General features: G+C 34.7%; 3 protein-coding genes and 2 pseudogenes across 7 annotated transcripts; 3 read left to right on the forward strand and 2 right to left on the reverse strand.

Annotated features, from left to right (window-relative positions):
• Positions 1-9795: 9795 nt before the first annotated feature.
• LOC148944933 (zinc finger and BTB domain-containing protein 14-like) lies at positions 9796-77894 on the forward strand. Of its 5 annotated transcripts, XM_089099515.1 has the most exons (7): positions 9796-9859; positions 17438-17591; positions 33395-34025; positions 35335-35436; positions 39444-39507; positions 63077-63247; positions 77218-77894. In XM_089099515.1, exons 3-7 carry the CDS (start codon positions 33435-33437, stop codon positions 77733-77735), a joined length of 1446 nt encoding a protein of 481 aa, XP_088955641.1. In that variant the 5' UTR covers positions 9796-9859; positions 17438-17591; positions 33395-33434; the 3' UTR covers positions 77736-77894. The 5 variants fall into 5 exon arrangements, with proteins under 5 accessions (XP_088955641.1, XP_088955642.1, XP_088955640.1 ...); XM_089099516.1 differs by lacking the exons at positions 9796-9859; positions 17438-17591 and adding an exon at positions 15887-16514; XM_089099514.1 differs by lacking the exons at positions 9796-9859; positions 17438-17591 and adding an exon at positions 15887-16490.
• Positions 15466-16329, forward strand: LOC148944934 (uncharacterized). Its single transcript, XM_089098898.1, has one exon. It carries the CDS (start codon positions 15466-15468, stop codon positions 16327-16329), a length of 864 nt encoding a protein of 287 aa, XP_088955024.1.
• On the reverse strand, positions 71197-72526 carry LOC148944935 (uncharacterized; annotated as a pseudogene).
• A 2560-nt stretch (positions 77895-80454) lies between the features above and the next one.
• Positions 80455-81024, reverse strand: LOC148944936 (uncharacterized). The gene has a single exon (XM_089098899.1). The coding sequence runs from the start codon at positions 81022-81024 to the stop codon at positions 80455-80457; it is 570 nt and encodes a 189-aa protein (XP_088955025.1).
• A 60581-nt stretch (positions 81025-141605) lies between these two features.
• LOC148944937 (uncharacterized) lies at positions 141606-142585 on the forward strand (annotated as a pseudogene).
• Positions 142586-144179: the final 1594 nt, after the last annotated feature.

Genomic DNA, 144179 nt, shown 5'->3' on the forward strand with positions numbered 1-144179 from the left:
CTTCTAGCCCCTTCAGGGCTCAAAATTAATAGTCCCTGTAAAGTGATTATTTAATTATAAAAGAGCATGAAAAATACTCATTATTTTGAATTGTGCTGAAACGCTAAATTTTGTTGAAAACTGCAGTCTAGGCTATGTACCAAAAATATGGGGTTGATTTATAATTCAAGGTATATTTTTTACCATTATGGAGGGAGGGAGGGGGGGGGGGTCTTTATAAAATTAGGTATATATGGATTTGCCATGGAGGTCTGACTATACGTGTGTATTATTTTTTAGGCCGACCATCTTGATATAAAATTAGGCTAATAAGAAAACTTTGAATATAGCTTTGAACTTAGAAGCTTAATTTTTTTATAATGCCCTTTGCCTATCACATTTAAAACAGTTGAAATGGGTGACTTTTATATTGATTTTTTTTTGTTTTTTTTGCTCTTTTGGACTCTTAAAGATATCTTGTATTAAAAACAGGTACTATCAAGGTACTATCACTTAAATATAATAGCTCCCTATGCCCCCCCCTCTGGATACTATCTTGATAGGATTCCGTCTGTGCTTTAAATAACAAAAATATTTAAAGTACCGAGGACACCTAAAATGAAAACTATTTCATTAAATTGGTCAAGTGCAAACTTACACAGCCATATACGTCTTAAATTAGTATGAAAAACCGATAATTCATTTTTTAAGGAGATAGATCACCAGTTTACATAATGTATTCCAATACATAAGTTCGTAGCCAATTTCAAAAATAAAAAACGTGGGGTGATAAACAGCAGAAAATGAGCAAAAACAATAAATCAGCATATAACCTTAGGAAGTGTTGATTTCCTGATTGTTGCAGCAAAAGAGAATCAATCCCATTAGTTTGTATACCCAAAAAGGGGTTTGAAGAGTGGGCAAGATTGGTGAGTGAGCATTATGGTCCAGCCAAGAACAAATACTTGTCTCCCTTCTTCTTCTTCTAATTCACAGCAGATGGGCTATTCAGTTGGTACTATTTAGCCCTTTTCTTTTCGCTTCACTCTGTGGGCTACAGAGCTACTGGCTTGGTTGTCTCTTATTTATTAGATATCCTCAGATATCTTTCAGTAGATCTTTTGACTCAAGGAGTTCAAATATAAGATGACAGATATCGATTTCTGTGCTCTGTGTGCAGGTATAGTTGGCTAGGCTCTTGGCTGATAGTGAGATTTTGTGGTGTTTGAAGCACTTTAACAGTTTACAGAGCAAGGTATGTTGTGCAGACATCAGCATATTACATTCAAATAGGCAATGGTCAATTGTTTCATTATTCTTATTACAATGCCTTTAAAGAGGGGACTGGGGAGTTGAACCACTTGAATTAGAAAACTTATATGAGAATGCAAGGAAATTTAGTCCATTTGTTCCAGAACGAATTCTATGATAAATTTTAGAAAGATACTTATTGGGAAAGGGGAAAGGATAGTATTAATCTTATTAAAATTAATATATGATAGCCTCCATTGGTAAATATCTCTATTTGGAATTGATCTCCCACTTGGCTGGTCAATATTTATAGCATTGTTTGCTATTTCATCGACCTGATGATTACCACTTATGCCAGAGTGGCTAGGAATGTACTGAAAATAAGTTTTTATGCCACTTGAAGCAAGATTATCTATAATACTGAGACAATGATAAGTGTCTATGTCCAACTTATATTGAGGAGCTGAGGCCAGCAACTCACGGCTTGATAGAGAGTCGGAATATATGATGATATTATTTGAATTTGCAATCAAAGGTTGGTTTTCCTTAAGGTGCTCTAATGCCATGATTCTGGCATTTAACTCAGCAGACATTATAGATAAATTCTTGTACAATCTCTCGCCCATTGCAATTTTCAGGTGAGGAAGGAAAACACCACTTACAACCTTCTCATTCGTTTGTGACCCATCAACAAATATTTGGAAGTGATTTCTATAGGTAATTGTATTAAGTTCTGCAAATTTTTTCTGGACAAAAGCAATAGCAGTTAAATATTTATTCCACTTTGAGAACTCATTATTTATTATGGAACTTGACCAATTCCATGGGGGGGATTGGGGGACATTAGGTGCAATAGACTTTGCTGGTATGGGGAACTTCTTCTGAATATTGGCATACTCATCTGCAATGCCTCTATACATGGCTGGATTTCTTAACCAATTATGTAGTGTGTGTGAGCTATTTGATTCAATTTTTGTCGAGAGAAAGCTACGTCTAATGAAGGCCTTGAGATTGCAGAAGTCACAACTGACAATCATCTTGGAATTGGGAAATGGATTCACAGAATGGATTCATCTACATCTACCTACTTCTCCTATCTGTAGAACCAAAGGTCTTTTTAAAGGCCAACAAATTTGAAAAATGAATACTCATTGTGAATAATCAGAATATTTTCCTTTTCAGGTTTTTTTTGGCTAAATACCAAAATTTTTGTCCAACTTTATATATATATTTATATATATATATATATATATATATATATATATATATATATATATATATATATATATATATATATATATATATATATATATATATATATATATATATATATATATATATATATATATATATATATATATATATATATATATATATATATATATATATATATATATATATATATATATATATATATATATATATATATATATATATATATATATATATATATATATATATATATATATATATATATATATATATATATATATATATATATATATATATATATATATATATATATATATATATATATATATATATATATATATATATATATATATATATTTATATATTGCCCTAATTTCAATATTTTCTGTTGTTTTACTCAACCTTGATCAATATAGTTTCAGAAGAAGTCCAAGCCCTATAAAATATAAAATTTCCATCAAGTTAACAACCTATATTAGAGGAGTTTAACTCCTTTTCTGAAAAATATGAAAAAATATTCTAGTGATTAACTTTAAAATGCATGAAAGATTTTGTTGTTACATCAATTGTATTAAGTAAAGAGGCACTTACAAAATGACTTCTATGCATAAAAAACACTCATCAACTAATTAAATACTTATAAACACAAAGAAATGAATTAAAGAAACATTTATAAAAAACAACTTCTATGCATCAAGGAACCCAGTATAGAGGCCACTTGACTCAGGGAATTTCACCTAATCTTCATGTAAACACAGGATGGAAGGGGAACTCTGATCCTTTCTCCAAGATAAGTATATACAGTCCTGACAAATTGCCTGTAGGCAATGTACCTCATCCGTCTAAAAAAAGAGAAAAAGGAAATACAACTACTCTTTCACAAATCTAAAAATCCATTACTAGTAGGGGTTTATTTACTAGTAGCAATTACTCCATGTGTTCCTGACTTTTTCAAGTTGCAAGGAGGCCTTATTTTTGTGTAAATTTAGTAACTCAATTTCAGTAAAAGTAATAATCCCCTTTGCTGGAATCCCAACTTTCCAGTTGATTTTTCAAAGGTTTGAGCCTTACAGATGGTTCGAGGTAACCCTTGGATCCTTTCTGATTAATTAAGAGATACATGATCTAATTAAAATTGATAAGAGGATAGAAAAGGGCTGAGATCACCCTTGTAAATAACTCAAGATTTTGTTAGAATGTATCATATTTGGTGGTTGGTCTCATAGTTTTGTCTGTATATCTCGTTTTAGTAAGGCTTGGTCTGTCTAAATAAAGGATAAAATTTATTAAAGAATAAAATAATCTAAGAGTAATTAAATTTAAGAACTCCAATGACCTTCCCAAAAATATAAAATTTGTGGAATAAGCTTTGAATAGCCTAAGGTTTAGGTGAAAAAAAAAAACTAAAACAAGGAGTAAAAGCTATAAAGAGCTTTTTTGCGTCCCCTATTCCAACGTAGTGTCTCATGGAACTTAAGCTTAGTGTTTATAATAGATCTCACACCCAGAAATTGAAATTCCCTGGACTACAGTTTTGTGTACCCCCCTACTTGGATCCTTCTAACGTTATACAGAAGTCTGCATCCAAGAGGAGAACCCGATATTTTACTTGTCCTTTCCCAGCTGTAAATACAAATGGTGGTCTTGATGTTATACAGAGAGACTAAGAAAAAAGGAGAACTATTGGGCAGACAGAGAGTTTAAGATCTTTCCAGTTGAGGGACATTCAATCCAGGAACTTTTCCTAATCAAGTTTAAGATTTGCCTGAGATTCAGGAGACACTGATCCTTCTACAAGAAATAATTGTAAAATACCTTGCTTTGGGTTACTGAGAAATTAGTAGCCAATTGATATGGTTATTCCGAGTTTTGCCCACTTTCAAACCCATTTGATTTACCTTCTTGAAGTACCTTAACTAATCAAATAAAACTCGTAAATTTGATTCTTCCATTTTTAACAGAATTAGCAGGGTTTACATAATTTTATACTTTATATCTAAAGAATCTATAACATAATAGACACAAGCATTGACTAATAAGCACAGTGTAATTTATTCAGATAGGATATCAGGAGAAATTAACCTTATAAACTACCTTTTTTCGGTGACTGGCATGTGGACAATAGAAGAATGACAGACACACACACAATATAATACTATTAAAATCTTAAGAGAGCAATTGAATGGTTTACATAATTAAAATTAAAATGTTTCTTATCGTTTATTGACTCTAATAATAAAATTTAGTTGTCATAGAATATTTCGTACAAATTTTAAATACTTACTCAGTTTAACTCGCTAGCAATTGACTGATTGTTCCTTTAAGAACTCTGGATAGCAAGATTTACAAATATAATTTAAAACATTCAGAAGGAACATTTAGAGGGATAGGTTTACCCAGAGCCAGCTTAGAGCAACAATCACGCTGAGTTTCTAGTCCTAAAAATAGGGCAATCTCAAAATTTTACAGGTGCAATGGAAGGGGGAAATTTTATATAGAATACATTCTAGCCCATAAGAAAAATTCTCTACCTGGAGATCTAGAAATAGAAAATAGAAAAAAGTTGTAAAAACAGACAAAAGACTCTTGGAGATAGTTTGTGCTCAGCTGTAAATAACAGGTGATATTCTGTCACTTAGAAACAATACCTTAGTTTCTCTTGGGTTACTAAGTACAATAACCAACTACGCTTGCATAATGGGGGTTATAATAACTTTGCTTGAATAAAACTTATTTACTTACTGGTTTTCATTGTATGTAAGTGAAGCATTATACTGGGTCTTGTACTGCCAATATGCAGTCCTAAGAACCCATGGCTCTAAGCAATTTAGGCAAAAAGCAGGGTGATGTGTGATGCACAGAGGGATGCAAGGTGTGGTTGATGGTGCCTCTGGATCCTTGTAGCTCTCTAGAAAGCCTTTTACTCTTTGTTGTTCTTGGCAGCAGACATTTTCTGTATTTACTGGACAGACTTTGCATTGAAAACATGAACACTTACGAGAGAACAAATTGTAGTTCAGGAAACTTGATGATCACATATCAATCCTAAAACTTACTCAACCTACCTGAGAACTTATGTGGCCAGGAAAATTAGGCTTAGGATACTTCTTCATCAGCAAGTTCAGTAGACATTGTCTGTTATGAGTAAACCCAAAAATCTTAGTCATCTCTATTGTAATTCAAGTAGACTTTCCAAGTAGGCCTGTCCACCTAGAGTCTAAGTCAGTTTGACCAAGTTTTAGGATTGACATGACCACTAAGTCACCTGGACTTGCAGTCCTCAGTCAGACAACCCAATTTATAAGCCATGACAGTTACATTAACACAAAATTAATTAAAAATTGGTTGACCAACAAAGTTAATGCAGGCAAACAAGATACCTAAGCCTAAATAGGCCCACCTGTCAGGTGGGTCAAATTATGTTAGGTTAGGACCAATTTTATAAGCTCAGACAGTTACAATAAAACAGAATTAATTGAAAATTGGTTGACTGAAAAGTTGCCTGGACCTTTGTGCAAACAAGTGGCATAGGGTCCTGCTGCCTAAAGTCTTAGACAGGCAACCCAGTTTATAAGCTCAGAAAATTACACTAACACAAAATTGATTCAAAATTGGCAGGCCCAAAAAGTTGCCTGGATTTCATGTGAACAAGTGACATAAGGTCTGGCTGCCTATAGTCTCAGGCAAGGGCAGCTGAATTTTAAGATTAACATATGAACATTAAATTGCCTGGACTCACAGGCAAATCAGCAACTATAATAATAATGGATTGGATTTTCAGAATATATATCCTATAAGCCTTCTAAAAATTATGGGTATTTACTAGTGAAAAGGATGTCACACTTTTATACTAGAGCAACACAAGAAAAAAAGGTACTGTTCTAATATCTGGGGACCATGCAAGAAGTGAAGTTTGGTTAATGCTAGTGACATAAAACAAAATAGGATAAAAATATAATAGTGTAGAAACAAATTTTGGCTATATATTTGCATATTAGGGGGGTGGTGGTAAAGCATAGCATATAATAAATACATAACCTAAACTAACCTAGGTACCTTTTTTCCCCTAAACCCCGAAAAAACTAAAGCTTAAATATAGTTCCTGGAGTGAGAACCCCCTTGTTTATAGAGCATAAGATAGGAAATTACTGGGTATTGTTATCTGATCTTTGCTTTTCTCAGGTTGCATTCTTGCACAATGCCTAGATATTAGAACAGTTCCAAAAAAAATTAATGGAACAAAAACAGGAATTATATTAATAAAAAAATTAGAGAGTCGTAGTTTCTCTGAATGACAAATGTTTATAAAATAAGGCAATACTAATAGATCATTATCTGCCATTGTAATTATTTAATATATATACACTATATGTGTAATATGAGTCATACACAATCTATTATTGTATTGTTTGTAATTACCAATGTACACTTTTTATTCTAATTCAGAATTAGGCAATATAATTTTGGGGTATCAATTTAGTAAGGGGGAGGGGGAGCAGTTGCCTCAGTTAGACTTTGGAAAATACCTTCTTATTTCTATTTTGCTACTTTTCATTTTATCATGGCTAACTGGTTATTTTTGCCCTTTTTACATTTTGAGAATTGGAATCACTGACATAATTACTAGATACAAATCATCAGCACAACTGGGTTATATTTTTTTTATTGAGGATCCTGAATAAAATACTCTTGATTTTTTACTTCATAATAAATTAATTCTTTTTTTTAATATAATCTTAATTTTTGCCAAGTCTAAATTCATTTACTCCCCCCCCCTAAGAGTGAAATGTTTATGTTTATTAAGATTCATCCTTATTACTCTCCACCTTACATGTTTTTATCACTCGCCAGTTATTTAAATAATCTAAATTTTTAGCATTGGGTTACTCGGTTTCTATGGGATGTTCTGAGCCTTCTAGCCCCTTCAGGGCTAAAAAAAATTAATAGTCCCTGTCACGTGAGTATTTAATTGCAAAAGGGCATGAAAAATAATCATTATTAAATTGTGCTGAAAAGCTAAATTTTGTTGAAAACTGCAGTCTAGGCTATGTACCAAAAATATGGTGTTGATTTATAATTCAGGGTATATTTTTCATCATTATGGAGGGAGGGAGGGGGTTCTTGATATATTTAGCAATATATGGATTCACAATCCAATTCTGACTATATGTGTGTCTATTTTTTAGGCCAGACCATCTTAAGTTAAAGTTCTACCCAATCATATTATTGAGCTAGGACTAAAGTTAATACAACATTTAATGCCTTTTTTTATGCAGATTATGAATATATTTATAATTTATATCGGAAATGAATTTCAGCCCCCCCCCTCTATATGCCAATTCAGGGTTAGGTATATAAAGGGGGGGGGCTGAAATTCATTTCCAATAGAAATAATTATTATATTAGTAATCAGCATAAAAAAAAGGCATCAAATGGTGTATTCACTTTATTCCTAACTCAATAATATGATTTTGTAGAACTTTACCCATCTTAATATGATGTTAGGCTATTCATAAAATTTATCTCTTTTTAAATGGTCTAGTCTAAAGAATGATATAGTTTTTCTTTATACAGGGTGAAAGCACAAAACTGCCACAAATATGTTCTAAAACTATAGACTTTCATTTGTAAGATAATGAACCTAATTTTGGAATAGGCCTTGGTTGCCTATATTTCTATAGGCTAGTCATAGGATAATCTAAATAAAATGAAGCATTTTTTTTATTTTATTGCTTACCATGATGATGAATCTTCAAATGAACGTCTCGATTCCTTGGGACTTGCGCTATGATCTTGGACAGCAAGAGAAGCTACATTAGGTGTCACAAGAGGCTGGAACAAATATCCTGAAATGGTATCTTGCATACCATCTAGCGCTTGGTCATCACCAAAAATATTTTATGACACATCAGAATAGTCACTTTCTGAGCTTGAAGTCATATTTTTTCACAAAATGTATTTGCACTAATGTATATAACTATCAACAGAGTTTCTAAATTTGAATTTCACAAATGAAAAACACTGTCGGATTCACAGGAAATAGTTTCCGCTAATATTTTTCATTTGCGCAATTTATCATTGTTTTAGTATTGACAACACTGTTTTGCGAATTTATTTTAACTTAAAATGCTTTGGGCAGTTAAGCAAAAACTAGCAGGAAACCTATATTTTTAGGTATGAGTAGACATAAAATAGATTAAGAGGTCTGAATATATTCTCATTTTGGTGTCCTTGGTACTTTAATGACATCAGTGGCAGATTAATTGACCCAATATCAGTACCGGATGCTTTTAATAATTATTTCACCAATATTCCAAATGCTAACTCCTGTTCCCCCTCCGAGTCAGTACACCCTAGCAAGAATCCCAGATCCATATTTTTCTCTCCAACTAATAGTAATGAGGTGCTTCAAATGATCGAATCTCTCTCTAATAGTAGTACACCTGACTTCCATGGGATAAGTAATAAGCTTCTTAGAACTGCATCTTCCTATGTTTGTGAACCCATTGTGCATATAGCAAACCTGTCTATGATCAATGGAATCTTCCCAGAAATATATAAATCAGCAATTGGTATCCCGATTCATAAAAAAGGCGATCCGTCTGAGATAAGTAATTATCGTTCAATACCACTTCTCCCAGTTGTATACAAAGTTCTTGAGAGAATTATTTCCGACGTCTTTCTTCCTTTTCATTTGGGATTAATCCTTCAGATTCGTTGATTTCTTTTAATCAATATGGCTTCCGTATCAAATTTTCAACTGCTCATGCACTAATCGACGCCACACAGTTTATCCGTTCCCAACTTGACCTTAAAAACACTGTAATTGGTTTATTTCTGGATTTTTCTAAGGCCTTTGACATGGTTGATCAAAGTGTTTTATTTAGTAAACTCAAGAACATAGGGATTCGTAGAATTCGTTTCTCATGGTTCGGCTCCTATCTCTCTGGTAGAGTACAGAGTTTGAGTCTGGGCGGCATGACCTCGCATCCTCTACTTGTCCCGAGGGGCGTCCCGCAGGGCTCTGTTCTTGGTCCAATACTTTTTCTCCTTTATATTAATGATTTGGTTACAGGCCGGGGTCCATCAGTGCACCCATTACTTTTTGCTGACGATACCAACTTTTTCATCACTGGCCCTAATTTACCATCCGTCGTCACCTCTGCTCAAATTCTTCTGAATATAGTACAAGAATGGTCTCTCGTTAACTACATGACCATTAACAGCAAGAAAAGTTAGGTTGTATTATTTCAAACCCCTTACAAAAAAAAATGAAGCTCAGCAAGCACTTGGCCTAAAATATTTCACCAATCTCCTCCCGCAGGTCGAAGTTGCCAAGTTTCTTGCTGTCCACATAGACTCCTCACTATCATTTGCAACTCAAGTTTCCTGCATCAGAGCCATAATTTTGCGACAGGTAAGTATGATTAATCGTGTGAATAATTTTCTTCACCCAGATATCCTTGTCACCCTTTATTACTCTTTTATTTACCCATATATCTCATACTGGGGATCTGTTTGGGGCAACACTTATCCTTCATTTACCAATAAATTAAAAACTGCCCAAAACCGTGCCATCAAAGCAGTTTTTCGGCTGCCCTGACTATATCCGAGCCAGGACTTGTTCTCCGATTTTGGTATTATTCCTTTTGAACAAATAATTAAAAATTAAATTTATCCCATATATACTCTGCTTACCATAAAAACCTTCCTCCCCAATTATTATCTTATTTTAATTGCAATAATTCTGAAGGCCTGTGTCTCCGTTCATCCAACCGTTCCTTTATTGTCCCCAAGTGTGTCTCTAACTCCGCCCAGCGATCCCCCATTTATAAATCTATTCTTCAATGGAATATGATACCCTCCAGTATCGAGCTATCCATAAGTTTTCGCACGCTGTATAACAATGTTACTAAACTTTGATATAATAAATATTTAAATTTTTAATCAATTTGCTTTAATTTACCTGTGTTTTCTCTTTTTTTCTGTTTTTTCTTTTTTTTTCTCTCTTGTTAATTTTCAATTTTTTGTTGTTATGGTACTCAACAAGTTCGCTTCCTGGATCCATATTATTATTGATGTTGTGTTTCATCTTGTTTTTATTTCAATAAATTGAATTGAATTGAAATTGAATTGTAAAAATTTTGGAAAATAATCAAAGAAATTTGGGAAAATTATCAACAAAAATTTGGGAAAAATTATCATTGAAAAATGGGAACAGTGGTCCAAATCGGTCCAAAAAGTTATAGAGTTATGTGCTGAGATACCTTTCGTGCACAGGGAAGCACATAAAACCCATCTCCTTTGTTGCGTGAAATTTGAATACTTTGAATGCTCTTTTCACAATTTATTAGATGAGTTGCCAAACAAAACGGACGCATTCTTTCTGTGAACACGTGCTTTTGGATTTTTTGTTAGAATTTTGGTGATTTTGATGGTTAAGAAGACTGTAAACTGAAGGAAAGTAAGTTGAATAGTGGTATTAAAGTTGGAAGTGACAATATGAGCAGCCAAGACCCCCAGCAGGGGGGTCCACTAATTCCTGGAGCTTATCCAACTCCACCCTCCATGATAATTCAACCCAATACCAGTGCTGGTGAACAGTATAGTAGCACTGTGCAGTATATTACAGCTCCAATGCCATACAGCCAGTTTCAGGCTGCCCATTTTCCCCAGGAGAGACAGTTCCAGCCTCAGCAGCAAAGTTTGGCATATCCCAGTTAGTGACTCTAATGGACGACTCAGTGCGCTTAGTATGAGTGGATATAACTTACCTGTTAAAAACAGGTTCCAGGTGCTTGATAACAATAATGAATTTCCACCATTATCAGAGGATTCTGATGAGGATATGTCAAGTGTAAATCCAATATTGGCAGAAGGATTAACCGATGGCAGAGTGAATGAAAAAACTAGATTCCCAAGTCTGGGTTTGAATCCATCTTTGGGAAGAAAACGTGTGAGGTCCCCAGTAGAGAATTTGCAAAGTATAGTAAAAAGGCAAGAATTAGAAGCAGAAGTTTCTGGTCAAAGTGAGATTCCGTTGAATGAATTGCTTCAAGTAAGAGTGGAATTTGAAGTGACAGATAAAAATGAGAAACTAGTAGATGATTTTTTAATATTGAAATGTTTAAAGGAGAATATTTTTCCCATCAAGTTCGAATTTGAATCAAATAGAGAAAGGAATGTGTTAATAGTTCATGTCAACGACAATGAAGAAGCTGAAAAAGTAATGAAAATACAATCAATTGGAGTTGTATCAGTGAGGGGAAAAAAGAAGGAATGTATTAAAAGAGGAATCATCAAGGGAGTGCCCTTGTATCTAAGCAATGAACAACTTAAAGAATGCATAGAGTCATCTGTTGAGATTACAGACGTAAATCGTCAAAAGAGATATAACAGGGAGTTAAAGAAACTTGAGGATAGTTATGCGGTCATGGTCGTTTTTACAGGCAATTTTCTGCCACCCACTGTATGGTGCTGTGGAAGGAAAAAAGAAATTTTTTTCTAAAATCGCATAATTATCCAGTGTTTTACATTACAGCGTTATGGCCATGTGCAGAAAAATTGTAGAGTGATTGAGCCAGTCTGTTTGAGGTGCTGTGGAAAGCACGAGTCTGTAAGTTGTCCCCTCAAAAACAGTGATCCTGCAGAAAAAGTTAAATCTTACAAATGTGCCAATTGTAAAGGCTGCCATTCTTCAACATCAAGGGAGTGTCCAATTAGGCAGCAAAATAGAAATATTCTGGAAACGGCAGAAAAATATAACATGGGATATAGGAGAGCACAAGTTATGTACAGAACATATGCCCAAGCTGTTCACAGTAACCAAATTCACAGTGCCAAGTCAACACAGCGTAGTGGTCTTCCAAACCAAAGAACCGAACAAGACATATATAGAAGAGTATCAGACACACTTACAAAAATTCTTGTTGGATTGTTATTATCCCCAGATTTGTTAAATATGGCCAGCCTTTCCCTGCTCGAGAAAGTGGAAAAAATTTGTTCATTTGTCAATAAATTAAATATGGGACCAATTGATTGTGAAGCAATAAGAAGCAAATGTATTGAAAAGTGAATTTAAAGTTACTTTCTTGGAATGCATGTTCAGTGATGAAGGAGAAGAAGGACATGGTATGCCATTATGCGATTAAAGAGAAAGTGGATGTCATATGCATTCAAGAGACATGGCTTAAACCTTTTATTAAAATAGGATATCATGGATTTAATATAATAAGGAAAGATAGAATAACAAAGGATGGAGGAGGTGTTATGATTGCAATCCGTACAAATTTGCATTATGAACAGTGGCACATTGATTACGGTGATGAGCCTTCAGAAGAAGTGGAGGTAATTGGATGTAAATTATATCTTGACTCCAAAACTGTGATCAACATTGTGAATATTTACAATCCAAGCGGTAACAACAGGGAAGTTGGTTCCTTGGCAGCTGGAATTTTTGATGAGGTACCTAAAGAAGAAGAACTTATAATAGTTGGTGACTTTAATGCACACAGTAAAATGTGGTGCAGATGTGATTTAATTAATGACTCTGGGAAAACTATAGAACAATTTTTACTTGAAGAAGATATATACTTGGCCACTCCTAAGGGTTTATCTACAAGAAAGAATGTGCAATCCAGTACTTATTCAACTATAGACTTGGTGTTTACAAGGACTAGATTTTGCAACAAAGTAGATGTTGAGGTGATAGAAGATCCTACACTAAATAGCGACCATTTACCAGTGGTAGTACATGTGGATAAGCCATGTCCACAGCAAACAACTAGCATTCCAAGATTTAAGATTAGAAAGGCAAATTGGAAGGAATTTATCTGTCAACTTGAAAATATCGACATTCAACAAATTGTGCAGAAAGCCCAGTCCATGGATGACAAAGTGAAAGCTATTCAAGATGGAATCATAATAACAGCCAAAAACTCTATACCCATGTTTGATGGATGTGAAACCATAAGGAATTATTCTAAGTGGTGGAATGAGGAGTGCAGTCAGTTCAAAAAGGAGTTAAAGTGCCAGCAAAACATTTACAAGCGGATATCTACAGTCGAGAATTATGTTGCAGTTAAAAAGGCTTACACCAAGTTTAAAAAATGTGTGATTGAGGCAAAACGTAGAAGTTGGAGAGAATTTGTTGAAAGTCTAGATTTTAGGAAGCCAGTGTCTAAACTTTACCAGTTTATAAAGAATATGAAAGCAAAAGGTGATAAGACAGGAAAAAACCCCCCCTTACTTTTGAAAACAAGATATTGATTAGTGATTTAGAAAAAGCCAATGGAGGTGCAAAGCATTTATTAAAGACTATCGGAAGAGAAGATCCCTTTCATGATGAGGTAGCACAATCAACAGCAAAAGTAAGAAGACTTAGTAAAGTTGGTACCAATGAACCCTATAACCAGCCATTTACCATGAAAGAGTTGGAAAATATTGTGACGAGTCTTCCAGATACTTCCCCAGGCAATGATATGATTCATTCACGATTCGTGAAAGCAATGCCTAATAAATGGATGGATGCGTTATTGGAAGTAATGAACCTTGCTTGGGACAGTGGAGTGTTCCCTACTATTTGGAAAAAAGGCCAGGCCGTGATGATACCTAAGCCTGGTAAGGATATGTCAAAAATAGTACTAGACCAGTACTAGGTAAAGTTTTTGAAAGAATGATTAAAAGGAGGATGAATTGGGATATAAAAAAGAGGGATTTTCTAAAAGATATCCAGTGTGGTTTCAGGAGAAAGAAAAGCACAGCTGAAAACCTGCTCTGTTTTAAACAAGATGCCCTTTATGCATTGCAGAACGGATGGATTATGGTTATTGTCCATTTGGATGTGAATGGTGCTTTTGATTCAATGGTGCATCGTCAGATATTGAGTGGGGTTATGGAAGCCGAAATAAGAGGAAGGACTTTAGCTGTTACTGAGAACTATTTAACAGGAAGAGAAGACACTGTTAGAGTTGGCTCTGTAGAGTCTAGTATTATATTAAGTAGAAGACGCGGGGTTCCACAGGGATCAGCACTTGGTCCTGATTATTATAATATTGCAGAATATGACATACCGATTGAGAATGGAGAGTCGAAAGGGATGATATTTGCTGACGATAAATCTTTCTGGGCAGTAGCAAGAACACTAGAAGAGACAATGGAGGTTGTAAAATCCATATTACAAAAAATCGAACATTGGGCCGAGGGAATCGATTTGAAATTTTCCCCTCACAAATATAAGATGATGATGATTACTAGAAAGAAAATAACGAACTTACCCATACTTTATCTCAATGGTAATCCTATTGAGTACGTGAAACAGACTAAGGTCCTCGGGTGTGTAATTACTGACAAACTGAGTTGGTACCCACATGTTGAAAAGGTTCGTGCTGCATGTATGAAGAGATTGAATATTATGAAGTTGCTCACTTCATACTCATGGGGGATGAAGGCTGATATGTTATTGGAGTTCTATGTGAAGTATATCGACCTAAAATTGAATACGCTTCAGTGATATATGGGTGTGGACCGCATTCAACATTAAAAAGGCTGGATTTAATACAAAATGCTGCTATTCGAATTGCTTTTGGAGCAAGAAAAACAACACTAGTGATTTTCTTACTGTCTGAAAGTGGTCTACCGGAACTTGAGACTAGAAGGAAAATTAGTGTATTGAAGTATCTGCAAAGCTTATGGATAGCTGATAAAACCAACCCTTTGAAGTCAAGAGTTATAAAACAAGGAAGAATCTTCACTGCAAACCCCAAAAATAAGAGGTTCCAGGCAAATATATTTGAACAATGTGACAGTATTGCAAAACCTCAGGGAATTGAACTAAAGTTTACTGAGATTTTAAAAGTACCTCAAGTGGTGCTATCACCTCCTTGGAAAGAGAAATCTGTAGTATGTGGTTTGGATTTTAAGCAGATTAATAACTTAGATTGGAATACCTGTTTCCGGATATGAAAGTTAGAAAAGTATCAACGATACTTAGACATTTATACAGATGGTTCAAAAAATGAAGGGATGGTTGGTGTTGCATTTGTTGTCCCTAAAATGAATGTTTCAAAACAGTTTAAACTTCACAGTAAAGCATCAGTTTTCCAAGCAGAGGCAGTAGCTCTTGCAGAAGCACTTGAGTTTTCATTATCAGAAGTGCACGAGGAATATTTTGGCATATTGATATGTTCTGACTCTAAAGCTGTGATTTCTGCCATTAAGTCATTCCAGGCAGATCGGTACAAATCAGGAGAAATAGCTGAATGTTATTCAAAGTTGTTGATGTTGATGGAATCGAGGAGAGTAGCATTGCAGTGGGTTCCATCACTGGTGGGAATAATAGGAAATGAATTGGCAGATAGCAAAGCCAAACATGCAGCCACAGAAGGAATGATTCGTAATTGCTCTACCCCCACAGTGATCAGTCAATTGGAATGTGTGCGTAAAGCTGTATTACGAGAAAACTTTGAGAATGTGAGAGATCAGACTGGCAATTTATTTGTTACAAGCAAGCTGCATTGGAAGTTCGAAAAGTCAATTTATAAAAACCTTAGCAGACACGAAGGACGCCTACTGTTCAGATTGAGGTCAGGTCACTGTGGCACGAATAACTACAGAGCTAGATTTTACGGTGAAGACAGCAATTGCATGACTTGTTCGGAAGAAGAGTCTGTGGAACATTTAATATTGGATTGCGAGGAGTATCAGGAGCAAAGAGACAAGATATATGCTTTCTTCAGAGGGAGGCCTGACCCCATAAGTTTGCACTCCATTCTTGGAGGGCTGAATGACTTAGAAGACAACCTGAAAATAGTCAGAATTGTAATACAATTCTTTAAGGAAACTGGAAAAGACTTGACGCTACATAAACATTTAATTTATGTGAAGTGATATATATAAAACAGTGATTTGGTTCCCAAGGTGTTCAACACAAAGGGGAACTCAAAACCCTTGATGATGATGATGATGACAATTTATTAGATTATCTCTTAAATACTCTTTTTAAATAGGCTAAATCGAGTCGAAGATTGTGATCCTGTTGTTTAGGAAAGGTAAATCTTGATCAAAATAATTGTGTAAGTACTGGGGGTCTTATCCTATAGTTTTGGGCTATAACTGGTCCCATAAGGGAAGGGGGATGGATAGGCTAATAATTGTGATAAATTATTGCCTAAATGCCTAGCACATGGGTTTAGATAATAGGACTAGGCTAGGTTTTGACCGATTTAGACCTTCATATTCTTCATATTTCAGGCTATGAGGTTGCTGCTGCCTTGGGTTTATTTTTCATGGTGTTGCCTTAGAACGTTTTCTCAGTTTTCAGCAAAATCAATTAGACATACCTATGGGTGACTGAATTTTTAACCTACTGGTCAGATGGGACAAATTAATCTCTTGTGGTACAACTTTGGTTGGAAAACTGGTACAATTTATCTCAAAGCATTGGCAACACTGTTCTGGATTCAATCAAGTTGATTTGCTTTATTTGTAATCAAGGGAATTCCAATCAAGGGAAGATTTGGTGTGGTATTACAGGTAAAAATCTGGATACCTGTTGCTGAATTCTCTTCAATTCCAATGGAATCTCTATCATTCACCACTGTGTAGGTGGTGTAAAACATCAGTGGAAACCCCCCAACATATCTTTCTTGAGTGTTTGGTACTGGCACCACAAACCATAAAGATTAAGTTAAGCTGCCAGAAAATGGGCGTTCCAGAAACGTTTGATACCATCATTAATTTACAACAACATCATAACATTTAAAGACCAATCTATTATTTTATGATTCAGATCATGAAGAAGACAATGGAACATTTATAGAATTCTACAGTGTAGAAGAAAGTGAGAATGAGTAGGAAGTGCTGTACTGGCACTGGCTGGCCTATCAGCCTTAAATTGCTGGGGACAGGTAGCTCAGGTACTCACACTTCCCACAACCCATCATCAAAATTATGGCTTCAAATGACAAGCCTAGTGGAGTATATTTTTAATTTTCAGGTGCTGCTTTTACAAAGATAAAGAATTACTGCTGACCATTTCTGAAAACATTGATGACCTGAGTAAAAAGAAGGATTGAAGATACAAAAGTCAAAGGGGTGAAAGGACTGCATGGTAGTCCATATACCCTCATACAAATTCTGGAACTGGAACTGTAATGAAATTAGGCTACATTTTGTGATCTGTAATTAGGGCCGTTTTTTCACTCATCAATGTGCTAAGATCTTGCATCTTTTGTCAGAAAATGCTTGAAAGTGAAATCTTTGAACTCAGATCTTACATATTGGTTGCTTTTATGCAAACGTCTTTCATCATTCTGCTCTTATCAGCAGTCTGAGAACAATGATGAGTATATCATCAAAGTTCACTCATCATTGTTCTATATGGCAGAACAGTGGCGTTCTTCAAACTTTTTGCTAACATCAGTGAGCTCTAGGATCTTAGAACAAAGATTAGTTAAAAAACAATAATCTTTGCAGAAAGATACAAGATCTTTGATGTAAGATCTTAGTGCTAAAAAACAGGCCTCTGTGTATCAGCTAAATTGAGGGGGTGGGGGGGGGAGGAAGTCATTGTTTAAGTGGGGGTAGGGTTGATTCATAACAAATACATTTGTATTGACAAACTGCATACTCTTCATGAGGCTTCTGATAAATGTTGAAAGAGGTAGGGGGAAGGTAGGAATTAGTTAAAATGTGTCAGGTGGAAAAGGCAAAGCAGGTCATTTCAGCCCTGCCAGGAAATTTTTTGTGGTGGCAATTACTGCTAGGAACTTAGTTTTCAGTAATTTTAAATAGTAATATTTTTCTTCTTTATTTACTTGAAGTACTTCAATGTATTTCAACCAATGATTGTGATGTATTTATCAATAAGAAACTCTTACTGTAGAGGTTGTAATGGCATCAGTTATGTAGAAGATCAAAAGTCTAACAGAATTTCCATCCATACAAACAATAATACTCCTTTTTATCCAACCAATATTTGTTAGTAGCCTAGTAATATTAACAAGAACCTTTTACCAAGATCACTATTCATTACAATCTTCATATTATATTCAAATTTTATACAAAATTAAATTTGCAAATTTAAACATAGGATGGTTCTAATCAACATACATTGTTTACACATTTTAAAGCAATTAACCAGGGATTAAAGGGACCAGTACCTCAAATTATGTCTTGGTTAGGCCTGGGCATGATTTGGAAAACAATCAGAAATTAAATAAGAAAGAACTTTTCAACTGAAAGCAAGGAACAGATTTAAAACCTATTTGAAGAGATTATTCTTTATATGAAGGGGGATGTCTCCTCCTTAGTTCCTGACCCTTTACTGTGAAGTTTTGCTTTTTTCCAATTTTTATAAGAATATTTACAATTTGAAAAAAAAAGATTTTTCAATGCACTTAAAAACTTTTGTTTAATGAGCAAGGTGTTGAAAAGGGAGAAGTCCCCCTTATATACAGAGTAGTTTATATTTGTTTTAAGTTTTAAACTCTCTCCTTACTTTAGTTGAAAAACCTTTTCTATTTGTTTAATTACATTTTGTGGAGTTTTATGAATACTATACTTTTGGTAATGCAGAAAAAAACAGTAAGTATTTCACTGATCTCTGTTTGGATTTTGATGTGTAATCAAACAATTTGTGGTAATGCACTGTAAGTAAGGAGCAACCCAGCTCAATAGTAACAAACTCTAAAAAATAGAATTTTGATACTAATAGATATATCAAAAATTAGCTTATTATGCTGATTCCAAATAAATAAGTTTCATTAAATTTAATCTTGCCCTTCAAAAACTACAAGCCTGAGAATTCTTTTCTGATTATTGAAAAAGGGGGAAACACCCCTTGAAGTCATAGAATGTTAACAAAAGTAAAACCATCAGATTCAGCATATCAAAGAACCGTACCATAGAGGTTTCAAGCTCAACTGCAGAAATGTGTAATATTCTAATTCTTGCTAGAAGAAAGATCATGGATGTTTATTTATTTGTTTTTTTTTTCTAGGGGTGATTGTATTGACCCATTGGGCCTAGAATGTTGGGAGAGAATATATTCTAAGGAAAGGAAAAGCTCTAGTGCCCTTTTTAAGCAACCAAAAAAAATTGGAGGGCAACTAGGCCTTCTCCTATACCATTTTTTTGCAAAATTATCTGATCAAAATTTTGAGATACCCTGTTTGTTCAGCATAGTTGAAAGGCACAATAACTATGGTGTTGGAGGTAAAATAACTCCCTACAACCCCTGGGGAAAGATTTTTAAGTTATAAAATTTGCCCATTGTTTTATTTGTTATTGGGAAGTTTGCATAGATTTTTCTGGTGAGGAGGACACACTTTCTCTTTGGAAGATTTTGCATGGGGAGAATTTTCTATGGAAAGGGAAGTTTTCAGGGGCTGAACTTTTCAGGAGATTTTACAGTGGGTGAATTTGTCAGAATTACTATAAAAAATTTATTTATTATTGGGATACCCTCTTTTTGAGACCAAAATTTGGAGATACCCTGTTTGTTTAGCATAGTTGAAAGGCAAAATAACTATGTTGTTGGAGATAAAATAACTCCCTACAACCTCTAGGGAAAGATTTTTAAGTGATAAAATTTGCCCATTGTTTTCTTTGTTATTGGGAAGTGTGAATACATTTTTCTGGTGAGGAGGAGACATTTTCTGCTAGAAAGATTTTGCATGGGGAAAATTTTCCAAGGAAAGGGAAGCTTTCGGGGGCTGAACTTTTCAGGAGATTTCACACTGGGTGAATTTGTCAGAATTACTATACAAAATTTCTTTATGTCTTGCTTTTTCCTTACCAATTCAATTTTATGCATGGGGATGTTAAGGGTAATTGTCCAGGGTAAATTTTTGCCAGGATTGAATTGTCCAGAGAGTATTTCTGTATGGAGGGGGATCTTTCCATGGAGGAGAGCCAGGTATCCTGGCATTATTTAAAAACAATCAGAAATTACATAAAAAACTAGTTTTTTCAACTGAAAGTAAGAGCAACATTAAAACTTAAAACAAACAGAAATTATTATGTATATGAGGGGGGTCTTCCTTTTCTTAACACCTTGCTCTTTACACTAAAGTTTAAACTTTGTACCAATTCTTTAAAAATGACTCCTCAATCACAGGGGTCTTTAATCAGAACAATAAGTACTTTCTTTCAAGTGCTGATGACTGTAGAGTGAGGTGTTGAGGAGGGGGCAACCCCCTTCCTATACGTAATAATTTCTGGTTGTTTTAAGTTTTAGTGTTGCTCCTTGCTTTCAGTTGAAAAAAAAACACTTTTTTTTTATTTAGTGAAGCTTAGAGAGAAACATTTTTTGAAAGGTAATGGAAAAAGTATGTCAATTAAAGTAAAGTAAATAGAAATGGAAAAAAGTAAATAATTACAAAAAATACACAAAACAATAGCCTACTTACAAAAACTAAGATATGAACTCCCAGCATTCAGTTCTGTTGAGCAATGCTGAAGCATTGGACAGATATCAGAGGCAACGCTGTAGCGTTGCCTATAGTAAAGGCCATATGGCTCCAATGTTTTATTATTTTTTTTTCCCAGAGGCACTTCATATGGAAGGGGTCGTAGAAGCTTCAAAGGGGGCTCATTCGATTGGAAATCGAGAGTTCTAGTGCCCTTTTTAATAGTCGAAAATAATTGGAGGGCAACTAGCCCCCCCCCCACGCCCATCATTCCCCCAAACACATCCAAACAAAATTTTGAGATAGCCATTTTGTTCAGCATAGTTGATTTCCAGATAAAAAATATATTTTTGAGGAGGATACCCCCCACAACCCTCAGGGCAAGGGTTTTAAGTTATGCCCTGGGGGCATATAAGGTTTTTATAGAAGGCGTTGTTGTAGAAACTTCAAAACAGGCTCATTCAATGGGAAATTAAAGGGCTAGTGCCCTTTTTAATAGTCGAATGTGATTGGAGTGTAAATAGCCCCCCTCCCCCCCCCCCCCCACGCCCATCATTTCCCCAAATACATCCAATCAAAATTTTGAGATAGCCATTTTGTTCAGCGTAGTTGATTTCGAGATAGAAAATATATTTTTGAGGAGGACACTCCCCCACAACCCTCAGGGCACGGGGTTTAAGTTATGCCCTGGGGGCATATAAGGTTTTTAAATAAGGAGTTGTCGTAGAAACTTCAAAACAGGCTCATTCGATTGAAAATTAAAGGGCTATTGCCCTTTTTAATAGTCCAAAATGATTGGAGGGCAACTAGCCCCCCCCCCCCACGCTCATCATTCCCCCAAACACATCCAATAAAAATTTTGAGATAGCCATTTTGTTCAGCATAGTTGATTCCCAGATAGAAAATATATTTTTGAGGAGGATACTCCCCCACAACCCTCAAGGCAAGGGTTTTAAGTTATGCCCTGGGGACATATAAGGTTTTTATAGAAGGCGGTGTAGCAGAAACTTCAAAGCATGCTCATTCGACTGGAAATTAAAGGGCTAGTGCCCTTTTTAATAGTCGAAAGTCATTGGAGTGTAACTAGCCCCCTCCCCCCACGCCCATCATTTCCCCGAACAGATTCAATCAAAATTTTCAGATAGCCATTTTGTTCAGCGTAGTTGATTTCCAGATAGAAAAAATATGTTTTTAAGGAGGACACTCCCCCATAACCCTCAGGGCAGGGGGTTTAAGCTATGCCCTGGGGGCATAGAAGGTTATTATATAAGGCGTTGTCGTAGAAGCTTCAAAATAGGCTCATTCGATTGGAAATTAAAGGGATAGTACCTCTTTTAATCGTCGAAAGTGATTTGACTGCGACTTGCCCCCCCCCTACGCCCATCATTTCCCCAAACACATCCAATCAAAATTATGAGATAGCCATTTTGTTCAGCGTAGTTCATTTCCAGATAGAAAATATGTTTTTGAGGGGGACACTCTCCCAGAACCTTCAGGGCAAGGGTTTTATGATATGCCCTGGGGGCATATAAGGTTTTTATAGTATGCAGTTCCATAGAAAATTTCAAAAACTGTTAATTCTATTTGTAATTAATAGAGTTAGTGCTCTTTTTTATAGTAGAAAGTAATTGGAGGGTAATATTTCCCCGCCCTCAACGCCCCCCAGTCCCCCAAAAACAACCACTCAAACTTTTGATATAGCCGTTTTTGTTCAGTGTAGCTGATTTCCGGATAGAAAATATATTTTTGAGGAGGACACTTCCCCACAACCCTCAGGGCAAAGGTTTTAAGTTATTCCCTGGGAGCATTTAAGGGTTTTATAAAAGGCGTTATCGTAGAAACTTCAAAACAGGCTCATTCGATTGGAAATTAAAGGGCTAGTGCCCTTTTTAATAGTCGAAAGTGATTGGAGGGCAGCTACCCCCCCCCCCCCCTACGCCCATCATTTCCCCAAACATATCCAATCAAACTTTTGAGATAGCCATTTTGTTCAGTGTAGCTGATTTCCTGATAGAAAATATGTTTTTGAGGAGGACACTCCCCCAGAACCTTCAGGGCAAGGGTTTTAAGATATGCCCTGGGGGCATATAAGGTTTTTATAGAAGGCGTTGTCGTAGAAACTTCAAAAAAGGTTCATTCGATTGGAAATTGAAAGGGATAGTGCCCTTTTTAATAGTCAAAAGTGATTGGAGGGCAAATAGCCCCCCCCCCGACGCCCATCAGTTCCCCACACACATCCAATCAAACTTTTGAGATAGCCATTTTGTTCAGTGTAGCTGATTTCCAGAGGGAAAATATGTTTTTGAGGAGGACACTCCCCCACAACCCTCGGCAAGGTTTTTAAGTTATACCCTGGGGGCATATAAGGTTTTTTATAGAAGGCGTTGTCATAGAAACTTCAAAATAGGCACATTCAATTGGAAATTCAAAGGGCTAGTGCCCTTTTTAATAGTCGAAAGTGATTGGTGGGCAACTTCCCCCCCCCCCTCACGCCCATCATTTCCCCAAACACATCCAATCAAAATTTAGAGATAGCCATTTTGTTAAGCGTAGTTGATTCCTAGATAGAAAATATATTTTTGAGGAAAACAAACCCCCAGAACCCTTAGGACAAGGGTTTTAATTTATGCCCTGGGGACATATAAGGTTTTTATAGAAGGCGTCGTCGTAGAAACTTCAAAAAAGGCTCATTCGATTGGAGATTCCGAGGGATAGTGCCCTTCGTAGTAGTCGAAAGTGATTTGAGAGCAACTAACCCCCCTCTCACGCGCACCTTTTCCCCAAACACATCCAATCAAAATTCTAAGACAGCCATTTTATTAAACGTAGTTTTAAGTTCTGGAAATTAGGTCTTTGAGGATTACAACTCCCCCAAAGCCCTCAGGGCAAGGGCTGTAATTTCAAAGTTCTGATAACAAAAACTCCGGTGTCAGAACCCCAGGGCCCAGGGGTAGGAGTTTTAAGTTTAGCCCTGGGGCATAACTTATTAAGGGGGGTTTATAACTTATGGGAAGGGGTTTTGTATGGGAAGAACACATTGGAAATCTATTATAATCATCCAATTATAAGGTTAAAATACATACTCTGTGAAAGATGCAAAATTGCTTTGGCACACAAATTCCTATTAAGTTCAATTCAAAACAGTCGTGATCCCTTTGTGTCAGCAAGTGAAATGGTCTAAACCCCCTTATTGGAGCTATTTTTTCAATCCATTCACTGTTGTCAATCGCTGTCCACAAGTTATGCAAGCTGTCTATTGTTCATATATTAGGTTTTTATAAAAGAGGTTATCGTATATACTTTTAAAAAAGCCTCATTCTATTTAACTTTAAAGTTCTAGATTCGTTTTTTAAATTAAAGTATAATAGAACTGTTCGGACTCCCCCACCCCCATGCAAAAGAAAAATTTGAAACTTTTTACAATAAAATACGAACTAAAATTAATTAAAAAAAACTTTCAGAAAAATAAGTTTTTCAAAGAAAAATAAAGGCCATTTTAAACTTAGCCTCAGGAGATACAAGTATCTGTTAAAATTCAAACTCAACACGACTATTAATTACTATTGAAGAATAAATGAAACCAGACACGACCAGAAATTATATAAACGATCATTGCAAAAAAACATACAAGTAATAATATAAATGAATAAATAAATTCTTAAGCGAGTAATTCTTAGTTTGAATATGAAAATCAAGCTGAAAACGACAACAATTTTTTTGCTATTAAAGTATAAATGAAATTTAAAACGAACATAAATTAAATAAACAATCAATGCGAACAAAACATACAATATGTATTAATGTAAATGAATAAATAAATCTCAAAACGAGTCAAACTTAAATTGAATATGCAAATCAAGTTTGAATCGAATAAAAGTAATTACAAACAAGAGTTTGGGTATCGTCTCACTGCAGAAGCCTAAAACCTACTGCGTCATTGGCGCTTTACTGAAAACGAATTATATTACAAAATTAATATTGAAAATAAATATTAAAATTACAGTAAATTTTTGAACTGATGAGCTTTTAGCAATTAATATCATTATGCATTAAATATTCAGTTTAATTTATTAGTTTTATTCAAGATTGGTCAAGACAAATATAGTTTCACTACAAGCAAAATTTGGATACTGCCCCCTTCTTTAACTGTAAAAAACTAAAGCCTTTTGACTCATTGGTTCTTAATTGAAAACGAATTATTTGTATATTACAAATTTGTCATTTTTCGGTTCTTACATCATTGAAAATGAAAATAGAAATCACAATGAAAAAAAAAACTTTAACTGATTGATCTTTCAACAATTAATATCATTATACATCTAATATTCAATTTGATTTTGTTTATACTTTCCAAGACTGTTCAAGGCTCATAAAGTTTTGCCATTTTTTTTTAACTGTGCCATTTTTTTAACTAATCGTGATAGTTTGTTATGAAAATATTCTATGGCTTCTAGGCATTTCTATTTGAGCGGAAAACTGCACCTCAAACTTTGTGGAACATGTATTTTCTTGCATGAAACACCAAAATATAATAAAATGTCAAGTTTCGGAGTGTTCCACCACTCGCAAGTAAGTGTCATTGGTATTTTTGAATCCACATGGTCAATTTAGGGGGTGGAGGGTAGGCTAATTCTCATAGCAGCCCCATTCCGTCGTGGTATGGTCTACATTTTCAACACTTGGCGTCCAGACTATCATATAATCTACCAAGCATACAACTACCCCAAATCAGTATCAATAAATAAATGAAACCCAAAACGAACAAAAATTAAAATAAATATTAGAGTAACGAGCATAAATTAATGTGAGTAGGGCTCAAAACCGCTATGCTTTCTAAAAGCCAGAATATAATTTGTACTTTACTGAAAAAAAACTCTAATGAGTTTACTGAAAAAAAATGTGCATTGTCAATTTAATATACATGCTGATATTTATTCCCTAAAATCTTAATTAATTTATGATTTCTTAAAGTTACAAAAGTGAAAATATTTCAAAGAATTGTTTTCAGTAAAGCGCCAATGACGCAGTAGGTTTTAGGATCCTGCAGTGAGACGATACACACACTCTTGTTTTTATTTATTTTTATTTGATTCAAACTTGATTTGAATATTCAATTTAAGTTTAACTAGTTTTAAGATTTATTTATTCATTTACATTAATATATATTGTATGTTTTGTTCGCATTGATTGTTTATTTAATTTCTGTTCGTTTTAAGTTTCATTTATGCTTTAATAGCAAAATATTTGTTTTGCGTTTTAAGCTAGATTTTTGTATTCAATCTAAGCATTACTCGCTTTAAGATCTATTTATTCATTTATATAATTGCTTCTTGTATGTTTTTGCTATGATTGCTCGCTTAATTTCTGTTCGTTTTGGGCGTTAATTTCCCTTTAATAGTAATTTATAGCGGGCTTGAGATTGAATTTTAAGATGTATTTTTAGCTCCTGATGTTAAGATTAAAATAACCTTTATTTTTATTGGAAAAACCTATTTTTCTGAAAGTTTTTTTTTATTAATTTGTTAGCAATACTGACAGTTTTGAGCTTGGTTATCAAACACCAAAATATTTAATGCCTTTAGACTCAGAGTTTAGAGAAAGTAATGCATTATCAAAGTAGTTTGTTCAAAGCAAAACATTAAGACTAAGATTAAGAAAACCTAATAAAAATTTTAACTCAATACTTTTAATTTAATTTTTAATACCAAAAACCAATATTATTGACACCTTTATGCTTCATAACTGAAAAAAATTAAATCTTTTTCAAAGTGACAACTAGATAAATTCAATCACTACTGGAAAAAGAAAATAAATGATAATAAAAAAAAACCTATCTGTTCAGGAGGAAAATACAAAAGTTCCCTGCATCCCATTCAAGGGAAACATTTCTGATTATAGTGGCTTCATATATCAGATCATGGATACTCTTGCAAGGCGAACAAAAGTTGATGACATATTTTAACAGAACTATCCCCTTATTAAGTTCTTTTTCTTGTGTTTTCTGTAATTATACAAACCTTCTTGTATACTAATAACTGCACTAATTACTAACAAACAAATAAATATTTAGGATCATCATAAAAAGCTGATTCTTTGATTGAACGTTATCAATTGTTCGGCTCTTATACTCTCATTATTCACAAGGAGCTAAGTTAGCTAGGTAAAGAAATTAAAAGTACACACTTGTCATGAGTATTTCTAGTTGTAGGCTTTTTTTTGTTTTAGAATGGATGACAATATTTTGCCAACAAAGTCAGAATTAAAAAAAAAAGTTAGAAGCAGTGAGAGTTTCTATTTTGGGCGAGTAGTTGTTTTGGAACTGCCACGAAGCGGCAGAATTTAGAAAATAAAAAATAAAGAAGTGCATTATTCCTCATATTTGCCTATGGGACCCTAGAACCAAGTAAATGAAAAATAATATTATATCAAAGACAATTGCCCAGAATTTGGTTTCGGAGGGGTGGGGCCTCAGCTACCTATTATAACAGCCATGAAATCAAGAAATGTATTGATATTAACATTGTTTACAGAGGATAAAGCACAATTAAAATTTAAAAAACAGAATCAACTGCACTTAGAGAAACGAGCAGCGAAAGACGACCTAAACTCTCACAGTAATAGCCGCCCGTCTTTTTTGGCTGCAAATCGATCAAAAATTTGGTCAGCATCGACCTGGATATCCTGGTTCAGGGTCATGTGAGCTATTCCGTTCAGACGCTCCTCGCCCGTGGAGCTCCGCGGATAGGTTTTTAATCGCTTAAGACAGCTAAAGCTCCTCTCAGCAGAAGCGGTAGTCACTGGTAATGTCTGAAAAATCGTCAAAAGCCTTCGAATGTATCGGAAAAATCTTGCATCGCATGACGCAAGAGTCGAAGCAACAGTTGATGGTTTCTCAGACTTTCCGAGTCACTTCTGTTTCCAAAGGACTAACTCACATTTGAGCGTACGTCTACCCCCGTGAAATCCCTCGTAAACAGCAACAGCGTTCACAAATTCATTAATATTTAATGACTCGTTGTTAGCTGGCAAAAGCCTTCCGATTTTGAAAGATGCCTCCTATTGGCGCAAAAATCTTTGATCAAGTTCTTCAATAAGTGAATCAAAGTAAGGTTCGAACAATGACTCGCGATAAAAAACCTTGATGAACTCATTATCGTTGATGGACGTTCGGCGGATAGACCTTGGAACAGCCGGAGCCACATTTACCTGTTGTGCAAGCTCATAGGCTTTCTGAAAAATTGTTTCAAAATTATTTTGTTTTGACTTCAGTAAAGTGTCAAAACTTAGCTTAATATGCTGACAGCACCCAACTAAGTCTAAATCTTCGGCTCGCAGCGCCTTAGAGACAGAGAGCATTATGGCCCTTATAAAGTCTAGTATAGCCAACGTGAACATAAAACTAAATTCGGTTGCTGCTGAAATCAACGCATTCGCTTTTGAAATAACTTCCGTATCGCACCATATGCTACCAACTATTTCCTCAAGTACGGAAATAATCGCACAATACAAAGACATAAAAACTGAAACCACAAAGAAAGCCACAACAGCGTGGATCTTTTTATTGGTGCTATGGAGCCGTCAGAAGTCTTGACAAGACAAAACCTAGAATTCTTCATGTTCTTCACAGGCTCACTAACCCAATTTTTCTCAACTTGGTGTTTCACAAAGTGAGCAATCACTGGCAAATCTTCAAAGATGCCGTCACTTTCCCGAGGCCGATTCAGTGTCAGTCGCGGAAGCCTTTTCCTGCTTATCGGACAGAGTATTTTCCTCTGAGTCATCGTCTGAGTCACTGTCGTGAAGTACAGAAAGACGAACATTCGGTACTTGGTGACCGAAAGCAGAAAGTACGTCGTCCGGTATCAAGGCTTTCATTATTCGCTGGCTTTCAATACGAGCTTGCCCTAGCTCGAGCTTGATTTCATCTTCCCCGGGCAAAGAAAAATCGGAACTGACAGACACAACACCAATGGATCTAACTCGCTTGGCCTTGGGCAAGGACAACTGTTCATTAGAATATTGAGCTTCAAAATCCATTATACTTTCATATCGACGAATTCGATGTAGAAGCTGGAGGAACGAATAGTTTATTACAGTACTGTAAGTGCTGGTTTGAGACCAAATCTTACTATAAAAATCTTCACATGGTTGGCTATTCATGTCGGAGAGTTTGAAAAGACGTTCGAGCCCAAGCCATTTGAATCGACGAATGAGAAGCACTAGGGAATGCATAATTATTTCTAGGCTATGGTGAAGGTTTGTGGTAATAAAATTCTCGTTCAAAGCATAATGTCCACTTTTTAGGACCCAGGATCTACAATGTCGAACGCAGTAAACAACACGACCAAGTAAAGATAACTTCTCAAGAGGAGAAAGTTTGCCGTCGTAAAAAACGTGCCTTACGCCTCCGATAAGGCAAAGAAGAAACTGTGTCCCTTCGCTTCCAGGAACACATTGTTTCAGGTGTGCCGGAGGCACGGAGGCACGAAGGAAAGGACACCTACGACGGTCAGTTATTAGCCCCTCGGTTGGAGCATCATGTAGTGTGACCTTAACAGTAAAGTACCAAGAAAATGCTCTCTACCCGACTGTTCCAAGGCTTCAAAGATTGCCCTTGAATCGTTAAATTACTCATTTTATTACTTATCTCGCTGTTCCTGGACAAACATAAATTTTGGCAATTAAATCATAATCAGAGTATTTTTTCTCCCGATTTTACTAATGGTCGCAAAAACTCGTTTTCCTCGTAAAACTCTTAAAAACTGAAAACAATTAACTTTTGTTAATTAAATTATTTGCGTACATGACTTTTTTGGTAGGTCAAAGTTCCCCCCCCCCTCAAAAGTATTGAATTTTAGAGACACGGCTAAAAATTCTGGAACGGCTCTAAATGATCAATTCACAGGGTAAAATTACCGTTTTTGCGAGATTCTACTTTTTGTTTCTGGAAATATAGGAATATGAAGGTATTCCAGCATTAATCGTGCTCATAGTTACCCAAAAAATAGAATATAAAATGACTTAACTATTAATAATAACATATTGGACCCTAGAAAAAGAATAATTTTCAAAAAAGTTTGATCCCACCCAAATAATGATAATTTTTACTGTTTGCTTTAATTGATCATAGCCAAAAAAAATTCCTACAAGAAGATTTCCAAATTTAGATTGGGTCGTCTTCAATCTAAATTGGGAATTGCATTTAATTACAAGTGACACATGCGTGCTTCAAAACCCACTAAATACAAACTATTGTCAGAATAGTAGTAAACTCCTTACCGTCATTGCTGGTTTTTGCAAGCTTTAAGAAATGCTTAATGCTGGGCTGGCGTCGCTTCATTTTCTTTCTTTCCTCTCACGCGACCTTTCCGTTTCAATGCTTAGCTTACACTGGAATTATAGCACCGTTTGAATGAACTATCGCCTCTTAGTCTGATTCCTTATCGCAATTCCTTCATCGCAGAGAAGCTAGTGCTTATAGCTCTGAGGGTTAAATAGTGAGAAAAATTTCTTAACATCTTGTTTGATTACAGGAGGCGATTGCACGTTTGATGATAAAATAATGATATAAGCTTGCCGGAGAAATGGATAGCCATTTAACAAGAAATAAAAAAAGGAATGGGTGTTGAAAATAACTTAAAAGCGTGAATATTTCGGAACTTACTATATTGACACTTTAAAAAAAGAAGAAAAGAAATTTCGCGGGGGGGGGGGGCGGGCCCCTCCGGCCCCCCCCCCTGGATACGCTACTGGTCTATCCCTATTCTGCTCTCTTTCCTTTGGTTTCCTTATAATTACTTTATAGTTCCAAATTTTCAGGGGAAGGGGCATCCCCCCGCTTCCTTTCCCTGCCAGCACCCATGAATATGCAGCATTCAGGTGTGTGTTTTTTTTTATCTTTAGTTTTTAGTAGAACTTGCATTGAGGACTGTCTTTGCTTTGCTAAGCATAAATCTTTGGCTATTAATGTAACTGAAAGTCTAAGAGAGAAATAGAGTAAATAAATGTGTCGCATTTGAGGTTTGATTTCTATTGAAGTTAGTATTTCAGACCTTTTGTTGATCAATGATTAATTTTACACTATTATTGTAGATGTTGGAAAGTTCTGAAACATATCTTTTAGTTAAAAATACTGATTTTCTTTAAAATCAGTGAAAATATAGAAAACTGATTGATTTTACTTTAACACTTCTAAAGCCATTATCATTGGCAAATATATGCAAGTTCAGAAAAGAGTGAGGGATCATGTTGAAAAATTGTTCTGTTGAGTTTGGCTTTTCTGAGAATTGTTTTGCATTGTATTTGTACATTATTTCTTTTTTTGGGAGGGGGGAGGGGATAATTTGTAAACTTGCCTTTCTAGATGCATGCCTTTAGCATCTGTACTGGTAATATTTTTATAAACGTTAAATTACCTTAACTTTAATTGCTGCTTGGAGCAATGTAAGAATTTGTCCTTGTGAGGCTCCAAAGTTGATGATTGAAGTTGTTTTCTATGTTATATGAGTTTACTAGATGCAGTTTACCAGTGTTATTTGAGTTTACCAGATGCAGTTGGATTATCAGTGGCTTCCCATTTGAGTAGGCTATGCTCTCTAGAGAACCACTCAGCATCCAGCCTATGTTTGAAAATATCAATGGATTTAGGTGTAACTGTGTCTTCAGAGAGTCTATTCCAACTGTTGACAATTATTGAAGAAAAGAATTGAGTACAGACTCTGGATATGGTAGACTGCTTAACAAGTTTCAGTTGATTACCTCTAGACCTTTTTTAGGACAAAAAATAGGAACTAGTGCTGAGAGAGTATTAGCCTTCATTAACTTATAGGTTACAATGACATCACCTCTGTGTCTCCTGTATACAATTGTTGGGAGTTTCAGCTTTGCTAATGTTGCTGGGTAGGAAAGACCCAGCATTCTGGATATGACTTTGGTGACATGTCTCTGATCATCTCCCAAAACTTTGTTTTTGTAAGGGGGGCTAAAGACATTCCAACTTTAAGCTTAGGACAAACAAGTCCCTTACACAGAAGACTGATGAATTTAGAAGAAAAAGTGGAAAGTGTACACTTAATCAACCCCCAAAATTTAACTTGTACCAGCAGCAGACACATTAGCTTGAATACTGAATTTTAGTTCATTGTCAATAGTGACTCCAGGATCTTGTTCATTATTTATAGAGAAGATTGGTTAGCCTGGGAAAAATTAAGAGCACCAAGGGTTCATTTTGCTGAAAGATACCCTCTCTGCTGCCAGAGAGGGCAGAGAAAAAAAAGGAGAATCCCTAGTGCAAAAACAAGATCCTCAAAATCCATTAGATTTCAGGAAGATTAAAGTCCCCAAGAAGGACTAGATCATAATTTGCAAAATCAAAAAATCACATATGATAGCATAGCAGCCAAAGTAGATTTGGAGTCTAAAACACTGGGAGCACTGGGACTTCTATATACAACATGTACAACAATTGTTTTATTGCAAAATTGTATCAGAAAGCAATTATAACACTAGTACAAATAGGAAGGGATTGCAAGTGTTGTTAGATTTCTGTAATCTTAAATCTCCTATAACTGACACTATCAAAATCTACTTTCTCCAAAAATCTTGCCTTTAGTTCCTGTTTGCTTGATTTAGGCCAAAATTGTAGCTTCTAGTAATGTATGTGTAATAAAATTGTAGCTTCTAGTAATGTAACATACATAGTAATGTATGTTCCATCAATCTCCAATTTCAAAATAGATGATTTTTTTTACAGGGAAAATCAATATTTTTTTTTATCCAAGAATTTTTTTTTCTGCAAATAGCATCTTGAGCTATTTAAGAAAATCTTAGCAAATAGCATCTAAGAAAATCCTATTGCAAAAAAAATTTTCAATAAAATGTTCTTCAGTTTACACTTTTCTTTCATTTTCTTCCTGCTGTGGAGCAAAGTTTCAATAGCTCACAAAATCTGAAAAACAAAAGATGGAACTGAAAAAAAAGAAGTAAGAAGCATTTTGAAGCCAACTCAGAAAAGCCTCTGAACAAGCACTCACTCCTTTTCCTTCTTTTCTCATAAATTCTCACTCTTTTCTTATTGATTCAATGAACCTTAATGTGATTATAAAGCTTTGCAGCTATTCCACTAAAGTCTGGTGAAAAAACTACCTGGTTTTTGTTTTGGAATTTCACTACAATAGCTAACATTTAATGTGGTTAAAAGGTTTTGAAAATATGGTTGGCCACCCATATTACAATGACCGGGCATGAGTCTAGCTAGCAGGGTATATCTAAGAGTCTTCAGTGGTTGATACAAAAACTAAATTGGATAATGTGGATTTAAGAATTCTTGCAAATTATGAAAATATATTGTTTAACATTCATAAAAACAGAACTATTATCAAGCTAGGCATATCTATAAATTGAAATGGAATATTAAAGCTTTGAAAGACAAATAAATGCATTGAGTTGCATTTTATTTTCTAGAGTACTTTCTTAATTTTGACCTTTGGTACATATAATGCCTGTGATTTGGAATTTCATTTATATATTTCAATTTATTTCAGCAAGTTTGTGTTATTCAAGGATTTAGTCGCTCTTTCTGAAATGGAGCAAAAAGAATTTTGCTTAAAGTGGAACAACTACTTGGATGTATTTCATGGAACTTTTTTGTCTCTATTAAACAGTGGACATTTCACAGATGTCACTCTATCATGTGACAGTCAAAGCATCAAGTGTCACAGACTTGTTCTCTCATTTTGTAGTTCCTACTTTGAAACCCTGCTTCTTGGGATCTCACACCCCCATCCCGTTATTATTCTAAAAGATGTCAAATTTGATGATCTGCTATCTTTGGTAAATTTTATGTATACAGGTGAAGTGACTGTTCCACAAATTCAAACTAGTTCATTAATAAAAGTGGCTGAAATGCTTAAAGTTAAAGGTCTTGCTTTTCCTGATGAGACAGTTACCCAGACAGAGAAACCTAGCTATATCTCTCGAAATACTGAAATAACTCGTCGTGCTGCAAAGAGAAACAGAGTTGATGCAACCTCTGAAAACAACTTCTTTCCTGAAGATTCTTATAGTAATCTAGAACATCCTGTAGCAGATACCTCAAATGAAAAGTTGGTAAACTATCCTGCTGAAACTAGTTCCTCTGTTTATAAGACAGATATTGTTGCATGCAACTCACTGGTAAGTTTTTCTTTTATTGAATTTTACTTTATTCAAGGTCAAGTGACCAATGAATGGTTATGTACTTAACTTTATTTATTTCAGTTTCAGGAAAGAACAAGACTAGGTTGAAGTCAAAAGGTTACTTGATTCTTGTGTAATAATTAGACACTGGAATCTCCATCCTCACCTAAAAAATAACTTTGACTAGAAATTTGTTAACGTAACAGTTCTTCTTTGATCTGAATTGTCTTTTTTCTCACATTCTGGTTTTGTTTAGTTCAAAGTGCCAATAGGCTCAGAGTGCTGCCTGATTTTGTCAAAACTGCTTAATTTTAATTTTTCTTTTTCTTGTCATATCAGACAATGATAGAGGAGTTCAATAAAATTGAAATAAAAGTCTTTTGACCACTGATTTGAATAGACTCATCATTTGTATATTCAGAAATGAGCTGAGATGTAAAATGTGAGATTAGGGTCCTCACACATTACTTTTAAGTGAAGAAAATTCTTTTAATGTTTATTCATTACAAGATAAACCAATACCTGCTGGAAATAGGCATTGCCCACTATCTTTATGCATGATATGTTTACACTTTTTAAGGAAAACAAACACATCCAGAACACTTGTGCAAAACAAATAAAAAAAATTGCCCCTTCTTAGGCTTCTTCATTTTTTTTTTGAAATTTGATAAGTTTGCAATGTTATCTCCTTTAGAGACTGTTTTCAGTTGAGGAATTTACTGTATGCTAGCTAGTCTGCAAATTTTATATTTGAAGAATTATTTATTATTTCGCAATCTGAGAACGAAATACATTTTTGTATTTTGCTCTATATAATGTATTAATATCATATATTAGTAATTTCGCTCTTGGGATATGCACTGCCGTGTCTGTTAGAATAAAAGTGAATTTTCCTCTTTAAAATTTTGTTTTCTTGCGGAATTTGATAGTTTCACTCTCTGCTCACGATTTGTATTTGCCAGTTTCTCCAGTCTTTGACTAGGATGTGCGGTTGTATGCTGTTAAGAGTTTTTTTTTATAACTATGGTGATGGCCCTCCACATATTCATCCACAGTTATTAATTTGAAAAGGATATTCATGCAATATATTTTGTGATAAAAACTGCTATCAAAATTTGTCTGTATTCTGCTGAACAGGATGATGTAAAGTCTATAGATAGAAACCTCTACTTTCTCATGATGTTTGACAGTACATCTATCAGTACATAAAAAAAACATAATTTGGATGGAAGATCAAATTTTTCCCTTCTGTTCATATTAATCCTTTGATAACATTCATTTTAATTTGGATTGTTTTTTTTTTCAGCAAGTCAAAGATGAATTTGCTGTAGGTATTGGCAAAGAGGAGGACAATAGTTCTAGTCAATTTGAAGATGATAGAGAATATTTTGATTATGGCAGTGAAAAAGTAAGTATTTGTTTTTTATATTAAATTTTAGCTTTTTTTTCAAAGCACGTGATCGATCATTGCTTTTTATTTTGAACCACGTCTCTCTCCATTTAAGTAACTGGTTGTTCTCTTTCTATCTTTAGATCAGCAATAAGAATAGTTAAGGATTATCATCTGTTTATGCTCACTAAAAGTAAAAGTTCTGTTTAAATCACGATTAGGGGATGTTCATTCAATTAGAGAGTGGGACTAAAACAAGGTCCAGTTTGTCAAATAGGCCTATTTGTTGTTTTCAAATTTAGTTTTTTTTTTTGTCTTCCTTGTAAAAAGAATTTTATTCCACTTACCCATAAAGAAGAAATGACATTTTGTTTTCACAAACTAGCAATTTAGGGAAAAGGTATTTAGTTGTAACTGCAAATAATCATGGTTTCTGCAGTAGCTGAATTGAGTGGGTCTTCCCAGTTGGTAAAGCCCATATGAACAGTCTCATTCCTCTACTTATCTGCAAGTCCTGTGGACATAGTGAATTTTGAATCATATTTTGGTCTCCAATACCCTTCAAGTGGCTCACAGGACTGACAGACTATCTGAATTACCCTTACTTCATTTGTATCTGCCTCAGCTCTAACCTAGGATGATAGACTATTGTGAAGAAGTGAAAATAATCATACTTAAACAACTCTGAAAAAGGTATATCAGCTTTGCCTCTCACAGAGACTAAATGTTCTGGCTTTGCTCTAATCAGGCTCTCAAGTCTTTGATCATATCGACCGAGTTTTTCACTACTAACCCCTTCCTTTGACCTAGAATAGCAATTATTATGTAAATCAAAACAATTTAAAGGATTTTCAAAGATCACCCTGAAACAAACTAAACATGACATCGAATTAAAACAAGAAATACATCATAGGAAATGCAATGGCTGTCTCACACAGCGCCCAGGATTAATCAACAAGGAAAATCACTTTTTGCATGGGTTGCACTGATGTGTGCTCTTTTTTACTTTTTTTTGTCTTCTTTTTGTAATTACCAAAACATAATATTTAAAATAAAATCAGTTTTTTTTGTCATAAAAATTGTATCTACAGATATAACTTTTATATATGACTTTTACATTATATATAACTTTATATTGACTTTTAGTTCCGATTATTTATGAATTGCTCTTGAAACACAAGAGCCGTTTAATTAGAATAAAAAGCTATCTTAAAAGATCTAAAAGAACTTTAGCGTAAAGAGTGAGGTATTGAGAAGGGGGTAACCCCAATTATATACGTAATAATTCCAGTTCGTTTTAAGTTTCAATATTGCTCCTTACTTTCAGTTGATAAAACTTGTTTTTTAAAAATAATTTCTGATATTTTTAAATAATGCCGGGAAGTGTGGCTCCCCTCCATGGTAAATCCCCTTTTCCACGGAAAGTTCCTCAATGGAAAGATATTCCCATATAAACTAACCTCCCTGCCAGAAAAATCCCCCCTCCCCAAAAAAATATCAGTACACTTCCTAATAATCAATACTAATTCAAACAATGAGCAGAGCTCATAGCTTGCAGCCCTTCTTCCGGGGGTATTGGGGTCAAGTCATTCTCAAATACATTGTTCTTAGATCTTACGACTAAACTGAACAAAATGGCCATCTCAAAATTCTTATGGGACGACTTAAAAGAGAAAAAGGGGTGTGGGAGGGGAGCTAGTTGCCCTCCAATATTTTTAACCTCTTAAAAAGGGCACTAAAAATTTTGATTTACGGTCAAATGTGCCCTCTCTGATCTTCTAGGATCACTGGTTTGATACGAAGACCTCTGGGGGAAAAAACAACAAATAAACACGCATATGTGACCTTTCTTCTGGCAAAAAATGCAAAATTCCACATTATTGTACATAGGAGCTTGAAACGTATGTAGTATGTTACTGATATGCTAAATCTAATGGCGTCATTTTCAGCAAAATCAATTGATGTTTTGGGGGGTTTTCCCCTTTTTCGAAAATTGTGAAAATATTCTCAGGCTCTTAACTTTTGATGGGTAACATTAAATTTGATGAATTTTATGTATTTTAAATAAGTATCAAAATTCGATTTGATGTATCTACGTTTATCAATTCTCTGTTTCTTTGAGTTTTGGCTACTATTGAGCCGCTTCGCTCCTTACTTACAGTTGGTTACCACAAACTTTTTGACTGAGGTTATTGCCATTGCTGCTGCTATTACTACGCCCGAATATATTGAACAAAGTCAAAAAAATTAAACTGAATTCGGGTTGTCAAAATGTTTTAGATGCAATTAGTCTTGAATATAATAGACCTTAAAGATGAAACTTCGGGGGAAAGTTCAGTGGAATGGATGGTGCCCCCCCCGGAATATACATCCCCCCTCGGAAAATACCACTCTCGAAAATACCCCCCCCCCGGTAAATACCCCACCGGAAAATCCCCCTCCGTGGAAAATTAGGCTTTCCAAATTTGAGAATTTTTTAATCTCCGTTGGGGGAAGGAATTTTTGTACTTGTGTATTATGTGCCACTCTATCAAGTTTACGCTGCGTAAAATTCGAGAGCACACCTGTTTTTTCGTTAGTTTCTTCGTTATTTTAGAAATAAATTTGGCCTATAGATTTGCAAACGGGGGGGGGGAGGTAAAGTATAGTGGGTCTGCATGCAAAATGTGTTTGGTACAATTATTCTGCATGTTAGATAGATAGATAGATAAGTGTATTTTAAAGCCAAATATATGGCCATGTACATAGTAAAATAACATAAATGAAAGGAACAAATACCATAAACTTTGATCAGCCATCATCATAAAACACTTAAATGAAACACTACATTAACCTAATAATAGTACTTAATACTTGGAAAAACGGTCACTGAAAAAAACCAACGTTTAACAGTTGGAAAAAACACTTAAATGGCACATTACATTTGATTTATACTGTGAATATTTTTCCGTGGGTATTTTCCGCGAGGGGGGGGGGGATTAAACGCCTAGAACCGGAATGGATATAGAGCTAAACTAGAAGATATTATTATGCATCCAAATTTTAAAAAAGCAGTGTATTTTCTGGATTTTCGGCATTCTCTTTTTTTCTTGTTGATTTTGCAACAAATAAAACACTTAGCTCTAGGTTATTCATCAAATAGTTTATGCTAATGAACTGTAAGTAAGGAGCAAATCAGGCAAATAGTTTTAAGTGGGTAGGCACTCCCAGAGCTATTTTTGTGAATTTTATATTTCTTTTTGTTTGCCATGCAAAGAGTTGCTGTTACATGTCTTAGTACAAGTGAAAACTGTATCTTCATTTTTATATCAACTGAAAACATGAAGTCTATACTTGAATATTCTTATTTTTATCAATATTTATAATAATATTCATTAATATTCTTTTTTAAATTCCTTATTAGTCTTTTTTTTATTAACATTTTGCACCTCTTATTTTTAAAGCTAATAGGCTTATTCAAACCTTCGTGCAAGTTTGGTGGGCTCGTCAACTTGTTCAAATTTCAACCCCATGTATCTTTTTTACTCTATTTAACGTAAAGCGGTGTTGTGTGTATACTGGACCCCTTCAAATATTTTTCGCCGAAAAAGGTGATAGAGCCTCAAAAGCGTGCATATTTATGCCCAATTGATAGAATATCTATTTACCCCTTTCTGTGTATTAATGAATAAATGCATTATGATGAAATTTGATAACCTGCTATATAAAACCACTTCGGTGGTGAAGTTTTTCACCACTTCTGTGGTGAAGCTTCACCACTTCACCACTTCTGTGGTGAAGCTGAAGGAAAATTTTTGTGCTAATCTTTTATGAAAGCACTTGCCCATTCTGTATCTATGTTGTAACTAGATAATTTTGTGGATGTGATTTTTATATATATTTTTTCATATTAGCAATTAAATTAACATCAACAATAACAGAATTGACATTACTAAAAGATGTGTGCTTACGTGTTTGACATTCAGGTATAACCCAACTATAGAGATTAGTCAATATATCCGTGTTTAATCTTTTCTTTTTTTAAGCTCATTGGGAATCAGATTTTGGAAAGAACAGAGAGAAAACCAAACACACGCATACATTTTTCAGGTTAGTCTTTCATGTTTTAATTAAAGAGTAAAGGAAAGCAATATGTACGTTTGTTCTTCCCATTTATTTTGTTTACCTATTTTGTTTAGAATATAAGAAATAAGAGTAATGGCTTTTGTTTAAACTCAGTAAATTATTTTATTAAACCTGATCTTTTAATTAAACACATTTTACTTAGAACTATCTTTTACTTAAACATTCTCTCACTTGGTAACCTACCTGTAGGAATACTTAAGGTTTTGAAAGGAATCCGAATAACGAGCAAAAATATTTCACATTTTCAATAATAATGTAATGCACTATGTGGCCTACGGCGTTAAGCATTATGATGTATAGACAATAATTATTAATCATTATAATAATAATAGGTTCTATGCGGCTTAAAAGAGATATTTTTCATTGAAAAACCAAAAAAATTAGAATGATATAATAATTTAGTATCACTCGATAATCAATAGTCTACTTTATCAAATATTGACACTTCAAATGCTCAAGGTGACAAAATACTGCTTTAAATTTAACTATGAATATCCAAAACTAGTTTTATTACTTCGGTATATTTTGATTTATAGTTTTTCTGGTATTCTTTAAATACCATGTTCAAGATATCCTTCAACTAATGGTAAGCGTCATTGCTTACCCATTAACATGGTATTCTTTAAATACCCCGTTCAAGATATCCTTCAATTAATGGTAAGCGTCATTGCTCACCTATTAACATGGTATTCTTTAAATACCACGTTCAAGATATCCTTGAACTATTGGTAATCGTCATTGCTTACCTATTAACATGGTATTCTTTAAATACCATGTTCAAGATATCCTTTAACTAATGGTAAGCGTCATTGCTTACCTATCAACATGGTATTCTTTTAATACCATGTTCAAGATATCCTTCAACTATTGGTTTTAATACCTCGATGGTAATTAATTTTCTTTTATATGCCTCTTTCAGGGTCATAAGGCTCTGCCATTTTGCCAAATATAGGTCTAATTAAATAGTTTTTTTAAATACAAAATTGTAGCAGTCTCTAACCATTACTGTTTTCTTTTCCTACGACAAATTTATCCATGCTAGGATACCATCTATCCGTATTAGTGTTTTACCAGCCTGGGTTGTAAAATATCCTAATAAAATCACCATATTTCTACCTGGGACCCTGTCTATTTGTTCTTGCTACTGTCGGTAAAATTACCTTTAGTCAGTATCTTCATTAGTTTGATTTACAGGGGCGTATATTACTACGACTGATACCTTGAAATTCTTAGACATAAAGCGAGAAACTAGTATTCAATTATTATGAGCTTCCTTACGTGAACATGACTTATGAGCTTCCTTGTTCAAAATAAGCAATACTCAAGGTCTTTTCACCCTATCTTTCCTGCATGAGTAAATAAATACTGTATCCCCTAATTTAATGTTTCCTAACACTGAGGTATGACTTTCTGAAATTCTTATAAGTCCAGTCTGAAGGGTCTGAATTCGTTTATTTTTTTCTCTTTTTTTATAATAAAAGGTACCACAATACCATACCGGGCCATAATATATCCTACGAAACTCGACGCTTTTGTTATTCCATTAAATGGAATTATCATAAAAAAGTCTATTTGTTTTTGTATCTGTGCATAAAATTGCTTTGGGTCATTATCTTCATTAGTTTGATTTATAGGGACGTATATTACTGCGACTGATACCTTGAATTTTTAGCAGCTTGACTGATACCTTGAACTTTATACATTAGAAAGAACATGTCGATATTAAGCGAGAAAACTGATGCTTTTCAAAAAAAAAAATGACATAATTTTTCAATAGTCAAATAAATGAGGTAAATGCAACAAATTAGGATAGCCTTAGTGTTGTAAAATTTCCTTAAAATAAAAACTCGGTAAATGAAATGGGTAAAATAAGGTAAAATTGGTTAAAAAGGTAAAATTGGTAAAATATGGTGAAATATGGTACTTTTTAGTTGGTCTAATTAATGGTAATACTAATGGTAATTGATTTTTATAAAACGATTCCTATTTTGGCAATTCAATTGATAAATAATTTGAAGATAAGAATCTCTAAGAATTTTTAAAATTAACAATTAATGCATAGCTTAGATTTTTAGCTGTTCAGTGAAATATTTATTTCTCAAAAGGTTGTATTTATATATGAATACAACAAAATTATTCAAATACAACAGATCCTAACAAGCTCAATGTACTAGTAATCATAGGAAGCTTAAGGTACTAGTAATCTAACAAGCTTAAGGTATTACTAATTTAACAAGCCAAGTCCCAACCATTAGCAAATACCAGCTATCTTCATCACATTAAATCTTCATCAATTTCTAGGTGAATATTGAAGCTATGTATCCATTCCTCAGAGGAATTATTTTTTTGTTTAGTTTCATATATCCCTCAATTTGTTTTGAAAGTTTCAACTTAATACTTTATTCTGCTCCTCAGATGTTGTATCTATGCCATTATGAAAACCTAAATCAACTTTTTTTTTTATTTCGTTCAGTTTTATTTAGCTCAATACATACTAAAAATATACATTGAAGTTGAGACAATACCTCATCATTATACTTGTTTTCACTAAAACAAATTAGACCGGAAATGGATTAGAGAAGTTTGGCGATGGGTATGCAATGGCATTTAGAAGTCACCCTTTCATTCACTGCGCTGGTGTAGGACTTCTTATCTAATCATAAAAAAATGACCATCATCGTCTGCTATGCTCCGACCAACGGAGCTGATGATGAGGAAAAAAATGCTTTCTACAACATGCTACAATCAGTCACAAACAATCAGTTTTGCCTCTGTCATTGGAATTGCCATGTAACTTCAACGTATTATGAAATTCTCCAGTTAATTGATAATGTGAATAGTAAATTTGATGTAATTGGCCTTTGTGAAACTTTTTTAACTTCTGATCATGTTCTGTCGGTATATAATTTTCCAGGATACTGGCTTATTGTAAGGAATAGAGAGAAAATGGGAGCTAGAGGTTTTGCATTTTTGGTTAAGGATTATTTTGTTGCTAAAATAAGGGAAGACCTATCAGTTTGGATAGAAGGTAAGGTGGAATCTCTTACTCTTGAGCTGGAAGTTGGTGGAAAAAATATATTGATTATTGAGGCTTTTAAGCAGTCGAGTACAGTCTGGGAGGAGTTTGAAAATGATTTTAGTAGTTTAATGGATGCACTAGAATTGAGTAATCTGGAGTGCATTGGCATGGAGGATTTTAATTTTGATCTTCTAAGTTTATATAATGATAATTTTGATTTTTTAAACCTTTTCTCCAGTTATGATTTTTATCCATTAGTTGGGATTCTGACTCGTGTTACAGGACAGTCAGCTACACTTATTGACAATATTTTCGTGCAATCCTGGGTATTACATAGCTGTTATGCTGACGTTATAGTAAATGAGGTTTCCGATCACTTTCCTATAGTAGCAGTGACTTCGTATCAATATGCGATAAAGCAGAACAGGACAAAGGTTAAAAGAAGGCAACTAAAAAAAGAGAACCTACAGAAGTTTAGAGAGGAACTAAGTATCGTGTCATGGAAACCAGTTTATGAAGAATCTGAAAGTGCTTCTGTGGCATTCGATAAGTTCATGTACATATTGCAGCCAATATTTGAGAGAACTTGCCCAGTAAAGAGCATAAAGGTGAGGAAAAAGGAACCCCGGAAACCTTGTGTAACTATGGAGCTACTTGACTTAATTAGAAGGAGAAATACATTGTATTTGAGTTACTTAAATAGTAACCATTTTCAAGATCTAACTGAATTTAAACAAATCCGTAATAAATTAAATCGGCTATGGCGGTCATGCATCCGCTAATTTTTTGGATATAAATTTAAGGAAAACAAAGGCAATACTAACACGACTTGGAATATTATAAACAAAATCGTAAATAAGAAGAAAGAGACCGAGAATCCTGCTAGTCTGATCTTTGATGGTAAATTTGTTGATGGAAATGAAGAGGTGGCTAATTTCTTTGGTGAATATTTTTCTAAGATTGGTGAATCAATAAGTGAGAATCCATACGATGAAAATAATGAAATTAATGAGACGTTTAGTGATGAAAGGGGAGTTGGATTGGAAATGTCTGCAGACAAAACGAATGTTGAAGAATTAAGACAGATAATAGGATTGGTAAAATCAAGTTCTCCAGGGAATGATGGAATTACTCTGAAAGTGTTCAAGCATTTTCTGGTATATTTGGTACAGTGTATGACTTTTTTTAATAACCTTTCTTTGAAGACATCTGAATGTCCTGCTCTGCTCAAAGAGTCTAAAATTATGCCCCTTCATAAAGGCGGTGCAAAGCCTGATCAGTTTAATTCGAGGCCGATTTCAATATTGACCTTCTTTGCTAAGCTGTAAGAAAAGTGATGCATCGATGACTTTATAACCATCTGACTACTTACGGTTTTCTTAGTGATACCCAGTTTGTAATCAGGAAAAACCACTCTGCAATACTTGCAGTCCAGCACCTAACAGATTTCATTAATGGTGCTCTCGAAAAAAGTGTACTGTTACTTTCAATATTTATAGACTTTAGAAAGGCTTTTGACACGGTGGTTCATAAAATTTTACTAAATAGGCTAAGCCGTTTAGGGATCCAAGGGGTTATTCTGAAATGGTTTGAATCTTATCTTAACCAGCGTATTATTCGAGTCTCTATTAAAAATTCTATTCCAAAAACTTTTATTGTTCTGGTGTGCCTCAGGGTTCCGTGTTTGGCTCACTTCTTTATCTAATTTACGTTGATACCATGCGTTTTTATATATCAGATGCACTTATAAAGTCTTTTGCTGATGACACGGTGTTTACGATTCTGCTACTTGTCTGAATCAGTTAATTGAGAAGACAAATAAGGCCCTTGCTCAATTGATAAGTTTTACAAATTCTAGTTAATTGGTAGTGAATATTTCAGAAACAAATTTCGTGACATTTTGTAGAAATGGAGTTTCATGTGTTTTAGATAATAAAATTATTTTTAACGGTGAATTTTTAAAGCATTTAAATAGTGTTATATACTTTAACTTTAGTATTGATTTTAATTTATGTTCGATTTCACACTGTGATCTTGTGGCATTTAAGATTTCAAGAGGGTTGGATGCGACAAGAAGACTGAAAAATCAAATACCGTCAAATATTTTACTTTTACTATATAATTCTATTGTTAGCCCTTATTTATCGTATGGTTGCATGCTATGGACTAGTAGTTTTATTTCAAGTTTTAGAAAGGTCCAAATTTTACAGAATAAAATAGTTCGTATTTTAGGTAATTACATTCAGTATGAAAATAGCACGTTGAATTGCTTTACAAGTTTGAAAATTTTAAATATTTATCAGTTACGGGATTACCAGTTAGCAATTTTTATTTATCAATGTTTGAATAAGTGTTCACCGGAGGTATTTTGGGAAATTTTTAAAGCTAACTCATCTTATCACATTATTAGACAAGTTGATAATGTAGGCCAGCTCAAGAGTAGATTGAAGCGTTACCTTTTGGGTTATAATCTGAATGATTAGATTTTTGAATTTGATTATTGTTTGGTTTGAAAATTGTTTGGACAGATAATGGTCGCATTTTCGCGAAATTACCCAGCCAAAGCGCACGGAGTCGGCTCTATAGTATCGTTGATATTTATTGATTTTGACATAGTTGATATATTTACAATTATAACTTTCATTCTTATTTTTTATTGTTATTGTTGGGGTGTGGTGTTTGGTGTTTTTTTTTTTTTTTTTTTTTTGAGTGTATGTTTTAAGGATAATATGTGATATTTCTCACTTGCGATTTCTAGAGTGTAATCCTTTTAGAGTAGGAGATGTTCTTTATGTTGATTTAGTTCAAGTGCTGATTTTTCCCCGTAAAGAGATAGTTTTTATGTGGATGTAGAGCTTTATAATAATGGATTTGCAGCCATCGTAAACAAACCTTCGGGTTTTTATAGATGGCCGCTGTAAATTTGTTTGTATTTTTTTTTTTATTTTAAATAAATTAATTTGAATAAAAAAAAAACATGTAATAAAAGTTCGAACGTAATACACCCAGTTTTTTTCTGTGATATTGCATATACGCTTTTTTGGTAGTCTTATTTTATATACCATCTTTTAATTTAGTTTCATATATCCCTCAGTTTTTCATTTTGCTCAATACATACTAAGAATATACGTTGAAGTTGAGACAATACCTCATCATTATACTTGTTTTCACTAAAACAACCGGAAATGGATTAGAGAAGTTTGGCGATGGGTATGCAATGGCATTTAGAAGTCACCCTTTCATTCACTGCGCTGGTGTAGGACTTCTTATCTAATCATACAAAAATGACCATCATCGCCTGCTATGCTCCGACCAACGGAGCTGATGATGAGGAAAAAAAATGCTTTCTACAACATGCTACAATCAGTCACAAACATGTAATAAAAGTTCGAACGTAATACACCCAGCTTTTTCTGTGATATTGCATATACGCTTTCTTGGTAGTCTTATTTTATATACCATCTTTTAATTTAGTTTCATATATCCCTCAGTTTTTCATGAAAATTTCAACTTAATACTCTATTCTGTTCCTGAGATATTGTATCTATGCCATTATAAAAATATAAATCAACTTTTTTTTTTATTTAGCTCAGTTTTAGAAGCAGTAGTAGTTATTACAGCCCTGAAAGTTTCACATTAAAACCATAAACCATTGATGAGAGGACATTGCTGCATTTCTGTGCATCATGCGGATGCCCTTTTTATGACCTAGATGAACCTAAACTCTTTTGATTCAGTTCAGTTGTAATAGCAGTATTAGTATTATTAGTTGTTTCCCTGAAAGCTTCTGTTTAATACCATATGTTGCTGCTAAAATATTGCTTATACTCCCCTTTGTCAATCTTTATTCGCATACTGTTTATACGTTTCTTTATTTGTCAAAACGTTGACCTACATACCCATAGCCTTTTTCACGACCGAGGATAAACCACGCCTCTTTTTCGATATAACAAAAGCAATATGTAAACATTGGAGAGCTTGAATAACTTATAGCCTTTGGCCTGAAGCTTCTGATGGGGTATCTTAACCGCAGATGCATAGTGATAGGAACGTCCTACCATTTTGGGCAAAATGGTTATACCAAAGATTTTGCTTGGATGTCTTTTGGGGAAAGCGGCTAAAGGGGCGTGAGAGGGGTGGCTGGTTCACCTATCACTTTTGTCTCTTAAAAAGGACACTTCAAATTTCATTCCCTGTTTGAATGAGCTACCTCCGAAGTATCAACTATAATTTGTTCTATGCGAAGTGATGTGGCAAACGCTATATATAGGCAACGCTATAGCGTTGCCTATAGCAAAGTCCATACGACTCCAATGTTTTATTATTATTATTTATTATTTTTTTTCCCAGAGGTACTTCATATGGAAGGGGGCATCGTAGGAACTTAAAAGGGGGCTCATTCGATTGGAAATCGAGAGTTCTAGTGCCCTTTTTAATAGTCGAATGAGATTGGAGGGCAATTAGCCCCCCCCCCACGCCCATAATTCCCCCAAACACACCCAATCAAAATTTTGAGATAGCCATTTTGTTCAGCGTAGTTGATTTCCATAAGAAAATATGTTTTTGAGGAGGACACTCCCCCACAACCCTCAGGGCAAGGGTTTTAAGTTATGCCCTGAGGGCATATAAGGTTTTTATAGAAGGTGTTGTCGTAGAAACTTCGAAAAGGGCTCATTCGAATGGAAATTCAAAGGTCTAGTGTCCTTTTTAATAGTCGAAAGTTATTGGAGCGCAACTTCCCCCCCCCCCCCACGCCCATCATTCCCCCAAACACATCCAATCAAAATTTTTAGATAGCCATTTTGTTCAGCGTAGTTGATTTCCAGATAGAAAATCTATTTTTGAGGAGGATACTCCCGCACAACCCTCAGGGCAAGGGTTGTAAGTTATGCCCTGGGGGCATATAAGGTTTTTATAGAAGGCGTTGTCGTAGAAACTTCAAAAAAGGCTCATTCGATTGGAAATTCAAAATATTAGTGCCCTTTTAATATTTGAAAGTGATTGGAGGGCAACTAACCTCCCTCTCACGCCCACCTTTTCCCCAAACACATCCAATCAAAATTTTGAGATGGCCATTTTACTAAACGTAGTTTTAATTTCTGGAAATTAGGTCTTTGAGGATGACAACTCCCCCCCCCCCAAAGTCCTCAGGGCAAGGGTTGTAAGTTATGCCTTGGGGGCATATAAGGTTTTGTATAGGCAACGTTGTCGTAGAAACTTCAGAAAGGGCTCATTCGATCGGAAATTTAAATGGCTAATTCCCTTTTTAATAGTCGAAAATGATTCTAAGGCAACTGACACCTCTTCCACGCCTAGCATTTCCCCAAACACATCCAATCAAAATTTTGATATAGCCATTTTGTTCAACGTAGTTAAAAGTTCTGGAAATTATATGTTTGAGCAGGACACTCCCCCCACAGTCTTCAGGGGCAAGGGTTATAAGTTATGCCCTTGGGGTATATATGGTTCTTTCGGAAAGAATGCTCGTATAAACTTCAGACAGGGCTCATTTGATTGGAAATTGAAAGTTCTAGTTCACTTTTTAAGCGTCAAAAGATATTGGAGGGTAACCACCTCCCCCCCCCCCAAAAAAAAACAACTTTTTTTCCAAAATGCATCCAATAAAAATGTTAAGATAGCTATTTTGTTAAAATTAGTTCAAAGATCATATTACAAAAATTTCGGTGTCGACACAAACCCCCAGGCCCCGGGGGCAGGCGTTGTAAGTTATGCCCGGGGGACATATATGGGTCTTATGGAAGGGATGCTCGTATTAACTTCAAAGAGGGATCATTTGGTTGGAAATTGAAAGCTCTAGTACACTTTTTAAGAGTCAAAAGAGATTGGAGGCACCTAGCCCCCCCCCTCCACGCCCTTGTTTCCTCAAACCCAACCGATAAGAACTTTGAGATATTTTTTTTAATAGTTCAAAGACCATATAACGAAAACTCAGAGGTCAACACAGCCCCCCCCCAGGGTCCGAGGGCAGGTGTTTTAAGTTATGCCCTGGGTGCATATAGGGTTCTTATTGAAGGGATGCTCGTAAAAAATTCAGAGATGGCTCATTTGATTGGAAATTGAAAGTTCTAGCTCATTTTTTTTAGAGTTAAAAGAGATTGGAGGGCAACTGCCCCCCCCCCCACCTATGCCCCTTTTTCCCCAAATGCATCCAATGAAATTTTGAGATAGCCATTAAGTTAAAAATTGCTCAAAAGTCAGATAACAAAAACTCAGGTGTCGTCACAACCCCCATGGCCCGGGGGAAGGCGTTCGAAGTTATGCCCTAAGGGCATGTATGGTTCTTTTGAAAGGGATGCCCGTATAAACTTCATAGAGGGCTCATTTGATTAGAAATTGAAAGTTCTAGTTCACTTTTTAAGAGTCAAGAGAGTTAAACTAGCCCCCCCCCCCCCGCGCTCTTTTTCCCCAAACCCGTCCGCTACAAATTTTGGGATAGCCTGTGTTTTGGAAATTTTTCAAAATTAGTTAACAAAAACTCCCCCCAGAGCCCGGGGGATAGGCGTTGTAAGATTTGCCTTGGGGGCATATATGGTTCTTATGAAAGGGATGCTCGTATAAACTTGAGAGGGGGCTCATTTGATTGGAAATTGTAAGTTCTAGTTAAATATTTCAGAGTCAAAAGATATCCGAGGGCAACTAGCCCCCCCCCCCACAGCCTTTTTTTCTCAAGCCCATCCGATAAAATGTTTACAATAGCCATTTCATTAAAAATAGTTCAAAGGTCAGATAAGGAAAATTCCTGTGTCGACGGAACCCACCAGGGCCCGGAGGCAGGTGTTATGAGTAATGCTCAAGGGGCATATATAGTTCTTATGGAAGGGATGCTCGTATAAACTTCGGAGAGGGCTTATTTGATTCGAAATTGAAAGTTCTTGTTCACTTTTTGAAGAGTTAAAAGAGTTCGGAGGGCAACTAGCCCCCCCCCCTCCTCAACGCCCTAAATGCATCAGATAAAAATCTTGATAAAAAACAACAGATAAAAAACATTTTGTTAAAAATAGTTCAAAGGTCTGGTAAAAAAAAACTCTGGTGTCGACACAGCCCCCCAGGGCCCGGGGGTAGGTGTTGTAAGTTATCCCCTGGGGGCATATATGATTGTTATCGAAGGGATGCTTTTTAAGAAGGGGGGACTTTTTAAGAGTCAGACAGAGTCAAACTTCAAAAAAAGTTCATTCGATTGGAAATTCAAAGAGCTAGTACCCTTTTTAATAGTCAAAAGTGATTGGAGGGCATCTAGCCCCCCACGCCCATCATTCCCCCGAACACATCCAATCAAAATTTTGAGATAGCCATTTTATTAAACGTAGTTTTAAGTTCTAGAAATTAGGTCTTTGAGGATGACAACTCCCCCACAGTCCTCAGGGCAAGGGTTGTAAGTTATGCTTTGGGGGCATATAAGGTTTTGTATAGACAACGTTGTCGTAGAAGCTTCAGAAAGGGCTCATTCGATTGGAAATTTAAATGGCTAGTTCCCTTTTTAATAGTTGAATATAGCCATTTTGTTCAACGTAGTTGAAAGTTCTGGAAAATGTATGTTTGAGCAGGACACTCCTCCCACAGTCTTCAGGGGCAAGGGTGACCGTCATCAGTAGTAAAACTAGTAGTTTTACTACTGATGACGGTCACTGTATATGTGAACGAAATATCTGGTATTTTTTGTGAAATTTATAATACACTGTCTATTAAAAAGGATTTTATCCCTATTTTGGACTTTTATTTTATAGTCAGGGAAAGGCAGTGTGGTCTCCGAAATTATCTACTTCGTATCAAAATTTTGAGATAGCCATTTTGTTCAGCGTAGTTAATTTCCAGATAAAAAATATGTTCTTGAGGAGGACACTCCCCCACAACCCTCAGGGCAAGGGTTTTAGGTTATGCCCTGTGCGCATATAAGGTTTTTATAGAAGGCGTTGTCGTACAAACTTCAAAAAAGGTTCATTCGATTGGAAATTCAAAGGGTTAGTGCCCTTTTTAATAGTCAAAAGTGATTGGAGGGCATCTAGCCCCCCCCCCCACGCCCATCATTTCCCCAAACACATCCTACCAAAACTTTTATTTAAAATATGGTTTTGAGGAGGACACTCCCGCACAACCCTCAGGGCAAGGGTTTTAGGTTATGCCCTGAGGGCATATAAGGTTTTTATAGACGGCGTTGTCGTATAAACTTCAAAAAGGGCTCATTCGATGGAAATTCATAAGGCTACTGCCCTTTTTAATAGTTGATAGTGATTGGAGGTCAACTAACCCCCCTCTCATGCCCACCTTTTCCCCAAACACATCCAATCAAAATTTTGAGATAGCCATTTTATTAAACGTAGTTTTAAGTTCTAGAAATTAGGTCTTTGAGGATGACAACTCCCCCACAGCCCTCAGGGCAAGGGTTGTAAGTTATGCTTTGGGGGCATATAAGGTTTTGTATAGACAACGTTGTCGTAGAAACTTCAGAAAGGGCTCATTCGATTAGAAATTTAAATGGCTAGTTCCCTTTTTGATAGTCGAAAATGATTCTAAGGCAACTGACACCCCTTCCACGCCAAGCGTTTCCCCAAACACATCCAATCAAAATTTTAATATAGCCACTTTGTTCAACGTAGTTGAAAGTTCTGGAAATTATTTTTTTGATCATGACACTCCCCCCACCGTCTTCAGGGGCAAGGGTTATACGTTATGGCCTGGGAGTATATATGGTTCTTATGGAAGGAATACTCGTATAAACTTCAGACAGGGCTCATTTGATTTGAAATTGAAAGTTCTAGTTCACTTTTTAAGCGTCAAAAGATAATGGAGGGTAACCAGCTTCCCCCCCCCCCAAAAAAAAATTCCCGAATGCATCAAATAAAAATTTTAAGATAGCTTTTTTGTTGAAAATAGTTCAAAGATCATATTACAAAAATTTTGGTGTCGACACAACCCCCCAGGGCCCGGGGGCAGGCGTTGTAAGTTATGCCCGGGGGCATATATGGGTCTTATCGAAGGGATACTCGTATTAACTTCAAAGAGGGATCATTTGGTTGGAAATTGAAAGTTCTAGTTCACTTTTTAAGAGTCAAAAGAGATTGGAGGGCACCTAGAACCCCCCCCCCCTTCACGCCCTTGTTTCTTCAAACCCATCCGATGAGAGGAGATAGTTTTTTTAATAGTTCAAAGACCATATAACGAAAACTCAGGGGCCAACACAGCCCCCCAAGGCCCAAGGGCAGGTGTTGTAAGTTATGCCCTGGGGGAATATATGGTTCTTATTGAAGGGATGCTCGTAAGAAATTCAGAGATGACTCATTTGACTGGAAATTCAAAGTTCTAGAGTTTTTTAGAGTCAAAAGAGATTGGAGGGCAACTAGCCCCCCTCCCTATGCCCCTTTTTCCCCAAATGCATCCAATAAAAATTTTGAAATAGCCATTAAGTTAAAAATTGCTGAAAAGTCAGATAACAAAAACTCAGGTGTCGTCACAACCCCACAAGGCCCGTGGGAAGGCGTTGTAAGTTATGCCCTGGGGAATATATTGTTTGTATGAAAGGGATGATCATATAAACTTCAGAGAGGGCTCATTTGATTGAATATTGAAAGTTCTACCTCATTTTTTAATAGTCAAAAGAGAAGCGAGGGCAGCTAGCCCCCCCCCACGCCTTTTTGTTCAAAACCCATTTGATGAAAATTTCGAGGTAGACATTTTGTTAAAACTAGTTCAAAGTCCGTATAAGAAAAAATCCGTTGTCAATACAACCCCCAAGGGCCCAGGGGAAGGCGTTCTAAGTTATGCCCTAAGGGCATGTATGGTTCTTATGAAAGGGATGCTCGTATAAATTTCATAGAGGGCTCATTTGATTGGAAATTGAAAGTTCTAGTTTACTTTTGAAGAGTCAAGAGAGTTAAACTCCCCCCCCCCCCCACGCTCTTTTCCCCCAAACCCCTCCGCTACAAATTTTGAGATAGCCAGTGTTTTGGAAATTGTTCAAAAATTATATGACAAACACTCCCCCAGAGCCCGGGGGATAGGTGTTGTAAGTGTTGTCTTGGGGGCATATATGGTTCTTATTAAAGGGATGCTCGTATAAACTTCAGAGGAGGCTCATTTGATTGGAAATTGAAAGTTCTAGTTAAATATTTAAGAGTCAAAAGATATCCGAGGGCAGCTAGCCCCCCCCCACACAGCCTTTTTACCACAAGCCCATCCGATAAAACGTTTATAATAACCATTTCAAAAATAGTTCAAAGGTCAGATAAGAAAAACTCCTGTGTCGACGGAACCCGCTCTGGGTTTCGAGTAATGCTCTGGGGGCATATATAGTTCTTATGGAAGGGATGCTCGTATAAACTTCGGAGAGGGCTCATTTGATTGGAAATTGAAAGTTCTTGTTAACTTTTTTAAGAGACAAAAGAGATCGGAGGGCAACTAGCCCCCCTCCCCCTCCTCCACGCCCGAAATGCATCAGATAAAAATTTTGAGATAGACATTTTGTTAAAAATTGTTCAAAGCTCTGATAACAAAAAAACTCTGGTGTCCACACAGCCCTCCAGGGCCCGGGGGTAGGAGTTGTGAGTTATCCCCTGTGGGCATATATGGTTGTTATTGAAGGGATGCTCGTATAAACTTCTTAGAGGGCTCATTAGATTGGAAATTTAAAGTTGTAATTCACTTTTTAAGAGTCAAAAGTGATTGGAGGGCAGCTGGCGTCCCCCCACACTCCATTTATTTTTTTCCCAGAGGCACTTCATATAGAAGGGGTCGCTGTATTAGGCAACGCTATAGCGTTGCCTATAGTAAAGGCCATACGGCTCCAATGTTTTATTTTTTTTCCAGAGGCAATTCATATGGAAGGGGTCGTCGTAGAAACATCAAAGGGGGCTCAATCGATTGGAAATCAAGAGTTTTAGTGCCCTTTTTAATAGTCGAAAGTGATTGGAGGGCAACTAGCCCCCCCCCCCCCAACCCCCATCATTCTCCCAAACACATCCAATCAAATTTTTTAGATATCCATTTTGTTCAGCATAGCCGATTTCCAGATAGAAAATATGTTTTTGAGGAGGATACTCCCCCACAACCCTCAGGAAAAGGATTTTAAGTTATGCCCTGAGGTCATATAAGGTTTTTATAGAAGGTTTTGTCGTAGAAACTTCAAAAAGGCTCTTTCGAATGAAAATTCAAAGGGATAGTGCACTTTTTAATACTAGAAAGTGATTGGAGGGGAATTAGCCCCCCCTCCCACGTCCATCATTCCCCCAAACACATCCAATCAAAATTGTGAGATAGCTATTTTGTTCAGCGTACTTGATTTCCAGATAAAAAATATGTTTTTGAGGAGGAAATTCCCCCACAACCCTCAGGGCGAGGGTTTTAATTTATGCCCTGGGGGGGTATATACGGTTTTTATAGAAGGCGTTGTCGTAGAAACTTCAAAAAAGGCTCATTCGATTAGAAATTCAAAGTAGTAGTGCCCTATTTAATAATCGGAAGAGATTGGAGGGCAACTAGCCCCCCCACGCCCATCATTCCCCCAAACACATCCAATCAAAATTTTGAGATTGTCATTTTGTTCAGCATAGTTGATTTCCAGATAGAAAATATTTTTTGAGGAGGACACTCCCCCACAACCCTCAGGATAAGGGTTTTAAATTATGCCCTAGGGGCATATAAGGTTTTTATAGAAGGCGTTGTCGTAGAAACTTGAAAAAGTGCTCATTCGATTGGAAATTCAAAGGGCTAGTGCCCTTTTAATAGTCGAAAGTGATTGGAAGGCAACTAACCCCCCTCTCACGCCCACCATTTCCCCAAACACATCCAGTCAAAATTTTGAGGTAGCCATTTTATTGAACGTAGTTTTAAGTTCTAGAAATTAGGTCTTTGAGGATGAGAACTCCCCACAGCTCTCAGGAAAAGGGTTGTAAGTTATTCTCTGGGGGCATATAAGGTTTTGTATAAACAACATTGTCGTAGAAACTTCAGAAAGGATTCATTCGATTGGAAATTTAAATGGCTAGTTCCCTTTTCAAAAGTCGAAAGTGATTCTAATGCAACTGACACCCTTTCCACGCCCACCATGTCCCCAGACACATCCAATCAAAATTTTGATATAGCCATTTTGTTCAACGTAGTTGAAAGTCCTGGAAATTATATGTTTGAGCAGGACACTCCCCCCGGAATCTTCAGGGATAAGGGTTATAAGTTTTGCTCTGGGGGCATATATGGTTCTTATGGAAGAAATGTTCGTATAAACTTCAGCGAGGGCTCATTGGGTGGGAAATTGAAAGTTCTAGTTCACATTTTAAGCGTCAAAAGATATTGGAGGGTAACCAGCTTCCCTCCCCCCCCAAACCCTCTTTTCCCAAATGCATCCAATAAAAATTTTAAGATAGTTATTTTGTTAATAATAGCTATCCCAGCCCCCCAGAGCCCGAGGGTAGGTGTTTTAAGTTATGATTTGGGGGAAAATATGGTTCTTATGGAAGGAATGCTTTAAGATATTCAGAGATGGCTCATTTGATTGGAAATTGAATCTAGTTCAGTTTTTCAGATTCAAAAGAGATTGGAGGTCAACTGCCCACCCCACGCCCCTTTTTCCCGAAATGCATCCAATAAAAATTTTGAGATAACCATTAAGTCAAAAATTGCTCAATAGTCAGATAACAAAAACTCAGGGGTCATCACAACCCCCCCAGGGCCCGAGTGCAGGCGTTGTAAGTTATGCCCGGGGGTATATATGGTTCGTATGAAAAGGATGCTCGTATAAATTTCAGAGAGGGCTCATTTGATTGGATATTTAGAGTTCGAACTCACTTTTTAATTGTCAAAAGAGATCCGAGGGCAGCTAGCCCTTCCCCCCACGCCTTTCTTTTCAAAACCCATCTGATGAAAATTTTGAGATAGACATTTTGTTAAAAATAGTTCAAAAGTCAGATAAGAAAAAGTCGGGTGTCAATACAACCCCCCAGGGCCCGGGGGAAGGCGTTCTAAGTTATGCCCTAAGGGTATGTATGGTTATTATGAAAGGTATGTATGGTTCTTATGGATGCTCGTATAAACTTCATAGAGGGCTCATTTGATTTTAAATTGAAAGTTCTAGTTCACCTTTTAAGAGTCAAGAGATCTAAACTAGCCCCCCCACCCCACGCTCTTTTTTCCCCAAACCGTTCGCTACAAATTTTGACATAGCCAGTGTTTTGGAAATTGTTCAAAAATTAGGTAACAAAAATGCCCCCCAGAGCCCGGGGGATAGGCATTGTAAGTGTTATCCTGGAAGCGTACATGGTTCTTATGAAAGGGATGCTCGTATAAACTTCAGAGGGGGCTTATGTGATTGGAAATTGAAAGTCCTAGTTCAATTATTAAGAGTCAAAAGATATCCGAGGGCAACTAGCCCCCCCCCCCCCAAGACACCCTTATTTCCCCAAGCTCATCCGCTAAAATTTTTATAATACCCATTTCCTTAAAAATAGTTCAAAGGTCAGATAAGAAAAATTCCTGTGTCGACGGAACCCGCCAGGGCCCGGAGGCAGGCGTTATGAGTAATGCTCTTGGGGCATACATAGTTCTTATGGAAAGGATGCTCATACAAACTTCGGAGAGGGCTCATTTGATTGGAAATTGAAAGTTCTTGTTCACTTTTTAAGAGTCAAAAGAGATCGGGGGGCCACTAGCCCTCCCTCCTCCACGCCCCAAATGCATCAGATAAAAATTTTTAGATAGACATTTTGTTAAAAATAGTTCAAAGTTCTTATAAAAAAAAACTCCGGTGTCGACACACCACCCCCCCCCCCAGGGCCCGGGGGTAGGCGGTGTAAGTTATGTCCTGGGGGCATATATGGTTGTTATGGAAGGGATGCTCCTATAAACTTCCTAGAGGGTTCATTTGAATGGAAATTGAAAGTTGTAATGCACTTTTTAAGAGTCAAAAGCTATTGGAGGGCAGCTAGCCCCCCCCCCACGCTCCATTTATGTTTTTCCCAGAGGCACTTCATATAGAAGGGGTCGTCGTATAAACTTGAAAGGGGGCTCATTCGATTGGAAATCGCGTTTACTAGTGCCCTTTTTAAAAGTCAAAAGCTATCAGAGGGCAACTGCCCCCCCCCCCCAATTTGAAGTAGCCATTTTGTTAAAAATAGTTAAAAGATCATATAACAAAAACTCCCTTGCGTATGGTCATTTCGTTAAAGATAGTTCAAAGGTCGGATAAGAAAAAATCCTGTGTTGAACCCCCCCCCCCCAGGGGCGGGGCAGGCGTTGTAAATATTGCTCTGGGGACATATATGGTTTTCATGGAAAGTATGCTCGTAAAAACTTCAGAGAGGGTTCGTTTGAATGGAAATTAAAAGTTATAGTTCATTTTCTCAGAGTGAAAAAAGATCGGAAGGCAACTAGCCCTTCCCGCCCTCCACGCCTTTGGGTGTATCGGATGGACAAACCCATCCGATAAATATTTCATTTGACCATTTTGTTAAAAATAGTTCAACCATCAGATATTAAAACTCCAGGGTCGACACCCCCCCCCCCCCCCCGAAGGCCCAGGGAGAGGCGTTGTAAGTTATACTCTGGGGATATATATGGTTCTTATAGAAGGAATACTTGTATAAACTTCAGAGAAGGCTCATTTGATTGAAAATAGAAAGTTCTAGTTCACTTTTAAAGAGTGAAAAGAAACCGAAGCTCAATCTAGTTACCCCACGCCCTTTTTCCCCAAACCCATCCGATAAAAATTTTGAGATAACAATTTTGTTAAAAAAAGTTCAAAGATCAGATAATAAAAAGTCCAAGGTTGACACAAACCCATTTTTTCACTTTGATATCAGTTTTGATGCTATGATGAATATTTGAATTATTTTTTTAAAGTTTGATTTTGAAATAAGGAATTTTTAAAAACTTGAAATTTTTTGCAATCAAAAATGAACAAAAATTAATTATAAAAACTTTCCGAAAAATAAGTTTTCAAAGAAAAGTAAAGGCCATTTTAAACTTAAGCTCAGCAGATACAAATACCTTTTAAAATCTAAACTCAAAACATCCAGAAATTACTATTAAAGAATAAATAAAATCCAAAACGAACAAAAATTAAATAAACAGTGATAGCAAAAACAAACAACAGGTAATAATATAAATGAATAGATAGATCTTAAAGGGAGTAGTGCTTAGATTGAATATGAAAATCCAGCTTAAAACGAAAAAAATATTTTCCTATTGAAGTATAAATGAAACTTCAAACGAACAGAAACTAAATAAACAATCAATGCAAACAAATATACATATGATATTAATGTAAATTAATAAATAAATCTTAAAACGAGTGAAACTTAAATTGAATATGCAAGTCAAGCTTGAAACGAACAAAAATCATCACAAACAAAAGTTTGTGTATGCCCTCCTTCTCTCACTGTAAAAGTCTTAAACCTATTGCGTCATTGGCGCTTTACTGAAAATTGTATGTGTCTTGAACAGTCTTGGAAAGTATAAATAAATTCAAATTGAATATTTGATATATAATGATATTAACTTTTGAAAGATTCATCAGTTCAAGAATTTATTTCACTGTAATTGTATTTTTATTTTCAATACTGTAAGAACTGGAAAAGAAAATATTAGTAATATAATCCGTTTTCAGTTAAGCGCCAATAACGCAGTAGGCTTTTTGTTTTTATTTACAGTTAGGAAAGGAGGCAATAGATATTAATTTACATTAATATCTATTGTATGTTTATTTAATTTCTGTTTGTTTTAAGTTTCATTTGTACTTCAATAGGAATTTTTTTTTTCGTCTTAGCTTGATTTTCATATTCAATCTAAGCATTACTCGCTTTAAGATCTATTTATTCATTTATATTATTACTTGTTGTATGTTTTTGCTATGATTGTTTATTTAATTACTGTTCGTTTTGGGTTTCATTTATTCTTTAATAGTAATTTCTGGTCGTTTTGAGTTTGAATTTTAAAATGTATTTTTATATGATTAGTTTAAGTTTAAAATTGCCTTTACTTTTCTTTTAAAAAATTATTTTTCTGAAAGTTTTTTTAATTAATATTCTTCAAAGGGGGCTCATTCGATTGGAAATCGAGAGTTCTGGTGCCCTTTTTAAGAGCCAAATGTGATCAGAGGGAAAATGGCCTCCCAAGCCCTTTTCCCCCAAATATATCTGATAAAAAATTTGAGGTAGGCATTTTGTTAAAAATAGTTCAAAGATCATATAGACAAAAACTCCTTTACGTACGGTCATTTCGTTAAAAATAGTTCAAAGGTCGGATAAGAAAAAAGCCTGTGTCTACACGACCCCCCCTCCCCAGGGCCAGGGCAGGCGTTTTAAGTATTGGTCTGGGGGCATATATGGTTCTTATGGAAGGTATGCTCGTATAAACTTCAGAGAGGCTTCAATTGAACGGAAATTAAAAGTTGTTGTTCATTTTCTAAAAGTGAAATAAGATCGGAAGGCAATTAGCCCTTCCCGCCCTGCGCGTCTTTGGGAGTATCGAATAGATAAATCCAATCGATAAATATTTCAGGTTACCATTTTGTTCAAAATACTTCAACCATCGGATATAAAAACTCCAGGGTTGATACAGCCCCCCAGAAGGCCAAGGGACAGGCGTTGTAAGTTATTCTCTGGGGATTTATATGGTTCTTATAGAAGGAATACTCGTATAAACTTCAGAGAAGGCTCATTTGATTGAAAATAGAAAGTTCTAGTTCACTTTTAAAGAGTGAAAAGAGACCGAAGCTCAATCTAGTTCCCCCACGCCCTTTTTCCCCAAACCCATCCGATAAAAATTTTGAGATAACAATTTTGTTAAAAAAAGTTCAAACATCAGATAATAAAAACTCCAAGGTTGACACAAACCCTTTTTTTCACTTTGATATCAGTTTTGTTACTTTAATGAATGTTTGATTTTTTTAAAGTTTGGTATTGAAATAATGGATTTTAAAAAACTTGAAATTTTTTACAATCATCAACGAACAAAAGCGAATTAAAGAGAACTTTCAGAATAATAATTTTTACAAAAAAAATAAAAGCCATCTTAAACTTAAGCTCAGCAGATACAAATACCTTTTAAAATTCTAAACTCAAAACGATCCAGAAATTACTATTAAAGAATAAATAAAATCCAAAACGAACAGAAATTAAATAAACAGTGATAGCAAAAACAAACAACAGGTAATAATATAAATGAATAGATAGATCTTAAAGGGAGTAGTGCTTAGATTGAATATGAAAATCCAGCTTAAAACGAAAAAAATATTTTCCTATTGAAGTATAAATGAAACTTCAAACGAACAGAAACTAAATAAACAATCAATGCAAACAAATATACATATGATATTAATGTAAATTAATAAATAAATCTTAAAACGAGTGAAACTTAAATTGAATATGCGAATCAAGCTTGAAACAAAATAAATCACCACAAACAAGAGTTTGGGTAAGACTTCCTTCTCTCACTGTAAAAGTCTAAAACCTACTGCGTCATTGGCGCTTTACTGAGAACTATATGCGTCTTGAAGAGTCTTGGAAAGTATAAACAACATCAAATTGAATATTTGATGTATAATGATATTATCTGTTGAAAGATCCATCAGTTCAAGAATTTGTTTCACTGTAATTGTATTTTTATTTTCAATGCTGTAAGAACTGGAAAAGGAAATATTAGTAATATAATCCGTTTTCAGTTAAGCGCCAATAACGCAGTAGGCTTTTTGTTTTTATTTACAGTTAGGAAAGGAGGCAATAGATATTAATTTACATTAATATCTATTGTATGTTTATTTAATTTCTGTTTGTTTTAAGTTTCATTTGTACTTCAATAGGAATTTTTTTTTTCGTCTTAGCTTGATATTTATATTCAATCTAAGAATTACTCGCTTTAAGACCTATTTATTCATTTATATTATTACTTGTTGTGTGTTTTTGCTATGATTGTTTATTTAATTACTGTTCCTTTTGGGTTTAATTTATTCTTTAATAGTAATTTCTGGTCGTTTTGAGTTTGAATTTTAAAAGTTATTTGTATCTGCTTAGTTTAAGTTTAAAATGGCCTTTACTTTTCTTTGAAAAACTTATTTTTCTGAAAGTTTTTTTAATTAATATTCTTCAAAGGGGGCTCATTCGATTGGAAATCGAGAGTTCTGGTGCCCTTTTTAAGAGCCAAATGTGATCAGAGGGAAAATGGCCTCCCAAGCCCTTTTCCCCCAAATATATCTGATAAAAAATTTGAGGTAGGCATTTTGTTAAAAATAGTTCAAAGATCATATAGAAAAAACTCCTTTACGTACGGTCATTTCGTTAAAAATAGTTCAAAGGTCAGATAAGAAAAAAGCCTGTGTCTACACGACCCCCCCCCTCCCCAGGGCCAGGGCAGGCGTTTTAAGTATTGGTCTGGGGGCATATATGGTTCTTATGGAAGGTATGTTCGTATAAACTTCAGAGAGGGTTCATTTGAATGGAAATTAAAAGTTGTAGTTCATTTTTTCAGATTGAAAAAAGATCAGAGGGCGATTAGTCCTTCCTACCCTCTGCGCCTTAGAGCTTTTCGGACGGATAAACCCGTCCGATAAAAATCTTAGGAGACCATTTTGTTCAAAATAGTTCAATCATCAGATATTAAAACTACAGGGTCGACACAACCCCCCAGGGCCCAGGGACAGGCGTTGTAAGTTATTCTCTGGGGATATATATGGTTCTTATAGAAGGGATACTCGTATAAACTTCAGAGAGGGCTCATTTGATTGAAAATAGAAATTTCTAGTTCACTTTTAAAGAGTCAAAAGAGACCGAAGCTTAATCTAGTCCCCCACGCCCCTTATCCCCAAACCCATCCGATAAAAATTTTGAGATAGCAATTTTGTTAAAAATAGTTCAAACATCAGATAATAAAAACTCTTTGCAATCAAATTTTTTTTGCAATCAAAAACGAGCGAAAATTAATTAAAAAAAAACTCTTCAAAAAATAATTTTTTCAAAGAAAAGTAAAGGCCATTTTAAACTTAAGCTAAGTAGATACAAATACCTTTCAAAATTCAAACTCAAAACGACTAGAAATTATTATTAAAGAATAAATGAAACCCAAAACGAAGAGAAATTAAATAAACAATCATAGCAAATACATACAAGTAATAATATAAATGAATAAATAGATCTTAAAGCGAGTAATACTTAGATTGAATATGAAAATCAAGCTAAGACAAAAAAAATATTTTCCTATTGAAGTTCAAATGAAACTTAAAACGAACAGAAATTAAATAAAGAATCAATGCAAACGAACATACAATAGATATTAATTTAAATTAGTGAATGAATCTTAAAACGAGTGAAACTTAAATTGAATATGCAAATCAAGCTTGAAACGAACAAAGATCACCACATACAAGAGTTTGGGTATGACCTCCTTCTTTCATTGTAAAAGTCTAAAACCTACTGCGTCGTTGGCGCTTTACTGAAAACTATATGCGTCTTGAACAGTCTTGGAAAGTATAAACAACATCAAATTGAATATTTGATGTATAATGATATTAATTGTTGAAAGATCCATCAATTCAAGAATTTATTTCACTGTAATTGTATTTTAATTTTCATTGCTGTAAGAACTGGAAAAGAAAATATTTGTAATATAATCCGTTTTCAGTTAAGCGCCAATGACGCAGTAGGCTTTTGGTTTTTATTTACAATTAGGAAAGGAGGCGGTATCCAAACACTTGTTTGTAGTGAAACTATATTCGTCTTTAACAACTTTAAAAAGAGCTAATAAATTAAACTGAATATTTGATGTATAATGATATTAATTGTTGAAAGCTCATCAGTTCAAAATGTTACTATAATTTTAATTTTTATTCTCAATATTAAGTACAAAAGAAAATATTTGTCATAAAATTGGTTTTCAGTAAAGCGCCAATGACACAGTAAGTTTTAGACTTTTACAGTGAGAGAAGGAGGTCATACCCAAACTCTTGTGGTGATTTTTGTTCGTTTGAAGCTTGATTTGCATATTCAATTTAAGTTTCACTCGTTTTAAGATTCATTCACTAATTTACATTAATATCTATAGTATGTTCGTTTGCATTGATTCTTTATTTAATTTCTGTTCGTTTTAAGTTTCATTCGTACTTCAATAGGAAGATTTTTTTTTCGTCTTAGCTTGATTTTCATATTCAATCTAGGCATTACTCGCTATAAGATCTATTTATTCAACTATATTATTACTTGTTGTATGTTTTTGCTATGATTGTTTATTTAATTTCTGTTCGTTTTGGGTTTCACTTATTCTTTAATAGTAATTTCTGGTCGGTTTGGGTTTGAAATTTGAAAGGTATTTGTATCTGCTGAGCTTAAGTTTAAAATGCCCTTTACTTTTCTTTGAAAAACTTATTTTTTGGAATTTTTTTTTAATTAATGCTGTAAAGTACCTGAAAACTCACAGTGCTTTTCTGCTGCTCATTATTATCAGTTCTCGTGACTAACGTATAATAAAAAGAATTTTTTTTGAATTTGTTTAGTAAGCTTTTTTTCTTTTTTTTATATTTAGAACTTGAAGATGCTTTACCAAGTCAATATGAGCAGATCTTTGGCGTTCCAAACCATCTTTTCTTTCCTAAAAGTGAAGATGTTCCTTTGGGTAATTTTCTTGGCTTTTCAGGAACTAGTAAACTTCAAACTGACACGCAGAAATCAGGTGCCACATCTTTTGACAGTCAAGGTATATTTCAATTATTTTGTTATATATAGTGTCAAATATATTTGATTAGGGGCAATTTAAAAAAAAATTAAAATTACAATTGTACGAAATTCTATAAATTTAGACTAATCTGAAGACTGAATCTTGTGTCATTTCATTGTTCTAAATGCTCAACTGGTTATTCGGTTGAGGAGAATGGTTTTCTAATGGCTAGTAAGTAAAGCTGAAATCTGTTGCATTTACAATTTTGTATAAATCAAGACATGAATTCACGATGATAGATTATGATTTGAAAAAAAAAACACAAACTTGTATCTACTGCATACCAGAAGTTTTGAATATATATTATAGTATGTTTTTAGTGTAAATTTTCTATACTTTCATTTCTTATAATTAAATTTTCTTTATATTTTCATCATTGCGAAATTTGTTTATGTTTTTTTTTAATATATTCTAAGTTGTTTGTGTATGGATCTCGACTTCAACTTTTCCAACCTTGTTGAGGAGTTTGCAATTTGCTTCTCTAGAAGGATAAATAGTATTCTTATTATTGAAAAAAAACGTCTTATCTTAGAAAATATCCTTGAGTACAGTGAAGAAATTAGGAAACCATTGCAAGTAAACAATTTTATTAAGTGGGCTATGGAATTGTTCCGAGAATCATCTTCCCTCTTATTTTTTTTTGCGTGTCTTGTAATTTCTTTTAAAAAAGCTATATTTTCTTGACTTCTTGATTTTCAAAATTTAAACCGTACTTTTTACATAATTTTTAGTTTCGTTTTAGGACACAGTATTCAATTGAGCATGCATGCGCAACTTTCTTGAATTATTTGCTTTTGGTCCTGGTCTAATTCCTGCTGCTCTTTCTTAATTTACGGAAAACGTTCTACTCATTAAAGCTCAAGACTTGTCTTCTGAAGCATCTAAAAATTAGTATAAGAGGTAGTTTATCTCATATTTTTATGGTCAAGTCATCTTGGCTGATCCGTTTTTTTGTGACTCTTCCGAAATAGAGTTTGGTGCTATGCAAGGATCCATCACTGGTTTGATGTTCTTTTTAATATATATTAATTACTTTCTTTATGAGGTATGCTCTTATCTATATCATCCTGCATCTATCTGTGACAAGAGATCGTCTTTTTAAGATGCACTTGTCACTTGCTTCTAGCAGTGCTCTTACCACAGCCAGTAGAACTGAGTCTCATGTTTGTTGAAAGAGAACAGCCCTCTTTGAAAGCGTTAACCAGTGTCTTTTTTTGTAAGTGTCCTTGCTTTAAATATTGGAACGTAATGCTTTCTAATTTTATTTAGTGCCTCTTAGCTTGCCCTGATTTGAATGAAGTAAATCCATCAAGAGGAAATAGGAATGGCTGTGGCTGGTTCCTTGGTATCTTGCTTGATACGAATCTTTACCATTTAGGTAAACTAAACATACTTTTAGTTTCAATGCTTCGAATCCTTTTCTATAGCCTAGTTCACTTATATTTCGAACATTCCCGTTGTGTTGTTGTCAAATTTTTCCTCGTCACTAAAGAAGCTTTCAGAGCTTAGTGACAAAAGTAGGATTATTGTGCTGGAAAACAACCACTCTTCATTATAACCCATGCTTCATTTGAAGTCTTTGAACCGTCTGTCTTATGCTTCTTTCACTTTCTTGCAATTGCATGGCCACATTCCTGCTGCCCTGTGTAATGATCTATCTTTTTTTGGATCAATCCGCTTATCTTCTTTGCACTTCTAACATCTAAGAGCTTCCTGATACTCCATCTCTTCAGTCTGACTTTAACTCTCTGATAGATTGTATATGAACAGAAACCTGATTTGCGCAGAAACCTGATTCCTAGATTTGCGCAGCTTCGGTACCTTTAAAAGAATTTCTTGTTTAAGGTTTTTTTTTATGGATTTTGCTTCAGTTGGTATTTCCCAATTAGGTTTGTACGGTTGTTATAGTATGAGCTATTTAAGTGTTATTGGGTTCTGGTGATTTGAAAACAGGCGCTACTTCCTTGTCTTACTTCAGATTTTGGGAACCTTTTAGGTAGGGGATTGGATTTTTTTTTCTATTTTTTGTTCCTACTTGGCCGTGGATCCTTAGAGGGAGAGTATGTTGAAGTTATTTTTATTATAAATTTATTGTTAAATAAAAGAACTCCGATTTACAAGAAAAGTCTCGTAATAATAACTCTTAAGGTTGGTCCGTGCATATGTTAGCCGATAAGAATAACTAAATTACACCCTAGACCCTCGTCCTTCTGCATCGAGGGGATGCAATATTGAGGCCTTTATAAAGCAGTTATATCTCTCTATTTATTCAAATATATTTTGGTTTTAATGAAAAGTTTTTAAGGATTTTCTGCTTTTATACTCTTGAAGTTGTTAGTCGATTGGAAAGATACCCAAGTCTTCTGTGTAGCTATGCTACATGGCAGACTTGTATATATTGATTCTTGATCTCATTGGTTTCAGGTTTGGTTCGATGCAACCACCAATGGAAAACATATAATTTTAACAAAAAGATGTTTTAAATAAATTTACAGTTGCATGTTTAACGGGGTATAGTATATATATATATATATATATATATATATATATATATATATATATATATATATATATATATATATATATATATATATATATATATATATATATATATATATATATATATATATATATATATATATATATATATATATATATATATATATATATATATATATATATATATATACATATATACATATATACATATATACATATATACTCCCATAGAAAATATACTCTATAGAAAGCATAGGGTTCTAAACCCTATGCTTTCTAAAAGCCAGAATATAATTTGTATTTTACTGAAAAAAAATCAAATGAATTTACTGAAAAAAGGTGCATTATCAGTTTAATATACATATACTGACACTTATTCCTTAAAATCTTATTTTTATTTCTTAAATTATAAAAAAGAAAACATTCAAAAGAATTTTTTCAGTAAAGTACAAACTGTATTGTGACTTTTAGAAAGCATTAGGTTTAGAACCCTACTCAGATTAATTTCTGCTCGTTTTGAGTTTGACTTATTTTAATTTCTGTTTGTTTTGGGTTCCATTAATTTATTGATATTGATTTGTGGTAATTGTATACTTGGTAGATTATTTGATTCTAATTTTTTTATTTTTGATTTCATGGAGTTCTTTACTATTTTTGAAAAATTTATTCTTTGCGAAAACTGTTTTTGATTAATTTCTGTTCGTTTTATATTGATATAGTCTTTTTCAGGGAGAAAGACTGAGCCTCTTCTGATGTTAGACAACCATTCCTATTCATAAAAACCTTTAATACCCCTTGGGCATAACTTACAATCCTTGCCTCTAATCTCCAGGTTTGGTTTCAACCCCAAAAGCCTTGTTATATGATATTTAGATTATTGTGAATAGAATGGCTATTTCTAAATTTCTATTAGACGCATTTCGGGACAATATGATGTGTGTGTAGGGTGGAGGAGGTAGTTGCCCTCTGATCACTTTGACTCATAAAAAGAATACTAGAGCGTGTGATTACGAACCCGATGATCCCCCTCCGAAGTTTATATGACCACATTATCTATAAAAACCCTGCATATCCCCAGGGCATAACTTACAACCCTTGCCCTTAGAGCTTGGGGGATTTGTTATCCTTTAAGACAAAATTTCCAGACCTTGAACAAAATGGCTATATCAAAATATGCCCTTTGATCGCTTTTGAATAATAAAAAAGGCTCTAGTCTCTCAATTTCCAATCGAATGAGCCCTTTTTGAAGCAGCTGCAACAAAACTTTCTATAAAAAAACCTTACATGCCCCGTAAGGGCATAACTTACAACCCTTGTCCTGACGGCTATGGGGGAAGGTTGTCATCCTCAAAGACATAATTTCCAGACCTTTCAACTACGTTGAACAAAATGACCATATCATAATGTTGATCGGAAATGTTCAAGGAAATGATGGTTGTGGGGGGAGGCGATTCTCCCTCCGATTACTTTCGACTATTAAAAAAGGGCAATAGCCCTGTCAATTTTTAATCGAAAAAGCCCTTTTTGAAGTTTTTACGACAGCACTTTCTATAAAAACATTATATGCCCCCAGGGCATGACCTACAACCTTACCCCTGAGGGATGTTAGGGGGTTGTCATACGCAAAAGCATAATTTACGGACCCTTCAACTACATTGAACATAATGGCTATATCAAAATGTTAATCAGAAGTGTTTACTGAAATGGTAGGCATGGGGGGGGGGCATTCGCCCTCCGATCACTTTTGACTACCAATAAGGGCACTAGCCCTCTCAATTCACAATTGAATGAGTCCTTTTTGAAGTTTTTACGACAACGCTGGCAAAAACATAATTTCCAGAACTTTCTACTACGTTGGACAAAATGTCTATCATAAAATGTTGATGTGTTTGGGGAAATGGTGTGCGTGAGAGGGGCGTTATTTGCCTTCCAATCACTTTCGACTATTAAAAATGTTCAAACACTGGAATGTTTTATTTTAGTTATGGTGATTGTAACGTGTTTTATTTAAATTATATTAAAAAATAAACATGCCGAAAATAAACGTGAGAGGAGGGTTAGTTGCCCTAAAATCACTTGTGACTATTAAAAAGGCCACTAGTCCTTCGAATTTCCAATCGAATGAACCCTTCTTAAAGTTTATACGACAAAGATTTCAAAAAAAAATCGGATATGCCCCATGACATAACTTACAACCATTGCCCTGAGGGTGGGGGGGAGGGGTTGTCATCCGCAAAGACCTAATTTCCAGAACTTTAAACTACGTTTAACAAAATGGTCATCTCAAAATTTTGATTGAATGTGTTTGGGGAAATGGTGGGTGGGAGAGGGGGGTTAATTGCCTTTCAATCATTTTCGACTATTAAAAAGGGTACTAGCCCTTTCAATTTCCAATCGAATAAGTCCTTTTTGAAATTTCTACAACAACGCTTTTTATAAAAGCCTTATATGCCCTCAGGGCAAAACTTACAACCCTTACCCCGAGGACATCAGGGGGGGGGGTGTCATCATCAAAGACCTAATTTCCAAAACTTTCAACTATGTTGAAAAAAATGGCTATCTCGTTTTTATTGGATGTGTTTGGGGAAATGGTGGGTGTGAGAGGGGGTTTAGTTGCCCTCCAATGACTTTCGACTTTTAAAAAGGGCACTAGCCCTTTCAATTTCCAATTGAGTGAACTCTTTTTGAAGTTTCTACGAAAACTCTGTCTATTAAACCTTATATGGCCCTAGGGTATAAATTACAACCCTTGCCCTGAGGAGTGTGAGGGATTTTTCATCCTCAAAGACATAATTTCCAGACCTTTGAACTACATTTAAAAAAATGACTCAACGTTTTGATTGGTTGGGGAAATGGTGGGCGTGAGAGGGTGGTTAGTTGTCCTCCAATCACTTTCGACTATTAAATAGGGCACTAGCCCTTTCGATTTCCAATTGAATGAGCTCTTTTTGAAGTTTTTACGAACGCTCTTTTTATATAAACCTTATATGCCCCCAGGGCATAACTTACAACCCTTACCCTGAGGGCTGTGGGGGGTTGTCATACTCAATGACCTAATTTCCAGAACTTTCAACTAAGTTGAAAAAAATGGATATCTAAAAATTTTGATTAGATGTGTTTGGGGAAATGGTGGGCGTGAGAGGGGGGTTAGTTGACCTTCAATCACTTTCAACTATTATAAAGGACACTAACCCTTTCAATTTTCAATCGAATGAGCCCTTTTTTGAAGTTTATACAACATCGCTATCTATAAAAACCTTATATGCCCCCAGGGGATATAACTTTTAACTTTTAACTACGTTGAACAAAATGGCCTTCTAAAAATTTTAATTGGATATTTTTGGCGAAAAGGAGGGCGTGAGAGGGGGGTTAGTTGCCCTCTAATCACTTTCGACTATTAAAAAGGGCACTAGCCCTTTGAATTTCCAATCGAATGATTCTTTTTTAAACTTTCTAGAAACTTTCAAGTTTCTACAACAAAGCTTTTAATAAAAACCATATATGCCCCAAGGGCATAACTTACAACCCTTGCCCTGAGGGCTTTGGGGGTAGTGTCATCCACAAAGATATAATTTCCGGGCATTTCAACTACTTTGAACAGAATGGTTATCTCAAATTTTTTATTGGATGTGCTTGGATAAATGGTGAGCGTGAAAGGGGTGTTAGTTGCCTTCTAATAACTTTCGACTATTAAAAAGGGCACTAGCCATTTCAATTTCTAATTGAATGAGCCCTTTTTGAAGTTTCTGCGACAGCGCTTTCTATAAAAACCTTATATACCCCCAGGGCATAACTTACAGCCTTTTCCCTGAGGGCTGTGGGGGGGGGGTTGTCATCCTCAAAAATTGAAGTTCCAGAACTTTCAACTGCGTTGAACAAAATGGTTATCTCAAAATTTTGATTGGATGTGTTTGGGGAAAAGGTTGGCATAAGAGGGGGTTAGTTCCCCTCCAATCACTTTTGACTATTAAAAAGGGCACTAGTCCTTTGAATTTCCTATCGAAAGAGCCCTTTTTAAAGTTTCTACGACAGAGCTTTCTTTAAAAACCTTATATGATCCCAGGGCATAACTTACAACCCTTGCCCTGAGGGCTGTGGAGGAGTGTCCTCCCCAAAAATATATTTTCTATCTGGAAATCAACTATACTGAACAAAATGGCTATCTCAAAATTTTGTTTGGATGTGTTTGGGGAAATTAGGGGCGTGGAAGGAGTGTTACGTTAATGAATTTTTTCAAACTTTTGACCTATTTAGATCGTTTTTTTTGTCCTGAAATACCGGGATACTAATTTTCCCGAAAAGATATAGAGCCTGTTTTAGAAAAAATAAATACACAATTATTGCTTGTTTATAAAGATAGTATATGTTGTGCCGGGCCCCGGGTCGTGGCAGGCTTCTGTATATGGGTTTTATTATCGCTCGTCTTCTAACTACAGACAACTTGAGCCCTTTCTTGATGTCTTGACGTCACCGCAGGTTCGATACAGGCACCCTGGGAAAAATACAAATTCTTCCTTAAAGTTGTGACCTATTTAGATTGTTTTTGTGGCCAGAAATGTGAATTTGCCTGTTTTAAGAAGAAAAAAAAAACTATGTAGCCGATTTTGAGGACGGTTCCCGGGATTGATTCGCGACAGGGCTGTATATATTGATTTTTATTGTCAATTGTAACCGCAGACAATTTGACCCTCTTCTTGATGTCATGGTGTCACCATAGGTTCGACACAACCACCATGGGAAAAAATACAAATCCTTCCTTAAAATTATGACCTTTTTAGATCATTTTAGTGGCAAGAAATATCAGTATGCCAGTTAAGAAAAAAAAAACTATGTAGCCGATTTCGAAGCCGTGTCCCGGCACTTGGCATATTCTTTCTTTTTCCCGGGAAAACAGAGGGCTCCCCAGGGAACTCATAGAACATTGACGGGTTCCAATAACTTGTGATAAAAAGTTGCATTGACATTATAATTCCTTTATCCAAAATAGGGGAGGGTGGGGATGAATGGTCACATTTTTGTTCTAATTGAAAGTTTAGCCAAAGTATGAATGCCAGAAGAATGGTTTTGACATAGAAAGATGCAGCATTTATTGTTCTAGCTTCTTTGACTTTTTTAAGTTTATGCGTCCATTTTTTTTACCAACATTTCTAACAGATGACGCCAAAAGTGACCAATGTCCCCCAGGGGTGGGCAGGTTGGTCATGGACATGGGGTAGGTTGGTCACAAAATGGGTTATCTTTGTTTTACTTCCGAGACCTGACACAATTACAGTAGTAGTCTTGTTTCATTTACAAGGTGTATATTTTGCTTCAAATACAATTTTTTCAACTTCAATGAAACTGTTCAGCTTCAAGTACTACAAAAACTGAAAAAGATATGACTTATTCAACTGAGTACTCCCCAAGACAAACGTCAAGCACTAGGGCTTTCACAGCATGTTCAGTCCCTCAAAGGTTTTGGGAACTGGGAGCTTCAAAACAATATCACTTTGAGGGACTAGAGCCTCGTCAATTACTTCTGGGAAAACAAATTGCCATGTGGGAGATTTCCTACCAAGGAAGGTCTCAACATATCTCTCACTTGTTTCTTCCTTCACTTTACCTGCAAAGTATTTTTTCTTGTTCTTGCTGACAAATGCCACAAGAACGAAATCGCCCACACTGATTTCGTCGTTTTCACTTGGAATATCATCCATATCAGCATCAAAATCTGAGTCATTGTCCAATACCATTTCTCTTTTACTATCAGACCTCGCATCCGCTTTGGCCAAAACCCTTACTTCTGTAGTCTTTTTGCTTGAATTACTTTTGTTTCTCATCCCACTAAAAGCAGGCTTCCCAATTTTTGTTTCTTCTTAGCTGACAGTTATGCAATTAAGGCATTTTTAACTGGTGTATCTGTGATAACTTGAGATTTCCCCTTCCTGGACTAATAGCAGCAGACACTAATGCTACAGAAGGTTGAGAAGTTGTTGAACACCCTAGTTCTGCCTCTGAGTGGCTCGAGCTATCTTCTGCATCAATTGCTTTGGACGCAGTTTTTTGTGAAATATTGGATGGCTTAGGTCTGTTTCTAACATCAGCGGCTAGGAATTCTTCATCCCCGAACAGATGACGATCGCAGGGCCAGATTCCAGCAACCCTGAGTCCAGAGTTGATATTCGTTGGAGTCAAAGCACAAAGAAAGGCAGTCCCAACTAATTCCGCAACGTCATAAATACAAATGGGTTGTCCTGGATTCTTTGTCATCCTTGTGTCACAACCAGCATTGTAGTATGACTTGAACAGCCGTAACATCTTCTGTCTAGTGGCTGCAGTTTATGGCTTGTGTGGGGTGGGAAGGTTAACGCAATAATGTGGGACTATTTCATTAGCTCAAGTGACTCAATTATAATGACTGGCGTGATTGTCCATTAGAAGCAGCTCTGGTCTGTCAACACTTGGCTTGCTATGGCGAATGAAGTGCTCCAGAAAAACAACGAAGTTCTCTGCAGTCATCCATCTTGAGGGATGAGAAACCTCCGCAATCCTTGGCGGTGATCCCTTCATTATGTGTGGGAGATACTTTACCCTTGGGAAAATCATGAATAGTGGGATAACAGTACCTTGAGCTGACGCAGCTGTACACATGGTAATTAGTATGCCTCTTTTTCCAGATGTAATCCTGCCAACTTGTTTATTTCCCTTCTCAGCAACTATTTTTCTTGGATTCTGAACCGTAGTGGGGCCAGTCGCGTCTAGATTCCAAACATCAGAAGCGATAAAACAATATTTACGCAACAGTTCCTCGTATGTGTCAAAAAAAGCATTGAATACAGGTCTGTTAAAAGCAGTTGCCCTTGCAGTTCTTGTTGCTTCTGAAGATCTGAGATAAAGCGTTGGGTTACGCCGTAAGCAGGCACAGAGCCAGTCCTTACCAGCTGTTCTAGCTTCTTCCCAATGACGAATATCCTTACCGAGTTTCTCCGCAAACTCAAATGCCATGGTTCTGACTTCTTTTGGCGACAGTCCGTGGTGAAGATGGGATGCTCTGACAAGATATTGCTCTAAACTTTTCTCTTCTTTATCCGTGAAAACTATGCACGTTTTATGCCGTTGCACAAACTGCTGTAGCTTAATATTACTAACATCGGTTGCACTTTTACAACGTTCTTCAGAGAATTTCTGGGCATAGCGTTTTAGAGTCGAGCGGCGGATATCCATCTCGCGTGAAATGGTGGCAAATTTTCCAACTTTCAGTAGTTTTGCACAGCTTGTCTCATAACTTCGGGGGGAATGGTCCCATTTTGTGTTTTTCTATTGGAAGTCCGCATGTCTGTTGGATCTCACCTAGAACGATGACATAATGATAACCAAAAATAATGATAAAGATCTGCACTTATGGAAAAAATATGGATTTGCTTCTTTTTTTCACCTAGTGGGGCAGGTTGGACAGTGCATCTTCAAAGTGACCAACCTGACCCCCCCCCCCCAAAAAAAAAAAAAAAAAAACCAACTGCCCCACACAGGATGCATGAACAAAAACACGGCTCCATGAAAAACTAATAATGTTGAGAACTTCCTTTCAAGCCTAAAAGGAAACCAATTAATAGGCTGCTCTATTCTGGAATCATTTCTGAGATCGGCCTTCTCATTCTCTCTCAAGACAACATTAAGTCTAGCAACAATTCTGGAAAAAACTCACCAAAAAAGAGAAAATTGTTGTCCACTCTTTTCATATGGAGGTTACTGCTGCCATTTTTTCATGGCATGACTGCACTGTAATTTCTCACATTCAGTAGGAGTTTCTGTTATTTTTTTCAACATATGGCAGATAAATATCCAAGTGTTCAACCTTCCCCCCCTGACCAACCACCCCCACCCTCCCCTATATATGCAGCTTTGTAGAAAAATAAAATAATTGAATACGTCGTGGCAGTATGGTGGATGAAAGTGTACCTCTTGATCAGAGGCTCATGGATTCAATCCCAGCTGTGGCAAGGGATAAGTTCTTCTTTAGTTTCTTTTTTACATGTTGTGTATCAGCTACGGTATCGCTTGTTCTCTTATTGTTAACTGAACATTTCTTCATGTCAGCTTTATAAACCCAATAATCATCTGAATCATTTTGAAAAGCAGCTATGTGGGATCTAAGATTCCGTTTTTTCTTTTTTAAGGTTTTTGAACTGTTGTAATCCCTTGTTCGGTCTAGTTTATTCATTTTGTCCTCTAGGCATAATGAGACGACTTAAAGCACCTTTTGTATAGAGACTAATTACACTTATATGAGCCATTTTCCTTTTGTAATGTTTAATTCGTCGTAGGTATAATTCCGGTAATTCTATTTGGTACTTTTCCATTATGTGGACACCTATAAAAAGTCAAGTTTGGTTAATGCTAATGAAATAAAACAAAATAGGATGAATATATAATAGTTTAGAAACAAATTTGGGCAATATTTTTGCACATTAGGGGGGGGGGGTAAAGCAGTGCAAACATTAAATACGTTTCCTAACCTAACCTAGGTACTCTTTTATTCCCCTAAACCCCCAAAAACTACAATTTAAATATTGTAAATTCAATGAGAAACCACGCTCTTCCATCAATTTAGATAACAATTACCCGCTTTACGAGTCTCCATCACTGCATTCATTCGACTCTCTATAGCCGAGGTGTCCACATAATGGGAAAGTATGGGGAAATAATGGGGAATTTCATTGGGTTTATTTTGTTGCGCTGAAAACTGTAAGCTTACATCGTATTTCTCTTTTTATGCTACAAGTGGATTTAACCTAATAGAAATTAAAACTTCTTTTAAAATTTTTGGGTATTTCTTTCAATTAAAAAATTATAATTTTTGATGAGACACCAAAATTGTTTTTGCAGTTTACATAATGGCTTTATAGATTTGGAACTGAGAACTAAGATAAAATAACATTTCTTCTATAAGTGAATTTACTCTAATAGAAAATAAAACTTCTTTTAAAATTTTCAGGCATTTCTCTAGTTTCTATTAGAAAATTTAAATTTTTGATTAGACACCGTAAATATTTTTGTAGTTCACGTAATAGCTTTAAAGATTGGGAACTGAAAACTAAGATTTCTTACATCTTTGTAAGAAATCTTGTAAGACAATTTCTTTGATCTTTGCTTTGGTTTTGACTTGTTTTAATTCTTGCAGGAGATTATCTCCGAACCGGATATTTCTTTGTTCTTCAATGTTGTTTGTGATTCGTAATTTTCACTGACGCAAGTATTCTGAATGTATATTCATTTTCGTTTATCATTACTTTATATTTTTTTCAATACCCTTTACCTTAGCCTCTTGGATAGGCCAGATCCAGTCTGATTGGATTGGCCTTGTCACGTTTGATGGGCTATGTTCTTCATTTGCCTCTTGGCATTATAATTCCTCTCTTTAGGGGCTCTACTTACTCTAGGTATTATAAAACTACTTAAAACGTCTATTGTAAATAGATTCATTACACTTTGTATTTTATACTTAGCTAAGTTTCTTTTTGTAATGTTGTATGTGTGATAGATATAAAAACGATACGTTCACCCTGGGGAGGGGGGAGTGATATAATTTATTCTCTTGAAATGTACTCATTTATATGACGTCAATCAAATGATTTTCTTGTCAATCATTTGTTTCTTGTGTAATTTTGCCTGCATCATAGACACTGAAAACGATACAACCACTACTGAGGCAAATGTGACGTATGTATGCTTCTCGACTTTATTCATAGATATGATGTCACTTACATAAATATTGTTTTCCAAAATTGAGGCTTTTAATGAATTTTCTCAAACTTCTGGCCTATCTAGATCATTTTTCTAGGCCAGAATATCTGAGGATACTAATTTTTCCGAAAAATTATGGGGCCGTTTGCAAGAAAAAAAAAAAATAAATACATATTATATTATTGCTCACTTTGTAGAGAAACACGTTTTGTGCAATCAAGCAGTTCAAATCAGTACCAAAGAGTGCATACTGATTAGAAACCACGTAGAACTGATATATGCTAGAGGTTCATTTAACTCGAACCTGAAACATCATCTTACAATCCATTCTAAGAAAAAGCCTGTTAGTTTGTAGTTTACAATAAAACTTGCTCCAGAATGGTGGTTTTTGCAGGCAGGAGAATACTCAATAAATAATTAAAGCTATTCCTTGCAAATAAAACATAATTAATTCATGCAAGTTTGTTTTGGTAGGTGAATAAAACTTTCAGAAATAGATTTGCAACCTAGTATTGCTAAGACCCCCTCTCTATCTCAAATGCCTATTCTTTAAAATGGTTGTGAAAAATTAATTGAAAGGATCTCCGAGCTTCCCCTTCCCTCATCAACAACCAAATGTTCAAACCGTTAAAACTCAACCTTGGAACCTTAAAGATTAATAATTGATAATCTCCTGCCAATTTGTTCAGAGTATTTAGTCTTAAAATTGCCCATAAGTTAACACAGCCCTCACATGGTGATAAGAGAGCTAATCCTATTAATACTATCATTGCAAGCTTAAGACTCGCGGGAACGATACAAGATAATGAAGTACATAGGATGATGTTATTGTATACCAATAGCATCTACTTATACGTATTATCTACTACATATACTAATCACGTATTCTGACTGCTGGTCGATTGATCGGTTTTTATTTCTATACATAATATAATCAAGTTCCCACGGCTTACAGGCTTTAAAAAATAACGTTTTCGGTGGCTGACCGGTGGATCACTTATTATTTTATACATGTAATATGATGAAGTTCAAACTATCCAAGTATTTAGAAGTTTTGAAACTCATTTGTCCCGACTGCTGATCGGTCATTATTTCTGTGTGGGATATAATCAAGTTTAAACTGCTTCCAATAAGTTATATATATATATATATATATATATATATATATATATATATATATATATATATATATATATATATATATATATATATATATATATATATATATATATAAAAAAAAATATATATATATATATATATATATATATATATATATATATATATATATATATATATATATATATATATATATATATATATATATATATATATATATATATATATATATATATATATATATATATATATATATATATATATATATATATATATATATATATATATATATATATTGAAATTCCAACCATATCCAAGTATTTATGAGCTTTAAAAATCAGTCAGGGCAGTCCTGACTTCTGATTGGTTATTATTTCTATGTGTGATGAAATCAAGTTTCAACTGCTTCCAATAAGTTACATGGTTTAAAAATTACGTTTTCTGACGGCTGATCGCATTTTCTCTGTTCCCACTGTTGATTGGCTGATCAGTTGTTGTCATGTATTTAATATAACCAAGTTCCAACTGCTTTCTACAGTCTTGATATCAGAAATTGCTTTTCCGTTGATGTCTGAAACTTTTTTTTATGCCGTTTATTTATTTTATTGTAGGAGTTATAGATACATCATCAAGTAATACCAATGCACTTACGGAAGCTTCAAATTCCAATATTGGCTTGCTTAGGAAAAAGTACAGGAAAGACAATGAATGCAATATGTGCAATAAAAGATTTCTCTCCCATTCAGCATTAGAAATACATCAAAGAGTTCACACAGGAAAAAAACCGTTTAAATGTGGTTTGTGCAAAAAGTGTTTTTCTCAATCAAGCAATCTGAAACTGCACCAAAGAGTGCACACAGGCGAGAAACCGTTTAGATGTGATTTATGTGGGAAGAGATTTTGCTATTCAAGTTCTTTGATTGAACATCAAAGAATTCATACACGTGAGAAACCGTATAAATGTGATGTGTGCAAAAAGTGTTTTTCTAAATCAAGCAATTTGAAAGTGCACCAAAGAGTGCATACGGGCGAGAAACCGTTTAGGTGTGATTTATGTAAGAAGAGCTTTTCTCAGCTAGTAAGTATGAATAAACATCGAATATTGCATACAGGGGAAAAATTGTTTTAATGTGATGTATGCAGGAAGAGCTTTTCTCGATCAGACCATTTTAGTGAACATCAGTCTCTGTGAGAGAGAATTTTCATTTGCATCAACCCTGAACTGTCATGTAACAACTCATTCTAAGAAAAAGTATGGTAGTGTATAGTGTTCAATAAAAATCTTTAAGAGAACAATACTTTTTGTAAACAGTCTTATAGAAACTTTTCATGTCAAGGACAGGTATGAAAAAGATCTTTGAACCCACCATATTAAAAAATAAGACATGTTTTTTTTATTCAGCTTTCTTTTTATCTTTCTCTCTTTTTCTCTGTCTTTCTCCTCCTCTCTATTCTCTTCCCCTCATTTTTCTAATTATTTCCTATATTCGTCTATTTTATCGGCTGTTTCGAAAAGTTATTCTATTTATTTGTACTAGCATATCTAATTTAGGGTCATGGCCAAAGAGAGGTATGAAAAGTCCTTTAAACCCCATATTGAGTAAAGATTAAGACCAGGTGACATATTTTGTAACTGAACTCATCTCCGTAGCAATTCTTGCATGTTAAACTTATCGATTAGAAAAAGAAATATTGCACGATTATAAATATATCCAAATGTTTAGTTTGCAATTCATTGATTTTATAATGTTGAATTTTAAAAGAAACTGAAGAATCTGCAGTGTCGAAAGAATTATTATCAATATTTAGAAGCATCCAGAAATTTACCCAGGAAACGAAGCCAGTGCTCAGATAGATGTCCACATCTTTAATATCACAAAAAAAGATGAAGAGAATAAAATGCTAAAGTAAAAGGGTAAAGAGAATAAAAAGGCTATAGAAAGAATAATGAATAACAAAATTTATAATTTTTTTCTGAATAAAAACATTCATATCTTTTATCAGAAAAATTAGTTTTTGTTTGACAGTAACTCACAGTCTGTGTTTGAATTTTTTGACATTAATGAACTAAAACTCTGTAAGATGAAGTAAATTGTAGATCTAAGAAAAACAACTATGCAGGAAAAACTAGAAAAGGAACAAAAATTCAAGCATTAATAGTATCACTTAGAGTACTCGGAGATGTAGAATCTGCAATAACATCACTGGCAGGAGTAAAAGAGAGCTTAAATAAAGAACGATGTTGACTGTTGACACATTTTTTTTTTTTTTTTTTTTTTTTTTTTTTTTTTTTTTAAGTACAGTGCACTTTGTATCGAAGGAGTTGTAGAAACTTCAAAAAGGGCTCATTTGATTGGAAATCGAAAGGGATAGTGCCCCCTTTTAATAGTCGAAAGTGATTGGAGGGCAAGTAACCTCCCTCCCATTTCAGATAGGCATTTTGTTCAATATAGTTTAAAAGTCCGGAAATTATTTCTTTGAGGGTTTTTTTCTTTGAGGGTGACAAACCCCCACATCCCTCAGGGCATGATTTATAAGTTGTGCCCTGGGGTATATAAGGTTTTTATAGAAAACTTTGTCGTATAAACTTCGTAGGGGGCTCATGGGATTGGTAATAAGAATTTTAGTTCCCTTTTTAAGAGTAAAAGTGATCAGAGGGCAGCTACCCTCCCCCCTACACGTCTTGTTTTCCCAAAATGTATCCAATAGAAATTTTGAGACAGCCATTTTGTTCAAAATAGTCCAAAGATCATATAATAAGAATTTTCGGGTTGACACAAACCACCAGAGCCGGGGCTAAGGGTGGTAAGTTATGCCCCAGGAGCATTTGAGGTTTTTATTGAAGGGGGGTTATTTAACTTTAGAAGAGGCTCATTTGGTTCAAAATTGGAAGTTTTAGTTCCCTTTAAGAGTCAAAAGTGAGTGTGGGTAACAACCCCCCTCCCCCCATCGGACAACCTCTCTTTTCACCAAACGCATCTGATTGAAATTGGGCCAAACCAACGAAGGTGTAAGTTTGACAGAATGTTGAGGCGGAATTTTAACTTAATCAAAACACACTATGTGCATACAGACTGTCAAAAGGGTGTATCTCAAGAATGGATTTAGGTATCAAGTTGGATCTTTCAGAGAATACTTAAATGGGAATTAATTGACAAAAACGTAATATATGCATGTCACTACTAACACTAATACCACTGCTACTTTTACCAATACTCGTACTGCTACTAAACTACTCCAACTACTGCTTCAATTGCGACAATTTTTAAGGCTTAGAGGATTAAGGTGAAAAGGGTGCCATAGAGCGCATCAACAATTAGGTAATATGCACATGCTACTGCTGTAACTAATACTGCTGCTACGACTATTACTAATAAAACACTTGCGCTCCAGCTTCTTCTACTACAACCGAAACTAATTTCATATTAGTACTTTTAAGGCTAAGTCTAAGAAGATAAAATTTGAGAGGATATTAATGAATGAATATTCTTTATTACCCATCTATAAACAAAGAAAAAGATGGAGTATAATAAACAAAACAAAACAGACATGTTATAAAGATACACAAAAATTACTAATAATTCCAAATCTAAAATAGTGGGCCCTACCACGGGTGAGAAGAGGACTGGTTATTCAGTTTCTTAAACTGTTCATCCCCGGCCTGAACCGATTCCACCACACCAAAATGGTCAACCTACTCTTGAATCACCGAGGGGCCTGAAACAATAACTTCGCGTACTTAACATAGCAATTTCGCAACACTCACTTATCAGATTCAGTAAAAATGGGATCAAATATAGAATATGCGGAAGAGCCACACTATTATTTATTTGAGAAAGGGCTTTCCGTTATAGATTAAGTTGCGATGTAACCACACCAGCATAAGCAACTCTAAGTTTGCGTTCAGCATTCCGAAGCAAAAGCTTTCGTGCATTCTTAATCGAAGGCTCAATCGAGAGACCTAAATATGTTAGTACAGTGGTGGGTTTCACCTCACTATCACCTAGACGGACTCTATTGGGCACATAAGTACCGTTTAAATTAAAGAAGAGGAGTCGGGACTTCACAACATTCATTCTTAGTTCTATTTGTAGATATTTATCAGATAGGTTATCAAAACTCTGCTGAAGACTAGCTATTGACCAGCACGGATTTAACAGATCGAGCGCATAACAATGCACTGATATATCCATCCCTTTTGAAATGCAATTAATAGGTAGGCCAATCTGTGCAGGAAGAGACGAGATGATTTTGATGATTGGTGATGTGATTTCTCCTTGCTCTATTCCGACGAATACAGGAAGCTCACAATCCGAAAGTATATTTCCCAACTTCAAACGAACTTTTAGATGCCTATACATACAATTTAATGGGAAAATTACATCAAGACTAACTCCATGGCTGTGTAATTCCAACATTGCCTGCGAGTGGATAAGAGAACCAAAAGCATTCGTAACATCGTATGCTCCGGGAACCAGAGTGCTCCTGGATGCTTCTGTATCTGAGTGTATTACAGAGACTATGGTAAATTCGGACTAACATAGGATACTCTGTGCATTTAGATTATCATAATAGCGTATCTTAAGAATTAATTTGTGTATTAAGATGGAACTCTCAGAGAATGCTAAAAGAGGTAAATCAATTTACCCAAAGGCAATATTTGCACACAATTACTAATTCTGTTACTACTGCGACATTTATTAGTTCTACTATTTCTATTGCTGCAACTACTACTTCTATATCAACTACTTGTAAGGTTAAGAGCATTAAGATGAAAATTTCAATAAGTATATGAATATACAGGTTATCGAAAGGACATCGACAATGTAATAGCAATTGTTAATTGTATTAAGTTGAGTTGTAATACTAGTGCTCTGACTACTATCACAACTATACCTAGGTGTATGAAGGTGAAATGTTCAGAGAATACTTCTGAAAACTAATGTTGGACGGATTGCAACCTGCCATACATATGCAGGTTGTCAAAGGGCATATCAGTAATATCTTAGGAACAGTTTAATGTCTGAAATTAAAACTTACAAGGCTTGTTGTAGGGGATGTTGAGCTAACCAAAAGACAATATTTGCATCATAATACTACTGCTTCTACTCCTACAACTACTACTTACTGCTACTATAGCTAAGACTACCACCATTAACTCTACTGCTACTACTATAACTACTGGTGCTACTACTACTGCTAATAAGCCTAATGGTATTAAGGGGAAAATTTTGGGCAACATTGAAACTATTGAGATAAACTGAAAAACACTATGCCCATATAGGTTGTCAAGAGGGCATATCAGCAATGCTTCTGTACTGGTTGATGATATTAAATTGAATTTTTCATCATATGTTGAAGGGGGTGTTGAAAACAAAACAAATGTGCTATTTGCGTACTGTTACTAATGCTACTATTGCTACTATACAAGCTAAAGGGGATTGAGGTGAAGCTTTCAAGGAATGTTTAGGCTGATATTGAACTAAATCAAACCGAACTGTGATCATGTAGATTGTCAGAAGAGTGACAAAGCAATATCACAATAGCAGCTTATATTCTTGAGCTAGAACTTTCAGGGTAAGTTGTGACTGATTTTTATCTAGCCAGAAGACACTATGTTTATACTTTTAATACTGCTTCTACGGTTACTGTAAGTAATGACACTAAGGGCATTAAGTTGAAACTTTTTGGGGGAGTTTTAGTTAAACGAAAAAACTATACACATGCAAGTATTAAAAGGGTATATAAGCAGTATCATAGACAGAACTGTTTTATCATAGCTAGCAATACCATTGATATTTTAAAGGAGCCAATTTGATCGGAAATTCAAGGTTCTAGTACCCTTTTTAAAAGTCAAAAGCCCTCCTCTTTACCTCATAATTTTCCAAACACTTCCAACCAAAATTTTAAGATAGCCATTTTGTTCAGCATAGCTGAACGGTCTTGGAAATCTATCTCTAGAGCTATTGTGTGCGTCAACCCCCCACAGCTGTGAAATTTCCCCATTATGTTTAAAAACTAAATGTTGGCTTAAAATTAAATCAAAATGCACTGTGTGGTTGCTAATTGTCCATAAGACATCTCAGCAATATCCCAAGAACGATTGGTATCAGCTTTAAACTTTTGGGATTACTTTTATTACTACCACTGCTCTTAAAATTTAACTAAATCAAAAGAGTGTAAGTGTATTCTAGCTGACAAAGAGCATAGATAGAAATTTTTGCGAATGGTATTAAGTTTTATTTTTTAGGTCAACTAGAGAAAGAATAAAACTAAATTAAACAGTACTGTTTGTGTTCAATTGTTTAAAAATCGTCGAAAAAGTTATACAAAGCATGCAAATAGCAGGCCAAACTATAAATTCTTAAAGAAAAAACGAAAAGATTTTAACTACTCGTATTATTTTCTTTTTCCCTGAAAAAGACTATCTCAATATAAAACTAACAGAAATTAATTAAAAACACTTTTTCCACAAAATAAGTATTTCAAATAAAAGTAAAGAACTCCATTAAACCAAAAGTGAATGAAAATAGAATCAAATAATCTACAATGTGTAAAACTTCCCCATTCAGCATCGATAAATAAACGAAACTGAAAATGAGCAGAAATTACAATAAATAAAATTAATATGAGTTGGGCTCAAAACCCATTTTCCCAAGTTTTCCCAAGGCCAGAACATAATTTGTACTTTACCGAAAAAAAAAATTCTTTAATATTTTCACTTTTATAACTTCAATAAATCAAATATTAATAACATTTTAAGGAAGAATTATCACATATGTACATTGAGCTGACAATGCACATTCATTTGTTTTTTTTTGGGCTTTTTTTTCAGTAAGCATTCAGTAGCTCTCCTTTCTCATTTTGAAGAGCCATGTAATGATTATTTTTTGTTCTTCATAATTTGTAATACCAGAAGGGTTACTTTAGTGCGAGTTTTAATGTTGATTTTTTTTCAAAAAATCTTTAGAAGTTGAAGGAACAGTCTCTAATTTTAGCGTAGGTATTTCATAACCCAAACATGAAAATATTCCTTTGGTAGTTTCATCTACCAAAGGAACATCTATCAGAATCCATAACCTCTCTGACTTGCCCCGACAACGTACTAGAATTTTTTTTTTTTTACTCTAAATGTATATCGCAAGGATACCATGTTGGTTAAATACAACAAAACTGGATAACCTATTAGGTACTTCTAAAAATTATTATAAAAAACTCTTGCCACAAAAAAAAATTTTGAAAGAAAAATAAAGAGCCCTGCTAAGCCAAAAATGAGCAAAAATAAATAATAATACCTATAATAATAAAAACCGTCAAATGACTCTCCAAGCGTAAAACTACCACAGGTCACCATCAATAAATAAATAAAAGTCAAAAGGAACAGAATTTATAATAATTAACCTAGTAAACCTCAAACCGAGCAAAAATTAACATTAGTAGTGCCGAAAACCCCCATGCCTTGTGAATAACAGAATAACAAAATGACCTTCGATTGTCAGTAATATGTCAGTTTTTAGTTTCATTTATTTATTTATGATGATTTGTGGTAGTTTTACGCTTGGGAGGTTACTTGACTATTTCTGCTCATTTTTGGCTTAACTGAGCTCTTTACTTTTCTTTGATAAACTTGTCTTATGGAAAAACTTTTTTTAAATAAGTTTCTGTTCGTTTTTAATTGAAATAGTATTTTTCATTAAAAACAAAATCGTTTTTTTCTATGTACGAATCAATAGTTTGGCTTGCTATTTGTATGTGGGACTTTTTTAATTTGTATTGTTGAATTCTTAACTGTTGTATTGTTGACACAAAAAGTATTGTTTAATTTGAGTTCATACCTCCTCAGGTTGACCTGAAAAATAAAACTTAATATTATTCCCAAAAGATTCTATCTATACTCTTTGACAATCTGGATACCCTTACACTCTTTTGATTTATGTCAATTCTAAGAAAATAAGTATTAATAGTAGTAGCACTGAAAGATTTAATTATATACCCCCAGTCGTTCTCGATATATTGCTAAGGTTCCTTATTGGCAGCCGTACATGAAGTGGCTTTTGATTTAGTGTTAAAGTAATATTTATTTTTAGAGCATAATGGTCTAATTGCATAACTGTGGGGGATTGACATACCCAATATCCCTAGAGACATAGCTTCTGGATTGTTCTACTAAGTTGAACAAAATGAGTGCCACAAAATTTTGATTGGATATGTTTGGAAAATGAATGGGCTTGGGAGGGTGGCTGTTTATCCTCAAATATCTTTTTACTCTTAATTAATTAAAAAAACTTTTTCCACAAAATAAGTTTTTCAAAGAAAAGTAAAGAACTCCATTAGGCTAAACCAAAAATTAGCCAAAATAAAATAAAATAATCTACCAAGCGTGAAACTACCACAAATCAGCATTGATAAATAAATGAAACCCAAAACGAACAGAAATTACAACAAATAACCGGGTTAAACTCAAAACGAGCGGAAATTAACATAAGTTGGGCTCAAAACCACTATGCCTTCCCAAGGCTATCACATAATTTGCACTTTACTGAAAAAAATATAAATGTTTTTACTTTTATAACTTTGATAAATCAAATAATATCAAAATTTTTATTACTAAATATCAGTATATGTATATTAAACTGACAATGCACAGTCATTTATATTTTTTTCAGTAAAGTGCAGAATATGTTCTGGCCTTGGGAAAGCAAATGGGTTTTGAGCCCAACGTATGTTAATTTCTGCTCATTTTGAGTTTGACTCGGTTATTTATTATAATTTCTATTTGTTTTGGGTTTTATTTATTTATAGATGCTGATTTGTGGTAGTTTCACGTTTGGTAGATTATTTGATTATATTTTTGCTCATTTTTTGTTTAATGGAGTTCTTTACTTTTCCTTGAAAAACTTATTTTGTGGAAAATGTTTTTTTAATCGTTTTTCCAATCGAAAGAGCTCTTTTTCAAGTTTCTACGACGAAGATTTCAATAAAAACTTATATGCCCCCAGGACATAACTTATAACCCTTGCCCTGAAGACTGTGGGGGGAGTGTCCTGCTCAATGGTATAATTTCGAATGTAAAAGGTATAATGTAATCCAAACCAACCAGCATTCTAGCAATTCTAAGAGTTTTGAAAACGTCAAACGTTTTCAGTAAAGAACTGAAAAAATTCAAATGCATTTACTAAAAGTGTATTCATAATTAATTCTATTTCTAAAAATAACCTTGAAATTATTGGCGTTGTTTCAGGTGGGCAAGGATTTGGAGAAAAAATAATTTTATAGCCCATGCTCTTGACTTTTCGGATTGAGATCCCTCTTCCCCCCCCCCCACCGATAAAATGTTGGAGCTACATCCCTGCTTGAGAGCTCCGATTCAACTTTATAATTCCCAGTAGTTTTAGCATGACTTCTAATAAGGTAATTTTTATCATGAGAAGAATTATTATTGTGAGTTAGTTGTCTTTCGAGCTTAAATTATTATTACACGCCCACCAATGTATACATTTATAATTAGTCAAGAAAATGTGTCAAAAACGGTATTAATTTTTTTCTTTTTCATTTTAATCTTTCAATTGTGTTTTTATTCCGCATTCACAGAATTTTTATTCAAAATTTTCAAGGGAAATGCTACATTTTCATCTAAATTACTACGGTGCAAAAAATAAGCAAAGCTAGTTCACTAGATTTGGGGCGTTTTTCGTCCACAAAAGCTTAGAAATTAATAATTTGATGAGTCCAAAGACAATCTATCCTTCAGAAATAGTTTAATTGCTTAGGCTATTATCTATAGCGTAGGTTTAGGTATTCTCTTGAAAAATTCTCCAACCCCATTAAGAATACTCCCTGAGAAAAATTACCCCCTCCCCCAGTCATAGTTGATTTTTTTTTTTTTTTTAATTTAATTTTGATTTTTTAAACTCATGCCCAGGCTTAATCAACACATTATGTAACCAAGACTTAATCTGAATTGGGTTCTAAATACTATGCTTTCTAAAAGCCAGAATATAATTTGTACTTTACTAAAAAATATTCAAATTAATTTATTGAACAAAATCTGTATTGTTATTTAATATATATATGCTGATATTTACTCCTTAAAATCTTAATTAATTTTTGATTTCTTAAAGTTATAAAAGAGAAAACATTAAAAAGAATTTTTTTAAAAGAATTGCTAAATAAGAATTAAAAAGAAAGAGAATCCCCTTTTTTGGGCATAGAATGAGATTTTGAGCTCTTAGTGTCAATAGTTTTCAGTAAAGAACTGAAAAAACTTCAAATTAATTTACTGAAAAAATATACATTGTCAGTTTAATGTACATATGCTGATATTTATTTCATAAAATCTTAATTAATTTTTGATTTCTTAAGGTTACAAAGGTGAAAACATTAAAAAACAAATTGAATAAAGTACAAATTATATTCTGGCTTTTAGAAAGCATAGGGTTTAGAACCCTACTCAAGATAAATTTCTGCTCGTTTTGAGTTTGACATATTTTAATTTCTGTTTGTTTTGGGTTTCATTTATTTATTGATACTAATTTGTGGTAGTTGTATGCTTGATAGATAATTTGATTCTATTTTGTTCAGTAAACTGACCATTCACATTTTTTTTCAGTAAATTCATTTGAATTTTTTTCAGTAAAATACAAATTATATTCTAGCTTTTAGAACGCATGGGGTTTACAATCCTACTCATATCAATTTCTGTTCGTTTATTTTAATTTCTGTTTGTTTTGGGTTTCATTTATCTATTGATACTGATTTGTGGTAGTAGTATGCTTGGTACATAGTTTGATTCTATTTTTGTTAATTTTTGGTTTAATGGAGTTCTTTACTTTTTTGGAAAAAGTTATTTTGTGGAAAAAGTTTTTTTTAATTAATTTCTGTTTGTTTTATATTGACATAGTCTTTTCAGGGAGAAAGACAAAGCCTCTTCTAAGCTTAAACAACCATCCTTTCCATAAAAACCTTAAATACCCCCTGGGCATAACTTACAATCCTTGCCCCTTATAGTTGGGGTTTGTATCAACCCCAAAAGCCAGGTTATATGATATTTAGAGTATTTTGAATAGAATGGTTATCTCAAAATTTTATTAGATGCACTTTCTATAGATATGACGATATTTATTCCTTAAAATCTTAACTCATTTTCGATTTCTTAAAGTTATAAAAGTGAAAACATTTAAAAGAAGTTTTATCATACAACCCTTACAACCTTACAGAATTTAAGTGACAACCAATGCCCTGAGGGCTGGAGGGGGGGGGGTGTCATCCTCAAAGACCTAATTTCCAGAACTTCCTACTACGTTGAACACAATGGCTATCTGAAAATCTTCTTTGGATTTGCTTGGGAGAATGGTGCGCATGAGAGGGTGGTTAGTTACCCCCCAATCATTTTCGTCTATTAAAAAGGGCACTAGCCCTCTCAATTCCCAATTCAATGAGCCGCTTTCGAAGTTTTTACGACAACTCTATCTATAAAAACCTTATATGCCCCCAGGGCATAACTTACAACCTCTGCCCTGGGCACTCGGGGGGGTTTGTTATCCCTAGATACATAGTTTCTAGAACTTTAAATTACGTTGAAAAAAATGGCCGTTTATAAAGTTAGATTACAATTTTTTGGGTTAGTCGGGGGCATGGGAGGGGGTCAATTACTCTGCAGTTATTTTTAATTATTAAATAGGGCCATTTCAATTTCCAAACAATTGAGCCCTTTTTGAAATTTTCACAACAACTTTCTATATAAACCTTATACGCCCCAGGGCATAACTTACAACCCTTGCATTGAGGGCTCTGAGGGAGTTATCATCCTAAAAGACCTAATTTCCAGAACTTTCAACTACGTTGAACATAATGGATATCTCAAAATCTTGATTGGATGTGTTTGATGAAATGGTAGGCGTGAGAGGGGGGTTCGGTGCCCTTCGATCACTTTCGACTATTAAAATGGCACTAGCACTTTCAATTTTCAATTGAATGAGCCCTTTTTGATGTTTTTACAACATTGCTTTCTATAAATACCTTACATGCTCCCAGGGCATAACTTACAACCCTTGCCCTGAGGGTTTTGAGGGTGGGGATGGGTTGTCATACTTAAAGACCTAATTTCCGCAACTTTCAACTACGTTGAATAAAATGGATATATAGAAATTTTGATTGGATGTGTTTGGGGAAAAGGTGGGAGTGAGAGGGGGGTTAGTTGCCCTCAGATCACTTTCGACTATGACAAAGGGCACTAGCCCTTTAAATTTCCAATCGAATGAGCCCTTTTTCAAGTTTCTACGACAAAAATTTCAATAAAAACCTTATATGCCCCTAGGGCATAATTTATAACCCTTTGCCTGGAAGACTGTAGGGGGAGTGTCCTGCTCAAAGGTATAACTTCCTGAACTTTAAACTGCATGGACTAAACTGGCTATCTCAAAATTTTGATTGGATATGTTTGGGAAATGGTAAGCATGGAAAGGGTGTTAGTAGCCTTCCAATCACTTTCGACCATTAAAAAGGGCACTAGCCATTTCAATTTCAAATCGAATGAGCCCTTTTTGAAGTTTCTACGACAACGCTTTCTATGAAAACCTTATATGCCCCCAGGGCATAACTTACAACCCTTACCCTGAGGGCTGTGGGGGAGTGTCCTCCTCAAAAACATAAGTTCTCTCTGGAAATCAACTTTGAATTACCAATTGAATGAGCTTTTTCAAGTTTCTACGACAAAGATTTCAATAAAATCTTATATGCCACCAGGGAATAACTTATAACCCTTGCCCTGAAGACTGTGGGAGGAATGTCCTGCTCAAATGTATAATTTCCGGAACTTTAAACTACCTGGAACAAAATGGCTATCTCAAAATTTTGATTGGATGTGTTTGGAGAAATGGTGGGCATGGAAGGGGTGTTAGTTGCCTTCCAATTACTTTCGACTAATAACAAGGGCACTGGTCATTTCAATTTCCAATCGAATGAGCCCTTTTTGAAGGTTCTACGACAACGTGTTCTATATAAACTTTATATGCCCTCAGGGTATAACTTGAATCCCTTGCCCTGAGGGCTGTGAGGGGGTTGTCATCCTCAAAGACCTAATTTACAGAACTTAAAACTACGTTGAATAAAATGGCTATCTCAAAATTTTGATTGGATGTGTTTGGGGAAAAGGTAGGCGTGAGAGGGGGGTTTGTTGCCCTTCGATCTCTTTCGACTATTAAAATGGTACTAGCCCTTTCGATTTTAAATTGAATAAGCCCTTTTTGATGTTTTTACAACATTGCTTTCTATAAATACCTTACATTCTCCCAGGGCATAACTTACAACCCTTGCCCTAAGGGTTGTGGGTTGTCATCCTTTAAGACCTAATTTCCAAAACTTTCAACTACGTTAAAGAAAATGGATATCTAAAAAATTTGATTGGATGTGTTTGGGGAAAAGGTGGGCGTGAGAGGGGGGTTAGTTGCCCTCAGATCACTTTCGACTATTAAAAAGGGCCCTAGCCCTTTGAATTGCCAATCGAATGAGCCCTTTTTCAAGTTTCTACGACAAAGATTTCAATAAAAACCTTATATGTCCCTAGGGCATAATTTATAACCCTAGCCCTGAAGACTGTGGGGGGAGTGTTCTGCTCACAGGTATAATTTCCTGAACTTTAAACTGCGTGGAATAAAATGGCTATCTCAAAATTTTGATTGGATATGTTTGGGGAAATGGTAAGCGTGGAAAGAGAGTTAGTAGCCTTCCAATCACTTTCGACCATTAAAAAAGGCACTAGCCATTTCAATTTCCAATCGAATGAGCCCTTTTTGAAGTTTCCACGACAAAGCTTTCTATAAAATCTTTATATGCCGGCTGGGAATTAGCCACAACCCTTGACTTGAGGGCTGTAGAGGAGTGTACATCTCAAAAACATAAGTTCTATCAGAAAATCGACAACGCTGAACAAAATAGCTAGCTAAAAATTTTGATTGGATGTGTTTGGAGAAAAGGTGGGCGAGAGAGGGGGGTTAGTTGCCCTCAAATCACTTTCGACTATTAAAAAGGTTACTAGACCTTTGAATTTCCAATTGAATGAGCTTTTTTTTCAAGTTTCTACTACAAAGATTTCAATAAAAACTTATATGCCCCCAGGGCATAACTTATAACCCTTGCCCTGAAGACTGTGGGGGGAGTATCCTGCTCAAATGTATAATTACCGGTACTTCAAACTGCGTGGAGCAAAATGGCTGTCTCAAAATTTTGACTGGATGTGTTTGGGGAAATGGTGGCCATGGAAGGGGTGTTAGTTGCCTTCCAATTACTTTCGACTAATAACAAGGGTACTGGTCATTTCAATTTCCAATCGAATGAGCCCTTTTTGAAGTTTCTACGACAACGTGTTCTATAAAAACTTTATATGCCCCCAGGGTATAACTTGAAACCCTTGCCCTGAGGCCTGTGAGGGGGTTGTCATCCTCAAAGACCTAATTTATAGAACTTAAAACTACGTTGAATAAAATTGCTATCTCAAAATTTTGATTGGATGAGTTTGGGGAAAAGGTGGGCTTGAGAGGGGGGGGGGGGGTAGTTGCCCTCCAGTCACTTTCGACTATTAAAAAGGGCGCTAGCCCTTTGAATTTCCAATCGGATGAGCTCTTTTTCAAGTTTATACCACAAAGATTTCAATAAAAACCTTATATGCCCCCAGGGCATAACTTATAACCCTTGCCCGGAAGACTGTGGGGGGAGTGTTCTGCTCACAGGTATAATTTCCTGAACTTTAAGCTGCGTGGAACAAAATGACTATCTAAAAATTTTGATTGGATATGTTTGGGGAAATGGTGGGCGTGAAAAGGGTGTTAGTTGCCTGCATATTGCTATTATGCCCTTTTTAGAACCTATGCCCTTTTGAGAAGCACTTAGTATACAATACTACCGCTACAGCTACTGTAACTAATGACGCAAAGCGTATTAATATGAAGCTTTCAGGAAACATTTAGAGGGAGTTTCAAATATATAAAAAAAACTATATGCATACAGGTTTTCGAAAGGGCATAAAAACAATATCATAGGCAGTGCCGCTCTATATCATCGAAGCTTTTAAAGGAGCTAATTTAATTCAAGATAAAAAAAATACAAGAGTCCTTTTCATAGGCAGCGCAATCGCGCTGCCTAAGTAAAGAATTATGTTGGCACAATGATGTTTATTCGATACCAGGGCACTTTGTATCGAATGAGTTGTTGTAGAAGCTTAAAAAAGGGCTCATTCAATTGGAAATAGGAACGGCTAGTGCCCTTTTTAATAGTCGAAAGTGATTGGAAGGCAGTTAACACCCATTCCACGCCCACCATTTCCCCAAACACATCCAATCAAAATTTTAAGATAGCCATTTTGTTCAACGTAGTTGATTTCCGGGTAGAAAATATGTTTTTGAGGAAGACGCTCCCCCACAACCCTCAGGGCAAGGGTATTAAGTTATGCCCTGGGGGCATATAAAACGATCTTGGTACAATGTATTATTTATGATTTTTTTTCCTTTAGACCAGGGCACTTCGTATCGAAGAAGTTGTCGTAGAAACTTCGAAAAGGGATCATTCCATTGGAAATTGGAGTGGCTTGTGCCCTTTTTAATATAAAGTGATTGGAAGGCAACTAACATCCCTTCCACGCCCACCATTTTCCAAACACCTCCAATCAAAATTTTGAATTCGACGTTTTGTTCCGCGTGGTTGATTTCCAGATAATAAATATGTTTTACATAAATATGTTTTAGCTATATAGAAGGTATATAAGTTTTTATTGAAATCTTTGCCGTAGAAACTTGAAAAAGGGCTCATTCGATTGAAAATTCAAAGGGCTAGTGCCCTTTTTAATAATCTAAAGTGATTTGAGGGCAATTGACCCCCCTCTCACGCCCATAATGCCCCCAGACACATCCAATGAAAATTCTGAGATACCCATTTTGTTCAGCGTAGTTGATTTCCAGAGTTATGCCAGGGCCTGGGTATGACCTGGCAAGGGTTGTAAGTAATACCCTGGGGGCATATAAGGTTTTTATAGAAGGTGTTGTCGTAGAAACTTCAAAAAAGGCTCATTCCATTGGAAATTCAAAGGGCAAGTGCCCTTTTTAATAGTCGAAAGTGATTGGGGGGACTAGCCCCTCCCCCCCCCCACCCACGCCCATCATTCCTCCAAACACATCCAATCAAAATTTTGAGACAGCCATTTTGTTCAGCGTAGTTGATTTCCAGATAGATCGTATGTTTTTGAGGAGGACACTCCCCCAACACCCTCGAGGCAGGGGTTCTAAGTTATGCCCTGAGGACATATAAGAACGATGTTGGCGCAATGTATTATTTATTAATTTTTTCCTTTACAGCAGGGCACTTCGTATCGAAGGAGTTGTCGTAGAAACTTCGAGAGGGTCTCATTCAATTGAAAATTGGAGTGACTTGTACCCTTTTTAATAGTCGAAACTGATTGGAAGGCAACTAACACTTTTTCCCGAAACACATCCAATTAAAATTTTGAGATACCCTTTTTGTTCAGCGTAGTTGATTTGCAGATAGAAGTTATGTTTTTGATGAGGAAACTTCCCCACAGCGTTCAGGGCAAGGGCTGTAAGTTATGCCCTGGGGCATATAAGGTTTTTATAGAAAGCGATGCTGTAGAAACTTCAAAAAAGGCTCATTCAATTGGAAATTGAAAGGGCTTGTGCCTTTTTTAATAGTCGAAAGTGATTGAAGGGCAACTAACTCCCCTCTCACGCCCACATTTTCCCCAAACACATCCAATCAAAATTTTGGGATAGCCATTCTATTCAACGTAGTTTTAAGTTCTGTAAATTAGGTCTTTGAGGATGGCAACACCCTCACAGCCCTCAGGGCAAGGTTTTCAAGTTATACCCTAGGGGCATATCAAGTTTTTATAGAACACGTTGTCGTAGAAACTTCAAAAAGGGCTCATTCGATTGGAAATTGAAATGGCCAGTGCCCTTTTTATTAGTCTCAAATGGAACTTGTGTATTATAATGACCACAGAGTTTCACCCCAAATCATCCTCTAAAATGTCTCAAACTGTTTCACCCAAATAATCCCTAAAATGTTGATTAATTTGTTTCGCCCAAATAATTCCTAAACGTAATTTCAGAATGTTCCTTTTGTTTTGGCAGCCTTTTGCGATGTCACATTTAAAATTCCAAGGAAACCATTTCCCGCGTTAAATATATTCAATCTATCTTTATCTCGTTTGAATTTCTGAAAAAAATCTAAGGTGTTCCTAGTTACACTATTAAGGTTTCTAAAGAATATTAATTTATCTCTGACACTAAAGACCAGAGAAGCCATATTTAAAAATGGAATCCCCTCATGATACATTAGAATTCTCCGTCAGATTATGCAAACCAATTTCCTAGAAATTTAGTCACTTCTGTCTGTATCCAGCAATTGTTGTTGAACTTCTGTCCACCATAACCATGAATAAATTATGTTAGCCCAGTACCTTCTGACCCTTCCAACTAACATGAATGGCTACGACTTTTATCCATTACCACGGTAAAACCTTGTAAATCAGCAAATAGCAGCAATTTATAATTTAATTCAGACATGCAGTACCAGGATGAAAACTGGGCTCGGACCAGCCAAATATGCTTGAATAAGTGCCAAGCCACTCGGAAAAGTTGAGGGTTCCGTTGGGAAGACTGAATCCAAGCAGGGACGTTATTTACTATAGAGCAGAAGACAACTTATCCCAACGACCCTGGTTTGCCCCACCTCCCTCCAGGTGAAATTTAACGTCTTTAAAATATTTTCAAATCCAAGATAGGCCAACGTAATTCAAAATTCTGTGTGGAAGACTGAACCCGAGCATAATTGTTATGCTCGGCAGGATAATTTTTTATAGTGCAGGCAGGGGAGAAAACTTCCCAAAGACCCCAGTTTGCCCCTCCCTCCAGCTTACATTTTCAGTTTCGAGCATTTCAACTTATATATTTTTGAACTTGCATAACCTATATCCATTCTCGTGGTGTTTCAAATCATCCAGTAGAAATTTGTGATTTTCAAAACAAAAAACACAAATATACACTTGCTCTTCATGTTTGCAGCGGTACCTGTTTGCAACCTATTAAAGCTCCGCATTATGCCGTTCACTCCATAAAGAGCATAAAACAAACTTAGAAATAAAAATAAACTAGATCGTAATTGTCATCATATTAGGATAAAAAAAATAAAATGTTAAATATATACCAAGGATCCTTTGAGTCTCGAAACAAATTTTGCCACAACATACAAATAACACTTATACTTATTGCACCATGTCTGTGGCAAGGCTACTAGACGATCCTAAAGAGGTGAGAAGTAAATATTTTTCAAGGACCCTTTTTAAGTTGCGAAAGACATTTTGCCCCATCTTTAAAATAAAACCCTCTTGTGCTTGAAGTCATTGCTTCACCACGGTAGTTAGTTGGCGTGTTGACGGTATTCATGCCTGAATGGAAATGCCTTTTTTTGTCTTAAAACTTTACAATTGTGATTTTTTTTAGCACTTGCACTGAATAATCCTCCAAGTATGGGGAAGTATCACCAGTAAATTTATTTACGCTATTCTTACAAATATACCCACATGTTCCATAGGTGGAGAGACGATAATTTGCAGTCGTTTAAAATTTAAATATCGCTCTTCAAAATATGTAAATTAAAAAGAAAAATAACATAATAAAAAAACTATAACAACCAATTTTATAGAGCGGAAGAGCTACGTAAATTTATGGACGCAACTTCTACACCACTGCACAAAAACTATCACCCATGAAACTACTTAAAAGGATCCAGGGCCGCATTCAGGATTTTTTTCGGGGGAAAGGTTGTTAACAAAAAGGTTTTTTTCGGGGGGGGGGAGAGCTTACAAAAACAAACTTAAAAAAAACATAAAATAGTTTGTTTATATTCATTTTGTTAGGTTTTCACGACTCAAACAAAAATTTCGGGGGGGGGGGGTCAACCCCCTCCCCTGGATGTGGTCTTACAGGGATATCAGGGCAGGTACTACCCGGGTAAAGCGCAAGAGTTTTAAAATACCCAAAGAACGACAAATATTTTTACGAAATATTGCATGGTTTGCAGGCAAAAAAATGTGAAAAGTAGAACAAAATGAACCGAATTTGCAAAGAATGCAGTATTTCTTTAAATATCAGTAAATATTTCGGATCTATCCTGGTGTTACAAAAAAAAGGTAATATTAGAAGAGATAGAATATAAAGAGTAAATAAGTATACAAATCAATAAAAATAAGGTAAATGAAGTAACTATTGAAAGAAAATAAAATATACATTTCAGGCAAATTTCTTTTAAATGTATTTTATAGAGATATATAATTTATGTAATATGTAATTTATATATAACTGACGTAAAATATAAGCAAGAATGTACAAAGAACGGAGGAAAATAGGGGAAAACGTATAAAGTAAATAGATTCTCAACAATATCAGCGTTGTGCCCTTAAAGGTTGCATATGAGATTTTCCTGATTTTGAGATGCGTACCAGAAACCGTTTGCGAAGTTGTTCTCAAGGGAAAGTTCAGCAGAGTAATGTATTTTCAATCACATTTTGATATTCCTTGCCCACATTAGCCTACTCATCCTTCCTTTGACAACTGTTTAGCAAACGGTTTTAGGCACTTATCTGAGAAATGTAAAAATGTCAGATACGACTAACATGAAAGTGACGACATAAATTATATTATGTAAATATATTATGTAAACATATATGTTTATGCGACTATATTATGTAAACATAGTGAAGATTCTGGATTAAGTCAGAGTCAATTCTGGATAAGAATACAGCTTAAAAATTCATAAGCGAACAAATCTTTCTCTAATTAGTGATTTTGACGACAACCTGATTTTATTAGGTCGAAATGTAAACCCTTTTTGAAGCATTATTATAGTTTGTATTAGATTTTGTATTCTATGGCATCAAATAGTGATAGAAATAGGCTTCTTTCAAAGAATTGCTGTGAATTTATTTTCAGTAGTTTATATACGGCTTATATGATAAAAGTGTAAACATTTAAAGAACTTGTTGTTTATAATGTGAATATACCGTTTATTTTTGTTTTCGTTATGTCAAATAATTATGCTTTTCATTTTTGATTTTTTTTTTCTTTTGATATTGATTCCTTTTAAATATGTTGGATTTTTTTTCTTCCGAGTACATTTTTGCTGCCACAACTGCTTTCTTCACTTTGTTTCAAAATTATATATTTTTTTTTGTTTACGGTCGAGACTCGTTCATTTGGGGAAAGGGTGGGAGAAAGAGGTCCCTAGATCCTTGTCATTCATTCTTGTACCACCCAAGCTTTGCGGGAAGTAAGTTAGGCTCTTAATTGTGTATTTTTAGGGGGTGCACCTGTTATCATCTCTGCTGGGAGGGGGGGTCGTTTAGTCTTGTGAAATTATCTTGAAAGCCGACGGAATTCAACCAAACCCGGCTAAATGATACAATTATGGTTTCATTTTTCCATGTTGCATTTGACTCCTATGAGTTAGGTTCAACTTTCTCGATAGCGGTATACCAGTACAGTTTCTATGCTGCCCAAGGTTGAAATCTTGGTACCATTAGTTCTGGTATAAGTATTTGTAGCACCAATAGCTACAGTAAAAGCAGTAGTAGTAGTAGCAGTAGAATTAATAGTGGTAGTCTTAGTTTTGGTAACAGTAGTAGTATTGGCAGTGATATTAATAGCGGCGGTATTTGTAGTTGTAGGAGTAGAAGCAGTAGTATTATGATGCAAATATTATCTTTCGGTTAGTTTGACATCCCCAACAACAATTCTTGTAAGTTTTAATTTCATACACAACATTGTTTCCAAGGTTTTGCTGATATGCCCTTTTAACAACCTGCATACGGATGGCATGTTGTGACTCAGTTTTCTTACCCCCCCCCCTCAAAACAAAAAATTCTCTGAAAATTTCAGCTTCATTATTTTGGACGCTAAGGTCTGACTTCTTGTCTCAATTCTTAAAAAAATACTGCTCCTTCCTAAGAACCGTTGATATGGAATACAAAGTATTTTTAAACCGACTGTAGGGTAACTGACTATAAAGTAAACCTCTGATTAAACAAATAGAATTCGTTTACTCTGGCAGGAAGGATAGGGTACATAGACAGGGATAAGGGTTCATGGTGAATAAGGAAACTGCTAAGTCTTGTTTAGGCTAGGAAGGTTTTAAAAATAGAATACTAATCGGTCATTTTACGACTAAAAAGTGTCAGGGTATATACCCTGTAGAACCGACTGATGGAGATACTAGTGACTCAGATGAATTTTACTTACAGTTACAGGAGCAAAAAGATAGGGTTCCTGGTAGAAATGAGCCCTAATCCCAGTCTATGTACCCCATCGTTCCCCATGTACCCCATGATTAAATAAATTCTCTGTCACCTTATTTAATTCTTTCTACCCCTGAGATATGAGTTTATGAAACTCTTGATTTGTCTAGTTCGAATCATCTGAATTCGTCAGTCCAAATGTCGATACTATAGTTAAATTTAAGACAAAGACGATAAAATTTGATTATAGCTCCCCATTTTTTTTTTTATTCAACTTTAAAAAGCCACATTTTCGATAATCTGAATCATTCTGTGCTATTACATACCCTTGCCTTGGGGGCTTTGGGAAGGTTGTCATCTTCAAAAAAATAATTTCCGGACCTTTTAACAACGTTGAGCAAAATAGATATCTCAAAATTTTGATCAAAAGTGTTAGGGGAAATAATGAGTGTTAGGGGGGGGGGGAATTTGCCCCTCGATCAATTTTAACTAATAAAAAAGGCACTAGTCCTCTCAATTTCCAATTGAATGAGCCCTTTTTGAATTTTCTACTAAAAAGACTTCTATAAAAACCTTTTATGCCCCCCAGAGCAAACTTAGAGCCATTTTTTGAGGGCTGGGGGGTGTCATCATCAGAGACATAATTTCTGGACCTTTTAGCTACGTTGAACAAAATGACTATATCAAAATTTTTATCAGAAGTTTGCGAAGAAATGATGGGTAAGGGGGGAATCAAACGAAATTCAAATAATAATACATCCCAAAATACAGATTTGAGTTGGTACACAGTCAACCCTATATAAACAAAATTAACTATGGAAAATGTTTTAATGCAGAATAAAATAGAATTAGTAGTCAATCAAAATAAAGACGCTCCTAAAAGAAATATAAGATTAGCTGCTCAAAGGGCAAATATTAAATACTTCGTGGTAACGAACTAAGTAAGGAAAGACGCGGCTCAATAGTAACCGAAACTAACAGAGTTTTGATAACAATAGTTACATCAAAAGAACTAAATTTTTACGCTGATTCAAAATATAAAAATTCATTAAGTTCAATATTATCCCAGAAAAAATGTTTTACGAGCCTGAGAAAATTTGCTCAGTTTCCGAAAAAGTGAAACACCCTAAACAGTCTTGTGGTATTAATACAAATCACATCATCAGATTTAGTGTATCAGAGAACCCTATTGTAGACATTTTAAGCTCCTATATACAAAAATGTGGAATTTTTTATTTTTTGGGTCAGAAGAAATATTACTGATGCATTTTTTTTTTATCAAAAATGAAAATTTCGAGTGCCCTTTCTAAGTGACGAAAAACAATGGATGAGAACTAGCCCTCCTCCCACGCCTTCTTTTTCCCCAAAAGTTGTTCAACTGAAAGGTACAATAACTATATCTTTGGGGATAACATGACCCCCAGAAAAAGGGGATGTAAGTAATAAACTTTGTCCACTGTCTACTTGTATTTGTTAATAGGAAGTATACAGACTTATGGGGAGAGGGGACAGGGGGTATTTCTGATTGGAATGATTCTTCAATGTGAGAGTTTTCTATTGTAATGGAAGCTTACAAGGGTGAACTTTTCAGGAAAATTCTCACACTGGGGGAATTCGTCAGAATTCATATGCGAAATTATTTTTATTTGTCTTACTTTTTCTTTGGCGACTCAATTTTACATGTTCGGATGTTCCAGGGAAATTTTATGCGGTGTTGGAATTGCCTCCAGGATGTTTTTTTCCTAGGTGGGATTTTTTTCGGAAAAACTTATCCATGGGACAGTTTCGCAGAAGAAATTCTCCATGGGAGAATTCCACGAAAGAAATGTTCCAAGGGAAAATTTTCTGTGGGAGCAAACTTTCCGCTGAAAGTTGAGAGATTTCCGAGAATTTTTTTATAGAGGGGGGGGGGGATTCCCGGAAAAATTAGAAAAATAATCAGAATTCAAAGTATTTTCCAAATGAAAATATGATAAGGAGAATTTTTTGGTCGGAACTGTCCACGAGAAATTCTCAGCGGGAAATTTCAGCGAGAATGGACTTTTCCAGCGAAAATATTCCGGGTAGGGGGGTATATTCCATAGGATGATCTTTATTTGGATGAATACTCCGTGCAGGGTAAGGATATTTTATGGAGGGGAGCCGGATATCCCGACATTGTTTGAAAAACGATCAAAATTAAGTAAAAAACAAGTTTTTTCAACTCAAAGAAAGGAACAAAATTAAAACTTAAAATGGAATGAAATTATTTCGTGCATGAGGGGGACCCCCCCCCCTAAATACCTTGCTTTTTAACCTAGAGTTTTACTTTTTGTCCCAATTCCTTGAAAACAACTTCGCAAACAGAAGAGGCAATTAATTAGAATAAAAATTTCTTCTAAAAGAGTTCTAAGAAACTGAAAGTGATTTGTTTTTTTGAAAAATATTCCTAACCAAAAATTATGACTAGTTCATGCACTAGTTCAAACTAGTAGATATAAAATGAGGTATGAGTTATCCCTTAGGAAGTTGCCTCGTTATCTCAATTTTTGGCCTACTAAAAACTCAGTATGACTCCCAGTCGTCTGAAACCCAAACAGTGTGGTACACTCCTCTTCCACTCTAGTCTGCTGCAAAGCTGTGTCCCTTACAAGACTATTGTTTTCTCGACGGGTGCCACTTCTAAAGCTCCACTTGCAGTACCGTTGCAGTCATGTTTCTGATTTGGCAAGCTCGTGAAAGGTCGAGCCTGATGCTTCTAAGAGGCTACACAGCCAGGGTTTCCCTTCCAGGGTTAAAGAACATACCTATGTTGTTGGTATATCCTTCATTTGTTAATAAATTCAATTAAATTTGTATTTAACACCCATTGAAGGAACAGGGTTCCCAAGCCTCATTGACGCTAAGACTGAATATTTTCAAAAATTTCATAAGTCACTGCCTTCAACTTAAAACGAAAGAGAAAATTCCATGTAAAATAACAATAAATATAACTGGAGCATTAGATATACGCACTAATCCATAACCGGTATGATGAAGAACGAACCCCCTTTAACGTACAAACACTAGGATACTCGCTTTTCCGAACAAATGCTTTATGCAAAACAAAAATCACTGGAAGCATGTACATATTTGAAAATTAAAAGAAAAATAATTGTAAAGACTAGAACCTTGTTATCCTCAGAGAAACCAGCAACGACTGCGTTAAATCAAAAAGTTGCATCAAAGTGAAGGAAGGGGCATAATCAAATTTGACCAATCAGGACTTTGACAAAAGATTAAACAACATGTGACTGACTGTTGTATCAAATCAAGCTTACAAGAGTTGGATCCCTGGCGATGTAACATGAGAAGATATGGATTAGAAACTAAATGTGCCACATACAGTATAGCGTCTAGCGACTTAATTACACAAGTAGAAAACTTCACAGTAAATTGGTTATTTTATATGCTTAATCCTTAATATAATAAAATTAAACCTAAAATTTATCAGCAGACGATGATTATCTAGGTTGATTTTATTTTCAAGAATTATCTTCAGTCAAACTCCCGTCTGTATAAAGTAGGCCTACTGGCAGGCTAGGTAGGCTAGTTGACTTTAAGCTGGTAGGCCTATTGGAAATAAAATTCTACTTTCTTTACCCTACCCAGCATTTAAAGTACCAGAATAATAGAATATGTAGAATTTTTGGGAATACAAAGTAGCCAAACGCTAGATGACACTGGTGACTTTCTTTTTTGACGCCAGCGCCAGCTTCCACTCTTGTAAGTTCTCAAAACCTTTTTGTCGCATGATAAACATAATAAATTCTACAGAGGAGTAGGAAAACTGGAAAATTAGTTTTAGGTTTTTGAAGACAATTATTTATAAAAACGTTTTCTTATACATTCTAGGCATGGGAACAATAATATTAAAAGTTTCAGTTTCTATGGGAGTGTTCTACAACCCAATTATCATTAATACCAATTACTTTTTTTACTTTTTTTTTGTTCTAAGAAACCTGTTTGTATATTATAAGTGCCGAACTGACTGCAATTTTGACCCCTAAAAGCATTGTAAGCTTTTTGGGGGGCTGAATTTGTTGTTCTCTTCCATTTAATGCTGAAGGTATTCTTGATAGTATGAATGATAATAATCTGAAATAAATTTTGGGACCAATTATAAGTATTTATGTAAGTTAGAAAGAGGTAATTATACGTTTTTGGAAAAGAGAGTCTTAACATCTTATTAGCCAAATAAGATACAAGAAAAGTGAATTGATAGAATTTTATGTAAAATAGTTCGTGGTAACGAACTGTAAGTAAGAAGCAACTCTGCTCAATAGTAACTGAAACTAAAAAAAACAGAATTTTTATATCAATAGATACTTCAGAAAATTAGCTTATTATACTGATTCTAAATATATAAAATTCATCAAGTTCAATGTTACCAATCAAAAGTTACGATCCTGATAAAATTTATCTCATTTTTGAAAAAGAAACACCCTTAAATGTTAAGGAATCTTAATAAAAATCAATCCATCAGGTTTAGAGTATCAAAGAAATGTAGCCTACCGTAGGTAGAAGTTTCAACCTCCTATCTGCAAAATTTGAAATTCTGCTATTTTTGCCAAAAGACAGATCACGGAAGTGTGTTTATTTGTTTTTCCCCCAGGGGTGACTGCATCAAAATAAAGGTGCTAGAAGATCGGGATAGGGTGCATTCGAACAGAAATTAAAAATTCTAGTTCCCTTTTTAAGTTACCAAAAAGATTGGGGGGGGGGGCAACTGGACCATTTTTTCCCAAAAAGTATCTGATCAAAATTTTGAGATAGCCATTTTGTTCAAAATAGTTGAAAGATCAAAAATTAAGTCTTAAAGTCTGAAATGACACACCACAGTCCGTGGGGAGAGGCCTGTAAGTTATAAAACTTGCCCATTGTTTACGTATAGAATTTGCTATTGGGAAGTATATATACATTCTTTTTTTTTTGGGGGGGGGGGGAGGGGGTGTGCTTAGGGTAGATTTTTATAGAGAGAATCATCCTTGGGGAAAAAAATTGCTGGGGGGGGGGGTGGATATTCCAGGAAAAATGTTACACTTGGGAGATTTGACATATTTCCTATACGAAGTTATTTTTAATCGTCTTACATTCTCTTTGCCAAATTTCTATGTGGAGATGTTCCTGGAGAATTATCCACGTGCATTTTTTTGCGGATTTTCATTTCGGGGAAACAATTTCCACGAAAGGGGGCATTTCTGGAGTGATCGAGAAATCGATTAGAGACTAAAGTGTTATTCAGATCAAAGAATGCTAAGGAGAATTTTTCAGGTTGAATTGTCGGCAAGCAATTTTGCTGGGAGGGGGGATTCTCAGTGAGGAAGAAACTCTTTGAAAGGAATTTGGTTGACGGGGGGAGGGGTGGTTAACTTTACGTTGGATAGAATTTCCACGGAGGAATTTTCCGTGAGGGGGAAGGGTATATATTTAATAGAGGGTGAGCCAGATTTACCGACATTATTTGAAAAATGAACAGAAATTATTCCATAAGTGAACGGCTGCTCCGTCCTCAATACCTTACTCTTTACGCTAAAGTTTGACTGTTTGTCCAAATTTTTTAAGAACGTCTACCGAAACACGGGGGCCGTTTAATTAGAATAGGAAACTTTTTTAAAAGTGCTATCGGATTTATTGTAAAGCACAAGGTTAGGGAAAACCCTTCAAATACAGAATAAATATACCAAAATTAATATGCAAATGTTGTTTTAATTTTTAATGTACGGTGAGCCAAATTTGAACCTCCATTAGTTGAAAAACGTTTAGAAAAAACAAAGCAAGATTTTTAACTGAAAGTAAGGAGTAATATTATAAATTAAAATGAACAGAAATTATTCCGTATATGAAAGGGACTGTCCCCTCCTCAACGCCTCGCTCTTTGCGCTAAAGTTTTTATTGTTTTAAAAAGTAGAATTGTGACAGAGTCAAACTTTAGCGTAAAAATAGGTGTTGGACTTTTGATAACAATAGTTACATCAAAAGAACTACATTTTTATGCTGATTCAAATTATAAAAATGCATTAAGTTCAATGTTAAACTTCAGAAGTTACGAGCCTGAGAAAATTTGCTCAGTTTCCGAAAAAGGTAAACACCCTAAACAGTCTTGTGGTCTTAATAAGAACCAAACCATCAGATTTAATTGATCAGAGCAACCCTACTACCTACCATCAGAAAACCCTACTGTAGACGTTTTAAGTTCCTATATACAAAAATGTGGAATTTTTTATTTTTTTGGTCAGAAGAAATATTACGGATGCGTTTTTTTTTATCGAAAACAAAAATGCATTTTTAAGTGACCAAAAACAATGGATGAGAGCTAGCCCTCCTCCCATGGTCGTTTTTTCCCCCACAAGTCGTTCAACTGAAAGGTACAATAACTATGTGTACAATACCTACATTACCCCCAGGAAAAGGGGATGTAAGTTACAAACTTTGTCCACTGTCTACCTGTATTTGTTATTAGGAAGTATACAGGCTTTTGGGGTGAGTGGGCAGGGATAATATCTGCTTGGAATGATTCCTCACGGTGAGAGTTTTCCATAATAATGGAAGCTTACAGGGATGAAGTTCATCTTCATACAAGGCAAAATTCTTACACTGGAGGAATTTGTCAGAATTCATATACGAAATTATTTTTATTTTTCTTACTTTTTCTTTGCTGACTCAATTTTACATGTTTGGATGTTCCAGGCAAATTTAATATGGGTTTAGAATTGTCTCAAGGATTTTGCTCTTAGGGGGGATTGTTTTTAGAAAAAAATTCTCCATGGGAGAGCTTCGCAGAAGAAATTCTCCAAGGGGAAATTTTCTGTGGGAGCAAACTTTCCACTAAAAGTTAAGACATTTCCGGGAAAAATTTTTATGGAGAGGGGGCTATTTCCGGCGAAATTTAAAAATAATCAGAATTCAAAGTATTTCCAAATAAAAATATGACAAGGAGAATTTTTCGGTCGGAATTGTCCATGGGAAATTCTCAGCGGGAAATTTCAGCAAGAATGGACTTTCCCAGCGAAAAAATTTCGGGGAGGGGGTATTTTACATAGGATGATCTTTATTTGGATGAATATTCCGTGGAGGGTAAGGATTTTGTATGGAGGGGAGCCGGATAAACGATCAAAAATTAAATAAAAAACAAGTTTTTTCAACTCAAAGTAAGGACAAAATTAAAACTTAAAACGGCATGAAATTATTTCGTGCATGAGGGGGTTCCACCTCCTAAATACCTTGCTTTTTAACCTAGAGTTTGACTTTTTGTCCCAATTCCTTAGAAACAACTTCTCAAACCCAAGAGTCATTTAATTAGAATAAGAATTTCTTCTAAAAGAGTTCTAAGAAACTGAAAGTGATTATTTTTAGAAAGTTATTCCTAACAAAAGACTATGACTAATTCATGTACTAGTTCAAACTAGTAAATTTAAAATGAGGTATGAGTTATCCCTCAGAATGTTGCCTCGTTATCTCAATATTTTGGCCTACTAAAAACTCAGTGTGAATCCCAGTCGTCTGAAACCCAAACAGTTTGGTACACTCCTCTTTCATTCTAGTCTGCTGCAAAGCTGTGTCCCTTGCATTTTCTCAAGGGTGCCATTTCTAAAGCTCCACCTGCAGTACCGTTGCAGTCGTGTTTCTGATTAGGCAAGCTCATGAAAGGTCGCGCCTGATGCTTCTATGAGGCTACACAGCCAGGGTTTCCCTTCCGGGGATAAAGAAAAGACCAATGTTGTTGGTATATCCTTCATTTGCTAATAAACTCAATTAAATTTGTATTTAACATCCACTGAAGGAAAAGGGTTTCCAAACCTAATTGACGCTTAGACTGAATTTTTTCAAAAATATCATAAGTCACTGTTTTCTACTTAAAACGAAAGAGAAAATTCTATGTAAAATAGCATACATATAACTGGAGCATTAGATATGCGCTCTAATCCATAGTCGGTATGATAATTCATAATCGGTATGATGAAGAATGAACTCCCTTTAATGTATAAACACTAGGGTACTCGCTTTTCCGAACAAATGCGTTATGCGAAACGAAATTCACTGGAAGAGTGTACATATTTGAAGATTAAAAGATAAATAATTGTAAAGACTAGAACCTTGTTATTGTTATCCTCACAACCAACCAGCAACGATTGTGTTAAATCAAAAAGTTGTATCAAAGAGAAGGAAGGGGTATAATCAAATTTGGGGTGCAGCTAGGGCCTTAAGTTTGGAGGAAGGATTTAAAGATTGCGTCAAAAAATTCGTCCAGTATGCTGCAAACGTGGACACATATGCTAAATTTCCAAAATAAATACGTAAATGTTTCGAAATTTTGGCACACGATACCGAAACCTGGAACTAACTCTCCCCCTTAGCTGTACCCTTGACTGGATATCATTGTTTTAATCGATTCAATCTTGGATCTTTCACACACCCAAGTGAACACTAGGTAAACAGAAATGTATGGTTTATTGTATTTTTTTAGTTGCTTTGGTAGAAGTTGTAGCTCTTGAACTCACCATGAATTTTGACCATTGCTTCACGGAGTGTGTATCGATAAAAATTATACTTTAACTTCATTTTACTCACCTCTGCTACTCTATCCACCACGGTCAGACTTAGCGAATGGCTCCATCCCCAAGGTCTGGACAAACAAAATTTACCTGAGGAAATCTGGCGCCATCTTCTTGACAAGTTGCGCATAAAAAAAAAGAAGAAAAAAGGCGGATATCCGATACTTTCTCCCTGATATCCGATAATGACACTGACCCTCGTATCGGCCGGCTGATATATCGGTCGGGTCCTTTTAAAAAGGATGGGTGCCATAAAGATGCTAAAAACTACAGTGATAACAGTGGTCATGTTTGGGTCGGAAGCATGGGCACTACAAAAAAACGGTGAAGAAATTGCTAGGTGTTTTCCAGAGAAATTGCCTACGGATTGTTTTGGGTACCTGACTTACTGACCGTATCTCAAATAATAAGCTGTACGTCAAATATGTGTCGATCATGGTTTCTAGGTTCATAATGAGATAAAGGTCGAGGTGGCTAAGACACGTTCTGTGAATGGAGGATGATGGATTACTAAAGATCGAAGTTGTCGAGTTACTGTCTAGGCCCAAACGAAGAGTAGATCACCCCTGAATGGGGTGGGAAGATTTCATAATTACCCTTTCATTCTGTAGGTAACCATATGGTAACCGTTCCTTCCACGTACCTAGTATGTCTTGTAGTTCTGATTCCGCTTTCGAACTTGAAGACCGTGAGATAGCACAAGTTCAGGTCTCTGTGTTGTGATACTTTTTGCTCTCCTAAATTGTTCCGTAAGCCGTCAGCTGATCAGTGAAAACAGTAGTTTTTTGCCATGCCTAAAAAGCGAAAATTAGCTGATTTTGATAGGGATGAAGATTTTGTTTAAACTTGTTTATTGTGCTCTAGATTCTTTCTTTTACTTCACTTTTTTTTATTCGTGAAGCACTTCATTCCGATTGTTCTAGTTTGATGAAACAGGAGCATCCATGCACCCCTTGTTCTGATCACAATTTTCTTTTCCAGAGACAACGAGCCTCTCTTGGAGAGAAAACTCCAAACCAAGAAAATAAGAAGAAAATGTTTTCAAGGAGAGGGGCAAATGTGTAAGAGAGAAGCTCGCCCAAGAGCGAGCTGCATAGATGGTTCTGCTACCAGACAGCGAATCTGAAATGGAAATCATGTCTGATGATAACGAGAAGTCTGATTCATTATGGAATCCAACCTCTGGTGTCAGCTTCACATACGCCACCCTACAGCCAGTTCAACCGGTTGACGATACTACAGAATACTTACCTCTCAGCTTGTCGAACTGTTTCGAAATTTTTACGGGTGCAGATGACCAATTTGATGCTAGAGAAACCATTACATTCCCCAGATCAACAGTGTCCCATCCAATCGACAAGCTCGTCACCTATTTCTTCTTCAACCGTCTCCACCACATCAAGCAAAAATCAAGATGCCACAAAAGAATAAAATTGGCTAAGAAGAAATTGAGCCCCGTGATATCCCCTGGAAAGCTTCTCTGTCGAAACGAACATAAATTCACTTACCCATTGATTTATTCAGAACTTTCATCACAGATAGCATGGTTGCTGGATTAGTTGAGTAAACCAATGTGCATGTAACGAGGAAAACAAATGCTAGGATTGCCTTAAAGCTGACCCAGTATGAGATGAACTGTTTTCTTGGAGTACAGATGCTCATGAGTATTGTAAAGCTACAAGCTAAGATGATGTACTGGGAGCGCACTTTTCGATACACTCTAATCGTAGAGGCTATGAGCCGTGACAGATTTTTGATAATTCGGCAGTTTTTTCATATCAATAACGATAGCTTAGCAGTGTCATCTGATCAAACTGGTCATGATAAGCTGCACAAAATCAGACCAATGTATGACGACCTCAGAGAAAATCTGAAACAATACCACCTGAGGAGAGACAAAGTTTAGACAAACAGAGGACTCAAAGTTTAGACGAACAGAGGACTCCCTTCAAGGGTCGGCTATTTTTCAAATAGTACTTGAAAGACAAGCCTCATTTATGAGATGTAAAAGTCTTTACGAAAGCGGGCGTGAGTAGGATTGTCTATGACCTAGAAATCTATACTGGAAAAACCTCAGGTCCGGCTAGTTCTTTGGGGCTAGGTGCTGACGTTGTCCTTTGGCTGATCGACAATTTGCCACGGGGAATGAATTTCAAACTATACTTCGATATTTTTTTCACATCTGTTGACCTTATTCAAGCCTTACGCATCAATCACAGTATTGAATCATGTGGGACGATAAGGAGTAATCGTATGAAAGGTGCAATTTTGGAAAGTGATGCATCATAGGCAGTACAATCGCTCTGACTAAGTAAAGAACGATGTTGGCACAATGTATTATTTTTTGTTTTCCCTACCAGGGCTCTTCGTATCGAAGGAGTTGTCGTATAAACTTCGAAAAGGGCTCATTCGTTTGGAAATTGCAGTGGCTAGTGCCCTTTTTAATGGTCGAAAGTGATTGGAGGGCAACTTCCCCCCCCCCCACGCCCATCATTCCCCCAAACACATCCAATTAAGTAGATTTCCGAATAGAAAATATGTTTTTGAGGAGGACACTCCCCCACAACCCTCAGGGCAAGGGTTTAAAGTTATGCCCTGGTGACATATAAGAATGATGTTGGCACAATATATTATTTATTAATTTTTTTCCTTTAGAGCAAGGCACTTCGTATCAAAGGAGTTGTCGTAGAAACTTCGAAAAGGGCCCGTTCAATTGGAAATTGGATTGGCTTGCGCCCTTTTTAATCGTCGAAAGTGATTGGAAGGCGACTAACACCCCTTCCACGACCACCATTTCCAGAAACACATCCAATCAAATTTCTGAGATAGCCATTGTGTTCAGCGTAGTTGATTTCCAGATAGGAATGAGGTTTTTGAGGCGGGTACTCCCCCACAGCCCTCATGGCAAGGGTTGTAAGTTATGCCCTGGGGGCATATAAGGTTTTTTAAAGAAGGCGTTGTCGTACAAACTTCAAAGAAGGCTCATTCGATTGGAAATTTAAAGGGCTAGTGCCCTTTTTAATAGTCGAAAGTAACTGGATGGCAACTAACCCCCCTCTTACGCCCACTTTTTCCCCAAACACATCTAATCAACATTTTGAGATAGCCATTTTGGTAAATGTAGTTTTAAGTTCTGGAAATTAGGTCTTTGAGGATGACCACCCACCCACACCCCTCAGGACAAGGGTTGTAAGTTATGCCCTGGGGCATATAAGGTTTTATAGAACGTGTTTTCGTAAAAACTTCAAAAAGGGCTCATTCGATTGGAAATTGAAATGACTAGTGCCCTTTTTAATAGTCGAAAGTAATTGAAAGGCAACTAACACCCCTTCCAAGCCCACTATTTCCCCAAACAGATCCAACAACAATTTTGAGATAGCCATTTTGTTCCACACAGTTCAAAGTTCTGGAAATTATACCTTTGAGCTGGACACTCCCCCCACAGTCTTCGAGGCAAGGGTTATAAGTCATGCCCTGGTGGCATACAAGGTTTTTATTGAAAGCTTTGTCATAGAAACTTGAAAAGGGGCTCATTCAATTGGAAATTCAAAGGGCTTGGGCCCTTTTCAATAGTCAAAAGTGATTGGAAGGCAACTAACCCCCCTCTCAAATCCACCTTTTCCCTAAACACATCCAATCAAAATCTTCAAATAGTCATTTTATACAACGTAGTTGAAAGTTCTGGAAGTTAGGTCTTTAAGGATGACAACCCCTCCCCCACACAGCCCTCCGGGCAAGGGTTGTAAGTTATTCCCTGGGAGCATATACGATATTTATTGAAAGCGTTGTCGTAGAAACTTCAAAAGGGCTCATTCAATTTGAAATTGGGAGGGCTAGTTCCTTTTTTAATAGTTGAAAGTGATTGGAGAGCGACTGGCGCCCCTCTCACGCTCACCATTTTCCCAAACACATCCAATCAAATTATCGAAATATCCACTTTGTTCAACGTAGTTGAAACTTCTTGAAATTAGGTCTTTTAGGATTATAGCGCCCTCAGAGCCCTCAGTGCAAGGGTTGTAATTTATGCCCTGGGGGCATATAAAGTTTATATAGAAAGTTGTTGTAGAAATTTCAAAAAGGGCTCATTTCATTGGAAATTGAAATTGTCCTTTTTAATAGTCGAAAGTGAGTGGAGATTGATTAACCCCCCTCTTACGCCCACCATTTCCCCAAACACATTCATTCAAAGTTTAGAGATAGCTATTTTGTTCAACGTAGTTGAAAATTCTGGAAACTATGTATTTCAGGATGACAAACCCCCCAGAGCCCCAAGGGCAAAAGTTGTAAGTGCCTTGGGGGCATATAAGGTTTTTATAGATAGAGTTGTCGTAAAACTTCAAAAGGGCCAGTGCCCTTTTTAATAGTCGAAAGTGAAAGGAGGGTAACTAACCCCTCTCTCACGCCCATCATTCCTCGAAACACACCCAATCAAAATTTTCAGATAGCCATTTTGTTCAACGTAGTAGAAAGTTCTGTAAATTAGGTCTTTGAGAATGAGACCTCTCCCAGCCCTCAGAGCAAGGGTTGTAAGTTATGTCCTAAGGGCAAATAAGATTTTTATTGAAAATTTTGTCGTAGAAACTTCAAAAGAGCTCGTTTGATTGGAAATTGAAAGGGCTAGTGCCTTTTTTAACAGTTGAAAGGGATTGAGGAACAACTAACGCCCCTCTCATGCCCGCCATTTCCCCACATACATCAAATCAAAATTTTGAGATAGCCATTTTGTTTAACATAGTTTACAGTTCTGGAAATTCGGTTTTTGATGTTGACAACAATCTTAACAGCCCTAAGGGTAAGGGCTGTAATTTATGCCCTGGGTGTTTTTAGAAAGCGTTGTCGTTTCAAAAAGTGGTCATTCGATTGGAAATCGAAAGGCCTAGTGCCCTTTTTAATAGTCGAAAGTGATTGGAAGGCTTGACATTTTTATAGTAAAGATTGACGAGGGTATAATGTAATATTTTTTGTTGTTGTTGTTGTTTAGACCAGGGCAATTCGTATCCAAGGAGTTGTCGTGGGAAATTCAAAAAGGGCTCATTCTATTGAAAATAGAAAGGGCTGATGCCCTTTTTAATAGTCAAAAGTGATGGGAGGGCAATTAATCCCCCTCCCACACCCACCATCCCATTTGCCCATTATGTTTAAATACTAAATGTTGCCTTAAGATTAAATCAAAATGCACTGTGTTAATGCTAATTCCCAATAAGGCATCTCAGCATTATCCCAAAAACGACTGAGGGCATTATGTTCAAACTTTCGGGGCTACTTCTGCTCTTAAAATTTAACCAAATCAAAATAGTGTAAGTGTATCCTAGCTATCAAAGAAAGTAAACAGATTTTTTGCGAATGGTGTCAAGTTCTTCATTTCAGGTCAACTAGAGGAGGTATGAAACTAAATTAAACACTACTATTTGTGTCCAGATTTTTAAAAGGGTGTATGTTGTAAAAAATTGCTGCAAATTTTTCTCCAGCATACAAATAGCAGGCCAAACTATAAAGTCTTAACAAAAACGAAAAGATTTAAATTATTATTTTCTTTTTCCCTGAAAAGACTACGTCAATATAAAACGAAGAGAAAATAATTAAAAAAAACTTTTTCCACAAAATAAGTTTTTCAAAGAAAAGTAAATAACTCCATTAAACAAAAAATGAGAAAAAATAAAATCAAATAATCTACCAAGCTTGAAACTACTACAAATCAGCATCGATAAATAAATGAAACCCAAAACGAACAGAAATTACAATAAATAACCGAGTCAAACTCAAAACGTGCAGAAATTAACATAAGTTGGGCTCAAAACCCCTATGCCTTCCCAAGGCCAGAACAAAATTTGCACTTTACTGAAGAAAATACAAATGAATGTGCATTGTCAGTTTAATACACATATACTGATATTTAGTAGTCAAAATGTTGATATTGTTTGATTTATTAAAGTTATAAAAGTAAAAACATTTATATTTTTCAGCAAAGTGCAAATTTTGTTCTTGCCTCTGGGAAAAAGTTTTTTTTTAATTAATCATTGAAAAAGAATGGGCGTTGAAGCTGCAATTATAGGCTTGAGAGGCACACCGAAGTCTCCATTCTGAAGTGATTCGACAATAAACCAGTGCATGTGACCTCATCATTCTGTGCTGTAGCTCCAGTCGACCACTGTCAAAGGTGGGATGGACGTACTAATAGCCATTTTGAGGTATATAGCCTGTGTGTTTTTCCTGAGTACAACAAGTCAATGGGTGGCGTAGACTTGTCTGATATGCTTCTGGAGCTCTACCACACTGACATGTGGTCCAACAAACGGTACGTTCGGATAGTCTATTATTTCCTTGACTTAGCTGTGGGCAATGTTTGGCCTCTGAATAGGCGAGAGTGCGAAGACCTGGGTAGACAGCATATGTCCTTGATATACTTCAAGACGGATTTTTGCAGATTCTTGATAGTGTCAGGAGTTGTCAATAGTGCTCGTGCTTGTTGACCCTCTGTCAGTATTCCTACAAAGTGAAAAACAAAACTACAGAACCATTTACTTAACACAGTCAAAAAGGGACGCTGCCGGTAAGAAAAATGTGCAAGGGGTGTAACTAGCCGAGTTCCCTACGTTAAATGTAGGGTTCGGTTGTGTTTGAACGGAGATAGAAACTGTTTTATGAACTTCCATATCAAGTGAAAGGAATGTTTTTTATCCTGAGGTGACCATATAGTAACAATTTCTATTTCAGTTTGAAATAAATAATCAAAGTTGAAATTAAGTTGAAACTAAGCTTACGTTGATTATTATTGCAAGGTTTCAGAATTTTTCAAGCAAATCTTCAATGTTCAGGTCTGAAAGGGTTAAAGAATTGGGGATATGGGGACATCTTGAAAGGTTGAAAGATTTACGGGAAATGGGGACATCTTGGACAGATGTAAAGAGGGAGGCTTTAAATAGATGTGGATGGAGAAGGAGCAAAGGAAACTGTGTTTGCTTGTGTTAGTGTTGCTATGAGTTGATAGTAGGAGTTGCATTAGTAGTAATCTGCAGTAAAAGGTTAAAGTGTTAAACTGAAACAGAAATAAGTGGAAACGTCAACTATCTTATAGGCCAAGTTCATTTAACTATTTAAGTACCTTTTTTTGCACTGGAACGAAATAAGTACCAATTTTAGATCTGTTTGGCTCTGTTCTGAGATGGTGGTTAAAACGCTTTAAAATATAAAAAAGGGTTGTGACTGTGTTTACTGCCAAGTGAAAGGCCTTTTGACTAAAAGAGTGCTAGGATTGATACAGATTTAGCCAACTTGGTAACGATGATCATGGATAGGTATAATCAAGGGCTCTTGAAAGTTTGGCTTCCCATTCTTTCCCGAGCCTTCTTTTGGAAATTTTGCTTAAGTTAAACCTTGTGTTTAGATGTAAATGCTCACTTTTGACTTTTGCTGGCAGCTTCATTTTCCATTGATTTTTTTATGGCTCAAATAGCCTTTTTTTAAGGCTTAAAAGGCCTATTTGAAATAGATTTGTTCAGGCTAAGTCAAATTTGGTGAGCAGAAAGCTCTTTTTATTTGGCTGACTTTCCTGAATAAGCCATAATGTAAGCGGGGGCTTACTTGATAAAATAAAATAAAACTTAATTTGTTTTGTCATTATCAACACTAGAGAGTTTAAAGCAGTTAACACACCTGAGCAAGAAATTTAGGCATTAGCCTATCTCACAAGGCTAAAATGAATTTCTTTTGAATTTATGTGCCTCGTAGTCGCTGGTGTAAATGCCCTGTCTTCCAGTGCTTTAAGAAAGGGAATCTGGGCGACATTGGGCTATATATAAAGACTTTACTGCATATTAGAAGCCTGAGAAACTGAGGATAGATAAGCACAAGCATCAAATCAATTGGTACCAAAAAAAAATTAGGTTGGACGTCTCTATTACATACATTTTGTCTGTGATCTTATATTTTGTTTAAAATTGATAAAAGCGACATCTATCTTTTTTGTTTCATATCCATATCCAGACAGAAATCTTTAATTAGAAGAAAGGAAGGAAATATGCTATAGGTTAAACACTTGAGATTAATAAGCTAACCTAGTTTGAAAGGATTTTAGTGTAAATGCTGCCTTTTGTTTAAAATAGATGGGTTATTGTTTTTTGCTTATTAATGGGATATTAAGTTGATGTATATTAACTTATACGTTTGATTTTTGTCAATACATAGGATTTGCCTAGGGTAAAAACCCTGTAGCCTAGGCTATCCAATTGGGAAAATTATGTAAAACTAAAATCCTCAAACCTTGTTACAAAAAGGAATTGAGAAGAATGGTAGGTCAATATATACCAAATCATATTATTGAGTTAGCCTAGGACTAAAGTGAATACACCATTTGATGCCTTTTTTTATGCTGATTACAAATATAATAAGCATTTCTATCAGAAATGAATTTCAGCCCCCCCCTATATATGCCAATTCAGGGTTAGGTTAGGTATAGCCTAGGCCTATATAGAGGGGGGGGCTGAAATTCATTTCTGATAGAAATGCTTATTATATTTGTAAACAGCATAAAAAAAGGCATCAAATGGTGTATTCACTTTATTTGAAACTCAATAATATGATTTGGTATATATTGACCGAATGGTATATATAGAAAATAGATAAAAATCTAAGCTATGTGTCAATAGGCCTATGGATTTTATTATAATTATTTAAGGTATTTATTTAGCCTTGGCCCCCTCATAAGGAGACATGTTAAGAAAACAATTCTTACTTTAAAATATGTATAATGATCCTAGTTCTTATATTATCCAAGGGGAGAACCTTTATCATCAAGTCTTTCCTCTAAAAATCCTCAAAAGAGAAAAAGTTTCCAAATATCACCACGTTTTGAATTCAATGCTTAAGTCTTTTGAAATTGCCGCTGGAAACTGCTGCCAAATAAGTTGTTTTATAGACAGCGTTTAGCAGATGTTTAACACATGTGTTAAAAAACGTGTTTAAAGGAAAAGTAGTGGTATATTGAGATTATAGAAATTGTTAATTCTTTTATAAATCATGCCATTAACAAAAAATTTATGTGTTTTATGTGACAATAAAATTATGTCTTTTAGACTAAACTATCAAGGTGAAGGTGCTGTACAGCAATTATTTATAAATCATAACATTTTGCCAACTACCATTTTGCCCTGATTGTGAAAATGAATGCTATTTCAATGAATTACAAAATAGATTCCGATGTAATAGAACAAGATTGGAGCAGCGTGGACATAAACTTATTAAGTAAAAGTGCAGTTTTAGTCAAAGTATTAATAAAGGGACTTGGTGCGAACAAGCAAACATATCATATCAACAAATAGCAGAGATTATGGTGTTTTTTGCAATTTAGATAGAGGAGCTCATAGTCAGCAATTTATGGTTGATGAAATTGGTATATCATCAGCAACTGCTGTTGATTGGCAAAGTTTTTGTCGCGAAATATGACTTGACTTTATTGACAAACACAGTTCAAAATTGGGTAGTCCTGGAAAAATAGTGGAAATAGATGAAGCAAAGATAGGGAAGAGAAAATACAATAGGGGATGCTATATTGAAGGACAGTGGGTGTTTAGAGGTCTTGAGAGAGACACTAGAAATTTTTTTATTGTTCCTGTTCCTGACCGAACTGCCAACACTCTATTAGAAATTATAAAAAAGTGGATACATCCAGGTACAACTATAATTTCTGATTGCTGGAGCTCATATAATAGATTAGGCATGCAAGGTTTTCAACACTTAACTGTCAACCATTCATTGAATTTTGTGGCCCCTGTGACCGGGGCCCACACACAAAATGTTGAATGTCTATGGTGTTCAATGCAAGAAGTGGTTCCCAAGTACAGGAGATTGGACAAACATATGCTTGGATATCTTGCCGAGTTTATTATGCTTGGATATCATGTGATCATTATAAATTAATCACCTCTTCAATTCCCTCTGATTGTGAAACTGCTGGATCATCCTAGAATCAAAAAAGGTAATTTTTATATTATTTCATTTCTTTTCATAACCTAACCTAACCACTGCTATTAATATTTTGTATTTGCACCACTGGTATTCGCCCTTTGCCACTGCTATTTGCCTTTCGCCACTGCTATTTAAAAAAAAAAAAAAATAAAAAGACCAGCATGAACGCTATCTATAAAAGAACTTATTAGGCGGCAATTTAAAAAGCCTTAAGCATTGAATTTGAAACGTGGTGATATTTGGAAACTTTTTCTCTTTTGAAGATTTTTAGAGGAAAGACTTGATGATAAAGGGTTCTCCCCTTGGATAATATAAGAACTAGGATCATTACATATTTTAAAGTAAGAATTGTTTTCTTAACATGTCTCCTTATGAGGGGGCCAAGGCTAAATAAATACCTTACTTAATATCATAGCCTAGGCCTAGTATGTTTACTTTATTTGGTAAATTTCTACCAAATCATATTATTGACTTATGCATAAAGTGAATATACCACTCAATGCCTTTTTTATGCTGATTACAAATATAGTAATCATTTCTAGGCTATTGGAAATGAATTTCAGGCCCCCCCTATATATGCCAATTCAGGGTATATATTTCAACAACCTAACCTGGTAAATTTCTACCAAATCATATTATTGAGTTAGGCTAGCCTATCCTATTGAGTTAATTAACCCTGAATTGGCATATATATAGGGGGGGGGGCTGAAATTCATTTTTTATAGAAATGATTATTGTATTTGTAATCAGCATAAAAAAGGCATCAAATGGTGTATTCATCTTATTCCTAACTCAATAATATGATTTGGTAGAAATTTACCCTTTTTTTGTAAGTCAATAATATGAACTGCCAAAAATTTACCATAATTTCAAGTGTAGGCTACTGGATGCCTTTTTTATGCTCTTTCTAAATATAACAATCATATTTGTTGGAAATGAATTACCCCCACCCCTATATGTACCAATTCAGGGTGAATATTTGCACATTAAAGGGGTAGGGATAAAGTTTATTTCTGATACAAATGAGAGGTAAGTTTAAGTTTAGGCTTTGTTCACCTTATTTGTAAGTCAATAATATGAACTGCCAAAAATTTACCAAAATTATTAGTTTATTGACTTATAGCCGATATCCTTTCAGTGTTTCAGTTTTATTTACATATTAATAGAAAGCTGATTTTCTTCTGGTTCAAAAAATTTAACTTTTATTGCTTGATATTTATTCTATAAATCACTAGTATTAAATATATTTTTTTCTTTTCAATTGCTTGTCAAAACAGAGACCAGTAACTGTTTTACTAATAATAATCACTTGCTGCAAATGAATTGTACCCCACCCCTATGTATACCAATTCAGCATACATATATTTGCACATTAGGGGGGAAGGGGTAAAGTTTAAACTTACCTCTCATCAGCATCAGAAATTGGTGGGGATGAAATTAGTTTGCATCAAAAGTGATTATTATATTTAGAAAGAGCATAAAAAAGGCATCAAGTACTATGTTTGCTTTATTTGTAAGTCAATAATATGAACAGCAAAATATTTACCCAGAGACTACATTTTTAATTTATGCTGCCAAATTATTGGTGAAAATTTCACCAAGAAGACAGGGCTCTTGTATTTTGTAATAAAATAGGTCCAAAAACCCATCTCTATTTTTATGGAATACCAAAAAAAAAGTGGTTTCTCCCAAAAAGAGGTCTTTTACCATATGTAAAATTAAATATATTTTTCAGTTCATAGATTAGTAAGTTAAATAAGAAATAAAATTACCCTTAGGATCAAATTCTATCCTGAATTCAAGTATAACATATAAAAGGAAGCTACTTTGCTCAAAAAGGGTATTAGTAGAAATACTGTCTTTTACTTAGAATAGTATTTTCAATGTAACACCTTTAAATTAGGTGTTGTTTTCTTAGACCACACTGCCGTTCTAAGACGAACAAATAAACTTTCAAATGGGGATAAATCCATTTATTTAGACAGTGAAAAAACAGGTACAAAAGTCTAGATATTTCAGTCACATATACAGCAACCGTCTTCAGTAGAAATACTAAAATAATAAAACTGAAACTAGCATATTTATATGAAAGAAAATAAATAACTTATCAGGTCATTCACAAAATAATGAACTTCCGGATTATTCACTAGATTATTTTCAGAGAGAGTTCATTGACAAAGTTCATTCAAAGTTCTTGATTTAAATTTTCTTCTTTAATCTTGCCCAAATGTAAAACAAATTTCCAATGAAAGTGGTAAAGCCTTCCGTGTCTTCTAATTGCAAACCAAATGTTGAGTTTTTAGATGATTACTGGGTTGGTCTCATTTCCCCATATATACGACGTATTTTCGACATAACACCTTTAAATTAGGTGTTGTTTTCTTAGACCACACTGCCGTTCTAAGACGAACAAATAAACTTTCAAATGGGGATAAATCCATTTATTTGGACAGTGAAAAAACAGGTACAAAAGTCCAGATATTTTGGTCACATATACAGCGACCATCTTCAGTGGAAATACTAAAACAATAAAATTGAAACTAGCATATTTATATGCAAGAAAATAAATAACTTATCAGTTCGTTCACAAAATAATGAACTTCCTGATTATTCACTGGATTATTTTCAAAGAGAGTTCATTGACAAAGTTCATTCAAATTTCCTGATTAAAATTTTCTTCTTTAATCTTTCCCAAATGTAAAACAAATTTCCAATGAAAGTGGTAAAGCCTTCCATGTCTTCTAATTGCAAACCAAATGTTGAGTTTTTAGATGATTACTGGGTTGGTCTCATTTCCTCATATATACGACGTATTTTCGACATAACTCCCTTAAATTAAGTTTTGTTTTATTAGACCACTCTGCTGTTCTAAGACGAGCAAATAAACTTTCACATGGGAATAAATCTATTTATTTAGACAGTGAAAAAACAGGTACAAAAGTCCAGATATTTCGGTCACATATACAGCAACCGTCTTCAGTAGAAATACTAAAATAATAAAATTGAAACTAGCATATTTATTTGAAAGAAAATAAATAACTTATTGGGTCATTCACAAAATAATGAACTTCTGGATTATTCACTGGATTATTTTCAGAGAGAGTTCATTGACAAAGTTCATTCAAAGTTCTTGATTTAAATTTTCTTCTTTAATCTTGACCAAATGTAAAACAAATTTCCAATGAAAGTGGTAAAGCCTTCCATGTCTTCTAATTGCAAACCAATTGTTGAGTTTATAGAAGTTTACTGGGTTGGTCTCATTTCCCCATATATACAACGTATTTTCGACGTAAGACCTTTAATTTAGGTGTTGTTTTCTTAGACCACACTGCCGTTCTAAGACAAACAAATAAACTTTCAAATGGGGATAAATCCATTTATTTAGACAGTGAAAAAACATGTACACCAGTCCAGATATTTCGGTCTCATATACAGCGACCGTCTTCAGTAGAAATACTAAAATAATACAATTGAAACTAGCATATTTATATGAAATAAAATAAATAACTTTTCGGGCCATTCACAAAATAATGAACTTCCAGATTATTCACTAGATTATTTTCAGAGAGTTCATTGACAAAGTTCATTCAAAGTTCTTGATTTAAATTTTCTTCTTTAATCTTGCCCAAATGTAAAACAAATTTCCAATGAAAGTGGCAAAGCCTTCCATGTCTTCTAATTGCAAACCAAATGTTGTAGACCTGTCTGGCGGGTTTTTTGAGACTGGTTTTGTGACTGGATATAAAAGAGTATGTTTAATACTTAAGTACCACTCAATCCTAATGTTAATAGTTCAAATAACTGAATAGTTTCAGTAATGCTTAGCTAGAATCAGTCAAAATAAATAAATTAGTGCGCTACCATGCCAGTGATGCTAATTCAGAAAATTGTAGGGGGGGGGGGGAGGAACTTAGTTGTTTTTTATTTTTTTATGAAAATTCAAAAAAAGTTTTTTTTCAATAAAAATACCAAAATTTTTTTTTTTTTAATCTAGAGAGGAGAGGACAGGTTGAACAAATCTAAGGGTTGCCATTTGGCATTATTTGTTGTTTCCATATTGGCATGCATGATTTTATTAAATAAAAAAATGCAACTTATTTTAAATTTAGAACATTCATGTTCCTGCTTTCATAGCACAGTCAAACAAAGACACACTCTTGCAGCTACCACATTAATGCTATTTAAGCACCATAGGGTATAGGTACTGATGATTTGACAGTTTTTTAAAAAAAAAAAAAGACACTTTTTCTACTCCAGAATGCTTAATTTAAAGACTTTTGGTTTGAAAAGGGTTTCAGTATGTAGAAAAATATCTACAAATCTAACTGTTTGATTAGAAGTTTGAAGTTTTATCGGAAAAGGGTACAAAACTCTGATTTTCTTAAATTGGAGTGTTTTCACCTGCAAATTTGACAGAACAAAAAAGTAACCTGTTTTTGACATAAGTCAGAACCCAATTCAACATGTGTCAAAATATTTGGGGGATACTTGTGGGTAGATCCTAGTGGATTCAACATGCCTATTCTTTTTACTCTTTTCTTTGCTTCTCATCAAATTCTGTAAATGTATAAGTGCATAAAATACTATTCAGACAGTGGAAGCAAAAAACTGAAAAAAATTGCCTCAAGTATAGGAACAAAATTGGATAATCATATAGAGTGTAATTTGTGACCTAGGTCTCTATAATATAATGTATGATATAATTGTGTAATATAGGTCTCTTTATAAACGCTATCTGGAACTGAGAATAACCAGATCGAGGGTGTTGGAAACTTAACCTTCCCTAAAACAAGCTGGTTGTTCTTATTCAGAGTTACTTAGAATAGTAATTGCTTTTCACTTAAATTCAATTTTAAGTCCATTATCTGTCTCAAAGATTATATATTTTTCTTGTTTTTTTTCTTGCCTAAACGGAAGAAATAAAAAACACACATCTTTATGACATTATGTATCCATAATTGTAGGTAAGAGTTTGCAACTGATGCCCACTATACTTTAGCCTGGCCCCCCTCCTTCTTGTGCCTATATATAGCCTGAATAAAATATTTCCTATGTATTTCTCAATTTTTTCACACCTAATTTAATTTACTGATAACTTGACTATGTCCCATCCGTCCTTGGAGGTCGTTTTGGGGCCTCTTCTTTAACCAGTTCATTGATGTGCCTCCTGTAGGTACTTCTGTTGTCGGCCAGGCAACAGAGTTGTGGCAGGTTGTAAGGTGAAAAGTTTTCTTTCCATCTCTTCGGAGGGCGACCTCTGGGTCGAGAACCGTGTACTTGTCTATCGAAGGTTACCTTTGGGAGATGAGTGCTAGCCATGCGTTGTGTATGTCCAAGCCAAGCCCCTGAATTTACCAAAAAGCATAAAGGAATGAGGTTGAAACCACTTAGGCACCTTAAAGCTAGAGTGTCTTCAAATTTGCCACACAAATCAATTTTATAGACCTACTTAAATTCAGCATAAAATTTGGTAATTGTTTACATTAATAGAATATTCAGTTAGGTAAGAAATAAACTTGTCTCTGGAAGAAAAATTTTATATTGGATTGACATTTGACTCTTTTTTTTGTCAAAAATTAAATTTTAAGCTCTTTATTTACCCTTAAAGACAATACAATCTTCTCTTATCTTAGATATGGCTTATATATACATCTATGTTAATGTCAATGTTGTTAAAAGTAGTTTAAAGGTAAATTGGAAAAAAAAACTCAAATAAAATTCTCCAATTTGGAAAGCTTTAATTTCCACAGGAGGTGTTGTTCCAGGGGAGGGGGGGGGGTAAAAGCAATAAAGAGGGAAAGCACTCCTGGAATTGGAGCAAGAGACAGATGAAAATTGTTGGTTGAAAATTTCAGCTGAGGATCAGAAACCGTTTGACAATAGTGCAGCAGATCAGGGACTGTGTGTGTGCTGCATTATTTTGAGAGGCATAATGCCAGAAAAATTTAGGATTCTCCCTAAAATCCTCATCCAATTGGTCCTCAAACCTTCCCTTCAGCTGCTTGATATGGCTGGTTGTCTGGCTACAAAAAGTTTTGTAGAGTTTATAATTTTCTGAAGTTGTCTTTTTCCTGAAAGTAGTCATTTCTCAATGTTTTCTATTAATTATTTTACATGTGTCAGCATTTAAAAAAGGAAGACTTTTGGCCTATTGATCCCCAAAACTACTGATTCACAGCTTTTAATCTTGCAAAAGTATATTTATCTCATTGGACCACCTTTTATCAATACTAGGTGGTATAATCTCTACTAAGACTCTGACATCGATGGCTGAGACCAGTTTATTATTTACATAATATTGGTTCAGGGAAAAGTGTTATGTAGTAGTCGAACATAAGAGAATTAATTTCAAAATGGTTGCTATTCAAAATGGGTGTGGTTATTACCAAGGAGGCACACTTGTGCCTCTATAAAGAGGCGACCCACCACAATGTTAAGCGATTTCAGGTCCTAGAGGTCGCAGAGAGACGGCGGTAATTGCATTTTGTAGCCCAAGCTCAAACTAAGAAACTTGCAAAATTTCATCCTCCTCCGACTTTATCTTCATGGGGTAAACTGGGCCGGAAGTTTGGACCCTCCCACCACAGCCCCCTTTAACGTTGTCCGATTGGGCTGAAATTTAGAGGTTAAGCTTTCCTAGGGCCCGGGAGCTTATCCTCGAAATTTCAGCTCAATCCGATCACTCCTTCCCTGTTTTCAAAAAACCAAATATAGCCACTTAAAAGTCATCTCTTTTTTTTTTTGTTAGCCACGCCTACAGGCCACAGTTGGCAACGGATCCGGTTGAATGAGGACTCATTCGAAGCAGAATTCGACCTGTTAGGGCCTTTTGATATTTTCAGACCGAAAAAATTATCCCCCGAATTTACATTTACGAAAAACCTCGTTTTCCTATATTAGCCCATGTTAATTTTCCCTCCACAACCCCCCTTTAACGTTGTCTGATCGGGCTGAAATTTAGAGGATAAGCTTTCCTGGGGCCTGGGAGCTTATCGTCGAAATTTCAGCTCAATCTGATCACTCCTTCCCTGTTTTCCAAAAACCACATATCAAGATTTTTGGGAATTTGCTTGCGTCGAAAATACCTTCTATTTGCTAAACAACAATTACTATTGTGTTTGTATAGTCCAGCAGCTGAGACTCCAGACTTTCAGGCAGAAAACCCGAGTCCGATTCACAATCAGAGCAACTTTTTATATACTTTGAAAAGAAACTCAGTTTCTTTTTTAAATTATTTGAAAAAAATTACGTTTTCTAAAGAGTTAAAGAGGCTGAGTTACAAGGTCGACCCTTAAAACGTACAGGGATTAGGAGGCACAGTTGGGGGGCTGTTAAAGAGGCTGAGTCACAAGTTCGAACCTTAAAACGTACAGGGATTAGGAGGCACCCTGTACGACGTGATTTGAGTATTCAGGAATTAAAAGCCTTAACACAAGAATGTTCAAGAGCGGGGGGTTTGGGGGGCGGAAGCCCCCAACTTTAACTCCTGACACGATCAGCTAACAGTTAGTCAAGCAATAATAAGTAATAAACTGTACAAAAACGTGCAGAAATTATTTGAAAAAAACTACGTTTTCTAAAGAGTTAAAGAGGCTGAGTTACAAGGTCGAACCTTAAAACGTACAGGGATTAGGAGGCACAGTTGGGGGGCTACCACCCCCAAACCCCCGCTTTCGCAGCCTTTAAATATAAAAAAAATTTCTTTAAACTGAAAGTAAGGAGCGACATTAAAACTTAAAAAGAACAGAAATTATTCCGTATATGAAAGAGGCTGTGCCCTCCTCAACGCCTCGCTCTTTACGCTAAAGTTTTTATTGTTTAAAAAAAGAGTTGTGAGAAAGTCAAACTTTAGCGTAAAGAGCGAGGCGTTGAGGAGGGCACAGCCTCTTTCATATACGGAATAATTTCTGTTCTTTTTAAGTTTTAATGTCGCTCCTTACTTTCAGTTTAAAGAAATTTTTTTTATATTTAAAGGCTGCGAAAGCGGGGGTTTGGGGGGGGTAGCCCCCCAACTGTGCCTCCTAATCCCTGTACGTTTTAAGGTTCGACCTTGTAACTCAGCCTCTTTAACTCTTTAGAAAACGTAGTTTTTTTCAAATAATTCTTAATAAAAAGGTTAGGATTACTGAGCATAACCAGATCAAGAGTCTTGAAAACTTAACCGTCCCTAAAACAAGCTGGTTGTTCCTATTCAGAGTTACTTAGACTAGTAATTGCTTTTCACAGAAATTCAATTTTAAGCCCATTATCTATCTCAAAGATGATATCTTTTTCTTGTATTTTTTTTGACTATATGAAAGAATTAAAAACCACATACTTTTATGGCATTATATATGAATAATTGTAGGTAAGAGTTTGCAACTGAGGCCCACTTTACTGGACCCTGGCCCCCCGCTTTCATGTGACTATATATAGCCTGAATAAAATATTTTCTATGTATGTCTCAATTTTTTCACAGCTAATTTAATGTACAGGAAAACTTGTTTAAAAAGGAATTATTCTAGAATGGGTCTCTAATGTAAGGAAAAATCATGCCATATTTGAGGGTCTTTAAAGGGCTTGAGTTTGAATTTCCCAGTAAAGCCATTATTTTATTAGGAAAGAGTATAAAAAGTATGGCATGGATTAGTATTATCATCTCACTTTGTAGGTCAGTAATATAAACTGCCCCCGAATTTACCAAAAAGCATAAAGGACTGAGGTTGAAACCACTTAGGTACCTTAAAGCTAGAGTGTCTTCAAATTTGTCGAAAAAATGAATTTTAAAGACCTCCTTAAATTCAGTATAAAATTTGGTAAATGTTTGAATTAATAAAATATTTAGTTAGGTGAGAAATAAACTTGCCTCTGGAAGCAAAATTTTATCTTGGATCGACATTTGGCTCTTTTTTTTTGTCACAAATTAAACTTTAAGCTTTTTATTGACCCTTAGAGACAATACCATATTCTCTTATCTTAGATATGGCTTATATATACCTGTGAAAATGTCAATGGTGTTAAAAGTAGTTTAAAGCTAAATTGGATCAATAATGACATGATCGAGAATCAATAATTGCATAGGGAATATATAATATGGGCTATTGTTTTAGGTATTTAAATAATTTACAATGGAAACAAATGTCATATATGGATTCAGTATGAAATTTTAATTCTTCAGACAAGTTTGATTCTTAAATATATGAATATTATGTTAATATAAATGTTCTGATCAGGAAGGTTTGTCTGTCAATTGTCAGTCAATCTAGGATTTGTAAGTCTTAAAACTACTTTAAAAAATACTGAAATTCATTTTATCAACATTTTTATCTAGAACTTTCAAATCAAATGCATAATTGAACTGAGGAAATATCTTACATCATATTTGATTCCATTCGTCCCCATAGACTTGCAATGATCTTTATGGTCAACTCAATCCAAATAATCCATAAAAACAGGTAAAGGACAAAACTATGCTCAACACCTGACTCCACACTGAGCCAACTGCTAAACTGACTTCCTACCTTAGTCTCAGCGATTTTATTCCTGTAAATAAAAATAGTCACTTTAATGCACTCTTCCCTTTTGTGTAATTAAAACTTGGCCGAGTCCTGGTGAATATTTTTTTTTCTCTCATTTTTTTGATCTTAAATCTTCACTACTCAATATTCTTAAATAGGCTGCTAACATATTTTATTGCTTATGGCACCCAAATTTATGTTAACAGCATAGGAGATTAGGTCTTATCAATTACGTAAATAATAAAAACTTTTAACAAACTGAAAGCATATAAAAATTTAAACGCTTATAGGTTCAAGAAATATTATCCCATCTCATACTAGGGGGGGGGGCTGAACGTATAGGTGAGAATAAACTTACCTTTGGGTAAGTGTTTTGGTACCTTTGCGCTTTATTTTTACCAAAAAAATTAATGTATATAAAAAATAGGAAAGTTTTATATTTGAATGTTATGCTAATTAAAAATGAATATTGTGAACGATTTTGACTAAAAAATTTAACCATTTTGGACTGGACTTATCAGGATTTTCAAAAACTCATCCAAGGCTTAAGAAAGATGAAATTAGTTTGTATATAATCTTTTTATTAAAGCAGGAAGAATAGGTTGGATATGCAAGGAGTAAAACTCCAGATGAATAAAGAAGCTGCTAAGTATTTTTAAGACTCGAAAGGTTTTAATTATAGAATTCTAGTTGCTCATTTTATGACAAAAAGTGTTAGGTATCAGTCATTGTAGTATATCGTCCTTTAAGGACAACTGATGGAGATAGTAGCAACTCAGATAAATTCCAGGCCCGCTTACAGATACAGGAACAAGTGTACAGGGTTCTTGGTAGAAAAATGGCTTTTTATTTGGAATTTTTACTCCCAGGTTGATAGAAATAGAACTAAGTGGTGTCCTTGGAAAGGTAAATTTGGAAGGGGGAAGATATACCAATAGTGATTACAGACACTTGCAATTTTTCAATTATAACAATCTAATAATAATAATAATATAATGGGAAAACAAGTTTCTTCCTCTATCTAAAAAAATTTAAATGCGCAAATTGTTTATCAGTATAATGATTGTCAATCTTTTTCTTTAAATTATTCCCTGAATCTCAGTTGACAGTGTCCGTTGGTAGTGCGTTCCTCTCATAGAAACTGTAGTTGCTGAATAGACATCTACCAAAGCCTCGTCTGATACGTTCTTCGATTATCTTAAACTCGAAACCTCTCAGGTTATTATTCTTGAATGTTATTATCTCTTCTGGAGGGATGTTATCATAGTATCTGTTGTATATTGTGTATACTTCACTAAGATCTCCTCTCAAAAATTAGTATGAGAGGCGTGGGAGTAACAGTTTTTTCAAACGGTCTCTGTATTACAAGTCTCTTAATAATTGAAATAATTTATTATCCCTCATTTTGTTTTTTCTAGTTAATTCATGTATTTTTGAAAAAACGGTCCGGTTTTTGTAAGAACATATTTGATCATTAGTCTCACTAACGATTTGAAGAATATAGAAAACAGTGTTGATTCAGTAAGAGAGACATTTCTTTGAATAATACCCAAGACTTGCGATGACTTAGAGATGATTGAGTCGTAGTGCTTGGTGAAAGTCATGTCACTGTCTTATGTCACTCCCAAATCTTGCGCGTTTGACTTGTATAGGTATCTGTTGCCCTTCTAAGCAGTAGTACCGAGAAATATGTTTTGGGTCTAGATAAATGTGACTATTTTTTCCGTATTCACTTCTATTTTCCTTTTTTTATCCATTTTGCTATTTTGTTTAAGTGTTGCTGTAGTATTTCTGTATCTTCAAAGCTTGTTATTGCGCGAAAGATTTTCGTGTCATCTACATAAAGCATTATCTCTGAATCTATGTTATTTGGTAAATCATTTATGTAAATATTGAATAGTGAAAGCCTGAGAACACTACTTTGAACATCTCCACTTGTGACTTTTGTCTCATTGCTGCTAAGGTATCCCTCCAGTCTCACTCGCGGAGATCTTCCCCTCGGGATGTTGAGAACCCACTTTAGAATAGTATCAAGAACACCGATAGACTGTAGTTTTCGAAGAAGTTGACTTTGTAAGACTTTATCAAAGGCTTTTCTGAGATCTAAGTATAAAATATCTACCTGCATCTCACTATCCATATTTTTTCTCCAGGCGTTTGTAGCAACAAGTAGCTGGCTTTCTCCTGATCTTTTCTTAAGAAATCCAAACTCTGTGGGTGAAATGAAGCTTCTTTTAAGTAGGTTATGTAGTATATTATAGTGGAGTAAAGATTCTAGTGTTGTGCATTTGATACAGGTTACGCTGATAGGTATGCAAATACTTTGATCGGATTTGGTTTCTTTTTTTGAAAAGGAGAATCACTGCTGCTTGCTTCCATGTATCAGGCAGATTTCCTGTTTGCAGGAACTTGACAAGAATTTGCTGCAATGGCGTTGCAATTTTTTTTATCATATCTCTCAGCACGGAACTCTAGGATATAGGCAATCTGGACCTTCTGATTTGTGCGGATTTAGATTGTTTATTTTTTTGTAGACCATTTGTATTATCAGTCCTTTTTCTTCAAACTTACCTATAACTAGTGGTTGACATTCCTCTTGACATTCCATATTTGTCCGTCTCTGTTATGAAAACTGTGGAAAACTGCCGATTTAGTAGGTTGGCTTTAGTTAGTGGGTCACTGATTATTAAAATTGTTTCTGCGTTTGTAAGATCGGGAAAAACTGGCTATCATTTTTTTCCTATATAGTGTTGTTATCTAATCTAACCCTAAGCAATATAGTATTTTTCGTAGAATTAATGATGAATTACAATTTTATTAAAGTATATCTTGCGCAAATGCTCTATTTCTTGACCTAAAAACAGGATGACGTTAGAACATAAATAGTGAAAGAAAAAGTATTCCTTTAACAAAAAGAAAAAACAAATAGAAAACAGTTGATGGAAATGATTGCAAAGAGAAAATCCTAGAGTCAGCAACATTTACTTACAATAAATATAATGCAAGCAACGAATCATTAACTGATGAGAGAATCAATAAATATTAAACATTAAATTATAAGATGGAAAAAAAATGAAACTTTGTTCGTAAGGGGGAAGGTGGTCTAGCACATAAAACGAAATAAGGAACTAAGATATGTTTTTTAAAATATGAAATACATGATATTCAATTTCAGAATTCTATAATATTGTAAAATGTGATTCCTTAGAGATTTTTCCCATAAATTTTTGGAATAGAGATTAAAAAGTAGCCCGTTAAAGAACAAGTTAAGCTATATAGTCAATAGCAAAAAAGATATTGATGAGTTTTTAAAATAATACTAAAGAGATCATCAAGGACTCAGGAAATTTGCCAAAATGGTAATTGACTCAAGTCGTGAGCAAATTTTTGTACATACTGAACAAATTAATAAGACCTGAATAATCAGTAGGGATTTAGTTATAATAGTATGTTATTGTGGAGATACGCAGAGACGCCCTTCAGTATGGGTTAGAATGGAAATTACAAAGAAAAGATGGTACAGCCCAGAGCGAAATGATAAGATTAACCTTAGTACCTCCTCTGGTAGTCGATTCATTTTGTTTTTTTTCATCTAGTATGATTTATTCGTCAGATGATGTTAATCCAAGAAAGTTTTCCCTTCATTTGATTCCTTGTTCCTAAATTGCCTTTTCTGCGCTACTCATCACAAAGTCAATCAAAATTATCAAATTCAAAGGTGATGGATCAGAGCTCTACTTTACTTCTTATTGAATTTAAAATCAGCTGCTCACCTCATTTTTTACCTCATCTGCAGCTATGTTATTCTTGCACATAGCAATAACGAGTTTATTGTGAGTGAGTTGTATACAGTATAAGGTTCAGGCCTTTGCCACAGCTGTTCTATCAACAGAATCGAACGTTTGATCTTAATCATCAACACAGAGGAGAAAAGTTGTTTGATAAATCAGGTATTTCTCAGCTATTAACCTAAAAGTGAAAATTTTGATGACACACACATTCTATCCTTTCTAAAACCATACGTTTCTTCTCTAATGACTATGCTTACAGCATCTCTAAGTCTCAAAAGTATTAACATTACTTAGTAATTTACTATTTGCAGAGACCAGGCCACTGCCTCAATAATTATCACACTCAATATTATCACCTTGCTTATGCAGTGGTTTAATTAGAGTTCTCATAAAATTACTAGGTACTTCCTCTTTTTTCCAAAATCACTTTCATAATCTTCAGTAACTTTTTTCTAACTTCAGAGCCACCGTATTTGAAACTCATTTACCGAGTCATCAGTACTCAGGGCCTTGGTATTTTTCAATCCTTCACACCAAAAAATCTTCCAACACATGAAAAGTATCACCAACTTTTTTATTTTTCTCTTTATCTTTTCCTGCTACTCTACATCGGTTTAGAAAATTCTTAAAATATTCTACCCATCGCTGCTTACTGTTATATCCATACCTGTTCATCTTTTTTCCTTTTCATTTCTTGTGGCACCGTTCCTATTTTTAACTTGGATATGTCCAGATTGACTTCCCAATTTATTAACATGGCAATACAATAATTTGTTTTTATGACATATAGCTGTAGCTTCAAGATCATTGCTAATTTTCTCATTGGCATCCATTTCACACCTCCGTAATTCATATTTTAATGCTTTTCCTGCTTTCTTTACATTTTTCTTCTTTTTATATGATCTGTGAATCACATAATTCTTTTACAAGCCTCTTCTCCTCTTTTAAACACTAAGCTTTTTTACTAATATTCATTGTTGCGTTCCTGACTCTCATTCCTAAGACACCATCAGCAACTTCAGAAATTCTTATCTTAAAGATATTACATCTATTTTTTAAATTGGCAAATTTCAAACACTTCAATTTAGTATTAAACTATTCCTGGAACGTTTTTCTCAAATTCTCTTCCTGAAGTACACCAGAAATATAACTTCCCGGTCGATCACTACTTGTCCAAAGTTTCAGCTTCAAATTTACTCGTGACACTACTAAATTGGGATTTTACTTTTGACGTCAATACCAGCACTACTATTAACCCAACTATCTTGTATTGATCCTACCAGTCTTTAGTTTGCAATAAAATGATTAATAAATTTTGATGTCTTGCCATCACATGAATACCATATTAACTTTTGGCTATCTTTATGACCAAACGCTTTATTGGTTGTTGCTAAATTGCTATGCCTACAAAATTGCAGCAATATCTAATCACTGGTGTTTTGTTATCCTACACCAAATTTACCTAGGCTAGGATACGACCAATCCATATTTTTATTGACTAGGGCGTGGAAATCTCCTAGTAAAAACACCATATTTTTATCTGGGACTCTGTCAATTTGCTCCTCTAAACTGTAAGTAAAATTCTTCTGAGTTACTAGTAGCTCTGTCAGTTGGTTCTACTGGGGCATAGGCTTTATAACTGATACGACTGAAAACAATATTCTGAATTTTATAGCGATCAAATGAGCAATTATTATTTAATCGTTAAAACCTGTCTTAGTCTAAACTACCTCTCTCTGAACGCAGCGAGTCCCCTTCACTGTGTTGGTATGATCATCTGCTTCGCCTACCCACTTAAACACCTTCTCAAGTGATATTTGATTTCGATCCAACAGCGAATGACTGGAAGCACCCCAGAGGTAGACCACGAATGAGAAGGGTGGATATCATCCACGATTAACTCACGGCGTGGGGCATTGGCCCCTGTGAAGCTTCTACTCTGACGCAAAAAAGATCACCCTGGAGACGACTGATGGTGCTGATGTCTGGTTCCGTCTACGCTGTCGACGCTGCCGAGCAAGAAGTTTAAATCAAGTCAGTCTAAACTAGACTTCGCAGCTTCCTTAGTCATCGTGCGACCCACTCCCTGTCTATGAATCCCATCCTACCTGCACGATTAAATAAATTGTATATTACTTACGTCTCTGGTTCTGACCCCTAGGATAAGAGTTTTTGAAACTCTTAACAAGACCAGATTTTATTATATGAATTCTTCAGTCTAAATGTCGTTACGATAGTTATTTATTAACGATTTAAAATTCCAAGTTCCAATTTTCATTATCTTTAAATCATTAAAGAAATTTAATGATTTAGAAATTCTTTTGGTCTCAGGAAAAGTATTGGTCATGGATACTAGCGCAGGACCGGGACCAACACATCTTCAAGTCTAAGCGATTAAGCTGGCTTAGAACCGGCCAGAAGAAGTCCCTGTGACCTCCAGTATGAATGGAGGCTGTGTGCAATCTTGGGCCCTTCTTGGTCACAACATGGTTTTCAGCACTTGATGCTCTTCTATCAACAAGAGTCGAAATCCTTTACAGACATTCTCAAGTCTATGCCTCAAACTTATTATGCTAAAGTTACTCTGTAATTTTACTGTGGAATTTTGTTGCAACAGAAATAGGAAAACATATCTCTTTTTTAAGTGTTTTCATAAAGCAATTCAACCCAGCAACAAACATGTTCCTGGACATACAGTTTGATCAGAAACACAGTTTTTAATCTTAGAACCTTCTTGTTTTAAAGTATTTGAAGACATAACATTATAACATTTCTAGTGCTCTTTACTGCTTACGGAGTTGAGCCTCAGCTGTCAAGTGTGTTAATATTAAAGTGGCTTTGCCGGTCTTAAAAGGAGTCATTATAGCCTGTGTCTTTCTAGGGACTTTGTCCTTCCACTCTGCTCTATAACACTAGTGAGTAGCCCCATATACAATTGCTGTTACACGTTTCTTAAGGGAAATAAACTCTTTTCAGAGATTCTACAATGGAAATCCCTCAAATTCCAAACACGACTGAACTCATCACCATTCCTGATGCATCGACTGTAAAAATTGGTAATATGTTCAACAAAGTTTTTTTGCAGCATAATAAAAGGAAAGCTGATTTACATTAGCAAATAATTTTCTCTTTTTCTTCTTCTACTTGTAAGTTTACCCTACTGAAAAGTAAATAAAAGAGCTTGCTGCTACAAATACGTTTGGATCTAACTCCCAACAGTGGAGGAGAGAAAAGCTGATCAATTGTGGCACAGAAAAAAATAATAACTTAATTTCTTAGTCGTATTTTTTAATTTTGGGGATAAAATTAAGTCCTTGGCTGAAGAATAACTCCTTCGTGTCTGCAGTCACAATAATCCGCACATTAAGTTTACCTTGAAAGAGGAAGCTAGTATGGGATACAAAGAAATTTGGCTGACGTACCAGTGTCTGAAGGAGTCAGCGTCTTGAAGAAAATATAAACCCGGGTGCCTGGTGTGATTTATGTACAATCCCCCCCCCCCCAAAAAAAAAATATCGTACATGCGTAACTTTGTAATCTACACAGATTTTCAGGATTGATTTATGCTTAAAAGTTAAAGAAAGCTATAACATGTCCCACCAAGCACATAATCCGTTTAAAGTTTAAGTGTGATAATACGGCTTTCTTCCTGGAACAATTTGGGTACTTATCTTTTCCCTGTTCTTCACAATTCAGCAATTATTATATGAAGCAGATTATTATTGGAAAGTGTTTAATTTAAGATTAAATGAAAAAAACTATGATTTCAAATAGTAAATGTTATACTGTTTTATGCATCAGAGAAAATCAAAAAGTCACAGAACACAAGAGTAAAATCTAAGCAGAAAACTTTGCCAAAACAACATCAAAAGGCACCAAACGCATCCCATACAAATTACAGCCATGTGAAACTCAAAAATTTGAGAAGTTGAACTGATTTTAATTGTGTAAAATCAACTCCAATGATGACTCAAACAGTAGAAGAGAAACACTTAGCACAAGAGGAGAGTGTGGAAAAGGGGAAAAAGAGAATTTGTTATCTACTGATTTGTCAAACCTACAAAATGGTGAAGAGAATGTTCCTGGTAAAAAAAAATAGTTGCTATGAATTGAAAAACTATGTGAAAACTTAGCTTAGAGGCAAGGGAAAACTCTAAAAATCAATTCAGAGATAAGGCTTTTATTCAAGTGCGCAATTTGCTATTGGGTAGGGGTGCAACTGACCTTTCCTAAATATCAGTTTGCCTCCCTCCCCAGACCCCCGTTTACCCTCCCCCCTCCAGCTGAATTTTAGTTTCTTCCAAAATCTTTTAAAAACTATGCGATAAATTACAAAATAAATCATCAACATAAACAAAACGGTTTTTTCAGGACATGCTCTACATAGTAGTACTAATAATTACCTTTGTAGTACTGACTAGTTACTTTCTGGCACCAAATGGCACATATTTTAGTTTTTACTGTTATTTTCACTTTATTTGGAACCCCTTGCTCCCCCCCCCCCTCCAGGATTTTTACAAAATTACGCCACTGCTTTTACTAAAATGGGCCCAGCCTCTTCTAGAGGGTGCAAAAAAAAAAAGAAAAAAAAAAGAGTAGCCTCCAATGGCTCTAGAAACAACAGCTCCGTAATGCTGACTTAGCAATACGAATTTCCTTCAATGAATAAGTCAAATTATTGTCAAAGAATTATAGTGAATTGTACAAAAATTCTTAATTGTGATTTCTCGTATAATTAAATTGATCTTTTTTCTAGCGTTGTTTTTTCATGGTTTCTCAAGCACATGAATGAAATGAAAAGCAAGTATGTCATCATGTCCTAAAGTAGTGATGGAAGGAGATGAATCAAGAACTTTATTTTTCAGTTATGACGATGTATCGTTCTTGGAGGCTAAACTACATGCTATTGGATGACAATATAATGCTGTTGAGCATTGCGTTTGTTTTTACAACTTAAAGAATTACTTTATCGGCATGATTTTATTATTAGTTATTTGGGCAGATTGAAATTGGATGACTTAAAAGATTTCAAACGAAATTAGTTCCAGTCGGTAAAAAAAAAGAAAGCAATATACCTCAATTCAGTCGGTGAAAATGACCAACCAGTGAATATAAGACTTTGTCTTTCTCCCCTCCTTCCAAAAAAGAAGTATTTAAAGTAGTTTTGCTTCTGCTCCTGACTAATGTATGATAAATAGAAAAGTCGCCACATTTTTTTTTGTAAGCTTGTATGTAAGCTTGAATGTGTTTGTATACCCTATCTGTTTGCATTTTGTTTAATAAAATGAAGATGCTTCACCAAATAAATGTAAAGAACTATTTGATGTTCAAGCGCATTTGTGGTCCTCTACACATGAAGATGCTCCTCTGAATACTCATCCTGGCATTTCAGGATCATTTAAACTTGAAGCTGACACCGAGGAATCGGGAACCCCTTGTCTGGACAACGAAGGTACATTTCTAACTTTTTTTTTTGTTTTTTTAGTATCAAATACATCAAATAATATTTTGTTAATAAAAATCAATGGTAAATAGATTTGAAATTTACCATGTTATATTGAAAATGGCATCATGTAATTTGGACAAATATTTTTTGATGATTAAGTCAAATATATAAAATTTGTTTTATTAAAAATAAAATAATGTTTCTTTTGAAAAAAAAAAAAACTAGGACAAAAAAAAAGGACATTATACTAAAAAGACTGCATAATTAATATTTTGAGGTGTGCCAAATTTTTTTTATATTGATCTATAGAACAGATTTTTTTATCAATTTCAAATTAGAGGCGTGTCATGATTTCAGATGAATATCACTAAGAAATAAGTCAGTCAAGTTTGAGTTTTTTATCTAATTTTGTTAAGACCAGGGGGGTTTCTACTAACTCATATTATGCATAGACTTTGAAAAAATATCCTTTTTTTTGTGAAAGAATTGTATAAACACCAAATTTTACCGCCCCACTTCTGGACCATATCTTCCTGATGCCTCCCCCCCCCCTTACCCTTGCATGTTCATTTATAATCTATGTTTGACCAAATGGAGACACATTTTTCTAACCTTCAAAGGTATCAGAATGGAAAAAATATTGAAAAAGAATTTGCTTTAGCTTGAATACAGCCCTGGCCAAAGACACGTAACAGGTTTCAATGATAGGTACACATGCCAGAAAATAAGTTGTAAGCCCCTCATTGATTAAAATCGTGAATTTTACAGGCATCAAGACATGTCTATTTTTATAAAAAACCAAGACAGGTAGTCCGTGTGATCGAGAGGCAAATCTAAGATAAGCCCTTTTTAGAATTGTATAAAAATGATGTAATTTCATTTTTTGATAGATAAGTCTGTATATCATCCATTCATATGTCTTTGCTAGGGCATAACTATGGTAAGATAGTTATATGAATAAGGGATACGATTGGATTGATTTTGGACTGACGCGTGACACCTATGTCAATGAAACAGCAAAGTTCATAAAATAGAGAAAAAACAGCAAAATTAGCCAAGTTTTTATGTGATATTTTTTTTCAAAGTTGTACCACAAACATTTTAATTAAGGTTTGACACTAATCAATCTATGAACGAAAAAAATTGATCTATTTTGCTTCCAATTGCTTGTCAGGAACTATTGGTCAGCTTAAAGGGAACTTATATTTATTAGATTAAAAGTAAATTTTTAGTTATAATCAATATATATACAACCATCGATCATTTTTAATATGAATTTGTAAAGTAAGAGTATCGGCTATTTATCTGTTCATTAGCTAAATTGTATTAGACATTGAATAGATCCCGAGTATTTGATCCCCAAGAGTTTGAATTTTGACATCTCTTTTTATTTATATTTTGTTGCAGATGTTGAAGGCACATTAACAATTGAAATCGAAACCCCCGACTCAGATTACTCTCTGGAACATCATCTACATCTTGGAAATCTTTACAGTTTTTCCGCATTCCCCTCTGGCTCCCATGAAAGAGGTAGCAACAATGAAGGTACATTTTGAGCATAGTGTGTTAATTACTCTACCAATTTTTTGTATAAACTAATTTCCAAGCTTTAAAAAAATTAGAATAGAAAAAAACGAAAGGAAACTTGCAAGACGTTTGCAATTTAAATTTTGAACATTGAATATCTGTAACTCTATTGTGATTTAAAATTAAGTCAGTGTCTTTTTCATAGTTCTAAAACTAATTAGTGTAATAATTTTGAATCTATGTAATCTCATTATGTTTTTTAGTTAGAGCAAGAAACTTTTTATAATCTTAAGAAATATCCAATAAAGTTTAATTCGTTACATTAGCTGCTGTTATATATAAGGAAACCCTTTCTGTTAATTTACCACTGAGTGGTCAGATATAACAACTCATATACCTTTTAGGAAATTCAATCCCATCTCACTAACTTACGTTTAATTATTTAGGGCCCATTATAAAGCCAAACTACAAAGGTTAATCAGTAAGAGCTGTTTGTAAAAGCAGTAATAAATAGAGCAATAAAGCAGCAAACAGCAAAGTTAAAAAAATAGTGATAAAACAGCAATTTGACTTTTTTTTAAACTTTGAAATTTTGAAACTATATTGGAACTATTACACCATGCAATTTCCTATGTTTAATAACGAAAACTTCTTTAATAATACTAATGTCTTGATTAGACCCTATAATCACATTGTGATTTTACGTTAAATCAAGGTCTTTTTTTATAAACTTGAGAAATAGATAAGAAAGTTCCATTCTTTCACTCAACTACTTTTTTAGATAGCGAAACCTTATCTTTAGTTTTAGTATTTTACAATTTTTTCATTTAAAAATTATAAATTTATTGATTTTGTTTTATTTTAACGTAATGTTTTAAGGGCCATAATGTAAGTAGAAAATTTATATTGAAAACATAAATAAAGTATTAACTTTGTAACATCTGTTTCAGTCCCACTCGATAGGGAGTTTTTTATATTCCAATTCTATGAAATAATGCTAGTCAGAAGCATCTTTCTTTCAATTTGGATTAACATATTACTGGTAGCTTTAAATTTCCTAAAGGAACAAGCTCCTCTCTTAATTCAATACTTAATCTTAATTAAAAACTAGAGGTATATTATGATTCCTATTGATTGTCACTAATAAAGAATAAAGTCAAGATTGATTATTTTGTTGCATTATATTAATATTAGGGGGGTTTCTACTACCTCAGATTTTACCTAGAATGAGATAGGTAAACGGAACAGAAAAGAAGTTGCAATCCCTCCATCGACAACATGTATATGGTCTAAATGATGAACGTTTCTTTGTCCTTTTTAATTGTTGAATGTTAGTTTCCAAGTTGTATCAGACTTTTAATATCGATTCTTACTTTTAATTACTTCTTAAAATTGACGTTGCTAGACCTTTGGAGCCTTTTAAATAGTATACTCGTATCTCATGAAAGAGCTCAAAATTTGTAATTGAGTCTTGTTGCGCATATTTAGTAGTACAAAGCTATTTGTCGCTTTTCGTGTTACTACAGATAGTTGCTTTTAAAGAGGAAAAAAAGGTACACAAGTCAGTTGAATAACATAACATATAAACCCAGGAGAAGATAGTTGTGTAAAAAATGTTTGTTGATTAAGTCCTCCCATGCTCTGTATTTTGTGTTTGTTGATTTTCGGTTGATTAAAATATAAAGTAATTTTTTATTCCCTCTACAAATAAGATGGATCACTCTCACACGATCTATTCTCGATTGTACGTTCTTTAGTTTAGTAAATATGAAACTTAATTTTTCTCCTTCAAACATGTCGGATGTAGTTACAACATCAGGTAAAAGACGCCAATAAAAAAATTGTAAAGAAGTCGGTAGCGTAACAGCAAATTATAACTTCAGGAGTTTTTGCGCCGTCCAATTGTTAGCTAACAAAAATTCGTTTGGACGGTGGAAACAGAAATGTTAGCTAACAGAAATAGAGTTAGCTCACAATTCGCAGAAACATGATATTGGGCAGGAAATTCAAAGAAAAGTTATCACCAAGATTGTGTTGCAGTGATTTTATCTCAGCTTGTTCATGCCAAACTGACACCAAACCTTTGAAATTGAATTAATAGAACATTTTAAAGTTTTGATTTCTCATAGAAAAGAAAAAAAACATAACTTTTAATGCCAGAAAGGCAAAAAAAGGCACAAAGCATTTTATTAATTTGTGAGGTACATTTTGTTCAGGCAAAAATTATAACACCAGAGCTCAAGCTTTCCTAGCGGAACTCTTTAGTGTTTTTACATAACTTATCCCATATATGGAGGAAGTGGATCAACTTAGTTAAAATATAATTTGATTGCCTACATGAAGTCTTTAGATCTTTTATAATAAAATATAATTTATTTATAAATAATATAACATTATAATATGGAATTTACATTACTAAGTGTCAATTTCTTCTTTTTTCTTTTCTTTAAACTGAATAATTGTTTTTTTTTTTTCAATTTTGTTAATATAAAATACATTTATAAAAAACTAGAAGTAGACCTGAGGAAATATTATAAAAATTAATATACTTATATTACATATCATTATTGTATTTATATATATTACAAATACTTCTTATTTTTAAATATTTTTAATTTAAATATACCACAATGTCCTTCAAAAAGTAGTCAATTTGTTAGATAAATCATCTAACAATGTTAGATAAAAATTTTTAGTTGAAAGGTGGAAAAAACTCTTTTTTGGAAAAATATTTGCAAACAACTTTCTGTTGGACGGTGGAAAAATTCCTTTATGCTACCCTGCCTTGTCTTAAAAGTTGAGCCAGTTTTTTTTCTAAGTTGTGCCACAAAAATTTTAACGTTGATGTTTTTGAAATGACTAAATTTGTGAACGAAAAAAAAGTGATTTTTTATACTACAACACGCTCATCAAGAAGTATTGATCGGCTTAAAAGGAACTTATCTGAATTAGATTAAAACTATATTTTTATATGTAATCAATATGTATATACAACCATCGTTGTATTGTACTATGAATATATAAAGTCAGAGAGTCTCCTATTTACCTGTTCATTAGTTAAAGTGTATATGAACTTGAATAGATTCTTAGCATGGATTCGATATATATATATATATATATATATATATATATATATATATATATATATATATATATATATATATATATATATATATATATATATATATATATATATATATATATATATATATATATATATATATATATATATATATATATATATATATATATATATATACATATATATAACCATCCATTTTATTTTATTATGAGTCTATAAACTCAGAGTGTCGGCTACTTATCTGTTCATTAGTTAAAGTGTATATGAACTTGAATAGATTCCGAGTATTTGATTTTTTGGATTCCAAGACTTTGGGTTTTGACATGGCTTTTTATTTATATTTTGTTGCAGATGTTGGAGATACATTAACAAGTCAAATGGAAACACCCGATTCATATTGCTCTCTGAAACATAACTACCTCATGGATATCTGTCCAGTTTTTCTGCATCCCCCTCTGGTTCCCAGGAAAGGGGTAGCAACGACGAAGGTATGTTTTGAACATACATTGTTAATTAGACTAACAATTTTTTGTATAAACTCATTTCCCAGCCTTGAAAAAGCAAACTAAAAAAATGAAAACAAAATTTCAATATATTTGATATTTAAATATTTAATATTGAAGATCTGTAACTCCATTGTTATTTTAAGTTAAGTCAAGGTCTTTTTTGCTGCGGTTGAGCTAATTAGTTTATTTATTTTGAGTCCCTATAATCTAATCATAACGTTAAGTTAGATCAAGATATTTTTTTTATAAACTTACGAAATAGTTCAGGGAGTTCCATTCATTAGTTCAACTACTTTTATAGATTACGAAGCCTTATCTGCAATTTAACTCTGATTTCACAGGTATAAAAAGTCAGAGTCCTATTCACAAAATATGACCTCACTTATTCTAAATAAATTCTCATGTAAGGGCCCTTTAAAAAACCAAACTGCACAGAGTTCATCCGTGAAAGCTTTTTTTAAAAAGCAGTAATAAAAATAGAAGTGAAACAGCACATCTCACAAAATGGAGAAAAACAGCAAAATTAGAAAATTTTTTATGTTTATACAATGAATAAATACGTCTCGGTGTAGTTTTGGGGGAATGGCTGATGGTATACATTGAAAATAGTCGATTATTAAACATATTAAAAGACAAAAAAATAATATCTATGAAGAAAAAAAATTCAATTTAATTTATTATAAATTCTACTGAATTACTCTTTTCTCTTGAGAACGAAATAAATCACATTATCATTCAGGTCTAGATTCATTGCCAATCCAATATACTCTTATTAAAAATACCTTTAGATACTAAGTATTTTTAAAGTTTTTTTTACTTAAAAATTAGAAACCTGTTGGTTTTTTTTATTTTGAATGTAATTTTTTATGAACCATAATGCTAATGGAAAATATATCATATAAAAAAACAAAAAAAAAACCCATGTAAAATATGTTTAAGCCCTATTCGGTTGTGAGTTTTTTTATATTGTAATTATATGAAATAAAACTAGTAAGAAGTGTCTTTGTTTCCTTTTAGTTTAGAATCCCACATGATCTGCATTTTATCTGATAGCTTAAAATTTATCAAATAGGGCAAACAATCTAGACCCTAATCATGTAATACTTTTGAAAAGCTAATTTTTTATTTATAATTGATATGCTACCTTTCATTTTTTATTATTTTACTTTAGATATATCGAGTTCGACTGTGGGCCCTTTTGATGTTGTAATTCAATCAGTAATCGTTGGTCCAAACTCATAGTTGTCGTGAAAAATCTGAAATCGAAGTCTATACAAGAATTGACTGCTTGTATCTGGCGTTGTGACCTGTGTGGAAAAATGGAGAACTCATTTTATATATTAGATCTTCATTTTGAAACTGACTGTGAAAAACTTTCTCCTATAGAGTGTGATGTCTGCCCTGCAGTAGTTCACGAACACAGAGACTTTGTTGCTCATTTTATGAAACACCAAATGGGAGAAACAAGACGATGCCCCATTTGTTTATGTGAAGGTATTGGTGACATAAAACAACACTTCGTTGTAAAAGTTTATTTTTCACCAAACCTGTCTGAATTAGACCTACGGGGGAATACATCGCTAGAGGTATATCCTAAACTGTTTTCAAGCGCTTGCTCAAAGTCAATCGGATCGCAGTCTGAAGCGAAAAACTTAGAGAAAAGAAAACGTATCTGAATGGCCACCTCTACAGTGAAAAATATAGAAAATTAGAAAGACTTCCAAGAATACATGCAAGAGAACAATCGTATAAGTGCGACGTATTCAACAATAGCTTCTCTTCACCAAAAAATTTAAATTTGCACCAGAGAGTGCATACTGGTGAAAAACCGTTTAATTGTGATGTATGTAATAAACGCTTTTCTGAATCTGGCAGTTTGATTAAACACCAGAGAGTGCATACAGGTGAAAAACCGTTTAAATGTGATGTATGTAATAAATGCTTTTCTGTATCTAGCAATTTGATTAAACACCAAAGAGTGCATACAGGTGAAAAACCGTTTAAATGTAATGTATGTAATAAATGCTTTTCTGAATCTGGCAGTTTGATTCGACACCAGAGGGTGCATACTGGTGAAAACCCATTTAAATGTAATGTTTGTAACAAATGTTTTTCTGTATCTGGCAGTTTGATTCAACACCAGAGAGTGCATAGCGGTGAAAAACCATTTAAATGTAATGTATGTAACAAATATTTTTCTCGATCTTCCCATTTAATTAGCCACCAAAAGGTGCATACAGGTTAAAAACAATTTAAATGTAATATATGTAAGATAGTCATTTCTGAATTTTACATTTAGTGTAGACACCAGAGTTCATACAAGTGAACAATTGTGTCATTGTGACACAGTTAAGAAAGGCTACTCTTAATCTAGTACTTTAATTAAGAATCCGAGGTTTTATACTGTTGAATATCAATTTAAATGCGATGAATGTAGCAAATATTTTTCTCAATCTTCTAATTTTAATAGCCACTAGAAAGTGCATAGTGGTAACAAACCATACAAATTTAATGTATGCAACAAATCTTTTTCTCAATCTTCCAATTTAAATACTCACCAGAGAGTGCATACAGGTGAATAACCATTTAAATAAGCAAACTGTTGAAATATGTAAAAGAGTTTTTTTAACTCAAACCTGAATTATCATCTAACAACCCACTCTTAAATAGCAACTGGCAATTCATTTATTACTGCCAATTTATTTTCTCGAAGCCCTTTCCTAAACAAAATACTATCTGAGTTAGAAAGAAAGGGTCAAATACAAGCTGATTCTCAGGTCTGTATTGAACAGCTTGCCTAGCTTTCGTTAATAAGCAACAGAGAAAAACAAACTGATTTTTAGAAACTGTTCCTATGTTTTAATACGAGTGCTAAAAAAATTAACAACATTTTTGAAAATGGCAGTTTTTTTGCGAGAATAAAAACAAGAATTTTCAACATATTTTTCATTTTTAAATGCTTTTTGATTTAATCAAATGTTAATTTTTGTAAGCCAAATTTTGAGTAACCTTCAGAATGGTTCAATTTTTCAGTTTTCTTTTCAGTTCAAAAATTTGTATTCTACATTAATCGTAGAATTGTAGACACAAAGACAAATACGAATTTAAGACACCAGTCTCAACCTTAAAAGTTAAATGCTAAACTCGAATCTTAAATAGGGGTACCTACATACCATTATCTATTGAAATAGATCAACAATTGATTGCAGGTGATAGACATATTAACTTTTCTGAAGTACATGTAGTTATTGAAATTAGTAAAATAATTTAAATTAACAGCTTGTAATTCATATTGGCTAATATTAAATAGGCTGTTATTTTCTAATAGGAGAAAAAAGTCTACAGCATCTTTCTTTAAAAAATTGAAGCAAACTTTAAGATTTGTCGTATGGTTGAAGGCTCAGATATCAACTGTGGGAAGTACCTGCTGTTTTTTATATAGTTTTTCCTCTTGTGTTGAGTAAATTATCGTATTTCTCGTTTCTGCTGTTTTTAAGATTCATTTATTGATTCATCCCCCTTAGAAGTACATTCAGCCTATGTTTTTTTGTTTTATTTTTCCATTTTGTATTGATTATAGTGTTTTCTTGTTATAAACTGAGTGAGTCACTGCCTGTTTGACTCGTTTTTGACTTGACAAACAACTCAGTACAATCTGTTTTTCTGTTTCTTAAATCTTTTGCTACTCTTACTAGAATTTACAACTTCGTTTCTCTAACTTTTCTTATGAACAATTTTTGTTAATTGGTTTCTGTGTCATAAAAGAGATTTCCAGATTAAACGCACATCTGTTTTATGAATTTGTATATTTTCGTTTACCTGTCATCAGAGATACGCATGTCATAGGCAGCGCAATAGCGCTGCCTAAGTAAAGAACCATGTTGGCACACTAT

This window comes from Artemia sp. Qi Xiang Cuo, chromosome 13, assembly GCF_049724085.1.
Source record: "Artemia sp. Qi Xiang Cuo chromosome 13, ASM4972408v1, whole genome shotgun sequence".
Lineage (NCBI taxonomy): Eukaryota > Metazoa > Arthropoda > Branchiopoda > Anostraca > Artemiidae > Artemia > Artemia sp. Qi Xiang Cuo.

Coding starts and splice junctions, on each gene's coding strand:
- LOC148944934 (XM_089098898.1), top strand. CDS start 15,466: ATGGTTGGTGTTGCATTTGTTGTCCCTAAAATGAATGTTTCAAAACAG.
- LOC148944933 (XM_089099515.1), top strand. CDS start 33,435: ATGGAGCAAAAAGAATTTTGCTTAAAGTGGAACAACTACTTGGATGTA. Junction 34,026..35,334: donor TTGTTGCATGCAACTCACTG/GTAAGTTTTTCT, acceptor TTTTTTTTTCAG/CAAGTCAAAGATGAATTTGC. Junction 39,508..63,076: donor CACACGCATACATTTTTCAG/GTTAGTCTTTCA, acceptor TTTTATATTTAG/AACTTGAAGATGCTTTACCA.
- LOC148944936 (XM_089098899.1), bottom strand. CDS start 81,024: ATGTTGGAATTACACAGCCATGGAGTTAGTCTTGATGTAATTTTCCCA.